Source organism: Nerophis lumbriciformis, linkage group LG20 (genome assembly GCF_033978685.3).
Source record: "Nerophis lumbriciformis linkage group LG20, RoL_Nlum_v2.1, whole genome shotgun sequence".
NCBI lineage: Eukaryota > Metazoa > Chordata > Actinopteri > Syngnathiformes > Syngnathidae > Nerophis > Nerophis lumbriciformis.
In genome coordinates, this window is record NC_084567.2 from 62501 (window position 1) to 180000 (window position 117500).

The window sequence follows — 117500 nt, forward strand, 5'->3', positions numbered from 1 at the left end:
ACATCATTCACCTCTTCATTCCTAACAGACGTAACATGCATGTAGCATATTTTCTTGTTCTTTTTTAGAACTTTTGTATTGTTTTAGAGTATTTTCCTCTTCATCGCTAGACGTTGTTGACATCGCCATCTTGGATCTGTGCTGCTACCTGACTGGTGGAATGTGAAGCACGTGACAAAAAGGTCACCTCTTGAGACGAATATATTGTTACGCCAAGCAAGAAATAGTCCCGACTTTAAACACTCATTTAAAAAATTGCCTGGATGTCCAGTGGAGAACTTTTTTTCTCTCATTGAAAAGCAAAATATCTTTTTCAAGAAGCAACAATGATTTAGTGGCCAGACATGAGAACCACATGACACCAGACACGGCTTCACCTTACGGCCTATTATTACATATTTTGATTGATGTCAGCCATTGTGGGCCAAAGTCTTCTTTATTTTATTGTATTTTTGACTTCCTCTTATAACACAGTATCTACTGAAATGTTGAATGTATAAAACATCATTGTTTAGCAAAATGTACCATGTGTATGTTCAATTGTACAGCTTGCTATTCACTTATTTGGAAGCCTTTTTTTCATTTGTTTTTGTATGTTTCATGGTTTCAATTCAAATGAAAGTATACCAATGCTAAAATACTTGTCTCAAATGTTAGGTATTTGTATTAATGTCCATTTGTGAGAGAGATTCTGTTTCCAGAATGAATGTAAATACATTTACAAGACAAAACAGCTGCATAAGATTTTTGTTTTTTGGTAATTCCTATTTTTATACATTTATGGCTCTAAAAAAAAAAACCCCGCCAAAATCACTTTCTAGCCACTTTTTCCTGGTTCACCTTTTGGCCTACTGGCGTTCATATCCAGTTAGGCAGGATGTCTTGGTTGTTTTGTTTATTTCTTGTTTTATCCTTTTTTATTAATTTATCATTATTATATATTCAATGCTAAAGTAGGAATCAAGCAAGATGGGGAGGAAGAAGTGACGGGAAACTTTGGATCAGGTCTCAGAAATGACAGAGGTGAAATGCTCATCGATTTTGCTTCCAGAAACAAACTCAAAATTATGAACACCTGCTTCAAGAAGAAAATATCCAGAAGATGGACTTGGAGAAGCCCGGACGGTAAAACCTAGAATGAAATTGACTTTATCTTGACTAACAAGCCAAAGATAATTCAAGATGTTACCATATTCAACAAAGTAAACACTGGCAGTGACCACCGTATGGTTATGTGCAAAGTGAAGGTAGATACAAGACTAGAAAGAATGAAATTAATAGCAAAATACAGAAAGCCCGATATGATCAATTTGGAAGCCAGAAAGCATGAATTTCAACTAGAACTACAAAACCGCTTTCAAGGACTGGAAGTAGAAGATACCTACGACCTTGACGAATGGAATGACAACTTCATTGGCATAGTACATGAGAGCTCTATAAAAACAGCAGGGAAAGAAAAGAAAAAGCAAGAGTCCAAACTCTCAGACAGCACAAAGTGGCTAATGGAGAAAAGGAGGAATATGAAGAGAGATGGAGTTGGATTCCAGAATGTTGAATATACAGAAACATGCAAGACAATACGAAAGAAACTCCGACAAGACATAAGAAAATACAACACCCTTAGAATTCAAGAGACAATAGAAAACAATAGAAGTTTGAAGAAAACAAGGCAGAAACTTGCAAGTGGAAAGCAGAAAATAACATCATTACTTGATAAAAAAAAGAGACAGAAATCACAGATCAAGGCATGATTTTAAAGAGGATTGAAGATTTTGATGAAGAACTCTATCAAAGCAGTCAGTCAGTGGACCTTCAATTATCCATAGACTCAGAAGAAATTCCAGACATCACATATTGGGAGGTGCAGTATGCAGTCAAAAACATGAAACGAAGGAAAGCACCAGGACCAGATAATATTTTAATTGACACAATTAAAGAGGGGGAGGATGTCATTGATAAGGAGCTGGCGAAGCTATACACAGCTTGCTTACATCAGGGGAAAGTGCCAGAGAAGTGGAAAGAAGCTAACATGATCATCCTTTTCAAGAAAGGGGACAAGAGGGACCTCAAGAACTACAGACCTATTAGCCTTCTTTCAAACATATACAAGTTGTTTACAAGAATCCTGACAAATCGAATGGAAAATACACTTAATAGCCACCAACCCAGAGAACAAGCAGGGTTTAGGAGTGGTTTTTCTACCATGGACCATATTCATACATTGAATCAGATCAAAGAAAAATGCCAAGAATACAACAAACCACTTTGTATGACCTTCATAGACTATGAAAAGGCATTTGATTCGGTGGAGACACAGTCGGTTCTAAAAGCTCTGCAAGATCAAGGAATTCATCATAAGTACATGAACATACTCAAGGACATCTACACAAACTGCACTACCACAGTTACGATGCACAAACCAAGCGAGAAAATCCACATAAAGAAGGGTGTCCGACAAGGCGATGCAATTTCGCCTAAACTGTTTACAGCTTGTTTGGAAGGCATATTTCGCTCTCTGGAGTGGGAGGATAAAGGAGTTGATATCAACAGAGACAAATTTAATCATCTGAGGTTTGCAGATGACATTGTTGTCTTGGGAGAGCAAATCAGTGAAGTGGAAGATATGCTTAAAGACCTTGCAAATGCCAGCAAATGTTGTGGATTGAAAATGAATATGAAGAAAACAAAAGTTATGGCAAATTCCATGGTACCTAATGGACCTGTGACTGTTAATGGGAATGAAATTGATGAAGTTAATGACTATATCTATCTAGGGCAGAGATTTAGCCTGAAAGAAAAGAGTCAAGAACAGGAGATAGGGAGGAGAATCAGATTGGGCTGGTGCCAATATGGAAAACTGAGCAACATCATGAGAGGAGAAATACCGTTAAGCCTAAAAAGAAAGGTCTTTAATCAATGCGTGTTACCAACCATGACATATGGAGCTGAAACCTGGGCATTGTCAAATAAAATGGAAAAGAAAATAGCAGCAGCACAACACAACATGGAAAGAAATATGCTCGGAATCACATATAAAGACAGAAAAACAAATGAATGGGTGAGAAAACAAACGCAAGTCCAAGACATTATGAGAAGTGGAAGTGGGCTGGACACATCAGTAGGAGAACAGATAATAGATGGACTTCCCTAATGACATCATGGAGACCCATGGATGGGAGCAGAAATAAAGGAAGACAGAGAGTGAGATGGCGAGATGAAATAGACAAATATTGGGGAACAGTGCAGTGGCAGGGAGCAGCGAGAGATCGTTCACTATGGCAGAAACATGCTGAGGCTTTCGTCCAGCAGTGGACTGACAACGGCTGATGATGATGATGATTCATTTATTACATTTGAGTATTTTAGATGATATATTCTGCAGTTCTTTTAAGGTATATTTTACTATTGTATTGTATTCATCCTTCTGTGTTACCATGTTAAAGGCCTACTGAAAGCCACTACTAGCGACCACGCAGTCTGATAGTTTATATATCAATGATGAAATCTTAACATTGCAACACATGCCAATACGGCCGGGTTAACTTATAAAGTGCAATTTTAAATTTCCCGCGAAATATCCTGCTGAAAACGTCTCGGTATGATGACGTTTGCGCGTGACGTCACGGGTTGTAGAGGACATTTTGGGACAGCATGGTGGCCAGCTATTAAGTCGTCTGTTTTCATTGCAAAATTCCTCAGTATTGTGGACATCTGTGTTGGTGAATCTTTTGCAATTTGTTCAATGAACAATGGAGACGGCAAAGAAGAAAGCTGTAGGTGGGAAGCGGTGTATTAGCGCCCGGCTGCAGCAACACAAACACGTAGCGGGTACGTCATAGCCGGTGTTTCATTGTTTACGTTCCCGAACGATGACAGTCAAGCTTTACCATTGGCCTGTGGAGAACTGGGACAACAGAGACTCTTACCAGGAGGACTTTGAGTTGGATACACATTGGCCTGTGGAGAACTGGGACTGTGGAGAACTGGGACAACATAGACTCTTACCAGGAGGACTTTGAGTTGGAGACACATTGGCCTGTGGAGAACTGGGACAACAGAGACTCTTACCAGGAGGACTTTGAGTTGGATACACATTGGCCTGTGGAGAACTGGGACAACAGAGACTCTTACCAGGAGGACTTTGAGTTGGATACACATTGGCCTGTGGAGAACTGGGACAACAGAGACTCTTACCAGGAGGACTTTGAGTTGGATACACATTGGCCTGTGGAGAACTGGGACAACAGAGACTCTTACCAGGACTTTGAGTTGGATACACATTGACCTGTGGAGAACTGGGACAACATAGACTCTTACCAGGAGGACTTTGAGTTGGAGACACATTGGCCTGTGGAGAACTGGGACAACAGAGACTCTTACCAGGAGGACTTTGAGTTGGATACACATTGGCCTGTGGAGAACTGGGACAACAGAGACTCTTACCAGGAGGACTTTGAGTTGGATACACATTGACCTGTGGAGAACTGGGACAACATAGACTCTTACCAGGAGGACTTTGAGTTGGAGACACATTGGCCTGTGGAGAACTGGGACAACAGAGACTCTTACCAGGAGGACTTTGAGTTGGATACACATTGGCCTGTGGAGAACTGGGACAACATAGACTCTTACCAGGAGGACTTTGAGTTGGAGACACATTGGCCTGTGGAGAACTGGGGCAACAGAGACTCTTACCAGGAGGACTTTCAGTTGGAGACGCATTGGCCTGTGGAGAACTGGGACAACAGAGACTCTTACCAGGAGGACTTTGAGTTGGAGACGCATTGGCCTGTGGAGAACTGGGACAACAGAGACTCTTACCAGGAGGACTTTGAGGTGGAGACACATTGGCCTGTGGAGAACTGGGACAACAGAGACTCTTACCAGGAGGACTTTGAGTTGGAGACACATTGGCCTGTGGAGAACTGGGGCAACAGAGACTCTTACCAGGAGGACTTTGAGTTGGAGACACATTGGCCTGTGGAGAACTGGGACAACGGAGACTCTTACCAGGAGGACTTTGAGTTGGATACACATTGGCCTGTGGAGAACTGGGACAACAGAGACTCTTACCAGGAGGACTTTGAGTTGGATACACGCTACCGTGAGTACGCAGCTGCGGCTTCCAAACATTTGATCGCTTGCCCGTACGTGCGTGCCGCTATGTGCATGTCACGTACGTAACTTTGGGGAAATATATGTGCTGTATGAACTTTGGGGAGGTGAACGGTACTTTGGGCTGTGGGATTGAGTGTGTTGTGCAGGTGTTTGAGTTGTATTGGCGGGTTATATGGACAAGAGGGGGGAGGTGTTTGTTATGCGGGATTAATTTGTGGCATATTAAATATAAGCCTGGTTGTGTTGTGGCTAATAGAGTATATTGTGTTTATTTACTGTTTTAGTCATTCCCAGCTGAATATCAGGTCCCACCCGCCTCTCACAGCATCTTCCCTATCTGAATCGCTCCCACTGCCCTCTAGTCCTTCACTCTCACTTTCCTCATCCACAAATCTTTCATCCTCGCTCAAATTAATGGGGTAATCGTCGCTTTCTCGGTCCGAATCGCTCACACTGCTGGTGGCCATGATTGTAAACAATGTGCGGATGTGAGGAGCTCCACAACCTGTGACGTCACGCTACTCGTCTGCTACTTCCGGTACAGGCAAGGCTTTTTTCTCAGCGACCAAAAGTTGCGAACTTTATCGTCGATGTTCTCTACTAAATCCTTTAAGCAAAAATATGGCAATATCGCGAAATGATCAAGTATGACACATAGAATGGATCTGCTATCCCCGTTTAAATAAGAACATTTCATTTCAATAGGCCTTTAATGTGACACTATGTGCACCTTATGTCTTATGTCTGTACAGCACTTTGGCCAACTGAGCTTGTTTTAAATGTGACATATAAATAAATACACTCAACTCAACTCAACACATCATTGAGTGGCATTTAGTTTTTTCACTGGGGGGGACCAGACAAGCATTTAGTTTTTACACTGGGGGGGACCAGACAAGCATTTAGTTTTTACACTGGGGGGGACCAGACAAGCATTTAGTTTTTACACTGGGGGGGACCAGACAAGCTCTGCTTCTTCCACTCATGTTGGACGCTTGATCACTTGAGCAAAAGTTGTGCTTGTAAAGTTTTGACATGTTCCAAATAAATACATTGAAAGTGAACATTAATAATAACATTTTAAAGTAATTTTTGGTTGTATGCCAACTTTGCGGAGCAGCTCTTCACAGCATCACCTCGCTAGTTAGCTTAACGTTAGCATCTTCCATGTTACATCATAACGATGTTGAATGAATGTGTTTGTGTGCCTTACAGACGGACTTGTTATTGGCTAACATATATACACATCATTTGTGCTACATGTTTTTACTTTATTAGTACATTAACCTCCAGTCTTCACACAGTGAGCGTAGAAATGAGTTTAACATTGGGGGGACATCAATTTATATCCCAAAATAATGTTAGGACAAATAAATGATTACACAGTATCAGTATCAGTCTATGTTAAGCATTTTATGTAGCATTCCCATTTTACACTTTTTAGTCAACTCTTGGGAAATATCCACTGTCATGTTACTCTTAATAGTTTATTAATTAGTCAATTAATAAAATATTTACTGAGACCTGCTGCTGTTTCACTTTTATTGTGGTGTCATTTTTCTAGCTGTTAAGAGAAGTATTTGATCTTAAATATATAAATAATCCTCTATATTGGCAGCCATAGTGATTCATTTATTCAGCAGAGCATTAAAACTTGGATCTGACAAAAAAGTAAACACAAATGCTGTCTTCCTCGCTGATAAAACATGATAGCAACATGCATCTGCTAGCTCATGATCGCCCCCACTTATCAGTGTGGCGAGTTGGAGTACTACAAGAAGCACTCTAATACAGTGCTTAAATCTGTATTTTAGTCTTATTATCAAGGAATAATGAGGTCACACTTATATTAAAACATTAATGCAAAGGTTTCCTCCAGTATTGGGTCGGTATTGATGATGATGAAGATGTATCTGTGCAAGTGAACAGTTGGATCCACAAGGGACAACAACCCTTTCCACAGACTACACACACACATCAGAAACATAAATGTTAGAAGCCTACAACAATATATGTGAAGAAGACTTTAGGATTAAAAGTGAAGATGTGAGGTGAAATAAGTACAAATGCAGCAATAAAAACAAGCAACTCCACTCACGATGGCTCTAAAGTTCAGTGATGTGTTGCTAACTTCAGCATTTTTCTTCTTAGTTGATGTTTTGCAGTAGTTAACATCCATGATGTAACAATGCTGCTAATCTACCAGAGTCCACATTTTGTTAACCATTTTATTCATTCATACTTTTAGTTGGATAATAACAATAAAATGCAATGGAAACAAATTGATTTTATAAGACACAAAAAAAAAACACATGAAAATAAGATGTCCTCTCTTCAACAATGATAAAGTAAAATAAAATAGTAGCTACATACCGTATTTTCCGCACCATAAGGCGCCCTGGGTTAAAAGCCGCGCCTTCAATGAACGGCATATTTCAAAACTTTGTCCACCAATAAGCCGCCCCGTGTTGTAAGCCGCATCTAACTGCGCTAAAGGAATGTCAAAAAAACAGTCAGATAGGTCAGTCAAACTTTAATAATATATTAAAAACAAGCGTTCTAACAACTCTGTTCACTCCCAAAATGTACGCAAATGTGCAATCACAAACATACGTATATCAACATGGACAGAGCTGCGTGAAAAAAGCCACCCGGCCTCTTCGCGTAAACTTAAACTTACCTTAACCACTCACTCATCTTTTCTTCATCCATCCCTTCGAGTTAGCTTTTATGATGACGCCGGCTGGAAAGGTCTCTTTTGGCAAGGTCTTCCTTTTGAATATCACCATGGGTGGAAGTTTCATTAGCATGGCAAGCTAGAACCACAGTGAAGGATGACTTCTCATTCCCTGTGGTGCGAATATTCACCGTACGTGCTCCCGTTCCACAGTGCGGTTCACAGGAATATCAGTTGCTGTGAAATACGGTAGTAATCCGTGTGCGGATGGAGAGATTGCGTCTTTTCATGAACCGGATCCTTGTCGCTTAGTAGGAGCCATTTTGTGGTCTTTACAGATGTAAACAGGAAATGAAACGTACGGTGATATCCGCGCGTTTTTTCTTCTTCTTCCGGGGGCGGGTGGTTGCTTACAGTAGAAGAAGAAGCGCTTCCTGTTCTATGGGGGCGGGTGCTTACCTTGGCGGTTGCTTGCGTAGAAGAAGAAGCGCTTCCTGTTCTTCCGGGAAAAAATATGGCGGCTGTTTACCTAAGTTGCGAGATCGAAACTTTATGAAAATGAATCTTAATATTTATCCATATATAAAGCGCACCGGGTTAAAAGCCGCACTGTCAGCTTTTGAGTAAATTTGTGGTTTTTAGGTGCGGCTAATGGTGCGGAAAATACGGTATATAATATTCAATACATGCACACAACTTAAAAAGTAACTACAGGACAACATATAAGACTAGAAGATGAGAAGCACTACATACAACATCAAATATACATTCATATTAAACATGCTGTGTTTTTAAACTACATTTAGCACAATCACTGATTAAGTGTTTTTACATCCCTGCAGCTTCCATGACTGTTACACACTTGTGTTTACTCAAATGCTTCTTAGACCTGAACCTTTTAACACACACAGTGCAACTAAACGGTTTCTCTCCAGTGTGTGTTCTCATGTGTATGGTCATGCGTTGCTTTGTGGAGAAACTCTTCTTACAAACAGAGCAAGTAAAAGGTTTCTCACCAGTGTGTGTTATCATGTGCAATATTATTTCCCTCTTAGAGTTAAATCTTTTAGCACAAGCCGAGCATGCAAAAGGTTTCTCTCCAGTGTGTGTTCTCACGTGTGTGGTCATGCTTTGCTTGCTGGAGAAACTCTTCTTACAAACAGAGCAAGTAAAAGGTTTCTCACCTGTGTGTGTTCTCATGTGCAATATAATTTCCTTCTTAGTGTTGAATCTTTTAGCACAAGCTGAGCAAGCAAAAGGTTTCTCTCCAGTGTGTGTTCTCATGTGTGTGGTCATGATTTGCTTACTGGAGAAACTCTTCTTACAAACAGAGCAAGTAAAAGGTTTCTCACCTGTGTGTGTTCTCATGTGCAATATAATTTCCTTCTTAGTGTTGAATCTTTTAGCACAAGCTGAGCAAGCAAAAGGTTTCTCTCCGGTGTGTGTTCTCATGTGTATGGTCATTAGTTGCTTTCTGGAGAAACTCTTCTTACAAACAGAGCAAGTAAAAGGTTTCTCACCTGTGTGTGTTCTCATGTGCAATATAATACCCCTCTTAGTGTTGAATCTTTTAGCACAAACTGAGCAAGCAAAATGTTTCTCTCCAGTGTGTGTTCTCACGTGTGTGGTCATGCAATCCTTTCTGGAAAAACTCTTCTTACAAACAGAGCAAGTAAAAGGTTTCTCACCTGTGTGTGTTCTCATGTGTAATGTCATGTCATGCTTAGTGTTGAATCTTTTAGCACAAGCTGAGCAAGCAAAAGGTTTCTCTCCAGTGTGTGTTCTCATGTGTCTGGTCATTTGTTGCTTCCTGGAGAAACTCTTCTTACAAACAGAGCAAGTAAAATGTTTCTCACCTGTGTGTGTTCTCATGTGTAATATCATTTCATTCTTAGTGTTGAATCTTTTAGTGCAAGCTGAGCAAGCAAAAGGTTTCTCTCCAGTGTGTGTTCTCATGTGTATGGTCATGGTTTGCTTTGTGGAGAAACTATTCTTACAAACAGAGCAAGTAAAAGGTTTCTCTCCAGTATGTGTTCTCATGTGTGTGGTCATGTGTTCCTTTCTGGAGAAACTCTTCTTACAAACAGAGCAAGCAAAAGATTGCTCACCTGTGTGTGTTCTCATGTGTAATATCATTTCCTTCTTAGTGTTGAATCTTTTAGCACAAGCTGAGCAAGCAAAATGTTTCTCCCCAGTATGTGTTCTCGTGTGTCTTGTAAAATGACTCTTCTTTCTAAATGATTTCCCACATTCAGAGCAGTCAAAGTGTTTGTTGTTAGTGTGATGTCTCGTATCACCTTTAGAGTCATTTTTACTCTCCAAAGGTTTTTGGATGTGGTCACTGTGATCAGAAGAGTGTGACATCATGTGGTCCATGTCTGACAGTGGAGCAAAGATGCTGTCTGGTTCTGACTTGATATCTTCACAATGCTCTCCATCAGCTTCTGTGATGTGTTGACTTACAAGCTCCGCCCCTCTGTTCTCCTCACTTTGACTGTGATGAAGCTGTAAGGACTGAGCTTCATCTTCATCATGAAGCTGCTCCTCTTTAATGTGGGAGGGGGCCTGTAGCTCCTTCTGTCCCACACTGGTGTGCCACTCCTCTTCATGACTCCCCGCTGACACCCGCTGGACGTCTGCAGAACAAATGAGGTGTTACTGTATTGAAGTTTGCAGTATTCAAACTATTGACATGTGAGCTAGGCCAAATAGACAGTGATGGGCAAGCTACCTGGACAATGTAGTAAGCTAAGCTACAAGTTACTCTCAATTAAATGGAGCTAAGCTATCCTCAGAGAATTGTAGCACGCTACACTACAAGCTACACTGCAAAAGTAGCTTGCTAACATCCAATATATATATATATATAGGCCCACATGTATAATATCAATGTTTATGTTGTCCATGGAAAGAAGTTAGTTAGAAGCAAAAGAAAAACAACCAACCATGGATGACAAAAGGACTGAAAAATGCTTGTCACAAAAAAAAGACATTATATGGAATATTAATAACACAGACATCTATAGAGGCAGAAAATAAGTATAAGAAATATAAAAACAAGCTAATTGGTATACTAGGAACATGTAAGAAGGAATACTACAGACAATTATTAAAGAAGAACAGAAACAACAAGGACTTGAGTGAGCTCATAGACAGAAATCCCAATTCCATGTTTCTTAAGAACGTGACAAAAGAAGAAATAATCAAAATTGTAAAACATTGTAAATCCAAGACCTCAACCGACTGTCATGGAATAGATATGGTAACCATAAAAAAGGTTATAGAAGACATTTCAGAACCTCTGACATATATCAGCAACGTATCATTTCTAACCCGCAAATTCCCTGACAAAATGAAAATTGCAAAAGTTGTACCAATTTCTAAGAATGGAGACATACACTAGTTTACTAACTACACACCAGTTTCATTACTTCCACCATTCTCCAAAATCATGGAAAAACTATTCAATAGCTGATTAGATTTATTTATCAACAAAAGTGGGACACTCGTGGAGAACCAATATGGACTCCCAGCAAATATCTCAACATCTGGTCAACATATGTACAAACTCCGTTTCCATATGAGTTGGGAAATTGTGTTAGATGTAAATATAAACGGAATACAATGATTTGCTAATCATTTTCAAGCCATATTCAGTTGAATATGCTACAAAGACAACATATTTGATGTTCAAACTGATAAACTTTTTTTTTTTCAAATAATCATTAACTTTAGAATTTGATACCAGCAACACGTGACAAAGAAGTTGGGAAAGGTGGCAATAAATACTGATAAAGTTGAGGAATGCTCATCAAACACTTATTTGGAACATCCCACAGGTGAACAGGCCAATTGGGAACAGGTGGGTGCCATGATTGGGTATAAAAGTAAATTCCATGAAATGCTCAGTCATTCACAAACAAGGATGGGGCGAGAGTCACCACTTTGTCAACAAATGCATGAGCAAATTGCTGAACAGTTTAAGAAAAACCTTTCTCAAGCAGATATTGCAAGGAATTTAGGGATTTCACCATCTACGGTCCGTAATATAATCAAAGGGTTCAGAGAATCTAGAGAAATCACTGCACGTAAGCAGCTAAGCCCGTGACCTTCGATCCCTCAGGCTGTACTGCATCAACAAGCGACATCAGTGTGTAAAGGATATCACCACATGGGCTCAGGAACACTTCAGAAACCCACTGTCAGTAACTAGAGTTGGTCGCTACATCTGTAAGTGCAAGTTAAAACTCTCCAATGCAAGGCAAAATCAACACCACCCAGAAACGCCGTCGGCTTCGCTGGGCCTGAGCTCATCTAAGATGGACTGATACAAAGTGGAAAAGTGTTCTGTGGTCTGACGGGTCCATATTTCAAATTGTTTTTGGAAACTGTGGACGTCGTGTCCTTCGTACCAAAGAGGAAAAGAACCATCCGGATTGTTATAGGCGCAAAGTGTAAAAGCCAGCATGTGTGATTGTATGGGGGTGTATTAGTGGCCAAGACATGGGTAACTTACACATCTGTGAAGGCACCATTAATGCTGAAAGGTACATACAGGTTTTGGAGCAACATATGTTGCCACCCAAGCAACGTTATCATGGATGCCCCTGCTTATTTCAGCAAGACCATGCCAAGCCACGTGTTACATCAATGTGGCTTCATAGTAAAAGAGTGCGGGTACTAGACTGGCCTGCCTGTAGTCCAGACCTGTCTCCCATTGAAAATGTGTGGCGCATAATGATGCCTAAAATACCACAACGGAGACCCCCGGACTGTTGAGCAACTTAAGCTGTACGGTACATCAAGCAAGAATGGGAAATAATTCCACCTGAGAAGCTTAAAAAATGTGTCTCCTGTCAAAGGCAGATATTTACATATATCCGAATTTAAGTTGTACTTCTTTCATTTATTAGTCATATTTGAAAACGGCTCGTATTTTCCATTTATTCTCTTGATGCTCTGTCAGCAAGTATACTATGTGCGATAACCTTGAATTCTTTGGAATGTGTTTAGACTAGCATTTTGTTTTGGCTACAGAGATGGGACGAGAGAGAGTGTGGTGGGATCGGGAAGACAGACCATTTTGGGTGTGCGCGATAGAAGGTTCTAGGGTTAGACTGGTCTCAATAAAAATGTATATTGGCAAAGCTTTGAGAATATACAAGAAAATACCTATTCTGTCTCTGGTGGTTTTTCAACTCAGCTTTAAGTGTCGGAAAGAACGAATTGTGACTTGAATTCCCTGGGAGGAACAACTGGTTCGAAACGCAACACTCCTCAGTTCCCCAACGTTTACTGAGTGTTGTTAAAAGGAAAGGCCATGTAACACAGTGGTGAACATGCCCTTTCCCAACTACTTTGGCACGTGTTGCAGCCATGAAATTCTAAGTTAATTATTATTTGCAAAAAAAAAAAAATTTATGAGTTTGAACATCAAATATGCTGTCTTTGTAGTGCATTCAATTGAATATGGGTCGAAAAGGATTTGCAAATCGTTGTATTCCGTTTATATTTACATCTAACACAATTTCCCAACTCATATGGAAACAGGGTTTGTATAAGACTAGAGACAAACACCAATTTACACATTTTAGACCTGTTTCTTTACTTCCACAGTTTTCTACAATCATTGAAAAAGTGTCCAATAACAGATTAGAGAGTTTCATAAACAAACATGGAATACTAGAAGAGAACCAATATGGATACACAGCTAATATTTCAACTTTGATGGCTTTAATTGAAATGACAGAAGAAATGAGCAATGCAATAGATAGTAAAAAATGTGCAGCAGCAGTGTTGTTGGATCTAACTAAAGCATTTGACACAATTAATCACAATATTTTCATCAAAAAACTAGAACGATATGGCATCAGAGGGTTGGTCTTAAACTGGATAAGAAGTTATTTAACCAACAGGAAACAATACGTGAAGCTAGGCCAACACACTTCTACAACACTAAATATATCCTGTGGTGTACCTCAGGGATCAATACTAGGACCTCAATTATTCAATCTCTATATAGATGACATTTGTGAAGTTACAAAATATTTAATGCTATTTGGTAACAGTAGAAGAGAAAGTCAAACACAAATACAAATAGACGGAATAGACATTGAAAGGGTAAAAGAAACCAGATTTCTGGGAGTATTAATAGATGATAAAATGAACTGGAAATCTCATATACAAAATATAAAACATAAGGTGGCAAAAAACATTTTAATAATGAATAAAGCAAAATACGTCCCGGGCCAAAAATGACTTCATATTCTCTACTGCTCGCTAGTGTTACATATCTGACTTATTGTGTAGAAATATGGGAAATAACTACAAAAGTACACTTCATTCATTAACTGTGTTACATAACAGATCAGTTATAATAATACATCATGTTGGATATAGACAACATACAAACACTTTATTTATTAAATCAAAAATACTGAAATTCCACCACATAGTGAATTTGCAAACAGTTAAAATGATATACAAAGCAAACTATAACCTGCTAGCCAAGAATGTACAACAATTCTTCTCAACTAAAGAGGAGAAATATAATCTTAGAGAAAAATGTAATTTAAAACATTTGTATGCACGTACAACACTTAAGACCTTCAGTATATCAGTATGTGGAATTATATGATGGAATGGATTAAGCAAAGCAATCAAACAATGTACTAATATGATCCACTTCAAGAAACTCTTCACACTTAAAGTGTTTACAAAGTACAAAGAAGAAGATAAACATTCTCAATTGTCTCAATGCATGTGTGATGTATCATGTTGTATGCATGTGTGATGTATCATGGTGTATGCATGCATGTGTGATGTTTCATGTTGTATGCATGCATGTGTGATGTATCATGTTGTATGCATGCATGTGTGATGTATCATGTTGTATGCATGCATGTGTGATGTATCATGTTGTGTGTTTGCATGTTCCAAATAAACTCAACACAACTCAACTCAACTCAACTAACACATGGTGGACATTCAAGTCACAAAATGCAAATGGAGTATTGTTGGTGTATTTTGGATGGTTATAGAAGACCTCCCATTGGCTCCATTGCAAGTGGACTTTTATTTACATTTATGAGGTAGAATTAGGGCTGGGTGATGTATGGAATATACTGGATATATCGTGGGTTTTTCTCTGTGCGATATAGAAAATGACTATATGGTGATATTGGAGTACCGTATTTTCCGCACTATTAGCCGCACCTAAAAACCACAAATTTACTCAAAAGCTGACAGTGCGGCTTATAACCCGGTGCGCTTTATATATGGATTAATATAAATATTTATTTTCATAAAGTTTCGGTCTCGCAACTACGGTAAACAGCCGCCATCTTTTTTCCCCGTAGAAGAGGAAGCGCTTCTTCTTCTATGGTAAGCAACTGCCAAGGTAAGCACCCGCCCCCAGATGAAAGAGGAAGCGCCCCCGTAGAAGAAGAAGAAGCGCGCGGGTATTACGTTTCATTTCCTTTGTGTGTTCCATGTTGATATACGACTCCATGCGCGCCCACATCACAGATGGTGTCAAAAAACAAGTGAAGCACACAAATACAACACTCGCCGTCATTCCGGGTGGATTAACCAAAGAACTCCAACCGCTCGATATTGGTGTCAACAGGGCATTTAAAGCACGACTGCGAACGGCGTGGGAACAATGGATGACCGAAGGCGAACACACCTTCACTAAGACAGGGAGACAGCGCCGGACGACATACGCCAACATCTGCCAGTGGATCGTAAATGCCTGGGCGGATATTTCGGTCACAACTGTGGTCCGAGCTTTCCGGAAGGCAATGACTTCGACGAGACGGAGCCGGCCATTTTGGATCCCGTATTCGCCCAACTTTTTAATTCAGACACCGAAGGAGAAGAATTCGAGGGATTTATGAATGAAGAATAACTTCAGAAAGTGAGCGTTATGTTTATTTTGTGTGTTGTGACATTAACGTTAGAGCAACATTAAGTTATTGATGTTATTGCTCTGCACTATTTTGAATTTTACTATGTTTGTGATTGCACATTTGCACATTACCGTACATTTTGGGAGTGAACAGAGTTGTTAGAACGCTGGTTTTTAATATATTATTAAAGTTTGACTGACCTATCTGACTGTTTTTTTGACATTCCCTTTAGCGCAGTTAGATGCGGCTTATAACACGGGGCGGCTTATAGGTGGACAAAGTTTTGAAATATGCCGTTCATTGAAGGCGCGGCTTATAACCCAGGGCGGCTTATGGTGCGGAAAATACGGTATACGTTCTCACACAGTTGCTTTTAGCTGCAGGCATTACACTACAGGCTCTTCTCACTCTTTCTTGTCTCTCCTTCTCACAGAGACACAAAACAAGCGCACCTTCTTACATACGTCACATACTGTCACGTGTGCAACGTCATACGCTCTCACGGAGCAGACAGGTAGCGGCAGAGGTGTGGACTCGAGTCACATGACTTGGACTCGAGTCAGACTCGAGTCATGAATTTGATGACTTTAGACTCGACTTGACAAAATGTAAAAAGACTTGCAACTCGACTTAGACTTTAACATCAATGACTTGTGACTTCACTTGGACTTGAGCCTTTTGAATTGACATGACTTGACATGACTTGCTACTTTCCCCAAAACCCAAAGATGAAAAAGTTATTCGGGACCGCTCCGTATTTTTCATTGTGTACTTGTCTATCAGCGTTGCGTGTGTCAGCTGGTGTGCTCTCAGTACAACAGCCAATCAAATTAGATCTACTTTGTTTTCATCACGCAGCATTCATCCAATCAAATTGCAGGACAACCAACGAAGAAGACATGTCCAAACCACACGCCAGTGAACAAAAAATGATACCTAAAATAATTTTGTTTGGGTATAAAAATTACGAGGTGGTCAACACAAAACGGTTTGCAGTATGCAACACATGCGGTTCGAAAATTACTGATGGAGAGGCAACAACTTCCAACTTCGTCCGGCATTTGAAGTTGCACAAAGAACGGTAAGTTTTGAATGTAAGATAACGTTTATTGGCTAAGTAACGTGACTTTTATTTGCTGTGTAGTTAAATCAGTGAGGCTGTAAACTCACTGCTAACGTTATAACGTTATTGCAAACACGGGAATCTGTTGCAGTTCACTACCTTATTCATACTTTTTGTTCAGTGATTTTTTTTAAGCAGGGTTACGTTAGTCAATATATCACACGTAACGTTAGACAGCGGTCAGCAGCACCGCGTATTTTAGCCACCTAAAAAAAGACAAAAATAGTAAAATAAAGGTCAGTTAAAATGTATACTATATTATGAATATGTGTACCGTTTTAGCTAGCTTTCTGACATACTGTTGGTTGTTTACCTCAGTGGTCCCCAACCACCGGGCCGCGGCCCGGTACTGGTCCGTGGATCGATTGGTATCGGGCCGCACAAGAAATAATTTTTTCTTTTTTTAATTAAATCAACATAAAAAACACAAGATACACTTACAAGTAGTGCACCAACCCCAAAAAACTCTCTCCCCCCTTTTGTTCTGGGCATTGAACATGAAGACTCTTCCTTCACTGTTCCGAGTGGCCATGAGAGTCTTGGCAGTGCCTGCCTCCAGTGCTGCAGTGGAGCGAGTTTTCAGCCATGGTGGCATCATACTACGCCCCCATCGTGCACAAATGACTGACAGACTCTTGGCTAATTTGGTCTTTTGCAAATGCAATGCAGCATAGGGCCCTGACATATAAAAAGTACAACTTTTTTGTCATGTTCACGTATATGTCATGTTTTTTCAATGTTAACACTTTTGTACAAATAAGTACATTTGCACTTTATTTTTCAATGTGTTTGTTCTGTAAAGGAATGAGTTAATGTTTAAAATGACTGGTTAATAGTGCTATTATAAAGTGCAATGTCAGCACAATTTTCTTTCCTGCAATTTAAAATGCACTTGTTTTAATAAATAAATACAGCGTTTGAAAAGCATACACAATCTGTGTTAATATATTAGTCTGTGGTTAAAAGGACTTGAAAGGACTCGAAACTCAAAATGCAGGACTTAGGACTTGACTTGAGACTTTCCAGTCTTGACTTTGGACTTGACTCGGGGCTTGCCTGTCTTGACTCGGGACTTGACTCAGACTTGAGGGCAAAGACTTGAGACTTACTTGTGACTTGCAAAACAATGACTTGGTCCCACCTCTGGGTAGCGGCATGGTAACGTTAGCTGTGGTGCTAGTGGTAATACGAGAGAAAGAAGGTGACAATCTGGTAACAAATGAAGGCAGAATTAATTCCCGAGACAAACAGCAGGAGGCCCATCATCTGGCGGTGGTTTGGCTCCAAGCAGGTAGATGGTGAACAAGTATGCGGCAAAAGCGTTGCTACAAAAAGTAGCAGCACTGCTAATGTAGCATCATTTGAAAAGTCACCCGCTAGAGAATGAGGAGTGCTTGAAACTCTGCATGTCAACATCTCCGTTCAGTGCCACACCCACAAAATGCCCAAGCAACCATTTCCACATCAACACCGTATGAAACAAATAGTCAACAACAGAAGGAGATAACGTCCGCAGAAACTTACCACATAGTGAAGGACACACACTATTTGATTTCCTATTATGCAGCTCATTTTTATTTGACACTTATTGAAATATCTTGTGTGACATCATGCACAAAAGTGCACTTTGTTTTAAACTATTGTAGTGGCGTTCTGTACAAAAAGTGCACTTTAATTTAGTGTTGTTTTGATATGTCATCTTAGTGACATCGTGTACAAAAGTGCACTAATAGCTTGTTTTAAAATGTCTCTGACAATCTTGCACTTTCTGTTTTGAAATGACATGAATGTTTGTGCCACTGCTTAATAACTGTTTAATAATACACTTTTGCTAAATTGACTTAGTTGTGATTTCCCTCTGCATGAAAGTTTAAAAGTAGCATATATTAATGCAGTATGAAGAAGAATGTTTTAATGTAGACACATAGAATCATCATACTGCTGTGATTATATGCATCAAGTGTTCATTCAAGACTAAGGCAAAATATCCACATATATATGGTGTATCGTGACATGGCCTAAACATATCCACATATATATGGTGTATGGTTACATGGACTAAACATATCCACATATATATGGTGTATGGTGACATGGACTAAACATATCCACATATATATGGTGTATCGTGACATGGCCTAAACATATCCACATATATAAGGTGTATCGTGACATGGACTAAACATATCCACATATATATGGTGTATCGTGACATGGCCTAAACATATCCACATATATATGGTGTATCATGACATGGCCTAAACATATCCACATGTATATGGTGTATCGTGACATGGCCTAAACATATCCACATATATATGGTGTATCGTGACATGGGCAAAACATATTCACATATTAATAAAAGGCCATATCTCCCAGCCCTAGTTAGAATGTGATTTTTTTTTTTATATATCCACCATCATGTCTTTTATAATGATTGTGAACGATAGAAAAATCCCCTAAAAAGTGCAGTTCCCCTCTAAATTCCAATGATTAGATTTAAGACTTGAAGTGTATGAGCATGAAGTGATGAAGCTTACTTGGATGAGTCTTCTAAGACAAAGTGAACAGTCCAGTTGTGATGGATTGAATGCCCTGAGAATAAAATGATATGTGCTTACTTGGACTGTTATGAAGCTGTGAGGACTCAGGTGCTTTGTCTTCATGCTCTTCAGTCTTCACAGAGACAACAGTCAGTGGAAACTTGCTGACATCATCCTCCTCCTGCCCTACAACACACTCTCCCTCCTCTTCCTCCTTCATGTGTGGATCCTCCTCTTCCTCTTTCATGTGTGGATTCTCCTCTTCCTCTTTCATGTGAAGGGGCTGTGGATCATCCTCTTCCTCTTTCATGTGTGGATCCTCCTCTTCCTCTTTCATGTGGGGGGGCTGTGGATCATCCTCTTCCTCTTTAATGTGGGTGGACTGCGGATCATCCTCTTCCTCTTTCATGTGTGGATCATCCTCTTCCTCTTTCGTGTGGGTGGGTTCTAGATCCCCCTCTTCTTCTTTCAGGTGAGGGGGCTGTGTATCATCATCTTCCTCTTTCATGTGGCGGGGCTGTGGATCCCCCTCTCCCTCTTTCATGTGGGTGGGCTGTGGATCATCCTCTTCCTCTTTCATGTGGGTGGGCTGTGGATCCCCCTCTTCCTCTTTCATGTGTGTGGGCTGTGGATCATCCTCTTCCTCTTTCATGTTGAGGGGCTGCTGGACATCTGTTGGGTAAACAAGTCAATAAGATAAATGATAAGCGATAAAGAGAGAATATAAATAGTTTTGGACTGACACTGTTAACACAATGAGATTATTTGTGTTCTTTTGTGTGTTGTGTTAAAAGTGTGTAGCAAAACAACCAATAAAAACACAGGAAATACCACCTTTTGTCCTAAAATTAATTCAAAAGTTGTACAGTGAGTACAAAAACAGACTTGAAAATTTGATGGGGGTCCATTTGAAAATTTTTATAAGTACGAGGCAGCATTGATTGAGGCATTCTTAACATCACTGATGTAAAGTCCGTAAATATTGAGATTGTCATTACCATAACTTCATTATCATGGAAATAAAAACAATCTAATTCCAAAATCACTTAAAAAAACATTCATGGATGTTTTTGTTATCATGCAGAATACTTTTGGGTAGTCATTTTGTTGGCTGGGTCAAAAGGAACTTTGAACAAAAACATGTTTTCCTATGTGCTGTTTTATGGAGTATCTCCATCAACAATTCCTTTTTAGGAATTGGAGACCATCTACAACACACTGAAGGAAACTCAGTCACCTTTATGTTCTTTTAATAATTCAAGTGTTGACTACTTTGGTTGTTGAAAATAAATGTTTACTTTCACTTATTGTTGCATGTAAGTCAGAATCAGGAAGTGAAATTATAACTTTAATTAGACTTGATTACAGTGTAAAATGTATTTAGTGAGTGTGTGAGTTTTGTGTAAACATGTTGATACAGGTTTACATCTTCTTGGGGACTGGAACACAGATATGTCCTGAAAGGATGCACCCATTTTTAAAACCTTCACTAAGCTGTGCCACCAACATTGTCTCACTTAGCCCATTAAGCAAACTACCAGGGTGAGAGTGAGTCCTTTTAAACCTTCATAGACCTCGTTGTTACTTCTGACCAGTCTAACATCCCCACAAGTGGAACTACTGTATGCAGCTTAAGTGATCATTCCATCATTTTCTGTACCTATAAAAAACATAAAACTGAGTCTGAGGAGTTCTGGTGACATCATCAAGCTGAATGGCAGCTTAGAGTAACATCTCCCTCGTGAGAAAATATATTTTGCCCCGTTAGACCGTAAAATGACACATTTTTAGATAATCTCTGAACAAACAAAAGGGGCAAGAATGGGGAAAACCAGAGGAAATCGAGGACATATTGTTGCAGAGCCTGTAAATGAGGAAAGCTCTGTGTCCGCGAACAGCTCACCTGTAAAGTTACAAGATGGCGGTGCTAACGCTAACCTTTGCTCAAAGGAGGCGGACGCCGAAGGTTTAGTCCAAGTTCTGGAGGAGATTCGGGACTTCCAAAAAGACATAAAAGAACAGCTGAACGATATTAAATCCGAGCTCACCAACATTAAACAACAAATAACAGACACAGAGGAGCGAATTGAGAAGGTGGAGGGCCGGATACAAAGCGTGGAGTATGTGTTGAACAACATGATAAAAGTCATTCATCAGCAAGAAAACAAACTACTCGACTATAAAGGGAGATCCTGACGCAAGAACTTGAGGATATACAATGTTCCCGAAGGAGCCGAGGGACCGTCCATGCCAGAGTTTGTGGAAAAACTGCTGCGGGACATGTTGGAGATCCCCGCAACTACGCAACTCGACATCGAAAGGGCGCACTGTGCGCTGGCGCCAAGACCCGCCGGAGACAGAGAAGACAAGCCGCGGTCAATAATAAACAAATTCCTCCGCTACAGGATGAAAGAAGAGGTCATGCGCAAAGCCTGGGGAAAGAAGACGATTTTTCTGAATGGGAGACTAATATATTTTGACCAGGATTACCTCCCAGCAGTCCTGCAAAAGAGGAAAGAATATACTGAAGCGAAGCGAGTGTTAAAGCAAAGAAATATCCGCTTCCAGACTCCGTACCCGGCCAAACTACGAGTGTTCCAGGAGGACGGCACGCAGCTGTACCGGACAGCAAAGGAGGCGACAAAAGACATGAAGGACAGAGGACTGCCAGTCAACGTGACTACGCCGAGGCAGAGCCTGCTGGATCAGCTGTCCCGCTCCGCCTGGAGACCATGGGAGGAAGGAGCCGGGAGGGGACAGGTGAGGAGCCAGAGAAAAGCATCAAGGAGAGACTGCAAGCCTTCAGAAGATAATCATCGCCTTCTCCGGGGGACCTGTTAATTTTGACTGACTTCCTAAAGTGTTGGTAAGATGAACAGAACCAAAACAGGTGACTTTAAATTCACTCCAAGACATTTGTGTTTGTATAATAACCCCAGATAGATGAGAATATATACAAATGAGGGATGTATCTATGTAATGAACAGAGATTTTTTTTCTCTTTCTACCAAGTGCCATGATGGGGGCCCTCAGCCCATAGTTGGAAGAGGATTTCCCACACAGCCAGACGTTTTATCTAGCCCAACTCAGGGGAATCTATTAGAGACCCCTGCCTTGGAACTACACTTTTCTTTTTTAATTTTCTTTAGTTATTTTGCTTTGTTTTATTTATGTTATTTCAGTTGTTTTCGTTATGGGAGTAGACTTGCTAGGTTTTATTTTGAATATTTTATTGGTACACTTACAAGTAAATACATATGGTTAGTGACAAAGTAAAATGTGTATCGTTTAATGTTAATGGGCTATTGAACTCAATTAAACGCAATAAAATATTATCAAAGGTGAGGACAGAACAAGCCCACATAGTATATTTACAGGAGACCCATTTGACTGACAAGGAGCATGTAAAACTAAAGAGAATGGGCTTCACTCATTTGTTTTGTTCGTCATATAAATTAGGACATAGGAGAGGAGTTACAATCCTCATCTCAAAAAAGCTACATTTTGAAAAAGTACTGGAATTTGGTGATAAGGAGGGTAGATTTATTTTAGTAAAGGGAAAGATAGATGGGAACCCAATCACCTTATTGAATGTCTATGCACCCCCTGGGAGTGATATTCATTTCTTCCAAAAAATCACCAATATTATGGTAACGGAAACCAAAGGTCTTTTGATTTGTGGTGGGGATTTAAATATATATTTACAGCCAAAATTGGACTCATCTAGTATAAAAATACATAACGTGAAACCCCTTTATAAGAAAATAAACACACTTTTTGAGGAAGTAGGCTTAATTGACATATGGCGAGACTTTTTCCCAGACAAAAGGGGTTATACTTATTTCTCTGCTCCGCACTTGTCTTTATACAAGAATAGATTATTTCTAACATTTGGAAAGGATAAAGATAAAATATGTACCTGTGAAATTGGGACGATAGATCTAAGTGACCATGCACCTATATACCTATCTATTGACTTTAATCTGAGGGCAAAAAATAATACATAGAAACTAAACGCAAGTCTGCTGAATGACCTATCCTTTAAGACACAAATTAAATCTGAAATTAGTCTCTTCTTGGAGTTCAATGACACAGGAGAGGTTTCACCTCCCATATTATGGGACACTCTGAAGGCTGTTTTAAGAGGGAAAATTATAGCAATATCTTCATTTAAGAAAAAAAATGAGAATACAAAATCAAATGACTTAAAAAAAAACAACTAAAAGAATTAGAAAGAAAACACAAACTAGATTTGGCACAGGATACATTAAGGGAAATAAGAAATACTAGGAATGAAATGAACAGTTTGGCCACACAAGAAATTAAAAAAAATGTAATGTTTTTGAAACAGAGACACTATGAAAGTGGCTCTAAGTCTATGAAAATACTGGCCTGGAAACTAAAAAAAAAGATAGCGGAAAACACCATTCATAAAATGAGGGATCCAAGAACAAAAGAGATACAAACTAAACCAAATGAAATTCAGGAAGCCTTCGAACATTTTTATAAAACTTTATACTCTGAGGTCTCTAGTAGGAGGATAACCCAAATTGACAGCTTCCTGAACTCTGGATTTACCTATTTTAGATGAAAAACAAAACCAAACAATATCTGCAGATATAACTGAAAATGAATTAAAAGTTGCAATTAGTAGGCTTAAATTAAGTAAATCGCCAGGATCAGACGGTTACACGGCTGAGTGGTATAAGGAATTTAAAAAATAATTAATACCTGTTTTACTCCCTACACTGAATTGGGTCTTAAAAAAGGCACAAACGGCACTTAGTTGGAGGGAGGCAATTATCTCAGCTATACCAAAAGAAGGCAAGGATAGAATTGAATGTGGATCTTACAGGCCAATATCGGTTCTCAATGTAGATTATAAACTATTTACTTCCATTATGGGCAAACGATTAGAAGATTTCTTACCTATATTGATACATAATGATCAAACAGGTTTTATACATCAACGACAAACACAAGACAATATAAGAAAGACACTACATATTATGGATCATATACAAAGAAAAAACATCCAAGCAATTGTTATAAGTGTGGATGCTGAAAAGGCCTTTGATTCGGTCAATTGGAATTTTCTTTACAGAGTTTTATATAAATTTGGCTTTCAGGATACAATCATTAAAACTATACAGGCACTATATAACAATCCTACTGCTAGGATTAAAGTCAATGGATACTTATCAAACTGTTTTACCCTAGAAAGGGGCTCTAGACAGGGATGTGCATGGTCACCATTACTCTTTGCATTATATCTAGAGCCATTAGCTCAGTCTATTAGACACAATAAAGATATTAAGGGAATCATCATTAAAGGAAGGGAGTATAAATTGGCCTGCTATGCGGATGACATTTTGGTTTACCTCGGACACCCAACATACTCGCTCCCTAAATTAATACAATCATTTGAACTGTATGGTCAACTATCAGGATATAAAATCAATATAGGTAAAACCCAGCTACTCTCATATAATTATAACCCACCAGGGGAAATCAGAAGTAGTTACCCTCTGATATGGCAGACAGAGTCTTTTAAATACCTGGGCATTAATTTGCCAAAAGATCTAACAAAATGATCAGAATACAAGTATCTACCCATATATAAAAAAATAAAAGATGACATAGCAAGATGGAACTTAATTCCTTTGTTTAGCCTTAGTTCTAGAATTGATTCCATTAAAATGAATGTACTGCCAAGACTGCTGTACCTATTTCAAACCCTGCCAATAGAGATTTACCAAAACCAAGTCAATGAATGGGACAAAATGCTATCAAGGTATATATGGCAACGTAAAAGGCCAAGAGTTTGTCTCAAAACTTTAGAATTGGTCAAAGAAAAGGGAGGGTGGGGTTTACCTTGCCTCCGATATTACTATTTTGCAGCCCAGATGAGCGCAGTGATATGCTGGTGCAACTCATCATACATTGCTCAATGGAAAATCATTAAAGAAGAAATGCCCTCCATCCCCATACAAGCAATTCTGGCGGATAGCAATTTACAGACCCACATAAATAACATTGATAACCCATGGGTGAAATGGACCCTTAAAGTGTGGAAAATGATCATAAAGGAATACAAACTCGAGAGTGATATTGCAGTTCTTAAATGGTGTGCCTATGATACAGAGTTTACACCTAATAAATTAGACTCAAGGTTTAAGCACTGGATATCTAAGGGTATAACAGTTTTATGCAGTGTAATGAAAGATAAAAAATGCTTAGTTTTGAAACTATTAAAAGGACATATATATTAGAAAACCAAGACTTCTATCGATATTTGCAGTTGCGGCATTTTGTTAATATGAAGGTGAAAAGTGTCATAAAGACGAGTACATGTTTGATTGAACTGTTTACAAAAGCCTACAATTGAGAAATTATTGATAGAAGTGTTTCATGCTTGTATAAGGGTCTGTTGAATATGAAATCATAGTCCACTTCATATATTAAAACAAAATGGGAGAAGGAAGGAGGGATAACTAAATCTGAGGAAGAATGGACAATAAAATGGAAATATCAATGGACTTGTACCAGCTCACCAAGTGGAGGGAGTTTGGCTGGAAAACTTTGATCAGATTTTTTATTACACCTTTTCAGAAGTGTCACTATGATAACAACTCCCCTGCCTGCTGGAGAAATTGTGGGAATTCAAATGCAAATCACTACCATGTTTTGTTGGACTGCTCCACCATAAAGGACTATTGGAAAGAGATACACCAAGCTCTACAGGATATTTTCAAACGTGAAATACCCCTCCAAAGTAAAACTTTGTTTTTTGGACATGTACCTCAGGACTGACTGAAGAAAGATAAACACTTCATGAATATCCTACTGGTGGCTTGTAAAAAGAGCATTACTAGGAAATGGATATCCCAGGAGAGCCCAACTTTGAAGCAATGGATGTAAACAACAATGGATATATATAAAATGGAGAAGATAACTGCCTTTATTAATTATGAATTGGAGACATTTACTTTATACTGGGAAAACTGTGTCAACTATGTCACGCCCCATAAACCTGATTTTAATTTTTCGAATTAGTGATTGTACTGCAAAAAAAAAGAATAAAAGGGATTACTCCCTTTATGTGTATATGTATGTATATATGTATATATATGCATCTGTTTATATTTTATTTTATTTCTGATTATTATTATTATTAATGTATTATTAATGTATTATTATTATTTTTTGTTCTTTGTTTATTTAATCGATGTATTTGTAGATATTACTTTGTTTTTTTTGTTGTTTCTTTCTTTTTTGGGGGTGGGGGTGGTATGGGTGGGATACAAACAAAAATATTTTGACATTTAGGGCAGACAATAGATACATGATTTATGTGAATATGATGTAAACTGTGGTACGCAGGCATCACCTAGTGGTACGCCAATTATTATTTCATTATTTAAATACAGTGTTTTATTTTTCTACATTCAAACACAGTGTTACTGTTCAAACTGTGTGTAATGTTAGAGTAACTAAAAATATGAAATATACTTGTTAAATAACGTGTCTTCCTTGTTTTTAATGAATAATTAAGGCCTATTATGCTACTGTATCTTAATGATGTTCATGATGGTGGTACTTGGAGATCCAAGTATTTTCTGAGGTGGTACTTGGTGAAAAAAGTTTGACAACTACTGACGTAGTGACATTGTAAACTACAATGGCAGACACCATTTTGTTATACCCAATACATCGCGCTTCCAACGAGATCCCGTTTTTTCCACGAGTTAGAAAGTTCCAGAACTGTTCACGTTATACCATCTCATCTCATTGTGGATCATGTGAATGCTTGAAGTGGAACTAAATGTGATCTCTGAAAGGGGTACACATTATTTCCAAAGCAGGGCCCCCATCCACATATACAATACTAGTACATATCTGATGAAAAACAACATTATTTGTGTTATTTTAATTATAAGTGTGCCAAATCACCTATATTTGAACATTATCTAATGGAAATGACTGCTGTCTGATAATCACATTAATAACACAATAACAATCATGTGTCTGACTACACCTATTAATCACAATTAATCTAACACGTCATGTTCATGTTAATAATGAAATATAAAGTTAGTAAACATGTGAGAGTAAGAAGTAAACAAACCTGTTCTGTGTAACACAACTTGAGGTTTCTTGAAAACAGCGTCCAGTATTTGACGTAGTCTTTTGTTTTCTTCTTTTGTCCGAGAAAGTTCCTCTTTGTACTCTGCTATCGTTCTTTCACACATTTTCACACAATCACAACACTTTACACTCACACTTGATCTTAACTAAGCGATGTGTTGATCAAATCCTCGTCTCTTTGTTAGCAGCTAACAAGCTAAGCTGACTAGCACGCTAAGCTAACTAGTGCGCTAAAACAACTAGCAACTTAAGCTAACTAGCGCGCTAAAACAAGTAGCAAGCTAAGCTAACTAACGCGCTAAAACAAGTAGCAAGCTCAGCGGGCCTAATAATGTCCAAAGTTGACTGAGACGAGTGGAGTTTATCCTGACACGGAGGATGAATAAAGTGTAGTTAGTAGCGAGGCTTAGAAGCGTGTGTGGAGTAAAGGAAGACTTTGCTGCAAAGCGCATATCCTCCACGCATGCGTCACTTAGGGGCGGGGCCAATGAGTCATAGTGATGGGCAAGTCATGAACGATTCGTAATAAATGTATGTTTTCATGGTGTCTCCACAAAAAAGCACGGCAACAAATGATCCATCCATCCATTCAGGCACGTGCACACATAGGGCCCTATGGGTGCTTGAGCCCCTGCCCTTTTTTGCCTCGTCTTAAAAAGTGCCCTCTGCCTGTGTGTGTGGGGGGTTTTTTTCGGTTTTTTTTTTTTTCTTCTTTAAACAACATTAATAAATTCCTGTCAGGGATGTAAAAAAAAACACACAAAATAACAGCGGTACAAAAACTCCACGTTTTCTTGTAATACCGGGTTGTTTGAGCCTGCCGCTTCCGCCAGAGAGAGAGAGAGAGGGCGAGTGAGCGAGTAAGTGAGAGGAGACGTGACAGTGGAGCAACTTGAACCTGTGAGTTACGGTCTAGTCGCCGTTCACTTATTCAGTTCTAATGTGGGTAATATTTTAGAAAAACGCTGTATTATTCTATTATTCAATGAGTCAGCTTCTGTTTTTGCCGGACGTCGGAGCACGGCACATCAAATCCGCACAGAGCAGAGCGGATCGTGCGGGACAGGAAGTAGTGTACAAAATACAAAATAAAACACCGGGTTAATTTTCAAAATAAAATGCACTGTGTTTACGGAGGATCACATTTCTCTCACAGTAGAGGTTTAGATATAAAGTTTATTGTGACTTTGCTATTACTGTGTGGGTTAACAAAATAATAATAATAATAATAATGATAATAATAACAATAATAATAATAATGATAATGATAATAATAATAATTATTATTAATAATAATAATAATTTCAGCATTCTGGGGATATAAGATGTAGGTTATCTGTTAGGAATATTACCATCTGTATTTAAACTTGATTCATGTTGATTATGCCTGCAGCACAATGCCAAAAAAAAGAAAGGATACAGAAAAGGAAGGAGAAGGAGCGCCAGGAAGCAGCTAAGGGTAGCAGACCTCTTAATGCATGGCTAAAACCAAGTACTGCACCAGAATTCAAGAAAGACCACAGACCTCAGAAAGTGTCACACCTGAGATGTTGCACTGTTCAATGTTCAATATTAAAGTGCTTATCTTTAACAATAAATAGCCTAATAATAAACCAGTGTTTTGTTGCTTTTCATGTCTTCCAAGCCTATGATCATGTGAATTAACTCATTATGACAATAATTTGTTGACACAAAAGAAATGGCAATCACTTTTACCTACAAAGGACACACAGCTAAATAGTTAGCTTCCTAATAGCAAATTTAATTTTACATTAATTTCCATATTGTGTAAAGGACCAAAAAAAAAATGTCCTGCCCTTTTCTGACTTTGAGCCCCTGCCCCTCTATAATCATGTGCACGTCCCTGCATCCATTTATCTACCGCGTGTCCCTTTCGGGGTCGCGGGGGGTGCTGGAGCCTATCTCAGCTGCATTCGGGCGGAAGGTGGGGTACACCCTGGACAAGCCGCCACCTCATCGCAGGGCCAACACAGATAGACAGACAAGTATATAAACTGTATTTGACTTTAAATCAGATAAATATCATTCAACATTAACACAATGTGCAGACTATAATTACTGCTTTGCTGGTTTTACTGGTGTAAAATTCTGCATCCGAGAGATCACAACCATTGCAGCCATGCGTCCAAAACATAACATTATTTTGCAGGGACATAAGGACAAGCAAAAGTAAAGTGTCTGTTGTTTTACAATGTAATAATCTATTTAATAAGAAATGCTCAGAGAATACCTTTTTTTTAGTATTTATTGGAGGCCTCAAAAGACAAAGGCCGTCTGTTTACAGGAGAATGTCACCTTTTATCTTAGCTCAGGAATGCATGGGGGAAGGGTTGGAGACAAGCGGGAAACTCTTAGTTAGGAAAGGTGTAGCTGCTGACAGAAGCACATTGTATATATGTTATATCATTTCATAGTTGGTTAGAGTAAATAAATACAATGTATAAATATAAGGTCATATTTACATATAATGTGATTAAAAATGTGTTTCCTTTGGTTAATTCATGCAAGTACCGTATTTTCCGCACCATAAGCCGCCCTGGGTTATAAGCCGCGCCTTCAATGAACGGCATATTTCAAAACTTTGTCCACCTATAAGCCGCCCCGTGTTATAACCCGCATTTAACTGCGCTAAAGGGAATGTCAAAAAAACAGTCAGATAGGTCAGTCAAACTTTAATAATATATTAAAAACCAGCGTGATGTGGGCGCGCATGGAGTCGTATATCAACATGGACGGAGCTGCGTGAAAAAAGCCACCGGGCCTCTTCGCGTAAACTTCCCTTAACCACTCGCTCATCTCTTCTTCAACCATCCATCCCTTCGAGTTAGCTTTTATGATGACGCCGGCTGGAAAGGTCTCTTTTGGCAAGGTCTTCCTTTTGAATATCACCATGGGTGGAAGTTTCTGGCCATTAGCATGGCAAGCTAGAACCACAGTGAAGGATGACTTCTCATTCCCTGTGGTGCGAATATTCACCGTACGTGCTCCCGTTTTATCCACAGTGCGGTTCACAGGAATATCAAAAGTCAGTGGAACCTCGTCCATGTTGATAATGTTCTCTGGCCGGATCTTTTTTTCAGCTATCTTGTTTTTACAATATGCACGGAAAGTAGCCAGCTTTTCTTGAAAGTCTTTAGGCAGTTGCTGTGAAATAGTAGTCCGTGTGCGAATGGAGAGATTGCGTCTTTTCATGAACCGGAAACCTGTCGCTTAGTAGGAGCCATTTTGTGGTCTTTACAGATGTAAACACACAAAGGAAATGAAACGTAATATCTGCGCGCTTCTTCTTCTTCTACGGGGGCGGGTGGTTGCTTACAGTAGAAGAAGAAGCGCTTCCTCTTCTATTGGGGCGGGTGCTTACCTTGGCGGTTGTTTGGCGTAGAAGAAGAAGCGCTTCCTCTTCTACGGGGAAAAAAGATGGCGGCTGTTTACCGTAGTTGCGAGACCTAAACTTTATGAAAATGAATCTTAATATTAATCCATATATAAAGCGCACCGGGTTATAAGCCGCACTGTCAGCTTTTGAGTAAATTTGTGGTTTTTAGGTGCGGCTAATAGTGCGGAAAATACGGTATATGTTAACTTTATTTCTGTTACAAAACCCATGTCAATTGGAGGGGAACATATTTTTTGTTCCGGTTTGGTCACATTGTTGGGGGGACAATTAATATGTGACGGAATAAGGGAAGCAGCATGAGACAGCAAGCATTCGATGTAAGAGGTTAATGGAGTCTCGGCTTGAAAATAAACTTTATTCCCTCGGAGTTTGTGAGGCCAATGAGGTATGATTCTTTCTGATAATGTATGTGAAATCAATGTGTTTTCTTTTATTTGATGTCAGACTAATTGTAAGTTCTGTTTTTCTTATTTATATGTTCTGACGGCATTATTTTGGCATTGTTGTTAACAAGAATATTTTCAGTGACTCCCTTGTATGTTTATTTGACATCGAACAAAAGAAAGCTGTACTGCCACAAGTCAATTAATCACAATCATTAGTGAACATCACATGACTAACATTTCAATTAACTACACAGAAAAATGTTAGTTAAATAGTTCATGATCATTTCTTGTGTTTGTGTTCTTTTGCAAAGGCAGCTATAATTGTTGTTCCAATAGATGACTACTCACCTTCATTGATGAATTCCAAAAAGGTGAAAGCTGGCTGTGATCTGATGTACTTCTTGCTTTTCTCATGTTTCACCTTCACCAACATAATGGCCTCATGAAACCACACCTTGGAGAAAAAGTACAATTCTGAAAAGGTTATATTTCCCTAAGCCCAGCACTGTGGCAAAACTAAATTAGACCATTTCTAGGGAAAACAATTATGAAAACATTGTGCTATGCATTTTATTTGAATTCATGCAACCCCCCAACTAACCTGACTCTGGCCAGATCCTTGTAGTTGGCTGAGCTCCACACAAGGATCTGGGCTCCAGGGCAATGATTTGTTGCTATCTCCTTCCAGATAGCAACAAATAATGAACCAATCAGGATCGCCGGGCGGGATTTCACAGATTTGACGTAGTGCCGAAGCGACTGTTTGATTGAAACAATGGTGGCATGCAGCGAGGAGTCGTGTGCTGACATGGATTCTGCTATTGCAGCTGTTTTGTCACATCTATCCAATATTCATTCTTTAAAAGATGAACAGAGAACTTTGTCACGATTGGGTCGCATCTTACTGCGGGGTTTGTTCCCCCAGGATGCAGACGGACCACTCCGAACAAGACGTGCAGGTAGGAACATGATTTCGAAATCAAACAAGTACCAAAAACGGAAAACAAGCCAGAGGAAAAAACGTGGCGATCGCACTGGACGCTAAAGCTAACACTTGGCATAGACTAGAGATAAGGAATACTCACGCAACTGTGGCAAGAAGCAAACAATGAAGCCAGACTGAGTGTGGCAAGCAAGGTGAATAAATAGCTCTCTGATTAGTGGTTAACAGCAGCTGAGCGTGCCGACCACTAACCAGAGGCAGGTGAACCCAATTAATCCCCATGGAAACTAAAACAAACCCAGTGGTGCACAAACAGGAACTGTGGGAGTTCAAAACTAACAGAACATAACAAAACATGATCCGGGCCACGGATCATGACAAACTTTTTGCTGTGTCGCTACCCAATATGTCGGCTGTTCTGTTTTGTATTTGCCAGCGTGGCTCTCATCAGCGTCAGGGCTTGATTTCCATGTGAGTGCTTGAAGTAGCACCTCATTCAAGATAAGTGCTTTATCCAATCACATACAAGGATTGTTTTTACAAGGCCCCGCCTTCTGCAATACAACTCCTATTGAGAAGTCCCACATCCTTGTGTGGAGCTCAGCCAACTACAGAGTCAGGCTACCTCCTAACCTCCCAACTACAGAGTCAGGTTACCCCCTAACCTCCCAACTACAGAGTCAGGTTACTCCCTAACCTCCCAACTACAGAGTCAGGTTAACCCCTAACCTCCCAACTACAGAGTCAGGTTACCCTCTAACCTCCCAACTACAGAGTCAGGTTACCCCCTAACCTCCCAACTACAGAGTCAGGCTACCTCCTAACCTCCCAACTACAGAGTCAGGTTACCCCCTAACCTCCCAACTACAGAGTCAGGTTACCTCCTAACCTCCCAACTACAGAGTCAGGTTACCTCCTAACCTCCCAACTACAGAGTCAGGTTACTCACTAACCTCCCAACTATAGAGTCAGGTTACTCCCTAACCTCCCAACTACAGAGTCAGGTTACCCCCTAACCTCCCAACTACAGAGTCAGGTTACTCACTAACCTCCCAACTACAGAGTCAGGTTACTCCCTAACCTCCCAACTACAGAGTCAGGTTACCCCCTAACCTCCCAACTACAGAGTCAGGCTACCTCCTAACCTCCCAACTACAGAGTCAGGTTACCCCCTAACCTCCCAACTACAGAGTCAGGTTACCCTCTAACCTCCCAACTACAGAGTCAGGTTGCTCCCTAACCTCCCAACTACAGAGTCAGGTTACCCCCTAACCTCCCAACTACAGAGTCAGGCTACCTCCTAACCTCCCAACTACAGAGTCAGGTTACCCTCTAACCTCCCAACTACAGAGTCAGGTTACCCCCTAACCTCCCAACTACAGAGTCAGGTTAAAGTTAAAGTTAAAGTTAAAGTACCAATGATTGTCACACACACACACTAGGTGTGGCGAGATTATTCTCTGCATTTGACCCATCACCCTTGATCACCCCCTGGGAGGTGAGGGGAGCAGTGGGCAGCAGCGGTGGCGGCGCCTGGGAATCATTTTTGGTGATTTAACCCCCAATTCCAACCCTTGATGCTGAGTGCCAAGCAGGGAGGTAATGGGTCCCATTTCTATAGTCTTTGGTATGACTCGGCCGGGATTTGAACTCACAACCTACCGATCTCAGGGCGGACACTCTAACCACTAGGCCACTGAGTAGGTAAATAATTTTTTTTTTAAATGATAAATGGGTTGTACTTGTATAGCGCTTTTCTACCTTCAAGGTACTCAAAGCGCTTTGACACTACTTCCACATTTACCCATTCACACACACATTCACACACTGATGGAGGGAGCTGCCATGCAAGGCGCTAACCCATCAGGAGCAAGGGTGAAGTGTCTTGCTCAGGACACAACGGACATGACGAGGTTGGTACTAGGTGGGGATTGAACCAGGGACCCTCGGGTTGCGCACGGCTACTCTCCCACTGCGCCACGCCGTCCCTAAATAAATTTTTTTTTAAATGATAAATGGGTTGTACTTGTATAGCGCTTTTCTACCTTCAAGGTACCCAAAGCGCTTTGACACTACTTCCACATTTACCCATTCACACACACATTCACACACTGATGGAGGGAGCTGCCATGCAAGGCGCTAACCAGCACCCATCAGGTGCTGGTTAGCTGGTTACTCCCTAACCTCCCAACTACAGAGTCAAGTTACTCCCTAACCTCCCAACTACAGAGTCAGGTTACCCCCTAACCTACCAACTACAGAGTCAGGTTACCCCCTAACCTCCCAACCACAGAGTCAGGTTACCCCCTAACCTCCCAACTACAGAGTCAGGTTACCCCCTAATCTCCCAATTACAGAGTCAGGTTACCCCCTAACCTCCCAACTACAGAGTCAGGTTACCCCCTAACCTCCCAACTAACAATACAACAAGGTCGTGACAGTCCAAAATACTCTTTTTTTAGATGAAATGTTACTTCACTTATTATTTGGCTCATACATGACATTGAAATACACAAGAGCTATACATTATACATTTATACATGAGCTCTTAAAAGGACTGTAGTTTACTACTTGTTGGCTTTTCAGCATGTTTAGCATCATGCATCTTAGCTAGCTAGCATACTAATTAATCACCCTGCTAGTTAGCTAGCTAACTTAGTAAGCAGATGAACATTTTGCTTTAAAGACTAATGAATCATTTTACACCCCAGTAGACGATAACATATGACTTTAAGAAGCTGCACAAGTTTTAAGTACAATGAGTGATTGTTGAGTTTAGGCTTGGCTTATTATGTCACCTGTTTCCTCTTTCCAATCAATGAAATACTTTTACTTCTTACCTTTTTTTCAAGCAACTTGTTCTACGTCAAGGAAATGCGCGCGTTGACGGACAAGGAAAAGAGGAAATAGATCCCTAGATGGAGTAAAGGTGAACTCAGCCAGCTGTGTGTGCATTCATCAGCACCGCCCTCAGAGTGATGTCATCACTTTATTTAACTCACTTATCAACACCCATCACATCTAAATATATTACACACTTTTGCTGTGTAATTTAAAACATTTGTACGCACCAGTGACGTGCAGTCGGGGGAGGCAGGTGAGGCCACGCCTCACCTGCCATCATGGACAGAAAAAAAATGTAAAAAGAAAAAATAATAATTAAATTGTTATATGTATCCAGTTATTATACTATAAAGTTATTTTCCATTTAACTTCACCAGTTTTAGATTATTTTTATTCAAAATCGTTGAATTTTCACATTTGCCGTTCAAATACTGAGAAGAGACGGTGCGGTGATCAGCAGCCAGTTGAGGCACGTCACTCAGTGCCTCACCATGGATTGCGCAATGACTCGGCTAACTGCTGGCCTGCTGTGCAGTGAGACCGTATTGCTATATGAACTATATTATACATTTCCATAGTTTAGTTAGCTGAGGTATATCATGTACAGTGTATTTTGTCAACAACTGTATGTGTGTAAAGTATTTCTTGTGCTGAGCAATCATAAAACGGCTGCAAAAGACGCACTGTGTGAGGATCGCAGTAATCCCGCCTCCTGATGGTAGAGGGCTGTAGTGATCCCAGAGATCATTCTTGTGACTACTCGGGCAGCAGAAGAAGTGACAACAAGCAGCAACAGTTAGCAGCGATCGTTTATTTTTTCCTCTTGCCTGGACTATTAACATGGAGGATTACATATCTAAAATAAAACAGTTTTCTAAACTGGACTTTCAATGGAAGCAGAAGGTAATACTTAAAGAAGATCTCCATTGAGACAGAGAGACTTTTAAAACTGAAGAAAGATAAGGAAGACTTCTATAAACAAGTTATCGATGCTTTTGTTCAAAAGGAACTGCGCATGGACTTCATTTATATTGGTTTTTGTTGGTATCAACACTTCTGTCATCAACAATCAGCATCAACAATTGCACCATCAGAGAAATGGACATTGAAACAGTGTAGGACTGACTTGGTAGGATATGTACAGCAAGTAGTGGACACAGAGAGAGAGATCAGAAAGTATAAGAACAAATGTCTACATTTGATTATTTACAATCCGAAGAGGTATTATGTGGAAGGGAGGGTGTTAGTTTAGGGTTGAAGTTGCCTGGAGATGTTCTTTTAGTGCGGTTTTGAAGGAGGATAGAGATGCCCTTTATTTTACACCTGTTGGGAGTGGATTCCATATTGAAGTGGCATAGAAAGAGAATGAGTTAAGACCTTTGTTAGTTTGGAATCTGGGTTGAACGTGGTTAGTGTTAGTGTTAGTGTTATTATGCTGTTTGTTACTTATGTATGTTATGTTGCAGCTATTTCAAATAGTTTTGTCAATTTGTTCTGGCCTGAAATAAATTGGCCCTTTGAAACATATCTTTGTCTTTGTGTGTTGTATGTAGAGCACATTGTTTGTGTGTTGTATGTAGAGCACATTGCTTAGCAGAGTTGAGTGATGCAAATGCATGTGAAGTTGATCAACACATTGTATTATTGTCCAGTGCAATAACAGTACTGAAATGAAGGCTAAAAGGGCATTAATGGGAGCTTTAAAAACAAAAAGTAGAAGAAGTAACTAAATAGTTACTTTTCACAGTAACGCATTACTTTTTGGTGTAAGTAACTGAGTTAGTAACTGAGTTACTTTTGAAATAAAGTAACTAGTAACTGTAACTAGTTACTGGTTTTCAGTAACTAACCCAACACTGGTAACAATATATCAACTAAAGCACAAAGAGGGTGCATTCTACGGCGGGGGTGCGTAAGAAGGGTAAAAACACACACACACACACACGCACACACACACACTTAACCTTACCCCTAACATAAGTCCACAAAGCTAGAAGTCTGCATTTTCTTGCTGGAATCCATAAAAATAGGAGCCGTACCTCGGGTTTGTGATTTTTTAGCTTAGGGAAGCAGCTTGAGCCTATACTCTAGGCAAGGCGAGCCGGAGTCCCGTCTATTTAACTAACTTTATTGAATGAGCTGAAGTTTGTTTGTGTTGTCTTGCGGACGTCAGCCTTTAATTTACAAGTCCGTGACATACATGGCGGACAGGGCTGTACTCTTGGACAGTCTCCCAACACGCTGTGTCATACGTCACATACTGTCACGTCACACGTCACATACTGTCACGTCATACGTCACATACTGTCACATACTGTCACGTCATACGTCACATACTGTCACGTCACACGTCACATACTGTCACGTCACATGTCACATACTGTCACGTCATACGTCACATACTGTCACGTCATACGTCACATACTGTCACGTCACACGTCACATACTGTCACGTCATACGTCACATACTGTCACGTCATACGTCACATACTGTCACGTCACACGTCACATACTGTCACGTCATACGTCACATACTGTCACGTCATACGTCACATACTGTCACGTCATACGTCACATACTGTCACGTCATACGTCACATACTGTCACGTCATACGTCACATACTGTCACGTCATACGTCACATACTGTCACGTCACACGTCACATACTGTCACGTCATACGTCACATACTGTCACGTCATACGTCACATACTGTCACGTCACACGTCACATACTGTCACGTCATACGTCACATACTGTCACGTCATACGTCACATACTGTCACGTCATACGTCACATACTGTCACGTCACACGTCACATACTGTCACGTCACACGTCACATACTGTCACGTCATACGTCACATACTGTCACGTCACACATCACATACTGTCACGTCACACGTCACATACTGTCACGTCATACGTCACATACTGTCACGTCACACGTCACATACTGTCACGTCATACGTCACATACTGTCACGTCATACGTCACATACTGTCACGTCACACGTCACATACTGTCACGTCATACGTCACATACTGTCACGTCATACGTCACATACTGTCACGTCACACGTCACATACTGTCACGTCATACGTCACATACTGTCACGTCATACGTCACATACTGTCACGTCATACGTCACATACTGTCACGTCACACGTCACATACTGTCACGTCACACGTCACATACTGTCACGTCATACGTCACATACTGTCACGTCACACATCACATACTGTCACGTCACACGTCACATACTGTCACGTCATACGTCACATACTGTCACGTCACACGTCACATACTGTCACGTCATACGTCACATACTGTCACGTCATACGTCACATACTGTCACGTCATACGTCACATACTGTCACGTCACACGTCACATACTGTCACGTCATACGTCACATACTGTCACGTCATACGTCACATACTGTCACGTCACACGTCACATACTGTCACGTCATACGTCACATACTTGTCACGTGGGGGTCGCATATTTATGCGGGATCGTTCCTTCCGTGCAACACGGACACTCCGGACAAAGACGTAAGGGTAAGATATGATTTATTTACATAAATCATGGCAAACAGAAAACAAGCAAAAGAAAAACGTGCCGAACGCACGGGAAGCTAAAGTTAAACTTAGCACAGAACTCTGGAACATGAAAAAACAAATCAACGTGATGTAGCTTACCGCAAACAAGGAGCACAGGACGAGTGAACAGAAAGGCAGGCTTAAATAGTGTCAGTGATGAAAAACAGGTGCGCGTCGAGAACACAAGCGGCAGGTGAAAATAATAAGTAACCATGGTGACGAAACAAACTCACAGGTGCACAAGCAATAACTAAAGGAGTCCAAAACTAACCAAACATAACTAAACAAAACATGATCCGACCACGGATAATGACAGAGCCCCCCCCCCCCTTAAGGACAGATTCTAGATGTCCTAAAAAAACCCAAAGATCAATAGTCATGGGAGGGCGGGAGGGGGACATGGCGGTGGGTCGCCAGCCCAAGTGGCCCCGAATCCACCGAGGCAAAGTCAAGTGGCGGCGGCGAGTGGAACGCCGCTGCAGCAGGCGAGGCGGGCGCCCAGGGATTGGCCACATTTGTGGTCGACTGGGAGGTGGGCGCACTTGGCGTGGCGGACGACCAGGTAGCGGCCATATCCGTGGCCGACGAGGAGACAGGCTCGTCGTCAACTTGGCAGGCGTGGCAGCTCGGCGTGGCAAGTCAGGCGGCGAAGCTCGGCGTGGCGCGTCCGGCGGCGAAGCTCGGCGTGGGTCTTGGTCTTGGTCTAGGCGTGGGTCTTGGTCTTGGCATGGCGGGTCTTGGTCTTGGCATGGCGGGTCTTGGTCTTGGTGTGGGTCTTGGTCTTGGTCTTGGTGTGGGTCTTGGTCTTGGTCTTGGCGTGGAGGGTCTTGGTCTTGGACTTGTGGAGCTGGTACCGGAGCTTGGCGTCGTGGAGCTGGTACCGGAGCTTGGCGTCGTGGAGCTGGTACCGGAACTTGGCGTCGTGGAGCTGGTACCGGAACTTGGCGTCGTGGAGCTGGTACCGGAGCTTGGCGTCGTGGAGCTGGTACCGGAGCTTGGCGTCGTGGAGCTGGTACCGGAGCTTGGCGTCGTGGAGCTGGTACCGGAGCTTGGCGTCGTGGAGCTGGTACCGGAGCTTGGCGTCGTGGAGCTGGTACCGGAGCTTGGCGTCGTGGAGCTGGTACCGGAGCTTGGCGAGGAACTTGGCGTGGTGGAGCTGGTGCTAGCCTTGGTGCGGCGACAGGTGCTAGCCTTGGTGCAGGTGGAGGTGGCCTAGCTGGGGGTTGCGGCTTGGCAGGTCGGAAGACTGGTGAGGGCGGTCGTGCTGGAGGCTGTGGCTTGACGGGTCGGTAGACTGGTGAGGGCGGTCGTGCTGGAGGCTGTGGCTTGACAGGTCGGTAGACTGGTGGTGGCGGCCGTGAGGGAGGCTGTGGCTTGACAGGTCGGAAGACTGGTGGTGGCGGCCGTGCTGGAGGCTGTGGCTTGGCATGGTGATGCCGAGCCACCCCACCAACACAGCTCCCGACCCCAGCCCCCCCCTCAAGGGGCGGATACCAGACGCGCTCCCTGCGGTCTGGAACTCTCTGTAGGGGTGGGTGGAGGAGGGCAGAAACTTCCCCATTAAATTGTCCAAATTGTTTTGTTTTTTTATCCCCCACCTGGGGTTGTGTGGGCGGAAAGAGGGAAAAAGTCCTTGACGTGGGCGGGGCTAGAGTCCTTAGGGGCGGAGTCAGAGTCACTGGGGGCGGAGGTGATTGAAGTTGACAGAATCTATTTTCAGAAAAAGTGTCCTGATGGTACTTTATTTTTGGAAAAAAGTCATTAGGAGGTGGCTGATAAAGGGAGACAGATGGAAGAAAAAAAAAATCCAGATCAGAATCTTCCCTTGACGCCGGCGGAATGATGTCATCGCCGCGCGCCGTTTCAGTGACGTCATCGGAAGTGGGCGGAGTGACGTCATTCAAAATGGATGGCGTTATGTTGTTGTCAGAGTTCATGGTAATTTGGCTTGCAGCCCAATCTAAAAATTGTTTAGCAAAATGAGTAACTGGATTACCAAACAACTGAGGGGAGGAAGACTGAGCCATTTGTGGTGACTTGCTGTTCGGAGGAGGAGTTTTGGGGAGCGACGCATTTTGGCGGCGAAAAAACTTTTTGGCTGGCTTCCATCCTCGCCAGTGCGTCTCCATCTCCTCGAAGCCCGGGGCGAAGGAACTGTCTGCTGTGCTCCTTCTGTCACGTGGCGGTCGCATATTTATGCGGGATCGTTCCTTCCGTGCAACACGGACACTCCGGACAAAGACGTAAGGGTAAGATATGATTTATTTACATAAATCATGGCAAACAGAAAACAAGCAAAAGAAAAACGTGCCGAACGCACGGGAAGCTAAAGTTAAACTTAGCACAGAACTCTGGAACATGAAAAAACAAATCAACGTGATGTAGCTTACCGCAAACAAGGAGCACAGGACGAGTGAACAGAAAGGCAGGCTTAAATAGTGTCAGTGATGAAAAACAGGTGCGCGTCGAGAACACAAGCGGCAGGTGAAAATAATAAGTAACCATGGTGACGAAACAAACTCACAGGTGCACAAGCAATAACTAAAGGAGTCCAAAACTAACCAAACATAACTAAACAAAACATGATCCGACCACGGATCATGACAATACTGTCACGTCATACATCACATACTGTCACGTCATACGTCACATACTGTCACGTCATACGTCACATACTGTCACGTCATACGTCACATACTGTCACGTCATACGTCACATACTGTCACGTCATACGTCACATACTGTCACGTCATACGTCACATACTGTCACGTCATACGTCACATACTGTCACGTCATACGTCACATACTGTCACGTCATACGTCACATACTGTCACGTCATACGTCACATACTGTCACGTCATACGTCACGAGGGAAGAGTGGATCGTGAGATCGACAGGCGGATCGGTGCGGCGTCTTCAGTAATGCGGACGCTGTATCGATCCGTTGTGGTGAAGAAGGAGCTGAGCCGGAAGGCAAAGCTCTCAATTTACCGGTCGATCTACGTTCCCATCCTCACCTATGGTCATGAGCTTTGGGTTATGACCGAAAGGACAAGATCACGGGTACAAGCGGCCGAAATGAGTTTCCTCCGCCGGGTGGCGGGGCTCTCCCTTAGAGATAGGGTGAGAAGCTCTGTCATCCGGGAGGAGCTCAAAGTAAAGCCGCTGCTCCTCCACATGGAGAGGAGCCAGATGAGGTGGTTCGGGCATCTGGTCAGGATGCCACCCGAACGCCTCCCTAGGGGGGTGTTTAGGGCACGTCCGACCGGTAGGAGGCCGCGGGGAAGACCCAGGACACGTTGGGAAGATGTGGGGGTCCCACAGGAAGAGCTGGACGAAGTGACTGGGGAGAGGGAAGTCTGGGCTTCCCTGCTTAGGCTGCTGCCCCCGCGACCCGACCTCAGATAAGCGGAAGAAGATGGATGGATGTTTACGTGTGCTATGCTAAATGAGGTTTTTTCCCTTATACTCAGTCTGGACCCCCTCCTGAGGGTCCAGCCTTTGACTGATATTTTTTTCCTCTTCCCCCCTTTCCCAATATCACCTCATTCCCAAGGATTTAAGGAGCGCCGTAAGTGGCTGATTCGTCGGCGGTCCCGTCTTGTCTCCCTGGAACGTATATGTCTGCTCTTAGTGGGACTGTGCCCAAAATGAAATTTCAGTTTTTATGTGTCTTGTACATGTTAAAGAATGGACAATAATAAAGAATCCTGAATCTTGATGCTGAGTGCCAAGCAGGGAGGTAATGGCTCCCATTTTTATAGTCTTTGGTGTGAACTCACAACCTACCGATCTCAGGGCGGACACTCTAACCACTAGGCCACTGAGTAGGTCAAGACAGAGTTATATGTTTGTTTTACTGGTGCACAAAATGAACCGTGCATGAACATCACCTTGTTCAAAGAACAAAACCAACACAGTGCATGAACTCACAACAAATGACACACCTGCAAATCAGATGGAAAATTAGAAGGGATATAGGTTGGGTGTATCCATAATACGTCGATAAGAAGAAGTTTTTATTTACACGATGAGTCGGGCGTGTCTTGACCTCCGCGGTGGAGGCTCCGCCGAACCCCTGGGGCCGACTCACCGAACCCCTAGGGTTCGATCGAACCCAGGTTAAGAACCACTGCTCTAACTAGATGAGGTCATTCCTTCATGGGAATGCTCCAATGCTGATAGAAAATGTGGGAATTGTGGCACTTTGAAGAATGTCTCATTGATTTCAATGGGAATAGCCCAAAGAATGGGGGAATTTCGGGAAAAGGGGGAATTTTGGGGAAAATGGTAAAAAAAAACTTGAATGGTCTGAATGAGTTGAAATCATACTTGCCAACCTTGAGACCTCCGAATTCGGGAGGTGGGGGGCCCGGGGGGCGGGGTGAAGAGGGGAGGAGTATATTCATAGGTAGAATTCACTGACATTCTAGTATTTCTTATATATATATATATATATATATATATATATATATATATATATATATATATATATATATATATATATACAAACCCCGTTTCCATATGAAATGTGAAATTGTGTTAGATGTAAAGATAAACGGAATACAATGATTTGCAAATCATTTTCAAGCCATATTCAGTTGAATATGCTACAAAGACAACATATTTGATGTTCAAACTCATAAACATTTTTTTGTTGTTGCAAATAATCATTAACTTTAGAATTTGATGGCAGCAACACGTGACAAAGAAGTTGGGAAAGGTGGCAATAAATACTGATAAAGTTGAGGAATGCTCATCAAACACTTATTTGGAACATCCCACAGGTGAACAGGCTAATTGGGAACAGGTGGGTGCCATGATTGGGTATAAAAGTAGATTCCATGAAATGCTCAGTCATTCACAAACAAGGATGGGGCGAGGGTCACCACTTTGTCAACAAATGCCTGAGCAAATTGTTGAACAGTTTAAGAAAAACCTTTCTCAAGCAGCTATTGCAAGGAATTTAGGGATTTCACCATCTACGCTCCGCAATATCATCAAAGGGTTCAGAGAATCTGAAGGTTTAAGCCTGTGACCTTTGATTCCTCAGGCTGTACTGCATCAACAAGCGACATCAGTGTGTAAAGGATATCACCACATGGGCTCAGGAACACTTCAGAAACCCACTGTCAGTAACTACAGTTGGTCGCTACATCTGTAAGTGCCAAGTTAAAACTCTACTATGCAAGGCAAAAAAACGTTTATCAACAACACCCAGAAACGCTGTCGGCTTCGCTGGGCTTGAGTTCATCTAAAATGGACTGATGCAAAGTGGAAAAGTGTTCTGTGGTCTGACGAGTCCACATTTCAAATTGTTTTTGGTAACTGTGGACGTCGTGTCCTCCGGACCAAAGAGGAAAAGAACCATCTGGATTGTTATAGGCGCAAAGTGTAAAAGGCAGCATGTGTGATGGTATGGGGGTGTATTAGTGCCTAAGACATGGGTAACTTACACATCTGTGAAGGCGCCATTAATGCTGAAAGGTACATACAGCTTTTGGAGCAACATATGTTGCCATCCAAGCAACGTTACCATGGACGCCCCTGCTTATTTCAGCAAGACAATGCCAAGCCACGTGTTACATCAACTAGACTGGCCTGCCTGTAGTCCAGACCTGTCTCCCATTGAAAATGTGTGGCGCATTATGAAGCCTAAAATAGCAGAAGGGAGACCCCCGGACTGTTGAACAACTTAAGCTGTACATCAAGCAAGAATGGGAAAGAATTCCACCTGAGATGCTTCAAAAATGTGTCTCCTCAGTTCCCAAACCTTTACTGAGTGTTGTTAAAAGGAAAGGCCATGTAACACAGTGGTGAACATGCCCTTTCCCAACTACTTTGGCACGTGTTGTAGCCATGAAATTCTAAGTTAATTATTATTTGCAAAAAAAAAAATAAAGTTTATGAGTTTGAACATCAAATATGTTGTCTTTGTAGCATATTCAACTGAATATGGCTTGAAAAGGATTTGCAAATCATTGTATTCCATTTATATTTACATCTAACACAATTTCCCAACGCATATGGAAACGGGATTTGTTTATATATATATGTATATATTTATATATATATATATATATATATATATATATACGTATATGTATGTGTGGGGAAAAAAATCACAAGACTACTTCATCTCTACAGGCCTGTTTCATGAAACAGGCCTGCTAACGTTATAACGTTAGCAGTGAGTTTACAGCCTCACTGATTTAACTACACAGCAAATAAAAGTCACGTTACTTAGCCAATAAACGTTATCTTACATTCAAAACTTACCCTTCTTTGTGCAACTTCAAATGCCGGACGAAGTTGGAAGTTGTTGCCTCTCCATCAGTCATTTTGGAACCGCATGTGTTGCATACTGCAAACCGTTTTGTGTTGACCACCTCGTAATTTTTATACCCAAACAAAATTATTTTAGGTATCATTTTTTTCTTCACTGGCGTGTGGTTTGGACATGTCTTCTTCGTTGGTTGTCCTGCAATTTGATTGGATGAATGCTGTGTGATGAAAACAAAGTAGATGTAATTTGATTGGCTGTTGTACTGAGAGCACACCAGCTGACACACGCAACGCTGATAGACAAGTACACAATGAAAAATACGGAGCGCTCCCGAATAACATTTTCATCTTTGGGTTTTGGGGAAAGTAGCAAGTCATGTCAAGTCATGTCAATTCAAAAGGCTCAAGTCCAAGTGAAGTCACAAGTCATTGATGTTAAAGTCTAAGTCCAGTTGCAAGTCTTTTTACATTTTGTCAAGTCCAGTCTAAAGTCATCAAATTCATGACTCCAGTCTGACTCGAGTCCAAGTCATGTGACTCGAGTCCACACCTCTGCGAAAGGGACACCTTGCTAGTGGGGGTCCACATCCGGGCGGAAGTTAGTATCACATGACTCCAGTGGAGCATTTAAACATGCAAGCAAACAAAAAAAATGATGAAAGACTTTGACTTGAATGACTCTATTTATTATTACAAGACAGGAGAACTACTTGCGGCAGCAGCCGTACACGACACAAAGTCCGCTGCCATCAATGTGCCGCAACCACCGTACCCTCAGCCTGTAGAAATGGGCGTACAGGAAGCAGGAAGTTGGCGTCCACATCCACGTCTCAACTTACTACACAGCCAGGTTTTTAAAAGCTGAGGCCCCTGGCCGATCCTTCTGAGTGAGTGGTCCCCTGGCTGGAGCCAATAATCAATACCGTGAGACCTCCAGATCTGGGATCTCACACGCCATCAAGTCAGGACTGAACATGTTGGAAGGAACATGTGATGGTTTTATGAAAGGAGGCCATGTCTTCTTCTGATGGCTTCTTGACTTGGTGCATCTTCTCCACTTGGTGGGCCAACATGGTGCTCACCTTCCTCTGGTGGGCCAAAGCTTCTTCCTTGTCGCTCAGCTGCAAAACAAGATGGAACCTCCTCATATCACTTGCTCTAGAAGTAGAAAGAAGTACAAGTACCACATAAGAGTACTTCCAGATGTTTAGTGGCAGAGGAAAACTACCTCAACTGCAACTAAATAAATAAGTTATTGTGGATCATGTCCTGTTTTGGCCCACCTCCTCCAGTCAGGACAAAGAAGCAGAATGGAGATCATACCAAGTCCAGAAGTCCATAAAGAGCATCTGGAAGAGCAGTAGACATCTTGGCTTCCTTGTGGGACGGAAGAAGGTGTCTCAGGTTCTCAGTGACACCCCCTGAAGAACCTGCCAACAAATACACATGGAAGTACTACCACAACTAAAGCACTACCACAACTAAAGTACTAAGTGTCTCAGGTTCTCACTGACACCCCCTGAAGAACCTGCCAACAAATACACATGAAAGTACTACCACAACTGAAGTACTACCACAATTAAAGTACTACCACAACTAAAGTACTAAGTGTCTCAGGTTCTCACTGACACCCCCTGAAGAACCTGCCAACAAATACACATGAAAGTACTACCACAACTGAAGTACTACCACAACTAAAGCACTACCACAACTAAAGTACTAAGTGTCTCAGGTTCTCACTGACACCCCCTGAAGAACCTGCCAACAAATACACATGAAAGTACCGTATTTTCCGCACCATTAGCCGCACCTAAAAACCACAAATTTACTCAAAAGCTGACAGTGCGGCTTTTAACCCGGTGCGCTTTATATATGGATTAATATTAAGATTCATTTTCATAAAGTTTCGATCTCGCAACTTAGGTAAACAGCCGCCATCTTTTTTCCCGGTAGAACAGGAAGCGCTTCTTCTTCTACGCAAGCAACCGCCAAGGTAAGCACCCGCCCCCATAGAACAGGAAGCGCTTCTTCTTCTACTGTAAGCAACCACCCGCCCCCGGAAGAAGAAGAAAAAACGCGCGGATATCACCGTACGTTTCATTTCCTGTTTACATCTGTAAAGACCACAAAATGGCTCCTACTAAGCGACAAGGATCCGATTCATGAAAAGACGCAATCTCTCCATCCGCACACGGATTACTACCGTATTTCACAGCAACTGATATTCCTGTGAACCGCACTGTGGAACGGGAGCACGTACGGTGAATATTCGCACCACAGGGAATGAGAAGTCATCCTTCACTGTGGTTCTAGCTTGCCATGCTAACTTCCACCCATGGTGATATTCAAAAGGAAGACCTTGCCAAAAGAGACCTTTCCAGCCGGCGTCATCATAAAAGCTAACTCGAAGGGATGGATGAAGAAAAGATGAGCGAGTGGTTAAGGTAAGTTTAAGTTTACGCGAAGAGGCCAGGTGGCTTTTTTCACGCAGCTCTGTCCATGTTGATATACGTATGTTTGTGATTGCACATTTGCGTACATTTTGGGAGTGAACAGAGTTGTTAGAACGCTGGTTTTTAATATATTATTAAAGTTTGACTGACCTATCTGACTGTTTTTTTGACATTCCTTTAGCGCAGTTAGATGCGGCTTACAACACGGGGCGGCTTATTGGTGGACAAAGTTTTGAAATATGCCGTTCATTGAAGGCGCGGCTTTTAACCCAGGGCGCCTTATGGTGCGGAAAATACGGTACTACCACAACTGAAGTACTACCACAATTAAAGTATTACCACAACTAAAGTACTAAGTGTCTCAGGTTCTCACTGACACCCCCTGAAGAACCTGCCAACAAATACACATGGAAGTACTACCACAACTAAAGTACTACCACAACTAAAGTACTAAGTGTCTCAGGTTCTCACTGACAGTCCCTGAAGAACCTGCCAACAAATACACATGGAAGTACTACCACAACTGAAGTACTACCACAACTAAAGTACTACCACAACTAAAGTACTAAGTGTCTCAGGTTCTCAGTGACAGCCCCTGAAGAACCTGCCAACAAATACACATGGAAGTACTACCACAACTGAAGTACTACCACAACTAAAGTACTAAGTGTCTCAGGTTCTCACTGACACCCGCTGAAGAACCTGCCAACAAATACACACGGAAGTACTACCACAACTGAAGTACTACCACAACTAAAGTACTACCACAACTAAAGTACTAAGTGTCTCAGGTTCTCACCGACACCCCCTGAAGAACCTGCCAACAAATACACATGGAAGTACTACCACAACTAAAGTACTACCACAACTAAAGTACTAAGTGTCTCAGGTTCTCACTGACAGTCCCTGAAGAACCTGCCAACAAATACACATGGAAGTACTACCACAACTGAAGTACTACCACAACTAAAGTACTACCACAACTAAAGTACTAAGTGTCTCAGGTTCTCAGTGACAGCCCCTGAAGAACCTGCCAACAAATACACATGGAAGTACTACCACAACTGAAGTACTACCACAACTAAAGTACTAAGTGTCTCAGGTTCTCACTGACACCCGCTGAAGAACCTGCCAACAAATACACACGGAAGTACTACCACAACTGAAGTACTACCACAACTAAAGTACTACCACAACTAAAGTACTAAGTGTCTCAGGTTCTCACCGACACCCCCTGAAGAACCTGCCAACAAATACACATGGAAGTACTACCACAACTAAAGTACTACCACAACTAAAGAACTAACACAACTAAAGTACTACCACAACTAAAGTACGAACACAACTAAGGTATTAACACAACTAAAGTACTACCACAACTAAAGTACTAACACAACAAAAGTACTACCACAACTGAAGTACTACCACAACTAAAGAACTGACACAACTAAAGTACTACCACAACTAAAGTACGAACACAACTAAGGTATTAACACAACTAAAGTACTACCACAACTAAAGTACTAACACAACAAAAGTACTACCACAACTAAAGTACTACCACAACTAAGGTACTAACACAACTAAAGTACTACCACAACTAAAGTACTCCCACAACTAAAATACTAACACAACTAAAGTACTACCACGACAAAATACTAACACAACTAAAGTACTACCACAACTAAGGTACTACCATAACTAAAGTACTACCACAACTAAGTACTAACACAACTAAAGTACTAACACAACTAAAGTATTAACACAACTAAAGTACGAACTCAACTAAAGTACTAACACAACTAAAGTACTACCACAACTAAAGTACTACAACAACCAAAGTACTAAAAAAACTAAAGTACTACCCTAACTAAAATACTACCACAACTAAAGTACTACCACAACTAAAGTATTAACACAACTAAAGTACGAACTCAATTAGAGTACTAACACAACTAAAGTACTAGCACAACTGAAGTACTAATGCAACTAAAGTCTGAGTAGTCATGAAAAACAACTCACCTTTCTTTGGTAGTGAAATGTACCCATGCAGTACTGGGGTACTGCAGTACTCTGTGAAAGTATACGTACCTTTCAGGATGTTATTTTGAGTGAACATCATCAAGTTGTCACTGCGTTTCTTCATTTGTTGCTCAAAAGCGATACGAAAAGCGTCAGAAACCATCGATGCTTCTTCTCTCCTCCAACGCTCAGCCTCCAGCTGGGAAGTACAAGTACACAGTAAGTACACACTCAAATATAACTACCTTCCTTTCTTTTCTACTGCCGTTTGTTTGTGTTTCCTATCTCCTCATCCTCCTGGGGGCGAGGCAAAAAGTACTACATCACTACATCAAAGAATTTAGTCAATGACTACTACATCACTACATCAAAGAATTTAGTCAATGACTACTACATCACTACTTCAAAGAATTTTGTCAATGAGTAATACATCACTACATCAAATAATTTAGTCAAAAGAGTAGTACATCAATACATCAAATAATTTAGTCAATGAGTACTACATTACTACATCAAATACTTTAGTCAATGAGTACTACATCATTACATCAAAGACTAGTCAATGAGCACTACATCGCCACATCAAAGACATTAGTCAATGAGTACTACGTCACTACTTCAAAGAATTTAGTCAATGACTACTACATCACTACATCAAATAATTTTATCAATGAGTATTACATCACTACATCAAATAGTTTAGTCAATGAGTACTGCATCACTACATCAAAGAATCTAGTCAATGAGTAGTACATCACTACATCAAATAATTTAGTCAATGAGTACTATTATTACTACATCAAATACTTTAGTCAATGAATACTACATCATTACTTCAAAGACTAGTCAACGAGTACTACATCGCTACATCATTGTATTTAGTTAATGAGTATTACTTCACTACATAACTACATCATTGTATTCAGTAAATAAGTATTACATCACTACATAACTCCATCATTGTATTCAGTAATGAATGTTACATTACTAAATTATTAGTTATTGAGTATTATATCACTACATTACTACATCACTATGTTACTGTATTTAGCCAATGAATATGACATCCTTACAGTACTACATCATTGCATTCAGTCAATAAGTACTACAATACACCTTATGGTGCAACCTGGACACATCATCAGTGATTCTCCCGGGATCATAGGGTGTTTCGGGTCTTAATCAAACACTCTCACCCGGGCGACATGTGTCCAGGTAGCGCACTACGCCACGCGTTCCCCCTCCTCAACAAGAGCCAACGTGAAGCCTTTTCAGACGCTTCCAAGATGTTTTTTATGGCTCTTCGCCTGTGCAGTCCACAAATCCCAAGGAGCCCCAGGACCCGGTGTAAGGACTTGCCTGCAAAACCCCTGCATCCCACCTCAATAGGCTTGCCTTCCACCCATTTCTCCAGCACTCAGCCACAAGATCTGCGTACTTTGCCCTCTTCCTTTCCTGAGCTTCCTCCATTCTGTCCTCCCAGGGTACAGTTAGCTCAAGGAGCACCACCTGCTTGCTGGCTCCAGACATCAAGACCATGTCTGACCGGAGTGTCGTAGTTGCGATGATGTCTGGGAATCGCAACTGCCTCCCTAGGTCAACCAGGAGCTGCCAGTCCCTTGCTGTTGTTAGCAGGCCCCACTGGGTCTTCTTGGAGGGTTGAGCTGATCTTCCTCTCAAAACCCCCCACAATGGTCATTGGGAATTCGTACATCAGCAGCAGCCAGAAGAGACGAGACAGGATGCCATGCTGATAAATCCAGGCCTTGAACTTCCCAGGGAGTCCTGACTTGTCCACAGCTGAGAGCCACGTGCTGAGGTTATTGCTGGTAGCTTCACGTGCAGCGATATCCTTCAGATCGCTAGTGAAGAGCTTGCCCAGGCTCTTCACTGGCTTTTCTGACACAGATGGAATTTGGGTGTCTGCCAGACTGAAGCGAAAATGATCGGTTACCTTTCCTTTCCTCAAGATGAAGGACCTGGACTTAGCTGGCTTGAAACTCATTCTTGCTCAACGAATGAGTCGATCAAGTCCTTGAAGGAGCCATCTGCATCCAGGCACTGATGTTGTAGTTACTGTGAGATCATCCATGAATGCTCTAATCGGAGGTTGCCGGGTGCCGGATATGGACCAAGGGCCTCTGCACTCTGCTTCCGCAGACTTTACGAGCATATTCATGGCTAGTGCAAACAGGGACACAGAGATTGTACAGCCTGTGACCTTTCTCCAGACAATGCCAATCTGATGTGTAAGTGCCAGAGGCAGTGTTGGGTTGGTTACTGAAAACCAGTAACTAGTTACAGTTACTAGTTACTTTATTTCAAAAGTAACTCAGTTACTAACTCAGTTACTTACCCTAAAAAGTAATGCGTTACTGTGAAAAGTAATTATTTAGTTACTTCTTTTTTTCTTCTTTTTTTTTAAGGCTCCCATTAATGCCCTTTTAGCCTTTATTTCAGTACTGTTATTGCACTGGAGAATAATACAATGTGTTGATCAACTTGACATGCATTTGCATCACTCAACTCTGCTAAGCAATGTGCTCTACATACAACACACAAAGACAATGATATGTTTCAAAGGGCCAATTTATTTCAGGCCAGAACAAATTGACAAAACTATTTTAAATAGCTGCAACATAAGTAACAAACAGCATAATAACAACATAGCTGTAAACCTGGCTTCACCCAAGGAAGGCACACATGACATACACAAAGCCTAACCAGGCATTTTTTCTCTCCCAAGGAATTCGGAAATAAAATCATGTCTTCAGGAGATCAACACTGTACTGAAGCCCAGAACACTACGCATTTCCCCAGTTTTAGTTTAGAGATAAGGAAAGATTGTCCTGGCCCACTAGGATCCCTCTTTATGTTTGTTTGTGAACGCTATAGTCTATACATTTAGAGTGATGTGACAATCAAACACTCTAGAAGTCTAGAATGAAAGAGCAACAGTATATAAGATAATTGACATAGAGTGTGTATCTTCAGTGCTGAATGATGAGCAGAGGCAGAGTTTGGAGTGTTTTCTTTAGCTCGCTTTCCATGTTTATGTGCTCACTGTCCAGGTAAGTGGAACATGTTTTCCGTGCCATTTGCTGTTTGACGCCGGTATCATGCTAATTAGCTGCCTGAAAGCGGGTGACTCCACTGTAGAAATATCATGCATGTCTTCTAGCACATATGCTACAATGGCTCTATCAACTTTGTCCTAGCTAGCAGTCCCTCCGTTAAAATCCTTAAGTGGAGCTGAAGTGGCATCGGAGTCTGCGTCTCTCTTTACTAGCTTCGTCGAAGCATGTTGCTTTTGTCGCTGTTTCAGCAGATTTGAATTGCTGTTTTGGGCAGTAGATAGGATCTTTGATCCAAGACACAACTTACATTTAACTAAAATGTTCTTTTCTTTGTGCTCGACAAGAAAAGTAGTGAGAATATCTCCATGTTAAGAAACTCGACTTCTGGCGCCGCCAGGATGTCTTGTTAGTAAACACACACACACACAAAGCTACAAGTTGTATTGGTGATGAAAGGTGTTACAAGTTGTATTGGTGATGAAAGGTGTTTGGCAACATTTACCTCCTGCTGAAGTTGGAGCAGCTTCTTCTGGCAAGCTCTTCTCTGCATGCACGGACAGGGTTCAGTACAACAGTGACACCTGCAGGCTCCTCTCTGCACTGCAGGCTAAACCACAGGAGAACAACAACCATTCAGAGAAAGTGTCCGCAAAATTGGGATCATCCATCCATCCAGCCATTTTCCACCGCTTGTCCCCCTCGGGGTCACAGTGGGGACAAGCGGTGGATCATTTACAAAAATTACAATTGCATACACAATGACTCATTTGTATACACAATATCTCATTTGTATACACAATGACTCTTTTGTATACACAATGACTCACTTGTATACACAATGACTCATTTGTATACAATGATCATGGCCAGCAATAATATTCACTTATGATTATTTTGGGTAGATGCATTATACAATGAACATAGAGTATGTATATAAACACATACTGTATGTATATACTGTTATGTAATGTATACTATTTAATACATACAATATGTATATACTGTTATGTAATGTATACTATTTAATACATACAGTATGTACATACTGTTGTATAAAGTATAATACATAATACATACAGAATGTATATACTGTTATGTAATATACATACAAACTACAGAAGCAGTGCAGTTGTGTAAATGGTCAATAAAAAGAGAATACAACAAATCCTTTTCAACTTATATTCAATTGAATAGACTGCAAAGACAAGATATTTCATGTTCACACTGAGAAACTTTGGTAATTTTTGCAAATATTCGCTCATTTGGAATTTGATGCCTGCAACATGTTTCAAAAAAGCTGGCACAAGTGGCAAAAAAGAGTGAGAAAGTTGAGGAATGCTCATCAAAGACTTATTTGGAACATAACACAGGTGAACAGGCTAATTGGGAACAGGTGGGTGCCATGATTGGGTATAAAAGCAGCTTCCATGAAATGCTCAGTCATTCACAAACAAGGATGGGGCGAGGGTCACCACTTTGTCAACAAATGCCTGAGCAAATTGTTGAACAGTTTAAGAAAAACCTTTCTCAAGCAGCTATTGCAAGGAATTTAGGGATTTCACCATCTACGCTCCGTAATATCATCAAAGGGTTCAGAGAATGTGGAGAAATCACTGCACGTAAGCAGCTAAGCCCGTGACCTTCCATCCCTCAGGCTGTACTGCATCAACAAGCCACATCAGTGTGTAAAGGATATCACCACATGGGCTCAGGAACACTTCAGAAACCCACTGTCAGTAACTACAGTTGGTCGCTACATCTGTAAGTGCAAGTTAAAACTCTCCTATGCAAGGCGAAAACCGTTTATCAACAACACCCAGAAACGCCGTCGGCTTCGCTGGGCCTGAGCTCATCTAAGATGGACTGATACAAAGTGGAAAAGTGTTCTGTGGTCTGACGAGTCCACATTTCAAATTGTTTTCTGAAACTGTGGACGTCGTGTCCTCCGGACCAAAGAGGAAAAGAACCATCCGGATTGTTCTAGGGTGAAAGTGTAAAAGGCAGCATGTGTGATGGTATGGGGGTGTATTAGTGGCCAAGACATGGGTAACTTACACATCTGTGAAGGCACCATTAATGCTGAAAGGTACATACAGGTTTTGGAGCAACATATGTTGCCATCCAAGTGACGTTACCATGGACGCCCCTGCTTATTTCAGCAAGACAATGCCAAGCCACGTGTTACATCAACGTGGCTTCATAGTAAAAGAGTGCGGGTACTAGACTGGCCTGCCTGTAGTCCAGACCTGTCTCCCATTGAAAATGTGAAGCCTAAAATAGCACAACGGAGACCTCCGGACTGTTGAACAACTTAAGCTGTACATCAAGCAAGAATGGGAAAGAATTCCACCTGAGAAGCTTCAAAAATGTGTCTCCTCAGTTCCCAAACCTTTACTGAGTGTTGTTAAAAGGAGAGGTGATGCAACACAGTGGTGAACATGCCCTTTCCCAACTACTTTGGCACGTGTTGCAGCCATGAAATTCTAAGTTAATTATTAATTGCAAAAAAAATAAAGTTTATGAGTTTGAACATCAAATATGTTGTCTTTGTAGCATATTCAACTGAATATGGCTCGAAAAGGATTTGCAAATCAGTTTATTCCGTTTATATCTAACACAATTTCACAACTCATATGGAAACGGGGTTTGTACATGCTGGTATATAGCGTATACCATTTAGTACATACTGTATGTACATGTAAGAGTATAAAGTACTATTAAGGATGTTGACGTGAGTGACATGTTCTGACCTCCAGAAGACCGACGTTCCCCTCAGACCGGTACTGATCTTTGTTTCTTTGGTGAGTGTTCTGTTCCGTCACCTTCAGCATAGAAACAATCTCCAAGCACTCATGCTGCCTCAACACTGCACACATCCATGCACGTAAAGACACACAAAGGCAAGAACATTGTGTCAAGTTGGCAGCACTCATGCAGCCTCCACACTGCACACACATCCATGCACTCGAAGACAAGATTGTTGTGTAAAGTTGGCAGCACTCATGCAGCCTCCACACTGCACACACATCCAAGCACACAAAGACAATATCATTGTGTAAAGTTGGCAGCACTCATGCAGCCTCCACACTGCACACACATCCAAGCACACAAAGACAATATCATTGTGTAAAGTTGGCAGCACTCATGCAGCCTCCACACTGCACACACATCCACACACACAAAGATAAGATCATTGTGTCAAGTTGGCAGCACTCATGCAGCCTCCACACTGCACACACATCCAAGCACACAAAGACAATATCATTGTGTAAAGTTGGCAGCACTCATGCAGCCTCCACACTGCACACACATCCATGCACACAAAGACAAGATCATTGTGTCAAGTTGGCAGCACTCATGCAGCCTCCACACTGTACACACATCCATGCACACAAAGACAAGCATGTTGTGTCAAGCATGTGGTGAGGCTGCATGAGTGCTGCCAGCACTGGAGAGCTGAGATTGATGAATAGAAGAATGAATTGGTATATAGAAAGGACTTCATGTTGTATATGATCCAAGTACTTTTGTGAGATACTGCAATATGAAAGGTTTATTTTCTTGACCTGAGTTTTCCACTTGCTGCCTCTCAACTTCTTTGTCTCTCTCCTCTAGTTTGTCTGCCAGAGTCTTGTTCTCGCTCAGCATTCTGACTCCAATCACAAGAAACCCAGGGAGTACTTTGGGAAATACTGCATAGTATGGTAGATTTGGGAGTACTATCAAGCTCACACGCAGTATTTCTGCTCCCACGACTGCTCACTCTTCTTCATCTGCAACTGCTTCAAACTCAACTCCCACTGCAAGCTGTTCACTTCCTGCATACAAAACACTTCTTTAGTACTTCCTAGTAGTTGTACTTTGTAGTAGTTGTACTCTCGTCGTGTACTTTGTAGTAGTTGTACTCCAGTAGCGTATCGTAGATTCAATGAACTTTAATGTCATATGTTTGCTTCCTGGACACAGTACACACAAACCACCTATTTAGTACTTCTTTGTCGTCGTACTCTGGTAGTGTACTTTGTAGTAGTTGTACTCTAGTAGTGTACTTTGTAGTAGTTGTACTCTAGTGGTGTATATTAGGATTCAAGGAACTTTAATGGCTGATGTTTGCTTCCTGGACACAGTACACACAAAACACCTGTTTAGTACTTCCTAGTAGTTGACTCTGGTAGTGTACTTTGTAGTAGTTTTACTCTAGTCGTGTACTTTGTGGTAGTTGTACTCTAGTAGTGTATTGTAAATTCAAGGAACTTTAATGTCACATGTTTGCTTCCTGGACACAGTACACACAAAACACCTATTTAGTACATCCTAGTGGTTGTACTCTAGTAGTGTACTTTGTAGTAGTTGTACTCTATTAGTGTGTAGTAGGATTCAAGGAACTTTAATGTCTGATGTTTGCTTCCTGGACCCAGTATACACAAAACACATGTTTAGTAGTGTATAGTACTTGTAGTGGTCTATAGTACTTCATGGTAGTTGTAGTGGTGTATAGTACTTTACAGTAGTGAATAGCACTTTATAGTAGTTTTGGTAGTGTATAGTACTTCATGGTAGTTGTAGTGGTGTATAGTACTTTATAGTAGTGAATAGCACTTTATAGTAGTTGTAGTAGTGTATAGTACTTCATGGTAGTTGTAGTAGTGTATAGTACTTTGCAGTCGTGAATAGTACTTTATAGTAGTTTTAGTAGTGTATAGTACTTTACAGTAGTGAATAGCACGGTATAGTAATTGTAGTCATGTATAGTTCTTTGTGGAAGTTGTATTTGTCTGTAGTACTTTATAATAGTTGTAGTAGTGTAAAGTACTTTGTAGTAGTTGCATTAGTATATAGTAGTTGTATTAGTGTATAGTACTTTACAGTAGTTGTATTAGTATATAGTACTTTATAGTAGTTGTGATAATGTATAGTACTTTATAGTAGTTGTAGTAGTTTATAGTACTTTATAGTAATTGTGATAATGTAAATGTAAACAACAAGGCAGAATAATAAACAACAAGGTAGTAAACCATAAACAAGGCAGTAAAAACAAACAACAAGAAAATAAAAAATAAAAACAACAACAAGGCAGTAAACAATAAACAACAACAATAACAAGGCAGTAAACAAAGAACAATGAACAACAGCAATGCAATAAACTTAAACAACAAGGCAGTTAACAAACAACAACAAGGTAGTACAAAAAAGAACAACAAGGTAGTAAACAATGAACAACAACAACAGCAATGCAATAAACTTAAACAAGGAAGTAAACAATAAACAACAGGGCAGTAAATGAACAAAAACAAGGCAGTAGACAATGAAAAACAACAATGAAGTAAACAATAAACAACAACAACAACAACCAGGCAGTAAACCATAAACAACAACAAGGCAGTAAACAATAAACAACAGCAACAAGGAAGTAAACAATAAACAACAAAGCCATAAATAAATAACAACCAGGCAGTAAACAATAAACAATAACATGGCAGTAAACACTAAACAGCAACAACAAGGCAGTAAACAAACAAGGCAGTAAACAATAAACAACAACAAGGCAGGAAAAATAAACAACAATGTAGTAAACCATAAACAACTAGGCAGTAAAAATAAAACACAACACGGAAGTAAACAATAATAAATAAATAAAAAGCCAGTAAACAATAAACAACAACAACGAGGCGGTAAACAATAAACAAGGAAGTGAACATTAAACAACAACAACAAGGCAGTAGACAATAAACAACAACATCAAGGCAGTAAACAATAAACAAAAACAACAAGGCAGTTGACAAACAACACGGCATTAAACAATAAACAACAAGGAAGTAAACAAACAACAAGGCTGTGAACAATAAACAACAACAGGGAAGTGAACAGTAAACAACAACAATAAGGCAGTACATTATAAACAACAACAAAAAGGCAGTAAACTATAAACAACAACAAAAACATGTCCGATTGGCAGCCGCAGTGTTTGTGGTCGACGTGTGTCCTCGATTTTGAAATGTGTTTTGAAGCTGTCCTTGTATTTTTGAATGGTAACATTTTCAAGGCAACGTGCTGGGAACAGTTTCATGCATCAGTGTGTGGCCATCATCAGTGTGTGGCCATCATCAGGTGTGGCCATCATCAGTGTGTGGCCATCATCAGAGTGTGGCCATCATCAGAGTGTGGCCATCATCAGTGTGTGGCCATCATCAGTGTGTGGCCATCATCAGAGTGTGGCCATCATCAGAGTGTGGCCATCATCAGTGTGTGGCCATCATCAGTGTGTGGCCATCATCAGTGTGTGGCCATCATCAGTGTGTGGCCATCATCAGTGTGTGGCCATCATCAGAGTGTGGCCATCATCAGTGTGTGGCCATCATCAGAGTGTGGCCATCATCAGTGTGTGGCCATCATCAGTGTGTGGCCATCATCAGTGTGTGGCCATCATCAGTGTGTGGCCATCATCAGAGTGTGGCCATCATCAGTGTGTGGCCATCATCAGTGTGTGGCCATCATCAGTGTGTGGCCATCATCAGTGTGTGGCCATCATCAGAGTGTGGCCATCATCAGTGTGTGGCCATCATCAGTGTGTGGCCATCATCAGTGTGTGGCCATCATCAGTGTGTGGCCATCATCAGTGTGTGGCCATCATCAGTGTGTGGCCATCATCAGTGTGTGGCCATCATCAGTGTGTGGCCATCATCAGTGTGTGGCCATCATCAGTGTGTGGCCATCATCAGAGTGTGGCCATCATCAGAGTGTGGCCATCGCTGGGATTCAAAGGAGATGGAAGGACTAAATAATGGCAAATAGCCTCCACTCTTCCTAATGAACTTGAAGAGACTGATTGGAAACATAAAACAGACGCTGAGAAGCACTGGAATAACCCGCAAAAGAAGGCGTGCGCGAGGATCAAAAACAGGCGGCAGAAAATAAGAGTTCCAGAAGGACACAGACAGAGCGAGCCCCATGCAAAGAAGGGTTAGGGTGAGTGTCCTGGCTGAAATACGCGGTGTTAAACCTGACCGAGAGAAGCCGCGCGTGCCAAAGTTAATTAACTCTCTGCAACGTGAGGTCATTGATGAACAAAACTGACCAATATGAACTGTTGCTGAAAACTTTAGATGCAGACATTGGGTGCGTTGCTGAGACGTGGATGCACAAACATATTCCGGATGAATGGTTGTCAGTCAAGGACTAGCAACTGTTTAGGAGAGACAGAAATGGAAAAAGTGGAGGGGGCGTGGCTGTCTACTGTCGTGAGAGACTGCAGGCAAAAAGAAGAGAGGACCTGGAGAGTGGTGACTTTCAATGTGCATGGGTTCAGACCCCCAGCAGTGTCTCAACCATATTTGTGGGAAACCTATATCACCCACCATGGGCAGAGAAAAAATCGTGCCAGGACCAAGTCCTGGAGTATTTAATAACCACCCTAGACACAATTAAAGCGTCTTCCCCCATATGGGGCTATATTTGTGGGGGGATTTCAATAAACTGCCCACAAAAATGCTGACCTCCTTCCACCCCGATATTCGGCAGATAGTTAAACGTCATACACGTGGGCAAGCCACCCAAGATCTATCCATCCATCCATCTTCTTCCGCTTATCCGAGGTCGGGTCGCGGGGGCAGCAGCCTAAGCAGGGAAGCCCAGACTTCCCTCTCCCCAGCCACTTCGTCCAGCTCCTCCCGGGGGATCCCGAGGCGTTCCCAGGCCAGCCGGGAGACATAGTCTTCCCAACGTGTCCTGGGTCTTCCCCGTGGCCTCCTACCGGTCGGACGTGCCCTAAACACCTCCCGAGGGAGGCGATCGGGTGGCATCCTGACCAGATGCCCGAACCACCTCATCTGGCTCCTTTCCATGTGGAGGAGCAGCGGCTTTACTTTGAGCTCCCCCCGGATGACAGAGCTTCTCACCCTATCTCTAAGGGAGAGTCCTGCCACCCGGCGGAGGAAACTCATTTGGGCCGCTTGTACCCGTGATCTTGTCCTTTCGGTCATAACCTAAAGCTCATGACCATAGGTGAGGATGGGAACGTAGATCGACCGGTAAATTGAGAGCTTTGCCTTCCGGCTCAGCTCCTTCTTCACCACAACGGATCGATACAGCGTCCGCATTACTGAAGATGCCGCACCGATCCGCCTGTCGATCTCACCATCCACTCTTCCCTCACTCGTGAACAAGACTCCGAGGTACTTGAACTCCTCCACTTGGGGCAGGGTCTCCTCCCCAACCCGAAGATGGCATTCCACCCTTTTCCGGGCGAGAACCATGGACTCGGACTTGGAGGTGCTGATTCTCATCCCAGTCGCTTCACACTCGGCTGCGAACCGATCCAGCGAGAGCTGAAGATCCTGGCCAGATGAAGCCATCAGGACCACATCATCTGCAAAAAGCAGAGACCTAATCCTGCAGCCACCAAACCGGATCCCCTCAACGCCTTGACTGCGCCTAGAAATTCTGTCCATAAAAGTTATGAGATCTGATTTTTACAAACATGGCTAGCTTCTACAGCCCCCCAACCACCCTTGCCCCCCTAGGTGCAAGCGACCACAAGTGCTTGGTGCTGAGCCCAGTGAATACAACAGGGCAGAAACAACAAGTGAAGAGGAGGAGGGCTCGATTAGTGACCACAGAAAGAAAAGAGGCTCTGTCAACATGCATCACTATGACTGACTGGTCTGCTGGCTATGAGGCTGTGGACATCAGCAAGTTTTAACAACTACATCCAGACAGCAATGGACATATGCATGCCTGTGCGACTGAAAAAAATGACAAAAGCGGACAAACCATGGATGACAGAGAAAATAAAACAGGCTATAAAGAAAAGACAAAAAGCCCACAATAAATGGGGAAAGTGGGAAAATGGAGAGAAATCAGAAACTCCGTCCAAAGACTTATATGCAAGGCAAAGACTAGATATTATAAAAATGAAATGCAAAACCTAAAGAAAAAGAACCCCAAGGAGTGGTGGGACTATATAAATAAAGGACTAAATCATCAACTGATGGAACAATCAAAATACAAGAAGTTGAAGAGGACAAAGCTGCAGAAGCCCTGAACAACTTCTTTGCAGAGTCGTGGACTAAAGCAACGCCCTATTGTGTATATCCCCTACCAAGAGCTACACCAAGTGACATCTGTAGCATAGGTGAGATGAAGCTAGCCCTCACTCGGCTGGACCCCCAGAAAGCAAGTGGGTCGGATGGTATTCCCACCTGGCTGCTGAAAGAACATGCAGAGGACCTGGCACCGGTCATCACACATCTGGCCAACTGCTCTTTCCAACAGGGCTGTGTCCCCGATGTATGGAAAGAGTCAAATGTCTGTCCCATACCCAAAGGCCAAGACCCTGGCTCAATCTCAAACTGGCGTCCTATCCCACCAACTTCTTGTGTGGGGAAAACAATAGAACGTTTTGTGTTGAAAAAGCTTATGCCAACCGTGCTTGACGTGTGTAAAAATCAATATGCATATCTGCCCAAGCACAGTACTACGACGGCTCTAGTCAGGGCAATGCACACCTGGCTTACCGAAACCGACTCCACTGTTGGCAGATATGTGGAGAGCTTTTGATGTAATTGACCATGGGATCCTGATGCAAAACATACTGGACCTAGGACTGTGCCCATATCTGACAGCCTGGCTACTGTCGGAGGCAGATATTTACATATATCCGAATTTAAGTGTTACTTCTTTTTATTTCATAATCATATTACAAAACAGCTAGTGTTTTTCTTCCAAATGTGGTCTTTTGGTTGTCTGCAAAACTGTGTGCTTAACCTTGAGTGAGGAATGTTAGAGAGAGAGATAATAAGCATGTGTTTTGGCTAGAGAGACATGACTGCCAGGGGGGGAGGAAGAGAGACTTAAGAGGAGAGGGGGTTTGGTCGGGGGGGGGGGGGGGGGGGGGCAGACCATCTTGGCAGCGCGATTGAATGTTCTATGCTGGACTGGTCTCAATGTATATGCAAAGCTTTGCAAATATATTACAAAATACCTATTCTGTCTCTGGTGGTTTTTCAACTCAGCTTTAAGTGTCGTAAAGAGCTTGGGAGCGACTTGTGACTGAATTCCCTGGGGGGAACAACTGGTCCAAAACGCAACACTACATAGTTACATCTCAGGAAGAAGACAGAGAGTGGTGGCAAATGGAGCTCACAGCCCCTGGATTGAAGTTACATCTGGGGTGCCACAAGGGGGTGTTGTCTCCCCATATTTCTTCCTCCTTTATATGGCCACCCGGGATGCTGTGTTTGAGGACACCCTTGATGTCGGATATGCAGACGACATCGGGCTATCGAGAGCGATCCCCATATCCAGCATCATGTCAGACACAACCATGTGCCAGGAGGCACAAAGGCTGGACGAATGGGCAGCAAATAAGAAAATGATACTCAACAGGAAGAAGTCGGTAGAACTCCAGATATGTTTTGCCCGAAATCCATCACAACCTCCTGCACTGATGTTGGGGGGACAGGAGGTCCCTGTCGTGGAAACAACAAAGTACCTGGGTTACCACCTCGATCAAAACCTGACTGGAGATGTGCACATCGAGAAGGCAATAAAAAACGCCTCCAAGCGGCTGCACGACCTCACAGTCATGGCGAGACATGGACGACCTGCAGACGACCTTGTTACCATCTACTCAACTCTCATCAGGCCGTGTCTGGAATATAGCTCAGTGCTCTTAGTGGGCTGCTCCAAAAAACAACAGGCAGAGCTAGAGCGAGTCCAGAAACATGCCTGTAAAATCATTACGAGGAGAGCTGGAAACATCTCACAACCCCTACCATCACTCCAGAGCAGGAGAGAGTTTGCTGCAGTGAAGCTGGTCAGGGATATGCATGATGAGCAACACCCTCTGCATGACCTGCTACCTCCAACACCAACACCAGGTCATCTGCATGAGCTGCTACCTCCAACACCAACACCAGGTCATCTGCATGAGCTGCTACCTCCAACACCACTGCCAGGACATTGAGGAACCAACAGAAGCTGGCTGAAACCGAGCCCAAAGCCAAGACAAAGACACTTAAAAACTTGACCCTGCATACTGCAATTAAACTGTATAATGATAATGAAATAAGTAATACAGTCATATAGCAGAATGCTAATAGTTTCCATGCTGCTGTTGCCCTGAATATGTTTACTTTAATATAAAATACTGTCTGTTCTTTTCATTTTTATTTATTTTTGTTTGTTTGATATTCATTGTAAAGTTCAGCTGTTTTTTCAGTGGGGCCCTGCATGACTCCACTGCAAGCATGAATGAATAAAGTCAAGTCAAGTCAAGTCAGTCAACAACAACATCAAGGCAGTAAACAATAAACAAAAACAACAAGGCAGTTGACAAACAACACGGCATTAAACAATAAACAACAAGGAAGTAAACAAACAACAAGGAAGTAAACAAACAACAAGGCATTGAACAATAAACAACAACAGGGAAGTGAACAGTAAACAACAACAATAAGGCAGTACATTATAAACAACAACAAAAAGGCAGTAAACTATAAACAACAACAAAAACAAGGCAGTAAACAAATGACAAGGCAGTAAAGAATAAACAAACTTAACCGTAAACAATGAACAACAACAACATCAAGGCAGTAAACAAACAAGGCAGTAAACAACAATAAAGCGGTAAACAATAAACAACAAGGCAGTGAACAATAAACAACAAGGCAGTAAAAAATACACAAGGCCGTAAACAATAAACAACAACAAGGCAATAAAAATGAACAAGGGTGTAAACAATAACAAGGCAGTAAAAAAAAAAAACAACAAGAAGGCAGTAAACAATGTACAACAACAAGGAAGTAAACAATACACAACAAAAAGGAAGTAAACAATAAACAACAACAACGAGGTGTAAACAATGAACAACAACACAGTAAATGATAAAAGACAACAAAGCAGTAAACAAACAACAAGGCAGTAAACAAACAACAACAACAAGGCAGTAAACAATAAATAACAACAAGGCAGTGAACAATAAATAAGGCAGTAAAAAATAAACAAAAAGGCAGTAAACAATAAACAACAACAAGGCAGTAAAAATAAACAATAGCAACAACAAGGCAGTAAACAATAAACAACAACAAGGCAGTAAACAATAAACAACAACAAGGCAGTAAACAATAAACAACAACAAGGCAGTAAACAATATACAACAACATAGCAGTAAACAATAAACAACAAGGCAGAAAACAATAAACAATGACAAGAAAGTAAACAAACAACAACAAGAAAGTAAACAATGACCAACAACAACAAGGCAGTAAAAAATAAACAACAACAAGGCAGTAAACAAACAACAACAAGGCAGTAAACAATAATTTACAACAAGGCAGAAAACAAACAACAACAACAACAAGGCAGTAAAGAATCAACAAAAACAAGGAAGTAAACAATAAACAACAAGGCTGTAAACAAACACCAACAACAAGGCAGTAAACAATAAACACCAAGGCAGTAAACAAACAAGGCAGTAAACAATAAATAACAACAACAAGGCTATAAACAAACAACAAGTCAGTAAACAATAAATACCAACAACAAGGCCGTAAACAAACACCAACAACAAGGCAGCAAACAACAACAAGGCAGTAAACAAACAACAACAGGCAGTAAACATTAAACAACAACAAGGCAGTAAACAATAAATAACAACAACAAGGCACGTTAGTGTGCTTCTTAGAGTGCCTGATGAATTGTTGATGTCTATCATACAGAAAATAAACAAAGACCAAAAAGGCACAAAAAACAATGAGCCTTGTTGTATAACATGGTCAAACAAATACGTTGATTGATTGATTGATTGATTGATTGATTGATTGATTGATTGAAAACTTATTACCGTCTCCAGTGCTTTGGCCCTCTCCTCACTTTTGTGCAGCAAGCTTTGAGTGTGACTTGTGGCTTTGTCAAGGATGGCCTGAGTGAAGAACAAGAAGACAACAACAACAACAACAATAAGACAAAAACAAAACAAAAACAAGACAGCAAGACATCAACAAGAAGACAACAACAATAAGACCCCATCAAGACAACAACACAACAAAGACAAGACAACAAGACGACGACAACAACAAGACAACAACAACGACAATATTACAACAATAACAAGATAAGAACAAGAAGACAACAACATCAACAAGAAGACAGCAAGAAGACAACAACAGCAAGACAGCAACAACAACAACAAGACAACAACAATATGACAACAAGACAATAATACAAAGACAACAACATCAACAACAAGACAACAAAAACACAACAACAACAAGACAACGACAACAAGACAGCAACAACAACATCAAAATAACAAGAAGACAATGACAACAAGACAGCAACAACAACACAACAACAACAAGACAACATCAAGACAACAACAACATCTTTGTCTCACTTTGACTTGTACTGTGTTCAAACCACAGATAGTTATTGACTTTGACTTGTACTGTGTTCAAACCACAGATAGTTATTGACTTTGACTTGTACTGTGTTCAAACCACAGATAGTTATTGACTTTGACTTGTACTGTGTTCAAACCACAGATAGTTATTGACTTTGACTTGTACTGTGTTCAAACCACAGATAGTTATTGACTTTGACTTGTACTGTGTTCAAACCACAGATAGTTATTGACTTTGACTTGTACTGTGCTCAAACCACAGATAGTTATTGACTTTGACTTGTACTGTGTTCAAACCACAGATAGTTATTGACTTTGACTTGTACTGTGTTCAAACCACAGATAGTTATTGACTTTGACTTGTACTGTGTTCAAACCACAGATAGTTATTGACTTTGACTTGTACTGTGTTCAAACCACAGATAGTTATTGACTTTGACTTGTACTGTGTTCAATCCACAGATAGTTATTGACTTTGACTTGTACTGTGTTCAAACCACAGATAGTTATTGACTTTGACTTGTACTGTGTTCAAACCACAGATAGTTATTGACTTTGACTTGTACTGTGTTCAAACCACAGATAGTTATTGACTTTGACTTGTACTGTGTTCAAACCACAGATAGTTATTGACTTTGACTTGTACTGTGCTCAAACCACAGATAGTTATTGACTTTGACTTGTACTGTGTTCAAACCACAGATAGTTATTGACTTTGACTTGTACTGTGTTCAAACCACAGATAGTTATTGACTTTGACTTGTACTGTGTTCAAACCACAGATAGTTATTGACTTTGACTTGTACTGTGTTCAAACCACAGATAGTTATTGACTTTGACTTGTACTGTGTTCAAACCACAGATAGTTATTGACTTTGACTTGTACTGTGATCTAAACACAGATAGTTATTGACTTTGACTTGTACTGTGTTCAAACCACAGATAGTTATTGATGACACTTCCAACCTTCCAAAGACTTCTTGACACGTTTGTGCTTAACCAAGCTCTTACTGTACTTCCTGTCACGTGACAGTCATGTGACTCCTCCAGCTCATTCCTCATTGGCTTGTGACCATCAAGGTACTTGTCAAGTACTCCAATTTTACAATTCAAGCACACTTCTTGGGGAAACTAGCTAGCGCAAAATAGCACTATCAGCTGTTAGCAAGGCAATGCTAATGCAACTAGTCACAGTCACAAAACAAGTCTGTATGAATATGTGGATCATTTACATTGAATATGTGGATCATTTACATTGAACATGTGGATCATTAAGATTGAACATGTGGATCATTTTGATTGAACTTGTGGATCATTTTGATTGAACGTGTGGATCATTTTGATTGAACGCGTGGATTATTTTGATTGAACATGTGAATCATTAAGATTGAATATGTGGATCATTGAGATTAAATATTTGGATCATTTAGATTGAATATGTGGATCATTTAGATTGAGCATGTGGATCATTTAGATTGAACATGTGGATCATTTAGAGTGAACATGTGGATCATTAAGATTGAGTATGTGGATCATTAAGATTGACTATGCGGATCATTAAGATTGAACATGTGGATCATTAAGATTGAACATGTGGATCATTAAGATTGAACATGTGGATCATTAAGATTGAGTATGTGGATCATTTAGTTTGAATAAATGTGCCCTAGTGTGTGAATGTGAGTGTGAATGTTGTCTGTCTATCTGTGTTGGCCCTGCGATGAGGTGGCGACTTGTCCAGGGTGTACGCCGCCTTCCGTCCGATTGTAGCTGAGATAGGCTCCAGCGCCCCCCGCGACCCCGAAGGGAATAAGCGGTAGAAAATGGATGGATGGATGGATGGATGTGGATCATTTAGATTGAATATGTGGATCATTTAGATTGAACATGTGGATCATTAAGATTGAACATGTGGATCATTAAGTTGAACATGTGGATCATTAGGATTGAACATGTGGATAATTAAGATTGAACATGTAGATCATTAAGATTGAACATGTGGATCATTAAGATTGAACATGTGGATCATATAGATAGAATATGTGGATCATTTTGATTGAATATGTGGATCATTTAGATTGAACATGTGAATCATTAAGATTGAACATGTGAATCATTAAGATTGAACATGTGGATCATTAAGTTGAACATGTGGATCATTAGGATTGAACATGTGGATAATTAAGATTGAACATGTAGATCATTAAGATTGAACATGTGGATCATTAAGATTGAACATGTGGATCATATAGATAGAATATGTGGATCATTTAGATTGAACATGTGAATCATTTTGATTGAACATGTGGATCATTTAGATTGATTATGTGGATCAGTTACAAACCCCGTTTCCATATGAGTTGGGAAATTGTGTTAGATGTAAATATAAACGGAATACAATGATTTGCAAATCCTTTTCAAGCCATATTCAGTTGAATATGCTACAAAGACAACATATTTGATGTTCAAACTCATAAACTTTATTTATTTTGTAAATAATCATTAACTTAGAATTTCATTCTTTTTTTCTCTCTTTCTATCCCCTCCTGCTCCGGCTCGGCTGCACCAAATGATAATATAAATACATTTAATAAAGTACAATATATGATTGGGGCCCCCCGCGACCCCAAAGGGAATAAGCGGTAGAAAATGGATGGATGGATGGATGGATGGCATTTAATAAAGTCAAATACAAATAAGGCAACAACAGAAGTATGCTACACTTCTCTTTTGTAAAGTCAATGTGAACAGTCGATATGATCATCTACATCTACTATATGATCATCTACATCTACTATATGATCATCTACATCTACTATATGATCATCTACATCTACTATATGATCATCTACATCTACTATATGATCATCTACATCTACTATATGATCATCTACATCTACTATATGATCATCTACATCTACTATATGATCATCTACATCTACTATATGATCATCTACATCTACTATATGATCATCTACATCTACTATATGATTTGCCTGAGAAGCTGGACAGGACAAAAAAAAAAAAAAAAAAAAGAATTTCATGGCTGCAACACGTGACAAAGTAGTTGGGAAAGGGCATGTTCACCACTGTGTTACATCACCTTTTCTTTTAACAACACTCAATAAACGTTTTGGAACTGAGGAAACTAATTGTTGAAGCTTTGAAAGTGGAATTGTTTCCCATTCTTGTTTTATGTAGAGCTTCAGTCGTTCAACTGTCCGGGGTCTCCGTTGTCGTATTTTACGCTTCATAATGCGCCACACATTTTCGATGGGAGACAGGTCTGGACTGCAGGTGGACCAGGAAAGTACCCGCACTCTTTTTTTACGAAGCCACGCTGTTGTAACACGTGCTGAATGTGGCTTGGCATTGTCTTGCTGAAATAAGCAGGGGCGTCCATGAAAAAGACGGCGCTTAGATGGCAGTATATGTTGTTCCAAAACCTGTATGTACCTTTCAGCATTAATGGTGCCTTCACAGATGTGTAAGTTACCCATGCCTTGGACACTAATGCACACCCATGTCTTGGGCACTAATGCACCCCCATACCATCACACATGCTGGCTTTTGAACTTTGCGTCGATAACAGTCTGGATGGTTCGCTTCCCCTTTGGTCCGGATGACACGATGTCGAATATTTCCAAAAACAATTTGAAATGTGGACTCGTCAGACCACAGAACACTTTTCCACTTTGCATGAGTCCATCTTAGATGATCTCGGGCCCAGAGAAGCCGGCGGCGTTTCTGGGTGTTGTTGATAAATGGCTTTCGCTTTGCACAGTAGAGCTTTAACTTGCACTTACAGATGTAGCGACCAACTGTATTTAGTGACAGTGGTTTTCTGAAGTGTTCCTGAGCCCATGTGGTGATATCCTTTAGAGATTGATGTGGGTTTTTGATACAGTGCCGTCTGAGGGATGGAAGGTCACGCTCATTCAATGTTGGTTTCCGGCCATGCCGCTTACGTGGAGTGATTTCTCCACATTCTCTGAACCTTTTGATGATATTATGGAGCGTAGATGTTGAAATCCCTACATTTCTTGCAATTGCACTTTGAGAAACGTTGTTCTTAAACTGTTCGACTATTTGCTCACGCAGTTGTGGACAAAGGGGTGTACCTCGCCCCATCCTTTCTTGTGAAAGACTGAGCATTTTTTGGGAAGCTGTTTTTATACCCAATCATGGCACCCACCTGTTCCCAATTAGCCTGCACACCTGTGGGATGTTCCAAATAAGTGTTTGATGAGCATTCCTCAACTTTATCAGTATTTATTGCCACCTTTCACAACTTCTTTGTCACGTGTTGCTGCCATCAAATTCTAAAGTTAATGAATATTTGCAAAAATAAAATAAAATAAAGTTTATGAGTTTGAACATCAAATATGTTGTCTTTGTAGCATATTCAACTGAATATGGCTTGAAAATGATTTGCAAATCATTGTATTCCGTTTATATTTACATCTAACACAATTTCCCAACTCATATGGAAACGGGGTTTGTAGATTGAATATGTGGATCATTTAGATTGAATATGTGGATCATTTAGATTGAATATGTGGATCATTTAGATTGAATATGTGGATCATTTAGATTGTGCGGGTGTTTTCAGGAGATGTTGAAGAACCGTTCTAAAGTTTAGGATGGTTTCTGGGCAACATTGGCCAGTTCATTCATTGTGTCCCGTACATCATTTTACATGGCCCGCCACATCATTTAGACTGGCCCGCCACATCATTTAAATTGACCCGCCATGTCATTTAGTGTGGCCCGCCACATCATTTAGAGTGGCCCGGCACATCATTAATTGTGGCCCGGCACCTCATTTATTGTAGCCCGCCACATCATTAATGGTGGCCTATGGATGTGTGGAAATAATAGAAGTGTTCTCACTAATTGTAGACATTCTGACAACAGTACCACTACTGCACATCTTTAAAAGGTGAATACCACACTTGAATTGTTGTTCATGACAAATGTCTGCTTGACTTAGCAGTTCATCCATCAAAGTACTCACTGTAAAAAGAACAAGATTGTATGACTATAGTACCATTTTTACATTTACAGTACCGTATTTTTTGGACTATAAGTCGCAGTTTTTTTCATAGTTTGGCGGGGCTCCAGTGCGACTTATATACGTTTTTTTCCTTCTTTATTATGCATTTTCGGCAGGTGCGACTTATACTTCGGTGCGACTTATACTCCGAAAAATACGGTACTATGCTGTAAAATTTTACGGCACAATTGTGGCGACGGAGCTGCCATTTTCTTACTGCAAGGTGTAAATATATATTTTTACAATATATGTAAAAGTACTTAATGATCGAATGCATAAGCAAGTGAATAGTAATAATTAATATTCATCAATTATTCATGATTACAAGCAGCCGTAACTGCGATATGACCTTAGTCGGGGTTCATAAAAGGTGATGAATTATTTTTTTGTTTGTGATCTGGTGGCTTAATGATGTTAAACTGGAAAAATAAAAAATGTTTCTACCTTTCCCTGTAGGATCTTCAGAGCTTCAAATTTTCCTTTCAGGTAACGACGTGCAACATCCAGCTCACTGATTAACGCATCAATCATCTGTCAAACACACATTGACTTTACTTGCTATTCCACTGTTGACCACTAGATGGCCACATAGTATTGTTATTAATGCATCAATCATCATATGGCACTGTGACTTTAATACAGTGATAATATGGTACTGTGACTTTAATACAGTGATAATATGGCACTGTGACTTTAATACAGTGATAATATGGTACTGTGACTTTAATACAGTGATAATATGGTACTGTGACTTTAATACAGTGATAATATGGTACTGTGACTTTAATACAGTGATAATATGGCACTGTGACTTTAATACAGTGATAATATGGCACTGTGACTTTAATACAGTGATAATATGGCACTGTGACTTTAATACAGTGATAATATGGTACTGTGACTTTAATACAGTGATAATATGGTACTGTGACTTTAATACAGTGATAATATGGTACTGTGACTTTAATACAGTGATAATATGGTACTGTGACTTTAATACAGTGATAATATGGCACTGTGACTTTAATACAGTGATAATATGGCACTGTGACTTTAATACAGTGATAATATGGCACTGTGTAATATCACCACCAAGCGTGGACTACATCTGACCAGAAGTGGTGACTCACCTGGCCAGATGCTTGGAGTCGGTCTTGCAACTCCTGGTTGGACATGTCCATCAGGGACTCTGCTGGTTTGGCAGAAGTTGTGTCAATACGTTTCAACAATAATAATAATAGTTACAATAGTAATAATAATAATAGTAATAATAAAGTGATGGTGCGCTCTTATCACGTCGTCACTTGAGGACCAGCACGTCTCTCTCTCTCTCTTTTTGGCCAGGAGAGCGAGGACACGCCTGCACACACCTGCACACTGACACCAAGTCAATGTCAGTGTTGTGACTTGTAGTGTGTAGTCAATGTAGACCACAACACCAAGTCAATGTCAGTGTTGTGACTTGTAGTGTGTAGTCAATGTAGACCACAACACCAAGTCAATGTCTGTGTTGTGACTTGTAGTGTGTAGTCAATGTAGACCACAACACCAAGTCAATGTCAGTGTTGTGACGTGTAGTGTGTAGTCAATGTAGACCACAACACCAAGTCAATGTCAGTGTTGTGACGTGTAGTGTGTAGTCAATGTAGACCACAACACCAAGTCAATGTCAGTGTTGTGACGTGTAGTGTGTAGTCAATGTAGACCACAACACCAAGTCAATGTCCGTGTTGTGACGTGTAGTGTGTAGTCAATGTAGACCACAACACCAAGTCAATGTCAGTGTTGTGACGTGTAGTGTGTAGTCAATGTAGATCACAACACCAAGTCAATGTCAGTGTTGTGACGTGTAGTGTGTAGTCAATGTAGACCACAACACCAAGTCAATGTCAGTGTTGTGACTTGGAGAAAATACAGTAGTGTGTGTCACGGCCCGAGCGCATCCTAGTGCACATTCATCTGTGCGCGCCATTCCGGACGGCAATCAATGTGCAATCATTCAGAACTCCACACAGCTGTCGCTGATGAGCGCCCTGAGCTTCTTAAGCCAGAGCATAGCTGCGTTGTGGGCCAGAACATAGCTACATGTTCTGTACAGTAAGTCTGACTGCGTCTCCAGCTTTCTGTGCCTCCTTGCTTTGTCTCGTCATCCCTCCCCATATTCCAGCTGCGTCTCGTCTTCCTTCCCCATATTCCAGCTGTATGTGTCTCGTCTTCCTTCCCCATTGTCCAGCTGTGTGTTTCGTTTTCCTTCCCCATTGTACAGCGGTGTGTCTCGTCTTCCTTCCCCATATTCCAGCAGTGTGTCTCGTCTTCCTTCCCCATTGTCCAGCTGTGTGTCGAGTCTTCCTTCCCCATTGTCCAGCTGTGTGTCACGTCTTCCTTCCCCATTGTCCAGCTGTGTGTCGAGTCTTCCTTCCCCATTGTCCAGCAGTGTGTCTCGTCCTCCTTTCCCATTGTCCAGCTGTGTGTCTCGTCTTCCTTCCCCATTTTCCAGCTGTGTGTCGAGTCGTCCTTCCCCATTGTCCAGCTGTGTGTCTCGTCTTCCTTGCCCATATTACAGGTGTGTGTCTCGTCTTCCTGGATCCCCTCTTGACTCTCTGCTGCCTCTCTGGAAGTCCACCTCCCACCTGCCCTCTGACCATGACGCCTCGCTCAAGCCCTTGACCTTCCGTCTGTCTCTGGTTTTCCAAGCCTGTCTTGCCCTCCATGGACTTCCGCCTCTCACTCAACACGCACCTTCAACAACACACGGTAATACTTAGACACTACACATAGTCGCACACCATATGTTGGGATTAATTACACACTTCAATCAATCAATGTTTATTTATATAGCCCTATATCACAAGTGTCTCAAAGGGCTGCACAAGCCACAACGACATCCTCGGTTCAGATCCCACATCCCTTCACGTATCACAGCTGTTTATTTGAATAAACACGCTGCACGCTACCATTGTCATTGTCTCTGTGTGTAGTCAAATGTACACAACACCACACCCAAGCACACTCACAATAGAAGATAAGGTTGTGTGTAGTCAAATGTACACAACACCAGATCCAAGCACACTCACAATAGAAGATAAGGTTGTGTGTAGTCAGATGTACACAACACCACACCCAAGTTTACACACAAATTGGCTGTCGTCATGGCAACACGTGGAGTCAGTCAAAAGGACGTTCAGATGACGCCATATAAGTGTGGTCTGCGGAGGTCACATGACCAGTGGAACAGACCAAGTGGTCTTAAGGTAGACTTATCATTATTATTGATTATTGATTATTTATAGGTGGAAGCAGGTTGGTTGTGGAGAAAAGTGCAAACAGTGATTGGTGATTGTTGAGCGGCAGTTGACTTTTTTCATTCCTGTATTTTGTAGATACTTGTTTTTTTGTATTTACTTTTCATTTTCATCTATTTTTGCACTGTATATATTTTTTCACACTGTGCACTGGTGTCCTGGACTTGGTCCAATAGACATCCACTGGTGTCCTGGACTTGGTCCAATAGACATCCACTGGTGTCCTGGACTTGATCCAATAGACATCCACTGGTGTCCTGGACTTGATCCAATAGACATCCACTGGTGTCCTGGACTTGATCCAATAGACATCCACTGGTGTCCTGGACTTGATCCAATAGACATCCACTGGTGTCCTGGACTTGGTCCAATAGACATCCACTGGTGTCCTGGACTTGATCCAATAGACATCCACTGGTGTCCTGGTCTTGGTCCAATCATCCACTGGTGTCCTGGATTTGGTCCAATAGACATCCACTGGTGTCCTGGTCTTGGTCCAATCATCCACTGGTGTCCTGGACTTGGTCCAATCATCCACTGGTGTCCTGGACTTGGTCCAATAGACATCCACTGGTGTCCTGGTCTTGGTCCAATCATCCACTGGTGTCCTGGATTTGGTCCAATAGACATCCACTGGTGTCCTGGTCTTGGTCCAATCATCCACTGGTGTCCTGGACTTGGTCCAATAGACTCCAACTCCAAATCTGCCACTGAGCCATCATTGGTTGTATGGTTATATTGTTTTTCTGAGCAAACCCGCAACAAATAATAATAGTACCACAGGTACTCTTGAACAGAGTGGAGGTGGAATGTACCAGGGTTGGCCTCAGACTGAACGCAAAGAAGACTGAGGTAATCACCTATAACCTACATATGGACCACACACGAATAACAACATCAGATGGCAACGCTCTGCGAGAGGTCAATGACTTCAAGTACTTGGGTTCCTGGATGAACGCCACAGTACCAGACCTTAAAGGCCTACTGAAAGCCACTACTAGCGACCACGCAGTCTGATAGTTTATATATCAATGATGAAATCTTAACATTGCAACACATGCCAATACGGCCGGATTAGTTTACTAAAGTGCAATTTTAAATTTCGCGCAACATATCCTGCTGAAAACGTCTCGGTATGATGACGTCAGCACGTGACGTCACGGATTGTAGAGGACATTTTGAGACAGCATGGTGGCCAGCTATTAAGTCGTCTGTTTCATCGCAAAATTCCACAGTATTCTGGACATCTGTGTTGGTGAATCTTTTGCAATTTGTTCAATGAACAATGGAGACAGCAAAGAAGAAAGCTGTAGGTGGGAAGCGGTGTATTGCGGCCGGCTGCAGCAACACAAACACAGCCGGTGTTTCATTGTTTACATTCCCGAAAGATGACAGTCAATCTTTACCATTGGCCTGTGGAGAACTGGGACAACAGAGACTCTTACCAGGAGGACTTTGAGTTGGATACGCAGACACGGTACCGTGAGTACGCTTCCAAACATTTGATCGCTTGCCCGTACGTGCGTGCCGCTATGTGCATGTCACGTACGTAACTTTGGGGAAATATATGTGCTGTATGAACTTTGGGGAGGTGAACGGTACTTTGGGCTGTGGGATTGAGTGTGTTGTGCAGGTGTTTGACTTGTATTGGCGGGTTAGATGGACGGGAGGGGGGAGGTGTTTGTTATATTAAATATAAGCCTGGTTGTGTTGTGGCTAATAGAGTATATTGTGTTTATTTACTGTTTTAGTCATTCCCAGCTGAATATCAGGTCTCACAGCATCTTCCCTATCTGAATGGCTCCCACTGCCCTCTAGTCCTTCACTCTCACTTTCCTCATCCACAAATCTTTCATCCTCGCTCAAATTAATGGGGAAATCGTCGCTTTCTCGGTCCGAATCACTCTCGCTGCTGGTGGCCATGATTGTAAACAATGTTTGGATGTGAGGAGCTCCACAACCTGTGACGTCACGCTACTCGTCTGCTACTTCCGCTGCAGGCAAGGCTTTTTGATCAGCCACCAAAAGTTGCCAACTTTATCGTCGATGTTCTCTACTAAATCCTTTCAGCAAAAATATGGCAATATCGTGAAATGATCAAGTACCGTATTTTCCGCACTATAAGGCGCACCTAAAAACCACAATTTTTCTCAAAAGCTGACAGTGCGCCTAATAACCCGGTGCGCTTTATTACGATTCATTTTCATAAAGTTTCGGTCTCGCAACTTCGGTAAACAGCCGCCATCTTTTTTCCCGGTAGAACAGGAAGCGCTTCTTCTTCTACGCAAGCAACCGCCAAGGAAAGCACCCGCCCCCATAGAACAGGAAGCGCTTCACCCGCCCCCATAGAACAGGAAGCGCTTCACCCGCCCCCGGAAGAAGAAGAAAAAACGCGCGGATATCACCGTACGTTTCATTTCCTGTTTACATCTGTAAAGACCACAAAATGGCTCCTACTAAACGATCCGGGTCATAAAAAGACGCAATCTCTCCATCCGCACACGGATTACTACCGTATTTCACAGCAACTGAACCGCACTGTGGAACGGGAGCACGTACGGTGAATATTCGCTCCACAGGGAATGAGAAGTCATCCTTCACTGTGGTTCTAGCTTGCCATGCTAACTTCCACTCATGGTGATATTCAAAAGGAAGACCTTGCCAAAAGAGACCTTTCCAGCCGGCGTCATCATAAAAGCTAACTCGAAGGGATGGATGGATGAAGAAAAGATGAGCGAGTGGTTAAGGGAAGTTTACGCGAAGAGGCCGGGTGGCTTTTTTCACACAGCTCCGAAGGCGAACACACCTTCACTAAGACGGGCAGACAGCCTCGGACGACATACGCCAACATCTGCCAGTGGATCGTAAATGCTTGGGCAGATATTTCGGTCACAACTGTGGTCCGAGCTTTCCGGAAGGCAGGATTCACAGAACAACAGCGACACTGACTCCCGATGACTTCTACGAGACGGAACCGGCCATTTTGGATCCCACGCTAGCGCAACTTTTCAATTCGGACACCGAAGACGAAGAATTCGAAGGATTTACGAATGAAGAATAACTTCAGAAGGTGAGCGCTATGTTTATTTTGTGTGTTGTGACATTAACGTTCGAGCAACATTATGTTGCTATTGCTCTACACCATTTTGAATTTTACTATGTTTGTGATTGCACATTTGTACATTTTGGGACAGAGTTGTTAGAACGCTGGTTTTCAATATATTATTAAAGTTTGACTGAACTATCTGACTGTTTTTTTGACATTCACTTTAGCGCAGCGTTTTTTTGACATTCACTTTAGCGCAGCGTAGGCGCGGCTTTTAGTCCGGGGCGGCTTATTGGTGGACAAAATTATGAAATATGTAATTCATAGAAGGTGCGGCTAATAATCCGGTGCGCCTTATAGTGCGGAAAATACGGTATGACACATAGAATGGACATGCTATCCCCGTTTAAATAAGAACATCACATTTCAGTAGGCCTTTAAGGTCAGGAAGGCACTAGCGTGGAGGGCCCTGAACGATATGTCAAGAGTGTGGTGCTCAATTCTCCCCCGACACATAAAGCTGAGTCTATTCCACGGCACTGTGGAGTCTGACATCCTGTTTGGCAGCGAAAGCTGGACCCTGACACCCACCCTGCAGAAGTCCCTCGATGGGTGCTACACCAGAATGATACGAGCTGTTCTGAATGTAGACCAGAACATCCACATCACCAACAAGGACCTGTACGGGCAACTGCCGAGGCTCAGCAAGAAGGTAACAGCTAGGAGGATGAGGCTGGCCGGCCACTGCCACAGACATCGGGAGCTCCCGGCCAGCAGGCTGGTCCTATGAGAACCAACGCACGAGCATCGATCACGAGGACGTCCCGCGCTAATGTACGTGGACATCCTGAAGAAAGATGCGGGAGCTGAAAGCTCTACAGAGCTGGCTGGGTGTATGCAGAACCGGAATGATTGGAAACTCCGATGGAAGCTCATCTGAGGACGACTGAGAGAGACCACACACCAGAGGGCACCACATGAGACTGCACCACATGAGAAGGCACCACAAGAGAAGGCACCACATGAGAGCGCACCACATGAGAGGGAACCACATGAGATGGCATCACATGAGACTGCGCCACATGAGAGGGTATCACATGAGAGGGCACCACATGAGATGGCACCACATGAGATGGCACCACATGAGAGTGCACGAGAATGCGCCACATGAGAGGGCACCACATGAGAGTGCGGTGGTCCCGTCACCCAGGAAGGTGGTCCCGTCACCCAGGTCTCCGTCCATCATGTCGTCACCCAGGCTGACCGCCTCATGGACCTCTTGCATCAGCAGGACATGAGAGACACCACATGAGGGGGCACCACATGAGAGGGCACCACATGAGAGTGCGGCGGTCCCGTCACCCAGGAAGGTGGCCCCTTCACCCAGGTCTCCGTCCATCATGTCGTCGCCCAGGCTGACCGCCTCATGGACCTCTTGCATCATCAGGACATGAGAGGGCACCACTTGAGAGGGCACCAATGTAGCACCTGAGGTCCACTTGAGCCCAAGGAGTCAAACAAGAGAATGATGTAAATACCAAATGACTACTGGGATTTAACGAGGAGTGTTTCCAACTTGAATCTCGCATGTTTAAAAAAGATGAACAAGGTGTTGGTGTCGGAAAAAGGCAAACTGCACTCAAAAAACTCTTATTTTGCTCACTTCCTGTTTTGCATCAGGCATTTCCTGTTCTCTATGGCGATCATCACAATACACAACAGGAATGGATTCCACTTGGACTCTTGGAGATGCTTTCTGGCCTCAGACTACTGATGAGGATGATTATATTTGATGTCATCTGAAAGAAAGAAGCACTTCCTCTGCTAAAGAATATTCGGAAAAATTGAAATGGAGACTTGAGAGCTGAAGTCAAAACCAAGTGAAGGTCATCACCTGGAACTTTCTTCTCCCAGCCTGCAGGTATCATGACTGTGGGAAGACAAGATGTTTCTCCTGCTGGCTGCTTCTTCCTTCTGCTGGACAGGAAGGTGGTCCTGTCACCCAGGAAGGTGGTCCCGTCACACAGCAAGGTGGTCCCGTCACCCAGGAAGGTGGTCCCATCACCCAGGTCTCCGTCCATCATGTCGTCGTCCAGGCTGACCTCCTCATGGACCTCTTGCATCATCAGGACAAAGTCTGCATGACATTCACATGCTGCTTAGAAACATCCCGGGATCACTCAGCAAAATCTGACATTCATTGAACATACGCACACCTTCTGAAACGTACTGACACCTTCTGAAACATACCCACACCTTCTGAAACGTACTGACACCTTCTGAAACATACCTTCTGAAACATACGCACACCTTCTGAAACATACCCACACCTTCTGAAACGTACTGACACCTTCTGAAATGTACTGACACCTTGTAGATTGTTATAGTAACAATAGGTTAAGCTTTGTCAGTGTGCCATGTGTTACCCAGTTTCCCTAGGGTAGGGGTCGGCAACCCGCGGCTCCGGAGCATGCGGCTCTTCGACCACTCTGATGCGGCTCAGCTGCACACTTGCCGACCCTCCCGATTTTTCCGGGAGACTTTCGGATTTCAGTGCCTCTCCCGGAAATCTGTGATGGCACTGCGTTTAGCGTCCTCTACAACCTGTCGTCGCGTCCGCTTTTTCACCATACTATCTGCGTGCCGGCCCAGTCACATGTTATATGCGGCCTCTGCTTACACACGTAAGTGACTGCAAGGTATACTTGGTCAACAGCCATACAGGTCATACTGAGGGTGGTCGTATAAACAACTTTAACACTCTTACTAATATGCGCCACACTGTGAACCCACACCAAACAAGAATGACAAACACACCGCCAAACAAATACCCAGAATCTAGTTGTCCGGCTGAAAATCGGGAGATTTTCGGGAGAATGGTTGTCCCGGGAGATTTTCGGGAGAGGCACTGAAATTCGGGAGTCTCCCGGAAAATTCGGGAGGGTTGGCAAGTAAGCATTTCGGGAGAACGTCCGCACCGTAACACAACATAAACACAACAGAACAAATACCCAGAATCCCATGCATCCCTAACTCTTCTGGGCTACATTATACACCCCCCCCAACCCCGCCCACCTCAACCAGGGGAGTTGATGTGTGGGGGGCGGGGTTTGGTGGTAGCGGGGGGGGGGGGTGTATAATGTAGCCCAGAAGAGTTAGGGATGCATGGGATTCTGGGTATTTGTTCTGACTCCCGAATTTCAGTGCCTCTCCTGAAAATCTCCCGGGACAACCATTCTCCCGAAAATCTCCCGATTTTCAGCCGGACAACTATATTGGTGGTGTGCCTTAAAGGCGCTGCCTTTAGCATCGTCTCTCACCTGAAAAGGAGACTATTATATACGTCTCCATTATCCATAGCTTTATCTATAAGCCATAAAGTAGGCAGGCACAGAGCTAGTTCTCAGCGGGTGTTTATTCCAGCCGGCACGTTCATACTGTAGCGGCTGGTTATGGGGTGTTAGACAATGACTTTGGCTGGGGGGCGGGACTTCCGGGAGAGATAGGGACGTGACGTTGTTAATAGGAAGTGGGTGTTGGAGTTTTGGCGGGAAAAGGGATAGACACACATTGGAGCTGTTGTGTGGTTGAATGACATCTTGTGCAATCAAACAAAGAAGTGGTATGATGGGATTATTACAATACACTGACACACAACATCCACATTCCCATCATTCCGTTCTCATTTGCGTGAAGGATATGTTCCCGGATTCAGAGATGGCTCGCCAGTACTCAAATGGCAGGACAAAAGCTACTCAAATAGTGAAAGGTAAGTGTTGTTTTTTTTTAAAGTACCGGTAAGCAGCAAGTATAATAGTTAGTAGAACTGTGTTTTCATTACTGTACTATATATCATGGCACCCACCTGTTCCCAATTAGCCTGCACACCTGTGGGATGTTCCAAATAAGTGTTTGATGAGCATTCCTCAACTTTATCAGTATTTATTGACACCTTTCACAACTTCTTTGTCACGTGTTGCTGCCATCAAATTCTAAAGTTAATGATTATTTGAAAAAAATAAAGTTTATGAGTTTGAACATCAAATATGTTGTCTTTGTAGCATATTCAACTGAATATGGCTTGAAAATGATTTGCAAATCATTGTATTCCGTTTATATTTACATCTAACACAATTTCACAACTCATATGGAAACGGGGTTTGTATATATATATATATATATATATATATATAAGAAATACTTTAATTTCAGTGAATTCTAGCTATAAATATACTCCTCCACCTTAATCCCCCCCCCCAAAGTACAAGTATACAAGAGTAGAAGTATATAAAGTACAAAAATTCAAAGTACAAGTATACAAAGTAGAAGTATATGAAGTACAAGAATATAAAGTAGAAGTATACAGAGCAGAAGTATACAAAGTACAAGAATACAAAGTACGAGTATACAAGAGTACAAGTATACAAAGTACAATAATACAAAGTAGAAGTATACAAGACTAGAAGTATACAAAGTACAAGAAAACAAAGTAGAAGTATACAAAGTACAAGAATACAAAGTAGAAGTATACAAATACAAAGTAGAAGTATACAAAGTAGAAGTATACAAAGTACAAGTATACAAATACAAAGTACAAGTATACAAAGTAGAAGTATACAAAAGTACCTGTTAGAAGTTTCCTGAGTTGAAGTAGAAGGTTTAGAGGAACTTTAGAAGAAGTCTGTTGAGTCAATATTGAAACAAAGGGTGTGTGTGTGTGTGTGTGTTTGTACTGGTGTGTGTGTGTGTGCGTGTGTGTGTGTGTGTGTGTGTGTGTGTGTGTTCTGGCAATGCTTACTTAATGGGGACGTGGCTCTGTTTACACAGTCACCTTTAGGGGACCTCTGACGGTATGGGGACAAAAAAAGAGGTCCCCTAAAGGGAAACTTTTTGAAATGATAGTCAGATCCATTCTGAAGACGACTAAGTCATTTTGAAGCTTTTTTTCCCCATAAACATGTTTACTGCTTAGTTTGAGTGTGAGACATTTGCACAGCTCCTCTCTGAGCTGCCACCTTACCGTGGTAGAGGAGTTTGCGTGTCCCAATGATCCTAGGAGCTATGTTGTCCGGGGGCTTCTATACCCCCCTGGTAGGGTCTCCCAAGACAAACAGGTCCTAGGTGAGGGATCAGACAAAGAGCAGCTCCAAGACCTCCATGGGAATGAAACAACAAGGATTCAGATTTCCCTCGCCCGGACGCGGGTCACCGGGGCTCCCTTCTGGAGCCAGGCCCGGAGTTGGGGCACGATGGCGAGCGCCTGGTGGCCGATGGCATGTCCCCATGGGGCCCGGAGCACTTATCAAATTAGCCAGACCTGGATCAGTGTTTTGACACCACATTATATCAAATTAGCCAGACCTGGATCAGTGTTTTGATACCACATTATATCAAATTAGCCAGACCTGGATCAGTGTTTTGATACCACATTATATCAAATTAGCCAGACCTGGATCAGTGTTTTGATACCACATTATATCAAATTAGCCAGACCTGGATCAGTGTTTTGATACCACATTATATCAAATTAGCCAGACCTGGATCAGTGTTTTGATACCACATTATATCAAATTAGCCAGACCTGGATCAGTGTTTTGATACCACATTATATCAAATTAGCCAGACCTGGATCAGTGTTTTGATACCACATATCAAATTAGCGAGACCTGATCAGTGTTTTGATACCACATTATATCAAATTAGCGAGACCTGGATCAGTGTTTTGATACCAAATTATATCAAATTAGTGAGACCTGGATCAGTGTTTTGACACCACATTATATCAAATTAGCGAGACCTGGATCAGTGTTTTGACACCACATTATATCAAATTAGCCAGACCTGGATCAGTGTTTCGACATTAATTTAGCGAGACCTGGATCAGTGTTTCGATATTAAATTAGCTAGACCTGGATCGGTGTTTTCCTGTTCCAGAATATGAAGAGAGAAAAAAAAAGGTGATTTTTCTTTCTGCTGACTTTATTTCTCTTCTATCAGATATGAAAATCTAAATGATTTTTATTTGCAGTTCTTCAAAATAACACTTGACAAAATCAATCATGTTCAATCACAGTATAAACATACACTGTACATGTACTGTACATATACTGTACACGTTCAAGTACTGTACACAAACATACACAGTACATGTACAGTACACAACCATACACAGTACATGTAGTGTACACATTCAAGTACTGTACGTGTACACTACACAAACATACACAGTACATGTACAGTAGACAATTATACACAGTACATGTACAGTATAGAAATGTGTATTGTACATGTACAGTATGAAGGTGATATTAGTCACTCATGTACATGTACAGTATGAAGGTGATATTAGTCACTCATGTACATGTACAGTATGAAGGTGATATTAGTCACTCATGTACATGTACAGTATGAAGGTGATATTAGTCACTCATGTACATGTACAGTATGAAGGTGATATTAGTCACTCGTGTACATGTACAGTATGAAGGTGATATTAGTCACTCATGTATTCTTCAATCATCATGTCTTCTTCTTCTTCTTCTACCAAGTTTGTTGGTTGACTTACTGCTACAACTTCCTGACTTTCTTCTTCTACTAAGTCTATCTGCTCCTCTTCATCCTCCATCTTCAGCCCACTTGGCTCTTTGTCTGCCAGGGTCTCCAGTTTCAACCTGAACATGCAAACACACACACTAAGTCTGACATCATCACTAAGTCTGACATCATCACTAAGTCTGACATCATCACTAAGTCTGACATATTAATAACTAAGTCTGACATCATCACTAAGTCTGACATCATCACTAAGTCTGACATCATCACTAAGTCTGACATCATCACTAAGTCTGACATCATCACTAAGTCTGACATCATCACTAAGTCTGACATATTAATAACTAAGTCGGACATAATCACTAAGTCAGACATGTTCACTAAGTCTGACATATTTACTAAGTCTGACATATTCATTAAGTCTGACATATTTACATATTTGCTCACCATATTTCCTCATCTGCCAAACTTCATTTTGTTTTGATATGACCTGGTCATACATGTGATGTGACATGACCTGGTCATACGTGTGATGTGACATGACCTGGTCATACGTGTGATGTGACATGACCTGGTCATACGTGTGATGTGACATGACCTGGTCATACGTGTGATGTGACATGACCTGGTCATACGTGTGATGTGACATGACCTGGTCATACGTGTGATGTGACATGACCTGGTCATACGTGTGATGTGACATGACCTGGTCATACGTGTGATGTGACATGACCTGGTCATACGTGTGATGTGACATGACCTGGTCATACGTGTGATGTGACATGACCTGGTCATACGTGTGATGTGACATGACCTGGTCATACGTGTGATGTGACATGACCTGGTCATACGTGTGATGTGACATGACCTGGTCATACGTGTGATGTGACATGACCTGGTCATACGTGTGATGTGACATGACCTGGTCATACGTGTGATGTGACATGACCTGGTCATACGTGTGATGTGACATGACCTGGTCATACGTGTGATGTGACATGACCTGGTCATACGTGTGATGTGACATGACCTGGTCATACGTGTGATGTGACATGACCTGGTCATACGTGTGATGTGACATGACCTGGTCATACGTGTGATGTGACATGACCTGGTCATACGTGTGATGTGACATGACCTGGTCATACGTGTGATGTGACATGACCTGGTCATACGTGTGATGTGACATGACCTGGTCATACGTGTGATGTGACATGACCTGGTCATACGTGTGATGTGACATGACCTGGTCATACGTGTGATGTGACATGACCTGGTCATACGTGTGATGTGACATGACCTGGTCATACGTGTGATGTGACATGACCTGGTCATACGTGTGATGTGACATGACCTGGTCATACGTGTGATGTGACATGACCTGGTCATACGTGTGATGTGACATGACCTGGTCATACGTGTGATGTGACATGACCTGGTCATACGTGTGATGTGACATGACCTGGTCATACGTGTGATGTGACATGACCTGGTCATACGTGTGATGTGACATGACCTGGTCATACGTGTGATGTGACATGACCTGGTCATACGTGTGATGTGACATGACCTGGTCATACGTGTGATGTGACATGACCTGGTCATACGTGTGATGTGACATGACCTGGTCATACGTGTGATGTGACATGACCTGGTCATACGTGTGATGTGACATGACCTGGTCATACGTGTGATGTGACATGACCTGGTCATACGTGTGATGTGACATGACCTGGTCATACGTGTGATGTGACATGACCTGGTCATACATGTGATGTGACATGACCTGGTCATACATGTGATGTGACATGACCTGGTCATACATGTGATGTGACATGACCTGGTCATACGTGTGATGTGACATGACCTGGTCATACGTGTGATGTGACATGACCTGGTCATACGTGTGATGTGACATGACCTGGTCATACGTGTGATGTGACATGACCTGGTCATACGTGTGATGTGACATGACCTGGTCATACGTGTGATGTGACATGACCTGGTCATACATGTGATGTGACATGACCTGGTCATACATGTGATGTGACATGACCTGGTCATACATGTGATGTGACATGACCTGGTCATACATGTGATGTGACATGACCTGGTCATACATGTGATGTGACATGACCTGGTCATACATGTGATGTGACATGACCTGGTCATACATGTGATGTGACATGACCTGGTCATACATGTGATGTGACATGACCTGGTCATACATGACTGAATATGAGAAGATGTACCTGGCAGGAACGCTCTTGAGTGGCATGTGACTCACATGCTGGATGAATTGTATTTGAGCTGCAACACAAACATGGAGTGAGGTCCATTCCAGTGCTACCATGTCAAGAAGAAGAAGAAGGTGTGTTACCTTGGCTCCTCAGAGGGTTGGTGAGCTTGGCCAGGTAAGGCAGCAGGTGAGTGTGAAGGCTGACAGGTGTCACACACATGCTCCTGAACAAGCACTGAGCAAGCAGGCACTTCTCACGATGCTAAAAGAAACAAGAGTTATACACACACTCACCTCACCTCAACATACAGTATATACAAACTACAGAAGCAGTGCAGTTGTGTAAATGGTCAATAAAAAGAGAATCCTTTTCAACTTATATTCAATTGAATAGACTGCAAAGACAAGATATTTCATGTTCACACTGACAAACTTCTTTTTTTATTTGTTTGCAAATAATCATGAACAGCAACACATTGCAAAAAAGACATTTTTACCAGTGTGTTACATGGCCTTTCCTTTTAACAACACTCAGTAAAGGTTTGGGAACTGAGGAGACACATTTTTGAAGTGCTTGATGTACAGCTTAAGTTGTTCAACAGTCTCCCTTCTCATATTTTAGCCTTCAACATTTTCAATGTCTGGACTACAGGCAGGCCAGTCTAGTACCAGCACTCTTTTACTATGAAGCCACGCTGTTGTAACACCTGGCTTGGCATTGTCTTGCTGAAATAAGCAGGGGCGTCCATGATAACAACATATGTTGCTCCAAAAGCTGTATGTACCTTTCAGCATTAATGGTGCCTTCACAGATGTGTAAGTTACCCATGTCTTGGCCACTAATACACCCCCATACCATCACACATGCTGACTTTTACACTTTCACACTACAACAGTCCCCATGCTTCTTTTCCTCTTTGGTCCACAGTTTCCAAAAACAATTTGAAATGTGGACTCGTCAGACCACAGAACACTTTTCCACTTTGCATCAGTCCATCTTAGATGAGCTCGGGCCAAGCGAAGTGTTTCTGGGTGTTGTTGATAAATGGCTTTGGCTTTGCATAGTAGAGTTTTAAGTTGCACTTACAGATGTAGCGACCAACTGTAGTTACCGACAGTGGTTTTCTGAAGTGTTCCTGAGCCCATGTGGCGATATCCTTTACACACTGATGTGGCTTTTTGAGGCAGTACTGCCCGAGGGATCCAAGGTGTGTAATATCATGGCTTACGTGCAGTGATTTCTCCACATTCTCTCAACCTTTTGATGATATTACGGAGCGTAGATGGTGAAATCCCTAAATTCCTTGTTGAGAAATGTTGTTCTTAAACAATTTGCTCAGGCATTTGTTGACAAAGTGGTGACCCTCGCCCCGTCCTTCTTTGTGAATGACTGAGCATTTCATGGAATCTACTTTTATACCCAATCATGGCACCCACCTGTTCCCAATTAGCCTGTTCACCTGTGGGATGTTCCAAATAAGTCTTTAATGAGCATTCCTCAACTTTCTCACTCTTTTTTGCCACTTGTGCCAGCTTTTTTGCAACATGTTGCAGGCATCAAATTCCAAATGAGCTAATATTTGCAATAAAAGAAGTTTGTCAGTGTGAACATGAAATATCTTTGCAGTCTATTCAATTGAATATAAGTTGAAAAGGATTCTCTTTTTATTGACCATTTACACAACTTCACTGCTTTTAAGGTTTGTACACTTACATTTATTCATCTTCAATTAGACAATCATATCGGATTATTGGCCATTTATTATTCCAATTTAGACAATTATATCTGATTATTGGCCATTTATTCATTCTGAATTAGACTATAATATCTGCTTATTGATCATTTATTCATCCTAATTTAGACAATTATATCTGATTATTGGCCTTTATTATTCTAATTTAGACAATATCTGATTATTTGCCTTTATTATTCTAATTTAGATAATCATAGTTGATTATTGGCCATTTATTATTCTAATTTGGACAATCATATATGATTATTGGTCATTCACGACTTGCTCAGTGGCCTAGTGGTTAGAGTGTCCGCCCTGAGATGGGTAGGTTGTGAGTTCAAACCCCGGCCGAGTCATACCAAAGACTATAAAAATGGGTGCCATTACCTCCCCGCTTGGCACTCAGCATCAAGGGTTGGAATTGGGGGTTAAATCACCAAATGATTCCCGTGCGCGGCCACCGCTGCTGCTCACTGCTCCCCTCACCTCCCAGGGGGTGAACAAGGGGATGAGTCAAATGCAGAGGTGGGCAGCAGCGGTGGCCGCGCCCGGGAATCATTTTTGGTGATTTAACCCTGATTATTGGCCTTTATTATTCTAATTTAGACAATTATTTCTGATTATTGGCGATTTATTAATTCTAAATTAGACAATAATATCTGATTATTGACCATTTGTTATTCTAATTTAGACATAATATCCACTTATTGACCATTTCTTAATAATATTTGGCAGGTTAAAGACACCTGAGAAATTGTTGGTGAAAAGATCATCCTGGCTGGCAGGTAAGTGAGGTGACTTCTGCCTTTGTGCAGGTAAGTCAGATGAGTCTTACCATCTTGCTGACCAGCAGCCAATGAGGTTTGTGCAGAGGTCTGAAGCCAACTGCTGCTTGTTGACAGTTGGAGTAGAGAAGCCCCCTGGTGGCCACTGACGACGCATACGCCTCCAAGACACTCCGACTCTGACAATAACACGCACATCATTATTAATATGTGTACCCCAGACAGATTATTTTCCAAATTTAACACCATGGCCGGACAATTACTTTGTTTTAATGAAATGTTTTTTAAACAGGGACTAACATTTATTGATAATTGGCCCTCTTTCTGGGGCAAAACGGGCTTGCTGATGAGGGACGGCCTTCACCCTAACCGGGAAGGCTCCATCACTCTTACTAGCAACATAGATCACTGTTTGAGTCACACTTGACTAACGACACTAGAGCAAGCTCGGTCACAGGCAATTACAGTGTCTGTTAGTCCGGGTGAGGAGTCAGTTAAGCTACAACTAGCCAGTGCCAGGCTGGAAAATTCCTGCATACATAGCATTTCTCCTAGAATAATACACAACTCACATCATGTTTTTTCTGTAGTGACTGTGCCAGAGGTGGACATACAGTACATTCTACTGAGGTGGCAAATTATGGCGCCTTCAATCTATCGCGGCACCAAAGAAATAATCTAAAGATCCCCATCATATCAATTCCTAGATGTGATCGAAATTATTTAAGGCGCACTGACACAAAATAAAAGTAACTTTATTAATATTACTACTATGGATAACATTAACAAAAAATCCTCAAAACAGCCCACTACCTATAGTATGGTCTTTTTAAACATCAGATCATTGTCTCCAAAAACGTTATTAGTTAATGAGGTCATCGGAGACAACAATCTTAACGTTATTGGTCTCAGCAAAACTTGGCTCAAACCAGATTAATTTTTCCACCTTAACGAGGCATCTCCTCCTAACTATGAGTACACATATTGCTCATCCCCTTAAAAGGGTGGGGGCGTCGCACTAATATACAATGAAAACCTTAACCTTACCCCTAACCTAAGTAATAAATATAAATCATTTCAGGTGATTACTATGAGGTCTGTCACACCACTACCTCTTCACCTGGCTGTTATCTACCGCCCCCCTAGGCCCTATTCGGACTTTATCAGTGAATTTCCAGAGTTTGTCGCTGATCTAGTGATGCATGCAGATAATATAACTATAATGGAGGATTTTAATATCCATATGAATACCCCATCAGATTCTCCGTGCGTGGCGCGCCAGACTATAATTGATAGCTGTGGTCTTACACAAATAATAAATGAACCCACGCATCGCAACGATAATACGTCCGGGGTGTCACCACCTCCAAAGTTATGATACTCCCGTACACTAAAGTAATGTCTGATCATTACCTTATAAAATGTGAAGTTCTGACTCATTGTCAACAAGTTAATAATAATAATAACTGCTTTAGCAGCCGCAACATTAATGCTGTCACAACGATGACTGTTGCTGGCCTACTGCCTTCGGTAATGGCGCCATTCCCAAATGATGTGGGCTCTATCAATAACCTCACTAACAACTTTAACGACGCCCTGCGTGAAATCATTCATAGTATAGCACCACTAAAGCTAAAACAGGCCCCTAAAAGGCATACCACCTGGTTTACAGAAGAAACTAGAGCTCTTAAACTATCATGTAGAAAGCTGGAACACAAATGGCGCGCAACTAAACTTGAGGTTTTCCATCAAGCATGGACTGATAGTTTAATAACTTATAAAAGCATGCTTACCTTAGCTAAAACTAATTACTACTCAAATCTCATCCGCCTCAACAAAAATGATCCTAAATATTCGCTAACCCAAGAAGGGACTCCTCCCAGTAGCTCCACCCACTCGGCAGATGACTTTATGAATTTCTTTAATCAGAAAATTGAAGTCATTAGAAAGGAGATTAAAGACAACGCATCCCAGCTACAACTGGGTTCTATTAAGACAGATACGACTGTATATACGACGGATACTGCCCTCCAAAATAGTCTCTCTCTTTTTGATGAAATAACATTAGAGGAACTCCTGCGATGTGGAGATGGGACAAAACAGACAACATGTTTACTTGACCCATTTCCTGGGAAGTAGCTGTTTGTAATATGAGGACCGTCAACGCTAAATATCATAAACTTATCACTTTTCTCTGGCATTCAAAAAAGCAGTTATACATCCTCTGCTCAAAAGACCTAACCTCCATCCTGACCTCATGGTAAACTACCGGCCGGTGTCCCACCTTCCCTTTATCTCGAAAATCCTCAAAAAATTGTTGCACAGCAGCTAAATGAACACAATCTCTGTGAAGCCTTATATACCAAAACATCTCTGACAAGGCATGATCGTAATGTCATTTTGTTAAGCCAGATGTAAAGTGTAGCTATTTTACTTTTAAACCGGAAAAGTACGATTGGCTGCGATGAGATGGTGACTTGTCCAGGGTGTACCCCGTCTTCCGCCCGAATGCAGCTGAGATAGGCTCCAGCACCCCCCGCGACCCCGTAAGGGACAAGCGGTAGAAAATGGATGGATGGAAGTATGATTGGTTTGAGAAAGTGTCTCGACATGTTTTGAAGACAAACCTGTCTCTTTGCAATAAAAAGAAAATCTTCTTTCAACTTCCTGCTTACCATCTTTTATTTCTGTTGGGTTTTTTATGCCATCCTACTAAAGCGTAACACTCTACAGTTGATGTTATCACTGCACCTTAACTGTTATCTGAACACGGAAATGAAGCTCCGCCCACCTCTGAATGAGGCGCTCAGCAGGCATTTATTTGATGTGGCTATTTTCCTGCTTGTGGCTCACCAGTAACAAGTGAATGCAGCCACCTGCTGTTTTTTACCATGAGAGGGAAAGGTGGTTTGGATTGGGCCGGTGTGTGCAACTAACCGTCCAGTCAGATGTGAGCAGGTCTGAAAGGTGGTTTGGATTGGGCCGGTGTGTGCAACTAACCGTCCAGTCAGATGTGAGCAGGTCTGAAAGGTGGTTTGGATTGGGCCGGTGTGTGCAACTAACCGTCCAGTCAGATGTGAGCAGGTCTGAAAGGTGGTTTGGATTGGGCCGGTGTGTGCAACTAACCGTCCAGTCAGATGTGAGCAGGTCTGAAAGGTGGTTTGGATTGGGCCGGTGTGTGCAACTAACCGTCCAGTCAGATGTGAGCAGGTCTGAAAGGTGGTTTGGATTGGGCCGGTGTGTGCAACTAACCGTCCAGTCAGATGTGAGCAGGTCTGAAAGGTGGTTTGGATTGGGCCGGTGTGTGCAACTAACCGTCCAGTCAGATGTGAGCAGGTCTGAAAGGTGGTTTGGATTGGGCCGGTGTGTGCAACTAACCGTCCAGTCAGATGTGAGCAGGTCTGAAAGGTGGTTTGGATTGGGCCGGTGTGTGCAACTAACCGTCCAGTCAGATGTGAGCAGGTCTGCATCAGACAAATACTCGCTGGCTCCATCCACATCTTCAATGTTGGAGAAGAAGTCCAGGTAGTTCTGGTGCAGGCAAAGGTTGAAGAAGTCTCCGGACACATGAGAACGTTCTACGACCAACTGTGAGGTGTTAAGAAGACAGCAGTGTTGTGGAAATATGACTTGTGTTACCTCAGGGTCCAGCTGTAAAGGTTCTCTGTGGTGTTGACAAAGGTGTGCAGGTAAAGATGCACGCTCCGCACATTCAGGACTTGCACCTTTAGTTCACACAAACACACACAATCACATTTTCTTGCACAGGCAAGTGGCAAACACAAAGTGTTCCACAGGTGGGGGCCATAGTGGCTAGATGACATGTTCCACAGGTAGGTGGGGGCCATAGTGGCTAAATGACATGTTCCACAGGTGCGGTCATAGTGGCTAAATGACATGTTCCACAGGTGGGGGCCATAGTGGCTAAATGTCATGTTCCACAGGTAGGTGGGGGCCATAGTGGCTAAATGACATGTTCCACAGGTGCGGTCATAGTGGCTAAATGACATGTTCCACAGGTGGGGGCCATAGTGACTAAATGTCATGTTCCACAGGTGGGGGCCATAGTGGCTAAATGACATGTTCCACAGGTAGGTGGGGGCCATAGTGACTAAATGTCATGTTCCACAGGTGGGGGCCATAGTGGCTAAATGTCATGTTCCACAGGTAGGTGGGGGCCATAGTGGCTAAATGACAAGTTCTACAGGTGGGGGCCATAGTGGCTAAATGTCATGTTCCACAGGTAGGTGGGGGCCATAGTGGCTAAATGACAAGTTCTACAGGTGGGGGCCATAGTGGCTAAATGTCATGTTCCACAGGTAGGTGGGGGCCATAGTGGCTAAATGACAAGTTCTACAGGTGGGGGCCATAGTGGCTAAATGTCATGTTCCACAGGTAGGTGGGGGCCATAGTGGCTAAATGACAAGTTCTACAGGTGGGGGCCATAGTGGCTAAATGTCATGTTCCACAGGTAGGTGGGGGCCATAGTGGCTAAATGACAAGTTCTACAGGTGGGGGCCATAGTGGCTAAATGTCATGTTCCACAGGTAGGTGGGGGCCATAGTGGCTAAATGACAAGTTCTACAGGTGGGGGCCATAGTGGCTAAATGTCATGTTCCACAGGTAGGTGGGGGCCATAGTGGCTAAATGACATGTTCCACAGGTGGGGGCCATAGTGACTAAATGTCATGTTCCACAGGTGGGGGCCATAGTGGCTAAATGACATGTTCCACAGGTAGGTGGGGGCCATAGTGACTAAATGTCATGTTCCACAGGTGGGGGCCATAGTGACTAAATGACATGTTCCACAGGTAGGTGGGGGCCATAGTGACTAAATGTCATGTTCCACAGGTGGGGGCCATAGTGGCTAAATGTCATGTTCCACAGGTAGGTGGGGGCCATAGTGGCTAAATGACATGTTCCACAGGTAGGTGGGGGCCATAGTGGCTAAATGACAAGTTCTACAGGTGGGGGCCATAGTGGCTAAATGTCATGTTCCACAGGTAGGTGGGGGCCATAGTGGCTAAATGACATGTTCCACAGGTAGGTGGGGGCCATAGTGGCTAAATGACAAGTTCCACAGGTAGGTGGGGGCCATAGTGGCTAAATGACAAGTTCCACAGGTGGGGGCCATAGTGGCTAAATGACAAGTTCCACAGGTGGGGGCCATAGTGGCTAAATGACATGTTCCACAGGTGCGGTCATAGTGGCTAAATGACATGTTCCACAGGTAGGTGGGGGCCATAGTGGCTAAATGTCATGTTCCACAGGTGCGGTCATAGTGGCTAAATGACATGTTCCACAGGTAGGTGGGGGCCATAGTGGCTAAATGACATGTTCCACAGGTGCGGTCATAGTGGCTAAATGACATGTTCCACAGGTAGGTGGGGGCCACAGTGGCTAAATGTCATGTTCCACAGGTAGGTGGGGGCCACAGTGGCTAAATGTCATGTTCCACAGGTAGGTGGGGGCCATAGTGGCTAAATGTCATGTTCCACAGGTGGGGGCCATAGTGGCTAAATGTCATGTTCCACAGGTAGGTGGGGGCCATAGTGGCTAAATGTCATGTTCCACAGGTAGGTGGGGGCCACAGTGGCTAAATGTCATGTTCCACAGGTGGGGGCCATAGTGGCTAAATGTCATGTTCCACAGGTAGGTGGGGGCCATAGTGGCTAAATGTCATGTTCCACAGGTAGGTGGGGGCCACAGTGGCTAAATGTCATGTTCCACAGGTAGGTGGGGGCCATAGTGGCTAAATGTCATGTTCCACAGGTGGGGGCCATAATAAACGCTACACACGCATACCCTAGCCCCCTTCCAACGCCCTTGACGCGAATCCCTTAGGGGTGATGGATGGCTGGGCAGAGCCTGAAGAGCTGCAGCCCGCCACCGTGGCCCCCACTCCCTCCGCTCTGTTGTAATATGTATATGGAGGGTTTTTTCCACTCCAGACTGGGCTCCCTTAGGATCTCACTCAGCATCTCCCTTAGGATCTCACTCAGGATCTCCTTTAGGATCTCACTCAGGATCTCCTTTAGGATCTCACTCAGGATCTCCTTTAGGATCTCACTCAGGATCTCCCTTAGGATCTCACTCAGGATCTCCCTTAGGATCTCACTCAGGATCTCCCTTAGGATCTCACTCAGGATCTCTTTAGGATCTCACTCAGGATCTCCCTTAGGATCTCACTCAGGATCTCCCTTAGGATCTCACTCAGGATCTCCTTTAGGATCTCACTCAGGATCTCCCTTAGGATCTCACTCAGGATCTCACTTAGGAGCCCAGTCTACCTACAAATCATTCCCCGGGAGGGAATTTTAACCTTTTTTGGCTATTGTCCACATTTTGGCCTGTTTTAAGCTGGGGCTACCCGGGTCCCCTGTAACTCATCCTGGGGGTACTTTTGACCTTTTTCACATTTTGGCTTTTCACTATTTTGACCATTTTGACACATTCTGGCCTGTTTTTTGCCTTTTTCTTGCCGGCTCCCCTGTGAGTCATCCCGGGGTGGATTTTTGACCAGAGGAACTACTTTTAGTGGCAGATTGATGACAGAGTGCTAACTAGCTTATGCTGCTGTATTGACATGTTGAGCTGCTGCATGGCCTCTGAGTTGGTGAAAGTTCATGCCTCTCACCTGGTTAGTAGAAGGTTGTGGACATAATCTGACATCCAACAGCACGTGCAAATACTCACGTTTGCAGTGCAGGATCTTTCCCAGAGCTCGGAACAGGAAGAGACAAGCATCCTTCATGCCAACACTTTGTTCTTCCTCCTTCCCCCCATGAGATGACCTGGACTTCTTCTTCTGGCCTGATTTGAAAGACACCTTCTTCTGTGAGGTGAGCGCTCTGTTCCTCTGCAGACCCCCGTCTGCAAAATGATGCTTTTAAAGTCTTGCTTAGTGGAGTGGGAGGACATTTAAAGTCTTGCTTAGTAGAGTGGGAGGACATTTAAAGTCTTGCTTAGTGGAGTGGGAGGACATTTAAAGTCTTGCTTAGTAGAGTGGGAGGACATTTAAAGTCTTGCTTAGTGGAGTGGGAGGACATTAGCTGCAGACCTGAGATGGAGGAGAACTGCAGGCTGTTGATGGCACTGCGAACATCTCCTGAACTTCCTGAACACAACTTGTCCAGCACCGCCTGATCCAGTCTGCTAGTCTTCTGTTGGAACATTATATTCACTCTCTACATCTCCATATCTATGTACATGGAACAACATTGTCAAATACTATCTACATGTCTATATCTATGTACATGGAACAACATTGTCAAATACTATCTACATGTCTATATCTATGTGTGTGTTACAATAGTGTTAAATACTATCTACATGTCTATATCTATGTGTGTGTTACAATAGTGTTAAATACTATCTACATGTCTATATCTATGTGTGTGTTACAATAGTGTTAAATACTATCTACATGTCTATATCTATACCTGGAGTGTTGCAATGTGAGTCAGGACCTTCATCATGGAGGTTGGAGCCACTGGATTAAAACTGCAAAAGAAGAAGATGATGAAAGATGAAGAATAGATTAAATTGGTTCAAACAGACAACTAATTAACTAACTGTCCATCCACTGATCATGTGTGTTATTACAACTACACTACACACCATTGATCATGTGTGTTATTACAACTACACTACACACCACTGATCATGTGTGTTATTACAACTACACTACACACCACTGATCATGTGTGTTATTACAACTACACTACACACCACTGATCATGTGTGTTATTACAACTACACACCACTGATCATGTGTGTTATTACAACTACACACCACTGATAATGTGTGTTATTACAACTACACTACACACCACTGATCATGTGTGTTATTACAACTACACTACACACCACTGATCATGTGTGTTATTACAATACTTGACTGTAATTTGATGTTTTCCACTCACTACAGATTATAATATTGATGTGTGTTACAAACTCAAAGGCAGTTGCTAGCTTCTCTCTTGCCGTAGTTAGCTATTAGGGCTAACAGCGCAGCACGGCGATGTGTTAGTACGCCAGAAAAAAAGAGTTCTCTCTCTAAAAATACTATATACTATGATACTATAATTTAAAAAAGTATACTCTATAATAAATATATACTACAATAAATACTATATTAAATAAATACGATAATTAAAAATACTATATACTATAATAATATATACTATAATAAATATTAAATAAATACTATAACAACACATATTATAATAAATACATATTATAATAAATCCATAATATGATAAATACCTACTCTAAAAGATATATAGTATAATAAATAATAGGTATAAATTAGGGCTGGGCGATATGGCCCTTTTATTAATATCTCGATATTTTTAGGCCATGTCACGATACAACATATATATGTGGATATGTTTAGTCCACGTCACCATACACCATATATATGTGGATATGTTTAGTCCATGTCACCATACACCATATATATGTGGATATGTTTAGTCCATGTCATGATACATCATATATATGTGGATATGTTTAGTCCATGTCATGATACATCATATATATGTGGATATGTTTAGTCCATGTCACCATACACCATATATATGTGGATATGTTTAGTCCATGTCACCATACACCATATATATGTGGATATGTTTAGTCCATGTCACCATACACCATATATATGTGGATATGTTTAGTCCATGTCACCATACACCATATATATGTGGATATGTTTAGTCCATGTCACCATACACCATATATATGTGGATATGTTTAGTCCATGTCACCATACACCATATATATGTGGATATGTTTAGTCCATGTCACCATACACCATATATATGTGGATATGTTTAGTCCATGTCACCATACACCATATATATGTGGATATGTTTAGTCCATGTCACCATACACCATATATATGTGGATATGTTTAGTCCATGTCATGATACATCATATATATGTGGATATTTTGCCTTAGCCCTGAATGAACACTTGATGCATATAATGAGAGCAGTATGATGATTCTATGTGTCTACATTAAAACATTCTTCTTCATTAATATATGCTACTTTTAAACTTTCATGCAGAGAGGGAAATGACAAGTAAAAGTGTATTTATTAAAGAGTTATTAAGCAGTGGCACAAACATTCATGTCATTTCCAAACAGAAAGTGCAAGATTGTCAGAGACATTTTAAAACAAGCTATTAGTGCACTTTTGTACATGATGTCACTAAGATGACATATCAAAACAACACTAAATTAAAGTGCACTTCTTGTACAGAACGCCACTACAATAGTTTAAAACAAATAAAGTGCACTTTTGTGCATGATGTCACACAAGATATTTCAATAAGTGTCATATAAAAATGAGCTGCATAATAGGAAATCAAATAGTGTATGTCTTTTGTTGACTATTTGTTTCATACGGTGTTGATGTGGAAATGGTTGCTTGGGCATTTTGTGGGTGTGGCACCGAACGGAGATGTTGACATGCGGCGTTTCAAGCACTCTTCCTTCTCTAGCGGGTGACTTTTCAAATGATGTTACATATTAGCAGTGCTGCTACTTTTTGTAGCAACACTTTTGCCGCATTCTTGTTCACCATCTACCCGCTTGAAGCCAAACCACCGCCAGACGATGGACCCCCTGCTGTTTTTCTTAGGAATGAATTCTTCCTTCATTTGTTACCAGATTCGCACCTTCTTTCTCTCGTATTACCACTCGCACCACTCCGCTAGCACCACAGCTAACATTACCATGTCGCTACCTGTCTGCTCAGCGAGGGCGTATGACGTTGCACACGTGACAGTATGTGACGTATGTAAGAAGGCGCACTTGTTTTAAGTCTCTGTGAGAAGGAGAGACAGGAAAGAGTGAGTGTAGTGTAATGCCCGCAGCTAAAAGCAACTGTGTGAGAACATATACTCCAATATCACCATATAGTCATTTTCTATATCGCACAGAGACAAACCCGCGATATATCCAGTATATCCATATATCGCCCAGCCCTAGTATAAATGATGAAAAAGTGAAATGGACCTGATGCTAGTGATGTGCAGCTCCTCCAGCAGGTCTCTTGGAAACAGGAGTCTGGAGCTGCTGTCTCCACTCAGACTGTCAGACACGATGAAGACCAGAGGACATCCACTGCTCTTCACTAAGGTCCTGAACAAGCAGCAATACAATACTTTTCTTCAAGGGGAAGTGCACTTTTTTGGAACGTTGCCTATGTTTGTCAATCATTATGAGTCATTCTTCACCTAAATGGGAATATATGAACATCTTCATGACAGCAGACATTGTACAGTAAGAGATGTTTTATTATGTTTGTTGTCTGCAGTGAGTGATAATCAGTGATGAAGAAAAAAGCAGACGTGATGCGTTTTTTAAAATGAATGTGCCGTGTATGCTTAAAATGATCAAATATGTAAATAATACATGGTTTTTTGAATGTTACTACAAACCCTGTTTCCATATGAGTTGGGAAATTGTGTTAGATGTAAATATAAACGGAATACAATGATTTGCAAATCATTTTCAAGCCATATTCAGTTGAATATGCTACAAAGACAACATATTTGATGTTCAAACTCAAACTTTTTTTTTTTTTTGCAAATAATCATTAACTTTAGAATTTGATGGCAGCAACACGTGCCAAAGAAGTTGGGAAAGGTGGCAATAAATACTGATAAAGTTGAAGAATGCTCATCAAACACTTATTTGGAACATCCCACAGGTGTGCAGGCTAATTGGGAACAGGTGGGTGCCATGATTGGGTATAAAAGTAGATTCCATGAAATGCTCAGTCATTCACAAACAAGGATGGGGCGAGGGTCACCACTTTGTCAACAAATGCGTGAGCAAATTGTTGAACAGTTTAAGAAAAACCTTTCTCAAGCAGCTATTGCAAGGAATTTAGGGATTTCACCATCTACGCTCCGTAATATCATCAAAGGGTTCAGAGAATGTGGCGAAATCACTGCACGTAAGCAGCTAAGCCCGTGACCTTCCATCCCTCAGGCTGTACTGCATCAACAAGCGACATCAGTGTGTAAGGGATATCACCACATGGGCTCAGGAACACTTCAGAAACCCACTGTTAGTAACTACAGTTGGTTGCTACATCTGTAAGTGCAAGTTAAAACTCTACTATGCAAGGCGAAAACCGTTTATCAACAACACCCAGAAACGCCGTCGGCTTTGCTGGGCCTGAGCTCATCTAAGATGGACTGATACAAAGTGGAAAAGTGTTCTGTGGTCTGACGAGTCCACATTTCAAATTGTTTTTGGAAACTGTGGACGTCGTGTCCTCCGGACCAAAGAGGAAAAGAACCATCCGGATTGTTCTAGTGTGAAAGTGTAAAAGGCAGCATGTGTGATGGTATGGGGGTGTATTAGTGGCCAAGACATGGGTAACTTACACATCTGTGAAGGCACCATTAATGCTGAAAGGTACATACAGCTTTTGGAGCAACATATGTTGCCATCCAAGCAACGTTACCATGGACGCCCCTGCTTATTTCAGCAAGACAATGCCAAGCCACGTGTTACATCAACGTGGCTTCATAGTAAAAGAGTGCGGGTACTAGACTGGCCTGCCTGTAGTCCAGACATTGAAAATGTGTCGCGCATTATGAAGCCTAAAATAGCACAAGGGAGACCCCCGGACTGTTGAACAACTTAAGCTGTACATCAAGCAAGAATGGGAAAGAATTCCACCTGAGAAGCTTCAAAAATGTGTTCCCAAACGTTTACGGAGTGTTGTTAAAAGGAAAGGCCATGTAACACAGTGGTGAACATGCCCTTTCCCAACTACTTTGGCACGTGTTCCAGCCATGAAATTCTAAGTTAATTATTATTTGCAAAATAGTAGTGCATTCAACTGAATATGGGTTGAAAAGGATTTGCAAATCATTGTATTCCGTTTATATTTACATCTAACACAATTTCCCAACTCATATGGAAACGGGGTTTGTACATGACATATATACTTACATCATGTATATATTACATGTTATTATGAATGTTACTAGATACTACATATATACTTACATCATGTATATATTAAATGTTATTATGAATGTTACTACATGACATATATACTTACATCATGTATATATTACATGTTATTATGAATGTTACTACATGACATATATACTTACATCATGTATATATTACATGTTATTATGAATGTTACTACATGACATATATACTTACATCATGTATATATTACATGTTATTATGAATGTTACTACATTACATACATACATCATGTATATATTACATGTTAATATGAATGTTACATATATACTTAGACAGCGTGTATATACAATATTAACATATACATTCACTGTACAAACACATATACACATTCTGTACATATACAAGTACATATGCATACGTACACTCATGCACATAATCACGTTTCATCAAACATATATTAACGTTGTTGCCCTAGGGTAAACTGGGTGTAACACATGGCACACTGACAAAGCTTAACCTATTGTTACTATAACAATCTACAAGGTTAATCTAGGTTGCTTCTCTTTCTCCCCCTCCATTGTTCTGCATTCTTTCGTATCTCAAGTTATTATTACATATATGTATTGTTGCATTTGAACAACTGTATTGTTGATAATAGAGGTCAATTATTGGTATTGTTCATTATCAATAGCGCTATTTCTATTGGTATTTGTATTGATCCATTTGTAGTGTAATAATGCTCATTGTCATTTCTGTATTATTATTTATTTTCACTAACTGCTTATTTGCTATCACTTTTACCATCATATTTGTACATGTCCTATTTGCTGATGTTGCTCTATTGTTGTTGTTGTTGTGTTTGCTGTTATTGTTTTTGTCTGTCTGTCTAATCCCCCTCTTGTCCCCACAATTTCTCCCTCTGTCTTCTTTTTTTTCTCTTTCTATCCCCTCCTGCTCCGGCCCGGCTGCACTAAATGATAATATAAATACATTTAATAAAGTCAAATACAAATAAGGCAACAAGAGAAGTATCCTACACTTCTCTTTTGTAAAGTACATGTGAACAGTCGACATGATCATCTACATCTACTATATGATCATCTACATCTACTATATGATCATCTACATCTACTATATGATCATCTACATCTACTATATGATCATCTACATCTACTATATGATCATCTACATCTACTATATGATCATCTACATCTACTATATGATCATCTACATCTACTATATGATCATCTACATCTACTATATGATCATCTACATCTACTACATGATCATCTACATCTACTACATGATCATCTACATCTACTACATGATCATCTACATCTACTACATGATCATCTACATCTACTACATGATCATCTACATCTACTACATGATCATCTACATCTACTATATGATCATCTACATCTACTATATGATCATCTACATCTACTACATGATCATCTACATCTACTACATGATCATCTACATCTACTACATGATCATCTACATCTACTATATGATCATCTACATCTACTATATGATCATCTACATCAACTATATGATCATCTACATCAACTATATGATCATCTACATCTACTATATGATCATCTACATCTACTATATGATCATCTACATCTACTATATGATCATCTACATCTACTATATGATCATCTACATCTACTATATGATCATCTACATCTACTATATGATCATCTACATCTACTATATGATCATCTACATCTACTATATGATCATCTACATCTACTATATGATCATCTACATCTACTATATGATCATCTACATCTACTATATGATCATCTACATCTACTATATGATCATCTACATCTACTATATGATCATCTACATCTACTATATGATCATCTACATCTACTACATGATCATCTACATCTACTACATGATCATCTACATCTACTATATGATCATCTACATCTACTACATGATCATCTACATCTACTATATGATCATCTACATCTACTATATGATCATCTACATCTACTATATGATCATCTACATCTACTATATGATCATCTACATCAACTATATGATCATCTACATCTACTACATGATCATCTACATCTACTATATGATCATCTACATCTACTATATGATCATCTACATCTACTATATGATCATCTACATCTACTACATGATCATCTACATCTACTACATGATCATCTACATCTACTATATGATCATCTACATCTACTATATGATCATCTACATCTACTATATGATCATCTACATCTACTATATGATCATCTACATCAACTATATGATCATCTACATCAACTATATGATCATCTACATCAACTATATGATCATCTACATCTACTATATGATCATCTACATCTACTATATGATCATCTACATCTACTATATGATCATCTACATCTACTATATGATCATCTACATCTACTATATGATCATCTACATCTACTATATGATCATCTACATCTACTATATGATCATCTACATCTACTATATGATCATCTACATCTACTATATGATCATCTACATCTACTATATGATCATCTACATCTACTATATGATCATCTACATCTACTATATGATCATCTACATCTACTATATGATCATCTACATCTACTACATGATCATCTACATCTACTACATGATCATCTACATCTACTACATGATCATCTACATCTACTATATGATCATCTACATCCACTATATGATCATCTACATCTACTATATGATCATCTACATCTACTATATGATCATCTACATCTACTATATGATCATCTACATCAACTATATGATCATCTACATCAACTATATGATCATCTACATCAACTATATGATCATCTACATCTACTATATGATCATCTACATCTACTATATGATCATCTACATCTACTATATGATCATCTACATCTACTATATGATCATCTACATCTACTATATGATCATCTACATCTACTATATGATCATCTACATCTACTATATGATCATCTACATCTACTATATGATCATCTACATCTACTATATGATCATCTACATCTACTATATGATCATCTACATCTACTACATGATCATCTACATCTACTACATGATCATCTACATCTACTACATGATCATCTACATCTACTACATGATCATCTACATCTACTATATGATCATCTACATCTACTATATGATCATCTACATCTACTATATGATCATCTACATCTACTACATGATCATCTACATCTACTACATGATCATCTACATCTACTACATGATCATCTACATCTACTATATGATCATCTACATCTACTATATGATCATCTACATCTACTATATGATCATCTACATCTACTATATGATCATCTACATCAACTATATGATCATCTACATCAACTATATGATCATCTACATCTACTATATGATCATCTACATCTACTATATGATCATCTACATCTACTATATGATCATCTACATCTACTATATGATCATCTACATCTACTATATGATCATCTACATCTACTATATGATCATCTACATCTACTATATGATCATCTACATCTACTATATGATCATCTACATCTACTATATCATCATCTACATCTACTATATCATCATCTACATCTACTATATGATCATCTACATCTACTATATGATCATCTACATCTACTATATGATCATCTACATCTACTATATGATCATCTACATCAACTATATGATCATCTACATCTACTATATGATCATCTACATCTACTATATGATCATCTACATCTACTATATGATCATCTACATCTACTATATCATCATCTACATCTACTATATCATCATCTACATCTACTATATGATCATCTACATCTACTATATGATCATCTACATCTACTATATGATCATCTACATCTACTATATGATCATCTACATCTACTATATGATCATCTACATCTACTATATGATCATCTACATCTACTATATGATTAGCCTGAGAAGCTGGACAGGACACAAAAAAACAAAAACAAAAAAATATTAATGGAGGTATTTGCAAGATTTTTAGGGTTTTATAGTCAAAATTGAACAAGTCCCTTAGGCTCCATTGTCAGCAGACTCATAATGACTGTGAACCATAGGCAACATTCCCAAAACGTGCAGTGTTGTCCAGAGTACTTACCTGAGAACATCATGTAGACTGCCAGGCTGCCGGTAAAAGTGGTTTGGGAATTCCTGCACAGAAATACACACATTTTGTCTATGGTCTCTTTATGATCTTATAGACTGAAGTTCTATGTTTGTCTATGGTCTCTTTATGATCTTATAGACTGAAGTTCTGTTTGTCTATGGTCTCTTTATGATCTTATAGACTGAAGTTCTGTTTGTCTATGGTCTCTTTATGATCTTATAGACTGAAGTTCTGTTTGTCTATGGTCTCTTCATGATCTTATAGACTGAAGTTCTGTTTGTCTATGGTCTTTTTATGATCTTATAGACTGAAGTTCTGTTTGTCTATGGTCTCTTCATGATCTTATGGACTGAAGTTCTGTTTGTCTATGGTCTCTTCATGATCTTATGGACTGAAGTTCTGTTTGTCTATGGTCTCTTCATGATCTTATGGACTGAAGTTCTATGTTTGTCTATGGTCTCTTTATGATCTTATAGACTGAAGTTCTATGTTTGTCTATGGTCTCTTTATGATCTTATAGACTGAAGTTCTGTTTGTCTATGGTCTCTTCATGATCTTATGGACTGAAGTTCTGTTTGTCTATGGTCTCTTCATGATCTTATGGACTGAAGTTCTGTTTGTCTATGGTCTCTTCATGATCTTATGGACTGAAGTTCTGTTTGTCTATGGTCTCTTCATGATCTTATGGACTGAAGTTCTATGTTTGTCTATGGTCTCTTTGTGATCTTATAGACTGAAGTTCTATGTTTGTCTATGGTCTCTTTATGATCTTATAGACTGAAGTTCTGTTTGTCTATGGTCTCTTCATGATCTTATGGACTGAAGTTCTATGTTTGTCTATGGTCTCTTCATGATCTTATAGACTGAAGTTCTACGTTTGTCCATGGTCTCTTTATGATCTTATAGACTGAAGTTCTGTTTGTCTATGGTCTCTTCATGATCTTATGGACTGAAGTTCTGTTTGTCTATGGTCTCTTCATGATCTTATGGACTGAAGTTCTGTTTGTCTATGGTCTCTTCATGATCTTATAGACTGAAGTTCTGTTTGTCTATGGTCTCTTCATGATCTTATAGACTGAAGTTCTGTTTGTCTATGGTCTCTTTATGATCTTATAGACTGAAGTTCTGTTTGTCTATGGTCTCTTTATGATCTTATAGACTGAAGTTCTGTTTGTCTATGGTCTCTTCATAATCTTATGGACTGAAGTTCTGTTTGTCTATGGTCTCTTCATGATCTTATGGACTGAAGTTCTGTTTGTCTATGGTCTCTTCATGATCTTATAGACTGAAGTTCTGTTTGTCTATGGTCTCTTCATGATCTTATAGACTGAAGTTCTATTTGTCTATGGTCTCTTTATGATCTTATAGACTGAAGTTTGTTTGTCTATGGTCTCTTTATGATCTTATAGACTGAAGTTCTGTTTGTCTATGGTCTCTTCATTATCTTATGGACTGAAGTTCTATTTGTCTATGGTCTCTTCATGATCTTATGGACTGAAGTTCTGTTTGTCTATGGTCTCTTCATGATCTTATAGACTGAAGTTCTATTTGTCTATGGTCTCTTCATGATCTTATGGACTGAAGTTCTATTTGTCTATGGTCTCTTCATGATCTTATGGAATGAAGTTCTATTTGTCTATGGTCTCTTCATGATCTTATGGACTGAAGTACTATGTTTGTCTATGGTCTCTTCATGATCTTATGGACTGGAGTTCTATTTGTCTATGGTCTCTTCATGATCTTATGGACTGAAGTTCTATTTGTCTATGGTCTCTTCATAATCTTATAGACTGAAGTTCTATTTGTCTATGGTCTCTTCATGATCTTATAGACTGAAGTTCTGTTTGTCTATGGTCTCTTCATAATCTTATGGACTGAAGTTCTATTTGTCTATGGTCTCTTCATGATCTTATGGACTGAAGTTCTGTTTGTCTATGGTCTCTTCATGATCTTATGGACAGAAGTTCTATTTGTCTATGGTCTCTTCATAATCTTATGGACTGAAGTTCTGTTTGTCTATGGTATCTTCATAATCTTAAGGACTGAAGTTCTATTTGTATATGGTCTCTTCATGATCTTATGGACTGAAGTTCTATTTGTCTATGGTCTCTTTATGATCTTATAGACTGAAGTTCTGTTTGTCTATGGTCTCTTCATAATCTTATGGACTGAAGTTCTATTTGTCTATGGTCTCTTTATGATCTTATAGACTGAAGTTCTATTTGTTTATGGTCTCTTCATGATCTTAAGGACTGAAGTTCTATTTGTCTATGGTCTCTTCATGATCTTAAGGACTGAAGTTCTATTTGTCTATGGTCTCTTTATGATCTTATAGACTGAAGTTCTATTTGTTTATGGTCTCTTCATGATCTTAAGGACTGAAGTTCTATTTGTCTATGGTCTCTTTATGATCTTATAGACTGAAGTTCTATTTGTCTATGGTCTCTTCATGATCTTATAGACTGAAGTCTGTTTGTCTATGGTCTCTTCATAATCTTATGGACTGAAGTTCTATTTGTCTATGGTCTCTTCATGATCTTATAGACTGAAGTTCTATGTTTGTCTATGGTCTCTTCATGATCTTATAGACTGAAGTTATATTTGTCTATGGTCTCTTCATAATCTTATGGACTGAAGTTATATTTGTCTATGGTCTCTTTATGATCTTATAGACTGAAGTGCTGTTTTTCTATGGTCTCTTCATAATCTTATGGACTGAAGTTCTATTTGTCTATGGTCTCTTCATGATCTTATAGACTGAAGTTCTATGTTTGTCTATGGTCTCTTCATGATCTTATGGACTGAAGTTCTATGTTTGTCTATGGTGTCTTCATGATCTAATGGACTGCAGTTCTGTTTCTCTATGGTCTCTTCATGATTTTATGGACTGAAGTTTTGTTTGTCTATGGTCTCTTCATGATCTTATGGACTGAAGTTCTATGTTTGTCTATGGTCTCTTCATGATCTAATGGACTGAAGTTTTGTTTGTCTATGGTCTCTTCATGATCTTATGGACTGAAGTTCTATGTTTGTCTATGGTCTCTTCATGATCTAATGGACTGAAGTGCTATGTTTGTCTATGGTCTCTTCATGATCTTATAGACTGAAGTTCTATGTTTGTCTATGGTCTCTTCATGATCTTATAGACTGAAGTTCTATGTTTGTCTATGGTCTCTTCATGATTTTATGGACTGAAGTGCTACGTTTGTCTATGGTCTCTTCATGATCTTATAGACTGAAGTTCTATGTTTGGCTATGGTCTCTTCATGATCTTATAGACTGAAGTTCTGTTTGTCTATGGTCTCTTCATGATCTTATAGACTGAAGTTCTATGTTTGTCTATGGTCTCTTCATGATCTTATAGACTGAAGTTCTATGTTTGTCTATGGTCTCTTCATGATCTAATGGATCTAAGATGAGGAAGTACCAACCTCCACTAAGATGACCTTCATGCCAGGAGGTCTGACATCCCCCAGCATCTTCAGGCACGTGTACTTGTTGGACCTCAGGAGAAACTCTTGGAATTGTGCTGACTGGGAGCTACTGTTCATGTTCCAGTCTAGAAGGGAATAGAGCAGTCCTGAAAATGGGGAACCCATGAATTATGATGAATGGAAAACATGACAACCATAAGAAATCTAACTTGTTCAGGTTTCATATTTTGCTCCGTGGTCATTGTTTCATCACAATCATGTCTATGACTTTAGGACTATGTGCACAACTACAATACACACCATGACTTTAGGACTATGTGCACAACTACAATACACTCCATGACTTTAGGACTATGTGCACAACTACAATACACTCCATGACTTTAGGACTATGTGCACAACTACAATACACACCATGACTTTAGGACTATGTGCACAACTACAATACACACCATGACTTTAGGACTATGTGCACAACTACAATACACTCCATGACTTTAGGACTATGTGCACAACTACAATACACTCCATGACTTTAGGAAAAAATTCAAAAGTTAATGATTATTTGCAAAAAAAAAATTGTTTATGAGTTTGAACATCAAATATGTTGTCTTTGTAGCATATTCAGTTGAATATGGCTTGAAAAGGATTTGCAAATCATTGTATTCCGTTTATATTTACATCTAACACAATTTCCCAACTCATATGGAAACAGGGTTTGTAAATGGACTATTGTTGGTGTTTTTTAGAGGACTTTATGGGCGCAGTAGAGTACTCCCATTCTCTGCATTGTTAGCTGCCTCCTACTTGCCATATCTTTATGATTTAGAATGCATCAAAAAGAAAGATCTTGTATAGCCTGAAAAGAGGTTATAAAAGTGTCTAGTAATATGTTGTCTCTAGAAATAACAAAGCAGCATTCTTACCGTGTTGACTGTGTGAGTCCTCACTAGTGGGGTTGGTCCACTCCTGGATCCTTAGGCCCAGCTCGGCACATAAAACTTGGACTGTAGCGGTCTTTCCACAGCCTGAGGGTCCAGTCAGGAGTAATAGTCCACCCTGAGCATGACACTACAACTTAGGTCACATCTGGAAGATCTAGGACACTTGATCAACAACTTAGTCCACCCTGAGCATGACAAGACAACTAAGATCTAGGACACTGATCAACAACTTAGTCCACACTGAGCATGACAAGACAACTAAGATCTAGGACACTGATCAACAACTTAGTCCACCCTGAGCATGACAAGACAACTAAGATCTAGGACACTGATCAACAACTTAGTCCACCCTGAGCATGACAAGACAACTAAGATCTAGGACACTGATCAACAACTTAGTCCACCCTGAGCATGACAAGACAACTAAGATCTAGGACACTGATCAACAACTCCACTAAGAAACAAAGCAAAATAAAAAACATTTATATCAGCTTCTCATTTTTGTAGAATGAATGTTTTTCTTGTATTAATTGGACAGCAATTTGGGATGGAAATTAAAATCCATCATTTCTACCCAATTTTCAAAAAAGTTGAAATGGAAATATTGACAGGTATGTTTTTATTCATTCTCATCACCTATATATGTACATTTCAAATCATAGATGTACATATGTCATATCATAGATGCTATTTATGTCAAATCATAGATGTTAAATATGTCAAATCATAGATGTTACATATGTCAAATCATAGATGCTATTTATGTCAAATCATTGATGTTAAATATATCAAATCATGGATGTTACATATGTCAAATCATAGATGTTAAATATGTCAAATCATAGATGTTACATATGTCAAATCATAGATGTTAAATATGTCAAATCATAGATGTTACATATGTCAAATCATAGATGTTACATATGTCAAATCATAGATGTTAAATATGTCAAATCATAGATGTTACATATGTCAAATCATAGATGTTAAATATGTCAAATCATAGATGTTACATATGTCAAATCATAGATGTTACATATGTCAAATCATAGATGTTACATATGTCAAATCATAGATGTTACATATGTCAAATCATAGATGTTAAATATGTCAAATCATAGATGTTAAATATGTCAAATCATAGATGTTACATATGTCAAATCATAGATGTTACATATGTCAAATCATAGATGTTAAATATGTCAAATCATAGATGTTACATATGTCAAATCATAGATGTTAAATATGTCAAATCATAGATGTTAAATATGTCAAATCATAGATGTTACATTTGTCAAATCATAGATGTTAAATATGTCAAATCATAGATGTTAAATTTGTCAAATCATAGATGTTAAATATGTCAAATCATAGATGTTAAATATGTCAAATCATGGATGTTAAATATGTCAAATCATAGATGTTAAATATGTCAAATCATAGATGTTAAATATGTCAAATCATAGATGTTACATATGTCAAATCATAGATGTTAAATATGTCGAATCATAGATGTTACATATGTCAAATCATAGATGTTACATATGTCAAATCATAGATGTTACATATGTCAAATCATAGATGTTACATATGTCAAATCATAGATGTTAAATATGTCAAATCATAGATGTTAAATATGTCAAATCATAGATGTTACATATGTCAAATCATAGATGTTACATATGTCAAATCATAGATGTTAAATATGTCAAATCATAGATGTTACATATGTCAAATCATAGATGTTAAATATGTCAAATCATAGATGTTAAATATGTCAAATCATAGATGTTACATTTGTCAAATCATAGATGTTAAATATGTCAAATCATAGATGTTAAATTTGTCAAATCATAGATGTTAAATATGTCAAATCATAGATGTTAAATATGTCAAATCATGGATGTTAAATATGTCAAATCATAGATGTTAAATATGTCAAATCATAGATGTTAAATATGTCAAATCATGGATGTTAAATATGTCAAATCATAGATGTTAAATATGTCAAATCATAGATGTTACATTTGTCAAATCATAGATGTTAAATATGTCAAATCATAGATGTTAAATTTGTCAAATCATAGATGTTAAATATGTCAAATCATAGATGTTAAATATGTCAAATCATGGATGTTAAATATGTCAAATCATAGATGTTAAATATGTCAAATCATAGATGTTAAATATGTCAAATCATGGATGTTAAATATGTCAAATCATAGATGTTACATATGTCAAATCATAGATGTTACATATGTCAAATCATAGATGTTACATATGTCAAATCATAGATGTTAAATATGTCAAATCATAGAGGTTACATTTGTCAAATCATAGATGTTAAATATGTCAAATCATAGATGTTACATATGTCAAATCATGGATGTTAAATATGTGAAATTATGGATGTTAATTAAATCAATCAATCCTACCTGTGATGTGTTTGAATGCATTCTGAGCCAATTTTCCACTTCCTGGACCTTCTTCTTGTGCACTGCAAGCTCCGCCTACATGAAGACAACAAGTTAAACATCAGCAGCTAGCAGTATATGTATATATATATATATATATATATATATATATATATATATATATATATATATATATATAATAGTGATAATATTCTACAAAAAAAGTATCTTATATATGATAAAGTGATAATGTTCTATAAAAAAGTATCTTATATTGTATATGATAAAGTGATAATATTCTATAAACAATTATCTTATATATGATAAAGTGATAATATTCTATAATCAAGTATCTTATATATGATAAAGTGATAATATTCTATAATCAAGTATCTTAGAAACGACAAAGTGATAATATTCCATAAACAAGTCTCTTATCTATAACAATGTATATCAAATATTTTGTTAGGGTATTATTTCCTTCTTCAAAGGCATGTTACTGTTCAAATTGCCAAGCACCAATCACTGATTTCAGTTCTTCTGGAAAGAACGTGACTGTGATTGAAAAGTAGAACCTTTGGTAGAAGGTCACCAGCTCCAGAGTTGTACCACATTAGCTAACAATGCTAACCTTTGAGCGTGCTGCGTATCTTTGCACCCAGGGTTCATCCTGGTCCTGGCAGCCAGAGTCCGCTTCTCCTTTCCTCTTCTGGGGCTTCTTCTGCTCACTTCTGGAAGCCAAAGCCTGGCAAGAACGTTTCTTTCCACAAGTAGGCAAGTTGTCCCCCAACAAGTCAGTGAACGATGGATTCACCCAATGGTTGTGCTGCAAGAAAACATCGGCATTAAGTCTGCACCTCTAAGGAGCAAGACCAGAAGAATGGACTGTCACTGGACCAGTGGAGAGGACCTTCAAGTATTTCAATTTAGGCCCGCCACATCTGTATCACATATGGTGCATATTGTCAACTGTATCACGTATGGTACATATTGTCAACACATCTGTATCACATATGGTACATATTGTCAACTGTATCACGTATGGTACATATTGTCAACACATCTGTATCACATATGGTGCATATTGTCAACTGTATCACGTATGGTACATATTGTCAACACATCTGCATCACATATGGTACATATTGTCAACTGTATCACGTATGGTACATATTGTCAACACATCTGTATCACATATGGTGCATATTGTCAACTGTATCACGTATGGTACATATTGTCAACACATCTGTATCACATATGGTACATATTGTCAACACATCTGTACCACATATGGTGCATATTGTCAACTGTATCACGTATGGTACATATTGTCAACACATCTGTATCACATATGGTACATATTGTCAATTGTATCACGTATGGTACATATTGTCAACACATCTGTATCACATATGGTACATATTGTCAACACATCTGTATCACATATGGTACATATTGTCAACTGTATCACATATGGTACATATTGTCAACACATCTGTATCACATATTGTCAACACGTCATCTGTATCACATACTGTATTGTCAACACGTCATCTGTATAGACTTTGACTTAGACAAACTTTAATGATCTACAAGGGAAATTGTTCCACACAGTAGCTCAGTTACAATGATGGAAAGTGTAAGAATGGAAAGGACAATGCAGGTATAAATAGACTAAATATAGCGATATAAATATAACATATACGAAATATTTCAATAATAGATGCACAGTATATTATATATACTGATATATTATATTATATTATGTCTATATCATATATAGAAAATATAACAATTACCATGCATGCACATGACGACAATATTACAGTATATGTGACAGCTGCAGCATAAAATAGAGAGTAAATCCAGCAGAAAATAGAAAATAGACTTTAAAAACAAAGAGAAAGAGCTAACCTAGAAGGTGTCAAGTAATAGACAGATATCTGTATGGCCAGTGATTATACAGCTGGATGGAGTGTGGAATGAAGGAGTTCTTGAATGGAACACTGTGGGAACCAAGCTGAAGGAGCCTGTTGGAGTATGAACTCCATCCATCCATCCATTTTCTACCACTTATTCCCTTCGGGGTCGCTGGAGCCTATCCCTTCGGGGTCGCTGGAGCCTATCTCAGCTACAATCGGGCGGAAGGCGTTTACACCCTGGACAAGTCGCCACCTCATCGCAGGGCCAACACAGATAGACAGACAACATTCACACACTAGGGACCATTTAGTGTTGCCAATCAACCTATCCCCAGGTGCATGTCTTTGGAGGTGGGAGGGGCCTATCCCCAGGTGCATGTCTTTGGAGGTGGGAGGAAGCCGGAGTAGAACCCACGCAGTCACGGGGAGAACATGCAAACTCCACACAGAAAGATCCCGAGGCCGGGATTGAACTCACGACTACTCAGGACCTTCGTATTGTGAGGCAGACGCACTAACCCCTCTCCCACCGTGCTGCCCTCCAATCCAATCCACTTTATTTATATAGCACATTTAAACAACAAAAATGTTTCCAAAGTGTTAAAAACAATATTTACGTACTCCGCACGTCAACATCTCTGTTCGGTGCCACACGTCCACACCATCAAAATGCCGAGGCAAACATTTCCAGATCAACACCGTATGAAAAAAAATGTTGATTTTTTTTTTTTTAGTTGTGATTTCCTTCTTTGCATGAAAGTTTAAAAGTAGCATATATTAATGCAGTATGAAGAAGAATGTTTTAATGTAGACACATAGAATCATCATACTACTGTGATTATATGCATCAAGTGTTCATTCAAGGCTAAAGCAAAATATTGAGATATATATCGTGTATCGCGATATGGCCTTCAAATATTTCGATATTAAAAAAAGGCCATATTGCCCAGCCCTAATATATTGTGTATCGTGACATGGCTTAAAAATATCGAAATATTAATAAAAGGCCATATTGCCCAGCCCTAGTTAATACCAATGTGCTTGACGGAGACACACACAAAGAAGTTGTAGACCTCCGTGCTTTTTACAAGTTTCATCTGTTTTGTGGCGTAGAATGATGTCTGGAGCACAATACTTCCATATAGTCCTTGCTATCACTCCACAAATCTGGTTTTAATCAAGAATCAAAATCTATTCCATTGCATAGTTGGATTATTATTGCTCCTATCTGCTTCTTGCAGGAAGATCCAAGCCTCTTTTGCACTCAGACAGTTCACACGCTGCTTGCTGTACAACAGCCATCTTGGCTTGGTTCACCACCATTGCCTTTCACTTCAGGGAAGAAGTCCCGTGACTGAATACAAGCTCTATATGCTCCAAATAACAAACTGACCTTCTTTGAAGACACTTTCTCTTCCATCTTTGGCATGCTTGAAGTCCTCAACCTAAGAAACGTGATGTGCAATTATTACTATGAACATGATAATATGAATACAATTATTACTATGAACATGATAATATGAATACAATTATTACTATGAACATGATAATATGAATACAATTATTACTATGAACATGATAATATGAATACAATTATTACTATGAACATGATAATATGAATACAATTATTACTATGAACATGATAATATGAATACAATTATTACTATGAACATGACAATATGAATACAATTATTATTATGAACATGATAATATGAATACAATTATTATTATGAACATGATAATATGAATACAATTATTACTATGAACATGATAATATGAATACAATTATTACTATGAACATGACAATATGAATACAATTATTATGAACATAATATGAATACAATTATTATTATGAACATGATAATATGAATACAATTATTACTATGAACATGATAATATGAATACAATTATTATTATGAACATGATAATACGAATACAATTATTACTATGAACATGATAATATGAATACAATTATTACTATGAACATGATAATATGAATACAATTATTATTATGAACATGATAATATGAATACAATTATTATTATGAACATGATAATATGAATACAATTATTACTATGAACATGATAATATGAATACAATTATTATTATGAACATGATAATACGAATACAATTATTACTATGAACATGATAATATGAATACAATTATTACTATGAACATGATAATATGAATACAAACACAATGACAATGTGAATGCTTGTTATTGCCACAACACTTTGACAGTATTACATCATTCATTGACAGTATTAAGTCATGAAAAACACGTTTTAATGTCGACATAAACTTACCAAGTTTGACTTCAAGTTCGGTGTATGACTCTTTATTCTTCTTTTCTCCTAAAGTTCTTCAATCATTTATCGCCACTAGAGACAAATTGAACATTTATCGCCACTAAAGAGACAAATTGAACATTTATCGCCACTAAAGAGTCAAATTGAACATTTATCGCCACTAAAGAGTCAAATTGAACATTTATCGCCACTAAAGAGACAACATTTATCGCCACTAAAGAGCCAAATTGAACATTTATCGCCACTAAAGAGCCAAATTGAACATTTATCGCCACTAAAGAGCCAAATTGAACATTTATCGCCACTAAAGAGCCAAATTGAACATTTATCGCCACTAAAGAGCCAAATTGAACATTTATCGCCACTAAAGAGTCAAATTGAACATTTATCGCCACTAAAGAGACAACATTTATCGCCACTAAAGAGCCAAATTGAACATTTATCGCCACTAAAGAGCCAAATTGAACATTTATCGCCACTAAAGAGCCAAATTGAACATTTATCGCCACTAAAGAGCCAAATTGAACATTTATCGCCACTAAAGAGACAAAATTTATCGCCACTAAAGAGCCAAATTGAACATTTATCGCCACTAAAGAGCCAAATTGAACATTTATCGCCACTAAAGAGTCAAATTGAACATTTCTGACCAAGTTTGTTTCTACAAGCCGTGGAGGCTGAATGCCGCAAATCGCACCGAGGTGACGTAAAGTAACGTAAAACTCCCATTTATGACTGTAGTGCTTATTCTGCGCATGCGCACACCGGTCGCCATCTCGGAAACCTCATTTCATTTTTATTTTATTTATTTTATAAACCTTTATTTATAAATTGCAACATTTAAAAACAATTGAGAAATAATAATCAAAATAAGTACAAACCAGCGCCAGGGGGTTGTAAACTCAATAAAGTAACTATAATTTCATGTTATTTGAAGAGATCACATTTGGTATTTGAATTCATGACAACAAGATAGAAATGCTTGTCGATGTTATTTTCTTGCAAGCTAAATTCCTCCAAATCCAAGCTCGTGCTGTCACTGTCAAGGCATGGCCTTCTCCAATGTTTACAACCAAAACACAACAAAAAAGAAATGATAGTGCAGATATTTAAGGGTGAGAATCTTTGGCCACCTAATGATTCATTTCGATTCTTATAGCCAGGGTGAGGATTCCATTCACAATGGATTCTCGAGTCAAACTCATTCTCGCAATGTATTAACTAGTATAACAGTTATAGAGAAACTTTTTCAAAACAGGTTAGAAAGCTCCTTCTGTTTGCCTGAAGATGGCCTAAAACGTCATATATATATATATATATATATATATATATATATATATATATATATATATATATATATATATATATATATATACATATATATATATATATATATATATATATATATATACATACATACATACATACATATATATATATATATATATATATATATATATATATATATATATATATATACATACATACATACATACATATATATATATATATATATATATATATATGTATGTATGTATGTATGTATATATATATATATATATATATATATATATATATATATATATATATATATATGTATGTATGTATGTATATATATATATATATATATATATATATATATATATATATATATATATATATATGTATATATATATATATATATATATTTATAT

At 40.5% G+C, this 117500-nt stretch overlaps 2 protein-coding genes across 2 annotated transcripts; both read right to left on the bottom strand.

The window, feature by feature from the left end:
* Nucleotides 1-6749: 6749 nt before the first annotated feature.
* Nucleotides 6750-27987, bottom strand: LOC133619084 (uncharacterized). The gene is made up of 4 exons (XM_061979934.2): nt 27767-27987; nt 27500-27732; nt 19450-20043; nt 6750-10431 (listed from the first exon to the last, which is right to left on the bottom strand). Exons 2-4 carry the CDS (start codon nt 27621-27623, stop codon nt 8624-8626), a joined length of 2526 nt encoding a protein of 841 aa, XP_061835918.1. The 5' UTR covers nt 27624-27732; nt 27767-27987; the 3' UTR covers nt 6750-8623.
* Nucleotides 27988-45711: 17724 nt separating this feature from the next.
* Nucleotides 45712-116446, bottom strand: LOC133619840 (cell cycle checkpoint protein RAD17-like). The gene is made up of 26 exons (XM_072915280.1): nt 115804-116446; nt 114890-114941; nt 112206-112400; nt 111596-111670; nt 109143-109275; nt 108214-108362; nt 104774-104826; nt 98686-98811; nt 96104-96164; nt 95722-95824; nt 95358-95534; nt 92301-92386; nt 92103-92249; nt 88712-88840; nt 86285-86405; nt 79247-79489; nt 72135-72196; nt 71449-71535; nt 65391-65468; nt 56282-56367; nt 56116-56198; nt 55300-55415; nt 53052-53156; nt 49542-49671; nt 46321-46427; nt 45712-46118 (listed from the first exon to the last, which is right to left on the bottom strand). Exons 2-26 carry the CDS (start codon nt 114923-114925, stop codon nt 45960-45962), a joined length of 2847 nt encoding a protein of 948 aa, XP_072771381.1. The 5' UTR covers nt 114926-114941; nt 115804-116446; the 3' UTR covers nt 45712-45959.
* Between the last annotated feature and the right edge of the window lie 1054 nt (nt 116447-117500).

What these genes read in the sequence shown, in the direction of transcription:
- LOC133619084 (XM_061979934.2), bottom strand. Translation starts at nt 27,623, where the DNA reads ATGTGTGAAAGAACGATAGCAGAGTACAAAGAGGAACTTTCTCGGACA. An exon ending in AGTTGTGTTACACAGAACAG is followed by an intron (nt 20,044 to 27,499) that starts GTTTGTTTACTT and finishes TTTACCCAACAG; the next exon opens with ATGTCCAGCAGCCCCTCAAC. An exon ending in ACAGCTTCATAACAGTCCAA is followed by an intron (nt 10,432 to 19,449) that starts GTAAGCACATAT and finishes TTTGTTCTGCAG; the next exon opens with ACGTCCAGCGGGTGTCAGCG.
- LOC133619840 (XM_072915280.1), bottom strand. Translation starts at nt 114,925, where the DNA reads ATGCCAAAGATGGAAGAGAAAGTGTCTTCAAAGAAG. An exon ending in GATACGCAGCACGCTCAAAG is followed by an intron (nt 111,671 to 112,205) that starts GTTAGCATTGTT and finishes GTCTTCATGTAG; the next exon opens with GCGGAGCTTGCAGTGCACAA. An exon ending in GGAACGTCGGTCTTCTGGAG is followed by an intron (nt 53,157 to 55,299) that starts GTCAGAACATGT and finishes CCTGTGGTTTAG; the next exon opens with CCTGCAGTGCAGAGAGGAGC.